Source organism: Zootoca vivipara, chromosome 9 (genome assembly GCF_963506605.1).
Source record: "Zootoca vivipara chromosome 9, rZooViv1.1, whole genome shotgun sequence".
In the NCBI taxonomy this organism is placed as follows: domain Eukaryota; kingdom Metazoa; phylum Chordata; class Lepidosauria; order Squamata; family Lacertidae; genus Zootoca; species Zootoca vivipara.
The window spans coordinates 10,887,653-11,016,709 of NC_083284.1; the positions used below are offsets into that span (position 1 = coordinate 10,887,653).

At 44.2% G+C, this 129,057-nt stretch overlaps 4 protein-coding genes across 6 annotated transcripts; 3 read left to right on the forward strand and 1 right to left on the reverse strand.

Annotated features, from left to right (window-relative positions):
• Positions 1-374: 374 nt before the first annotated feature.
• Positions 375-6,109, forward strand: LOC118083490 (C-X-C motif chemokine 13-like). Its single transcript, XM_060279131.1, has 4 exons — positions 375-610; positions 1,602-1,725; positions 4,430-4,512; positions 5,076-6,109. Exons 1-4 carry the CDS (start codon positions 547-549, stop codon positions 5,123-5,125), a joined length of 321 nt encoding a protein of 106 aa, XP_060135114.1. The 5' UTR covers positions 375-546; the 3' UTR covers positions 5,126-6,109.
• Positions 6,110-20,028: 13,919 nt separating this feature from the next.
• On the forward strand, positions 20,029-33,765 carry LOC118083425 (alveolar macrophage chemotactic factor-like). The gene is made up of 4 exons (XM_060279125.1): positions 20,029-20,112; positions 32,202-32,340; positions 32,426-32,529; positions 33,722-33,765. The coding sequence occupies exons 1-4, from the start codon at positions 20,046-20,048 to the stop codon at positions 33,763-33,765; spliced, it is 354 nt and encodes a 117-aa protein (XP_060135108.1). The 5' UTR covers positions 20,029-20,045.
• Positions 33,766-38,272: 4,507 nt separating this feature from the next.
• Positions 38,273-70,804, reverse strand: CNOT6L (CCR4-NOT transcription complex subunit 6 like). Of its 3 annotated transcripts, none has more exons than XM_035111808.2 (12): positions 70,464-70,804; positions 53,440-53,561; positions 52,076-52,262; positions 50,992-51,077; positions 50,246-50,335; positions 48,622-48,690; positions 46,940-47,097; positions 46,001-46,155; positions 45,610-45,761; positions 44,148-44,375; positions 42,545-42,747; positions 38,273-41,861 (listed from the first exon to the last, which is right to left on the reverse strand). In XM_035111808.2, exons 2-12 carry the CDS (start codon positions 53,549-53,551, stop codon positions 41,649-41,651), a joined length of 1,653 nt encoding a protein of 550 aa, XP_034967699.1. In that variant the 5' UTR covers positions 53,552-53,561; positions 70,464-70,804; the 3' UTR covers positions 38,273-41,648. The 3 variants fall into 3 exon arrangements, with proteins under 3 accessions (XP_034967699.1, XP_034967701.1, XP_034967700.1); XM_035111810.2 differs by lacking the exon at positions 70,464-70,804 and adding an exon at positions 70,271-70,420; XM_035111809.2 differs by lacking the exon at positions 70,464-70,804 and having other exon boundaries at positions 52,076-52,258.
• Positions 70,805-81,992: 11,188 nt separating this feature from the next.
• Positions 81,993-100,773, forward strand: MRPL1 (mitochondrial ribosomal protein L1). The gene is made up of 9 exons (XM_035111811.2): positions 81,993-82,084; positions 85,015-85,120; positions 85,746-86,001; positions 86,857-86,940; positions 87,640-87,711; positions 91,501-91,612; positions 93,941-94,041; positions 96,377-96,458; positions 100,128-100,773. Exons 1-9 carry the CDS (start codon positions 82,048-82,050, stop codon positions 100,289-100,291), a joined length of 1,014 nt encoding a protein of 337 aa, XP_034967702.1. The 5' UTR covers positions 81,993-82,047; the 3' UTR covers positions 100,292-100,773.
• Positions 100,774-129,057: the final 28,284 nt, after the last annotated feature.

A 129,057-nucleotide genomic window follows, 5' to 3' on the forward strand; every position in this document is an offset into this window, starting at 1 on the left:
ACTAGGGTTGCCTTAACATCTCTCAGCACCCTGAACAAACTACAGTTCCCAGGAATCCTGGCAGGGAAACTATGGCTGTTTAAAGGGCCAGAGTTGTGTTTCAAATGCGCAGAGGCTGCCTTTGTATCATGGAGTGCATAGAAAAAGAGACGATAGAAGAATAGCAGCAGCAGCAGCAGCAAAATAAAGTAAATTATTGAAACAGAAAGAAGACAGAAGCACCGGAAGATTGAAGGAGGAGGTGGCAAGACCTGTAATGGAAAGGTGGCTTAGAAAGGAGAAGTGAGAAAGGACATCGGCTTTTTGAAAGTTTTCTGTGCTTCAAATTGCCAATTCAGCAATGCAAATTCTGAAGATGGGAAATGGGCTATGAAGATGATGCAACTTTGTATATATGATTTCTAAAAATAGCCCCTTGGCTGATGATGTAAAGGCCGGCTCTATGGAATAAATAGAGCCCGTGTTGGCCACCAAAACTGCATCCCGGCAAGCGCTGAAGGCTGAGCTCTTCCTTTGCTGAGTGTGCAGCTGACAACCGAATCCAGAATGGGATCCCGCTTCCTGGCTGTGCTGTTCGCCCTGCTTCTTACCTGCCACATCAGCTACGCAGGTAAGTATCATTGTGGGGTTTTCTTCTCCCGCTTTCCCCCTCTGATTGGTCATTCATGATTACAATCTTAAGTTTATCCCTTTGATTCATTTAATGTTTTTTCTATACTGCCCAGGAACCAAGGTCCTCTGGCCAATTTACAGAATGGAGGTTAAAAACCGTCAAATTTACAAAGCAAACTGCTTTTGTCTTTTCGTTTCCCTGCCACCCTTATGTCCGTGGAGCTCGATTATTTGCCTCACAACAATCCTGCGAGGGAGGGCTGGGCCTGAGAGACAGTAGCTAGCTCAAGGCAACCCTTTCTTTTCGAGGTGGGCAGAATTCTGAACCTGCCAGAAATGTATTTACTTCTACATTTCGATGCCATCTTTGCTCCAAAGAGTTCGAGGTGGGACATGGCTCCCCCCCATCTGCTTGCTTGGGCAGAAACTGAAGACCACACCTATGGAGTGAGGTGAAGCTGCAAACATTGACTGTACTATTGTGCCTCCTCTAGACGCAGGCATGTCCAACAGGTAGATTGTGATCTACCGGTAGATGACTGGACGTCTGTGGTAGATCACTGGCTCCCCCCAAAAAAGCTAAACAAATTTGGCTCCCCTTAAAAAAGCTCAACATTTTTGCCCTGCACTCCCCAAAAACAGGGCTTTCCTCTTCCCTAAAAACAACTTTGACCCGAACCCCTAAAAAACGGGCCTTCCTCCTTCCTAAAAAAAGCTCAACAACCTTGACCTGAACCCCCAAAAGGGGGTAGATCACTGCCAGTTTTTAACTCTGTGAGTAAATCGGAGTCTCTTGGGAGTTGGCCAACCCTAGACTAGAGCATTTTGCCCTTCCCAAGAAATCAGTGAGAAACTGTAAGATTAGTGCTAAACAATGTAGAGATGCTGTTCTCAGTAGGCAGCTCTGCAAAGTCCCAGGTGCTTTGAAATGCCTTTATCTCTGCCTAGAGACCTCTCAAATTCTCAATCGCTGTATCTTCGGCCCGCAGGTATCTTTGATCCGCTGATAGGCTGCAGATGTGCAAAAGTAAGATCTACCTTCATCCCTTCTTCAAAATACGCAAGTGTCAGTATTTTTCCACCTGGAAGCGCCTGCAACAAGATGGAAGTAATGTAAGTAACCTCAGTCATGCAAAGATCCAAAATAACTTGCCATACGTCCAGAATTTCCCCGACCTCTCCGGAATACTGCAGTTGGAAGCAGTGGCCGAGCAGAAATCGCTAGAAAAAAATGTCTGGGAAAATCTGGAGGCACGGCAACCCACGTTTTCTTAAAAATACCTCAGACAACAAGAAAAGCTCAACAATTTTGGGCAAAACAGCTCAACAACTTTGCCAGAAAAAAGTTTGACAACTTTTCTGCCCGGATTTTCACTGTTATGGCAATCGTAACATAACTAATGACTCCCCCCCCCCCAAATCTTTCAACTGATTTCTGTCTTCCGGTGTGGAAACAAGCCCTGTGTAAACGTTCTGTATATAAAAAGAACATGCTAAAGTTACTTGTGGTTAAGCCCAATGGGTTAAGTTCACTGTCACTTAAAAGTGCAATTCTACGCATGTTTACCTGGAAGTAAGCCTCACTCTCTTCAGTGGGCCTTATTCCCTCATTAGCAGATTTCCTCTATTTCCTCATTGCAGACTGGTATTTCCTGTGCTGTGACAGCTCAGTCAGTAGAGCATCAGACTATCAATCTCAGGGCTATGGGTTTGAGCCCCATATTGGGCAAAAGATTCCTGCTTTGCAGGGGATTGGATTAAATGACCCTTGTGGTCCCTTCACTGGAGAGCCAGTGTGGTGTAGTGGTTAAGAGCGGTAGACTCGTAATCTGGGGAACCGGGTTCGTGTCTCCACTCCTCCACAGGCAGCTGCTTGGGCTAGTCACACTTCTCTGAAGTCTCTCAGCCCCACTCACCTCACAGAGTGTTTGTTGTGGGGGAGGAAGGGAAAGGAGAATGTTAGCCGCTTTGATGACTCCTTCAGGTAGTGATAAAGCGGGATATCAAATCCAAACTACTCTTCTTCTTCTTCTTCTTCTTCTTCTTCTTCTTCTTCTTCTTCTTCTTCTTCTTCTTCTTCTTCTTCTTCTTCTTCTCTTCTATGAATCAAATCCTGACAGATATGCAGCAGTCCCCTGTTGCATATTTCCATTATTTTGTTTGGCCGTTATCCTTGCCATCTCTTGTGTATTTTTTTGTGTTCCCACGCTCCTGCTTCTCAGGACGTGCTGGGAAGTGTGGTGCTATCTGCATTACTTGCCATTAAATAACACCCTGACATGTGCTGTATTGTGCCTATGGTGGGAAACCTCTGGCCTATGTGGTCCTAACTGACCTCCCCATTTGGCCCATGGGGTCATTTTGGTTACAAGAGATGTTCACGCATTATGCAACACAGATGTAAAGGTGCATTGCGTGAATGACATTCCTGCATCGCAGGGGGTTGGAATGGATGACCCTCGGGGTCCCTTCCAACTTGACAGTTCTTTTTTTTGCTGTATAATATTTTATTAATTTTTTTACATTACAATGATCATATCCATCTCCTTATTTTATCACTTTGGCTTTTTCAAGCCTTGATTTCCATCAAACCCTTCATATGATTTTCTAACATTTATCTCTAATATCTATATTTCTCTTATCAATCATTGATTTAGGTTATTACAAAAAAAATCTCTAAAATCCAAATTACAGCGACTTTCCTATTTTGCAATTTACGGAGCTTCTTGCAATCCCACCAATGTATTTATTTGATTAATATTCTTGCTGCTGTTACTGCATATTGGAAAAGTTTTAAGTCTTGTTTTTTAATTCCAGTATCTGTAATTCCTAGTAAAAAGGCTTATGGGTTTTTTTTTAAGCAAATGTATACTTCAACATTTTCTTAAGTTCATTATATATCATATCCCAAAAGCCTTTCACTTTCTTACATCCAGCTTGACAGTTCTATGATTCTATGATGGCGCAGATGCTGGATTTCAAAGTCAAAATAGCAACTAGATGCCTGAAAAAAATGTAGAGTTGTTGTTGTTGTTTAGTCATGTCCGACTCTTCGTGACCCCCATGGACCATAACACTCCAGGCACTCCTGTCTTGCACTGCCTCCTGCAGTTTGGTCAAACTCATGTTCGTAGCTTCGAGAACACTGTCCAACCATCTCGTCCTCTGTCGTCCCCTTCTCCTAGTGCCCTCAATCTTTCCCAACATCAGGGTATTTTCCAAGGATTCTTCTCTTCTCATGAGGTGGCCAAAGTATTGGAGCCTCAGCTTCAGGATCTGTCCTTCCAGTGAGCACTCGGGGCTGATTTCCTTCAGAATGGATAAGTTTGATCTTCTTGCAGTCCATGGGACTCTCAAGAGTCTCCTCCAGCACCATAATTCAAAAGCATCAATTCTTCGGCGATCAGCCTTCTTTATGGTCCAGCTCTCACTTCCATACATCACTACTGGGAAAACCATAGCTTTAACTATACGGACCTTTGTAGGCAAGGTGATGTCTCTGCTTTTTAGGTGCCTGAAAAAATGTAGAGTACCGGTAGCAATTGCAGGTACTGCTGTTACTTGCATTGCTATTCCTGGGTGCAGGCTGCAAGTTGTCCTTCCTTGTTATCATAGAAGGGACCACAAAACTGAATAGACAAATAGGTGGGTGACTTACTCAACGCTCAGCTCATAGCTGAGCAGGGGGCTGAAGATTGGTCTCTGTGCCCATCAAGCAGTCTCCTCTCAAAGGTTTCTTAATGAGGCTTCCAGTTCAGCTTGCCTGCTTTGCACAAACTGCTAATTCCAAATTCTTTCCACTTTGCTTGTTTTACAGAATCACACTCAAGCGGAGAGGAACCAGAGTTTGTGTCAGCCCTGAAGCAAAATGGGTGCAGAATTTAGTGCGAATTATTAAAAGTACGTAAGTTCTGTTATAAGAATTTTAAGGTCTTAGGTATATAATAAATGTTCATGAATGTACAAGGCAAACACGTACATAAATATATAGACCAATGACTGAAAACAGTACAGGAAGACAGTCCAACAGACATTCCCCTCCCTGGCTGCCTTTGAGCCTGCGAACTGGTTGGTCTAGCCTGCCCAGCATTCTCTAACAGCCTGGAAGCAACATTCAAGGTCCCAGGAAGCGATCGTTCTCTGCTCTCCCATTTGGAGATGCCCCTACCCCCCTCTAGTGCTGCATTTCGGATAGCATGCCCTTTTGGCCCTAGAATGGAATTTCCCCATCTTTTAAATAAGCAGCCTGCAGAATCTGCAGGCCGCCAAGCTGACCACAGTATTACTGGATTCTTGCCCACAGGCCTGCCGCGAAAATAAAAAAATAGGAAGTTTACTGATCCCCAGCCTTTCCGTTCACCTTGGTCGGGGGTCTGCAGGGCTGTGTCAACACAGAAAATGCGCTTTTCTGATTTTAACCATACTGTATTCCATTTCTTTTTTTATTTACAATTTCATCGCAGGAACTCAAAAGTCTGCTGCTGCTGCTGCTGCTGCTGCTGCGGAAAACTGATGTCTGTGAGGGCCTTGGAAGGCAAAGGACGAATGGTGCCCTGGCCGGTTCCAAATGTGAAACTCGACACTTTTCCTCTCTGCTTTTCAAATCCTGTCTGCTCAAAACAATGGGGGTGCGGGGGGTGGGGGGTGAAGAGAGACCCCCCAATCCTGCCTGAGTCAAAAATTAGACTGGGCTTGTATTTCTGAAAATCTGCCTCTCTCTCCCCAGCTCTACAATTCTATGATTCTAACTCCACCGCAAAACTATAGCTTTAGATGAGACTTAGGAAGACTTCCGCAGATGCTCAGGATATTTTAACACGCCATTAGGATGAACTGTGCATTAGGATGCGAGATTTTCAGAAATGCAAAATTGCTATAAACTACATGGGTGGTTGGGGGGGGGAGGTTCGCCTGAAGTTGAGAAGTGGCAACTGTTGTCCCACCGCTTGGCTGGAAGAAAATCTGATTGGGTTGGGGGTCAAGCAGAAAAGTAGGGGTGGAGGGTGGGTTCAATGTCCCAATCCTGCTTGCTTTTTCCACATGTGCCATTGTAGCCCTGTGTCTCTCCTCCACCCCCTCCATTTCTCTCTGTCATTCTGTGTTTTGAAACGCCGGTCTCTCCCTTCCCAGAAATGCGGTTCCCAAAATTCTCAGGTTTGGCTTTTCCTGGTCCATCCTGTTTTCAGAAGCCTGACCACTTGCTTTCTAGCAGAATCAAAATATGTTTAAAATACTGCTGGAGCAGGTGTTGTGATATGATTAGAACCACAGAAGAATAATGTGGCAATTAACTTGTTAGCATAAATGAAGGCAATTAAAAAAAAAACATGCTATTATATCTTCTACCGTAGCAGACTGTTGCTGTTTCCTGTACAGTAATCTGTTTTTATAAATTTGCAATCCCGCTAGAATGTGATGATATTTAAAGTGATTGGGTTTTTTTTTTACTGTATGTTTAAGTACAGAAAAGTCAAACAATAAAATTTATCTTGCTAAGTGATGTGTGTCCTTTTAATCGGATTTTAGAGAGTACTGGGTTTTAGCATTTACACACAAGCAGCTACAGAAGCACACAAAAGTGAAAGTCTTATATTTCACTAGCAGGGCAGTTCCATGAAAATGTCAACTTACAACCTACAGTTTTCTCTCTCTTCATTTTCATATATAACTCTATATTATACTAAAGATAATTTTGCATTAAGTTTCATGGCCTGGCAATAGTTTTTCAAACAGACATTTTACTTGTGAGTAAAACAACCCAAAACATGGCATGCAGTATGACTAAGAATTTATCTGTTCCCCACCCCCTAAAGTTGTGTTAAAGATCCTTCGTATTATAGGTTAATGATCCTTTGTATTATTGATATATTTGCCTTCTTGTCTGCTGAAAGGACAATAAATTTTATGTTAGGAACAAAATCAGATGCACTTAGGGCAGGGGTGTCAAACTCAAATTCATCGGGGGCCGCATCAGCAGTTTGGTCACCCTCAAAGGGCCGGTAGTATCTGTAGGACTATGTGTCCACTCTTTATTATCATAAATTATTGTCACTGCATTCAATTATTACTGTTTTTTGTAATAATGTAAGTAATAACTAGCTCTGAAAGCAGAAACATAGTCAGAATAATGGCAAGTAGATATTCAAATGTACAATTATTGTACAATTTATTGAAAAATGATTTTTGGTAACTGCACTGGGTGGTGGAGGCTCGCTAGGGTTTCATGCAGGAGCTTTGCAGAGCTACTGGTACCTGGAGATGCTGGTTTCCAGGCGCCGAGCCGTGGCAGGAGGAGGAGGATTCAAAGTGCTACAGAGTACTGCTGCGTCGCTTAGGCTCGGGACTCTCTGTGCGGCGCTGCTGGGCGCTGACCTGGCAAGCTGCCTCCTCCTGCTGTGGCTCGGGGTGCTCCATGCAGCGCTGCTCCAGCCGCCTTTCTACCCCCCCCCCCCAGGCCCCAGCTGTTTGTCGGCGCTTTGTCGGCGTGGCGCTTCAGCAGCAAGGTCCCACTGCTGGGTCCCGCTGGCTGGGGCGCTCGGCGGGCCACATGACGAGGTCTGGCGGGCCGGATTTGGCCCCCGGGCCTTGTGTTTGACACCCATGACTTAGGGCAATAAAATTTGGCTGGTTGAGCCTGTTGCATTAGTCACAAAAACACATACTCCTCCCACTCTCAGACAAAAATGAGTTGTACAGTATTTGACAATGGGGTTGTATTTTAGCAAGGTGTTGACAGGAGCGGTGCTAGGGCTTTTTGCGCCCTAGGCAAAAACACCTTCTGGTGTCCCCCCCCCCGAGCGCATGCGTCATGACGCACGCACAATACCGCTGATGCCCCTGCATCCCCCTCCGTTGGTGGGAGGAGCGCGGGCCAAGGGGGGAGCTCGGTGCCCTCCCACCTGTGGAGGGGACGCTTTGAGCTCTTCAGCAGCGGCGGCTGCAGCGAGTGAGCGGCGGCGGCGGCAGCAGCGCCCATAGCTGAAGGCTTCAGCTGCGGGCGCTGCCGCCGCTTGCTCGCTGCAGCCGCTGGGGAGCTCACAGCGTCCCCTCCGTGGGCGAGAGGGCGCTGAGCTCTCCTTTTGGCTTGCACTCCTCCCGCCTGTGGAGGGGACGCTTTGAGCTCCTCAGTGGCGGCGGCTGCTGCAGCGAGTGAGCGGTGACGGCAGCAAGCACCCATAGCTGAAGGCTTTGGCTGCGGGCGCTTGCCGCCACTACCGCCGCCGCTCGAGCGCGGCGGCCACCGCCGCTGGGGAGCTCTCGGCGTCCCCTCCATAGGCAGGAGGGCGCTGAGCTCTCCTTTTGGCTCGCGCTCCTCCCGCCTGTGGAGGGGACGCTGGGAGATCCTCGGCGGCAGCGGCGGCGAGTGAGCGGCAGCGGCAGCGCCCGTAGCTGAGGAGCTCCCGGCGTCCCCTCCATGGGCGGGAGGAGCGCGAGCGCGCGCCTTGGGAGGGCGGCGGTGGCGCGGGGGGGTTGTGGGGCAGGCTCGCCAGTGCCCCCTCCATTTTCGCACCCTAGGCAATGGCTTAGTCCACCTAAATGGACGCACCGGCCCTGGGTGTTGAGCAGTGCTACTTTTCTAGAAAAAAAGGTGCTGGAACTCACCATGAACACCTCCCTAGATCTCTTAAAATGGCAATGGCACCCACCAGAGAGGGGCTGGGACTGAGTTCCGGCGAGTTTTGGCTGAAATCGAGGACCATGCATGGTGGAAGCAGCGATTTCCTAAGCAAGACCCCCTGGGAGCAACGAAACACCTTCTCCAAATCCTATCAGTTCAGTTTGGTTTGAAGAAGTTGTGCTGATATAGACAAATCATTGCAGGGATCAGTCCACACATATGGGAGCTGTGATGTGTTCCTGCGCAAAAACAAAACTATACCATGATAAATCCCTGAAACGAGATATTGATAAAGTGAATGATATTAAAACTAAACTAATAATTGTTCAAAATAACCCCCAAAATTAGCTTAAATCTCCCAAAAGAAACCTTGATATAGAAAAAAAAATAAATTTCTCAAAGAAACCTCTAAATAAAGTAAACCTTGACGAGGTGCCGGCTGAGTGACTCGTTTCACTGGAATATCTCTATCTGTTTCCTCAGAAGGAAAATATTTAGGGGCTGAGGTTTTCTTATCAAAAACTAGACAGGAACTGTAGACTCTGAAAAGAACTGAAAGCTACACCGCAGTCTGGGGTAAAATTCCCCAAAATAGGACTCTAGTTTCGTTTAAACCAAAGGTTAGCTAACCCTATGAGACAGTTCAAATAATGAATATCATAGCTATTTGAAAAAGATTAGGTAGAGGGCTGTAAAAGCTCTCCTAGTTGTGATGTTATAATGCCATTGCTAAGACTGCTGAATGGTGTTTCTGATTGCTGGCTTATATACTGAGTAGTGCACCATTTCTTAAAGGGCTAGACACGACTAATTGTCTTAGGGCGTGTCAAAAGGCCAGGGCCGCCCCTACAGCCAGGCTGGGTGGCGCAGGGCGCCAGGGCGTCTGCCCGCCCGCCCGCTGCATTGTGCGCTGTGCCCGCCCACCCGCTGCGCTGTGCGCTGCGCCTGCCCGCCCGCGCAGCTCTGCCCGCGCAGCTCTCCCCGCCCGCCATGCTGGGAAACAGGGCAGGGCAGGGGAGCCGGAGGGGTCCGTCGCACCACGGCGCCAGGGCGCCAAATATACTTAAGACGGCCCTGCAAAAGACACTTTCAGTAGTAAAGTACAACAAACTTACATGGTACTTGTTCTAAAATACTCTTAACATAGAAAGCTTGCAGATGTTATCCAGGTGAGTAGCCTCCAGCCCTCCATGCTATCTGGGGCTGATGGAAGTTGGAAATCCATTATCATAGGAAGGTGCCACATCTCAAGATCCTACATTTGCTCCCTGTACATTTCCGAGCACAATTCAGAGTGTTGGTGCTGACCTTTAAATCCCTAAATGGCCTCGGTCCTGTATACCTGAAGGAGCCTCTCCACCTCCATTGTTCAGCCCAGACATTGAGGTCCAGCGTCAAGGGTCTTCTGGCGGTTCCCTCCCTGAGAGACGTGAGGTTACAGGAAACCAGGCAGAGGGCCTTCTCGGTGGTGGCACCCGCCCTGTGAAACACCCTCCCATCAGATGTCAAGGAAATAAACAACAATCTGACTTTTAGAAAACATCTGAAGGCAGCCCTGTTTAGGGAAGTTTTAATGTTAGATGTTTTATTCTGTTTTTAATCTGTTGGGAGCCACCCAGAATGGCTGGAGAAACCCAGCCAGATGGGTGGGGTATAAATTTATTATTATTATTATTATTATTATTATTATTATTATTATTATTATTATTATTCCCCACTGGTTAGGGGGTCAGGGTCTCTATGGAAGCTTGAGTCCTTTCGAGTTTTAAAAGACTCAACGTCTCGCTGAAAAAAACAGCACACATCTTTATCACATGATACATTTTCAGGAGGATATGTAGGGAAGCAGAAATGTTCAAGTTGCGCTCCTTGTGTTGCTTTCAACCTTGTTCTCTATTTGTTGGAGGCGTCTGAGAACATTGAACTTTCCTCCATAAACACAAGGCCACACTGCGCTCTGGTGGGTAGAGAGATCTCTGCAAGTCCCATTGCAATGAGTTATTTTCGGTGACGTTTGCCAAACGTTGTGCAAATCAGCCTCGCAAGAGGGTTAAGGAAAACAGCCCTCCTCTGAGCTAATTTGTAGACCTCTTGGGCTATCTGTAGACCTTGAATTCTGTGACTCAAGGGCCAGCCCATGCCCAGGGTTTTCTTGCCCATTTGGCTTCATCCTGACATGCAATAGTGATGCTTGCAAGCAATACCATTCCTACTCACAACAGACCCTTCGAAGCTGTTTATAACGGCGAGCTTAGATTTATTAATTTCAGTGAGTAGGACTAGCCTTGGCTCCCTTGATATCCCTTTTACACCGGAACTCTGAGCCAAAGGGATCTTACCTAAGATAGGCAAAGTTTCTTGCTAGTTTCTTTCTTTAGCGATGCCCTACTTCCACATTTACATGCACATAAGCGGTCAGGTGGCGCTGTGGTCTAAACCACTGAGCCTAGGGCTTGCTAATTGGAAGGTTGACGGTTTGAATCCCTGTGGCAGGGTGAGCTCCAGTTCGAAAGCATGTCAAAGTACAAGTAGATAAATAGGTACTGCTCCGGTGGGAAGGTAAACGGCGTTTCCGTGCACTGCTCTGATTCGCCACATGATCCGGAAGCTGTCTGCGGACAAATGTCGGCTCCTTAGCCTATAGAGCGAGATGGGTGCGCAACCCCAGAGTCATCCGCTACTGGACCTAACAGTCAGGGGTACCTTTACCTTTACCTTTAAACTGTCTCCTTTAAACGAGGAGTTGGAGATTGGCTTACAAGAGGGGATCAGTGAAGAGGGGGAGCTTATAACAGCCAGGATATAAGAGACACTAGAAGTAGTAGGCTATTCTCCAACATAGGAGCTGGCTCCTGGGGGCCGTGAGGACTTTGGCCCCCACAATAAAATATTTGCAGAGGCTGGGCCCCACAAAGTTGTTTGGCACCCCCTTTCAAATGGTCTGTGTGCACTGCATCATATGATCTATTATACGGGGCTGGGCTTACCTGGGCCCCCACAATATTTTATTCAAGTTGGCACCCCCTGTCCTCCAAGATTCCTCAGATGAATATAGGAACATTTCTCCCTCCGCTTCAAGTGACCCTCCTCAACACCCCCCCCCCACATTTCTGCTTCCCCTTAATCCCAAAATTATTTTATTCTTTGGTAGATTTACAAAAAGGAAAACACACACCGATAAATAAATTTCTCCAAGCGTCCCTATTTTCCAGGGACAGTCCCGGATTTACAGAAGCCGTCCCGGTTTCTGATTTGATCCCGGAATGTCCTGCTTTTCTGCTTAGGATGTCCCTATTTTCACTGGATAAATGTTGACGGGTATGGAGTTATGCGATCCTCAAGCCAAGGAAATAAGTAACTATACAACCTTTAGAAGGCAGCTCTGCATGGGGATGTTTTTAAATGTTTAATGACTGGTGTATAAATAATAAAATCATTATTATTGTTGAATAGGATGTCCCTATTTTCATTGGAGAAATGTTGAAGGGCATGATTTTTTTTAAAGGGGCAAGATTAGAAGCAGAGGCACAAACCATATTTTTTAAAATTAAATCAAGACTCCTTGCACTCTGCTCAGTTCCATCTTTCGTCCTGCCCAAGGGGCCCTGTCCTTTGTTTGTCCCTCAGAGCTGGCCGTCACACAGGGCTGGGCTTTGGCAATGGCAGCTTCTCCTCCTCCTCGCCCGCTTTCCAGCCGCCGCCCTGAGCTACCCAAGAGAGTAGGCGGGCAGCAGCAACAGACATGGAGAGGCAATAGGATGTTCCCTCGCACTCAGGGCAAGCACTGTCTCAATCTTTGCCTTGCGCTCAGTGGTGGCAACACTGCAGGGTGGGTGGGTGGGAACCGGGGCTGGATTTAGGTTTGATGAGGCCCTAAGCTACTGAAGGTAATGGGGCCCTTTATATGTCCTGCTGTCCTTTGTTAACAACAAATTGTCACTTTTTTGTGTCGAATATATGCTATGTGGTAATTTATGGACCTAACAGGTATCTAAAACCATTTGCACATAACAAAATGTGCATTTTATCCAAGTAATTGTTGAACTGAAATACAATTGTTGTTGTTGTTTAGTCATTTAGTCGTGTCCGACTCTTCATGACCCCATGGACCAGAGCACGCCAGGCACTCCTGTCTTCCACTGCCTCCCGCAGTTTGGTCAAACTCATGTTCGTAGCTTCGAGAACACTATCCAACCATCTTGTCCTCTGTCGTCCCCTTCTCCTTGTGCCCTCCATCTTTCCCAGCATCAGGGTCTTTTCCAAGGATTCTTCTCTTCTCATGAGGTGGCCAAAGTATTGGAGCCTCAGCTTCACGATCTGTCCTTCCAGTGAGCACTCAGGGCTGATTTCCTTCAGAATTGATAGGTTTGATCTTCTTGCAGTCCATGGGACCCTCAAGAGTCTCCTCCAGCACCATAATTCAAAAGCATCAATTCTTCAGCGATCAGCCTTCTTTATGGTCCAGCTCTCACTTCCATACATCACTACTGGGAAAACCATAGCTTTAACTATACGGACCTTTGTAGGCAAGGTGATGTCTCTGCTTTTTAAGATGCTGTCTAGGTTTGTCATTGCTTTTCTCCCAAAAAGCAGGCGTCTTTTAATTTCGTGACTGCTGTCACCATCTGCAGTGATCAAGGAGCCCAAGAATGTCAAATCTCTCACTGCCCCCATTTCTTCCCCTTCTATTTGCCAGGAGGTGATGGACCAGTGGCCATGATTTTGGTTTTTTTGATGTTGAGCTTCAGACCATATTTTGCGCTCTCCTCTTTCACCCTCATTAAAAGGTTCTTTAATTCCTCCTCACTTTCTGCCATCAAGGTTGTGTCATCTGCATATCTGAGGTTGTTGATATTTCTTCCGGCAATCTTAGTTCCGGCTTGGGATTCATACAATTAAGAAGTATATTAATAGTAAAATTATTATTAAGTTCTAACTTAAAATGATATTTCATTTGTAACAAACTTAATAATGCAAACAACATTGGCATTCAGCAAGAACAAAAGTTCCTTTAGAAGCACAATTTACGAAGACTCATAATCTAGTCTCTAGAAACTTGCTATAAGATGAAATAATAATAGCAAACCAGTATACCTGAAGGAGCGTCTCCACCCCCATTGTTCTGCCCGGGCACTGAGGTCCAGTGCCGATGGCGTTCTGGCGGTTCCCTCGCTACGAGAAGCCAGGCTACAGGGAACCAGGCAGAGGGCCTTCTCGGTAGTGGCACCCACCCTGTGGAACGTCCTCCCACCAGATGTTAAAGAGAAAAACAACTACCAGACTTTTAGAAGACATCTGAAGGCAGACCTGTTTAAGCTCTTAATGTTTAACAGACTATTGTATTTTACTATTTTGTTGGAAGCTGCCCAGAGTGGCTGGGGAAACCCAGCCAGATGGGCGGGGTATAAATAGTTGTTTATTATTATTATTATTATTATTATTATTATTATTATTATTAGCATTATATTTCAGGGAGCAGGCGGGGCCCATTACATCATAGGAGACTAGACAACACAAAACAAAACACTGTTGCTATATGTAGGTTTTATTTTATTTGTTGTTTTATCTTACATTTTGGAAATGTACATACACTTTTTCCCTTTAATTTTTTTTGGGGCCCCCAAGAGAGTAGGGCCCTAAGCTATAGCTTGTTTAGCTTATATGTAAATCTGGCAATGATGGGAATAGGAACATTCTGGGATCAAATCAGAAGCTGGGACAGCTTTCGTAATTCCGGGACTGTCGCTGGAAAATCAGGACCTTGGCGAGACTGGCAAAAGGTGGGGAGGAAGTCCCACAGCACAAGTGGAAATCCTTGCCCTGCTGAAACTCTGATTATTGACTGCGAAATTTGTTTCTTCAGTTTGCATGGGTTTTGCATCATTCGCTGTTTGATTTCCACTAGTCACAGGTGAAAGGTTATTCCACTGCACAGTTTTTCGGGCCCTGAGACCTTGGCTGGCCCTGTTGCAAAAGGTGAAGACAGAATCACGACTTCCTCTGTGGCTCTGCTTAGGTCTTGGCAAGGAACCACCAGTTTTCGTCCTTCCCTGTTTCCTTTCTATTGCAGAACTCAAAAGGAAGAAATGTTTCTGCTAAGAACAAAAATAACCTGAGTTGCGTTTCTTTCTTGTCCTCCTGCGTCTCAGAGAATAGAAAATTAAAAGACATGTTCAGTATTTCTCCCACACATTTGGCTACTCAGTCAATGGCCACTACTAGACGTGATTGCTTTATAATTTTGAATACAGTGGTGCCTCACTAGACGAATTTAATTCGTTCCACGGGTCTTTTCTTATAACGAAAAATTCGTCTAGCGAATCCCATAGGAATGCATTGAATTTTTTTTGATTTTTTTTTGCCCATAGGAACGCATTAATTGAATTTCAATGCATTCCTATGGGAAACCGCGATTCGCTAGACGAATTTTTCGTAAAACGGATTCGTCTAGCGAGGCAACCTCCACTAGAAAAAACCTTTCGTTAAGCAGAAATTTCGTTAAGCAGGGCATTCGTTAAGCGAGGCACCACTGTATTAAAGGCAATATGCCTCTGAACTGTGGGAAGTGCCATTGTTCCTGTGCCCTTAAGGCACTGTGAATTTTTCAGCTTTCAAATTCCATAAATGAGAGGTGCTAGGAAGTTGTAACATGACTTGGGAATGCAAAAGGTATTTGGGTTAAATTTTAAATGATTGCCAAGTACTTGCAGTTATACAATAGAGCAATATTTAATAATAATAATAATAATAATAATAATAATAATAATAATAATAATGATGGTGTTATACCCCACCCCCCATCTGACTGGGTTGCCCCTGCCACTCTGGCCGGCTTCCAACACATAAAAACCACAATAAAATATCAAGCATTAATTGTAACAATCTGATCCAATATAAAAGTGACAATAACTTTAAAATAAACAGCTTATATAAAACAAAGCAATATTTAAAAAATCCATCAGATTCTAATACTAAACAGTAAAATTAAACACCAGCAAATAATAATTTAACAGTTCAGAAATAATAATTTAACAGTTCAACCACAATAACTACCAGTCTATGATCAATAAAAATAACTGCAAATCACAATTCATAAAATACTACAAAACATACAAAACCATGTAAAAGGATCATGGTTTGAGAAACAAAAACACACAACTTATAAAACATTTTATTTTTAAAAAATCTCTTTCCAGCTGCTGCTGTTCTCAAAGTTGTTGTTTAACATTACCTGATGTTTACAGGAGGTAAAATATAATTCTTTGGTTTTCTGAGAACAGTTTGTGCTTTCTAATCAAACGTAACCTTACCAAGCTAAATGTTGTCCCATCACAAAAATAGTCACAGATTCGAATTCCTCACACCCAAAAGCATGCTTTTAAGATCCCTCGCTGAAGAAGTTTGCAAAAATTAATTTCCACCCCTTAAAACGAGGTGCCCTTTTGCCTCCTGCTTGTGGCACCATCTTCATTCATCAGCAACCAGGCCTTTGGCTGTTAATGAATGTTCGCATGTTAAAGTGTGTGTCTGCGATGGAGAGTTTTTTAAATGCATTTCTTCCCTTTGGCTTTAATGAATATCCAGGTTTTGTTTTGCTTTTGCAAATTTGCTTTGAGTTGCCTGTGCCGAGAAAAAGCATGAATAAATTTAATCATCATCACTAGCCAGTTGAAAAGCATATTAATTAAAGCCGTTAAAAAACCCCAATTACAGCCATTAGATCAGGATGCTTCCGTTCAAGGAGGTAACAAATAAACCAACGAAAGGACTTATGACAGGGGTCAGCAAACTTTTTCAGCAGGGGACCGGTCCACTGTCCCTCAGACCTTGTGGGGAAAAAATATGAACAAATTCCTATGCCCCAGAAATAACACAGAGATGCATTTTAAATAAAAGGACACGTTCTACTCATGTAAAAACACCAGGCAGGCCCCACAAATAACCCAGAGATGCATTTTAAATAAAGGGACACATTCTATTCATGTAAAAACACTCTGATTCCCGGACCGTCCGTGGGCCGGATTTAGAAGGCGATTGGGCCAGATCCAGCCCCCGGGCCTTAGTTTGCCTACCAATGACTTATGGATACCATCCCCCCCCACCCTGGTAAGGGAAATTTCAGCAGAAGAGAAGTTTGCTGGATGTTACCATATGTGACGTGTGAAAAATTTGAATGGCTTTTCAGCTGGGGCTCAGAAGCAGAAGTGGCACAGATATTGAGGCAATTCCCTTGCTGCATTAACCCCAAGAGCAGGGGGTACCCCCAAGAACTCAACAAACTTAAGCAATTGTGTTCACTTCCTGACACAGTTCGAGATGTGATTCTGAACAATTCTGGTGGGCAGTTAGCCTCCTGATTGCAGCTACATTCAGAGATGCCTGCCATGCATTCTCGGTGGTGGCATCGCCCCCCCCCCCAAATAACAGGATTTCCTCTCAGGGGAAATCCAGCAGCAGGCCCCCTCTTTGTCTGCATTCTGGAAACTATACATATGTGGGTTTTAAAAATCTAGACTTTTGGTGAGCACTTTTACAAAGTTTTTAGCCTGCTGCTGGTTTAAACTGATATCTGCAATATATCATAGCTTGTGTGCAATTCTGCAACATTCAACACCAGGCCTTTAGTGCAGCAGAGGTTAAGGGGGACACTGACCCACCAACTACCATCTGTCCTTATCTGGTCCCACACCTACCTACCGGCCTTCTTGCAACTGGCCAGGGAGTGTGTGGTGGAGCTGCATGTCTGATTTATTCTAGCCTAGGTATTTTCATACTTTAATTTCAGCTGAGTAGGGAAGGAAGGAAGGAAGGAAGGAAGGAAGGAAGGAAGGAAGGAAGGAAGGAAGGAAGGAAAGAGAAGAAGAAGAAGAAGAAGAAGAAGAAGAAGAAGAAGAAGAAGAAGAAGAAGAGGAGGAGGAGGAGGAGGAGGAGGAGGAGGAGGAGGAGGAGGAGGAGGAGGAGTTTGGATTTGATATCCTGCTTTATCACTACCCTAAGGCGTCTCAAAGCGGCTAACAATCTCCTTTCCCTTCCTCCCCCACAACAAACACTCTGTGAGGTGAGTGAGGCTGAGAGACTTCAGACAAGTGTGACTGGTCCAAGGTCACCCACCGGGTGGATTTGATTTAAATCAAACTGATTTAAATCACGATTTAAATCACTAGTCAGTAAGGCTTGATTTAAATCATAGTTTTCTACAAAAAGACTAATTCTTGCTGGTATAACTTAAATATGCAAGTAGATGAAGATTTTTAGAATAACAACTTTTCATATTAGTTTTTTATCCCCAGTTTAATAGGTTAATCATTCATACTGTATTTGGACAACTTTTCTGTTGTACTTAGTAAGGAGAAAAATAATCATTACCTTAATAATAACAATTTAAATAGATTTATTCAACTGCAACAATAACATTACAGCATATGTTATTTGCTTAAACAAACATCCATGTTTGTTAACTAATTTGGCTAAACAAAAACAAAATATATATATTTTAAGAAACTTAGACTGTCAGCCCAGCCTACACATGAAAAACTTAAATACTGTCCACTCCAAACAATCAGAAAAATATTGTTTCTATTCTATTCACTGAACTTCTTGAAATTTAGCACTGAAGGGGTTGTTTCTGTATTCATAGTTTTGTAGAACAATAGGATTAAGGTCTTTTTCTCAACTCTGTTCATGTTATAACATTTTTGCTGTGAAGAAGAGGCATGTGATCTCTGTTGAGTCAAATTCAGTTTTGAGAACTGCAAAAGTAAACCAAGCATCTGTGATAATATCTTGTAGGCAGAGAAACTGCCCAATAATCTTACAAAAACCTCTGGAAGAGCATGGCATTGTGAATGGATTAATGGAATTTATTTACCCAAAAAATTAAACATATACAACCTTATTCTACATAATTAAAAAACTAATCTTTATTTCATGATGGAATAAACTTTGGATGGTAATATATTTTCCTCAAAAGGCATTTTACTTAAAAAAATCCAATTTAAATAAAAAAATCGATTTAAATCAAAAAAATCCGATTTTTTTTTTTTAAATCATGGATTTTTATCCACCCTGGTCACCCAGCAGTTGCATGTGGAGGAGCGGGGACACGAACCCGGTTCACCAGATTACAAGTCTACCGCTCTTAACCACTACACCACGCTGGCTAAGAACTGAAGAGTTCTTAACCAGGAACTCTGGAGAAGGCTGACTACTGAAAAGCAGGAAGACTCCTGATGTTTTGCTGGGGTTGTACATGCTTTGCTGGTCACACCGGTTGAAGTGTGGTGGCGTACCAACCGATAGCAGACCCATGTTGGACAGGTCGTGGGCCAACTGACTTATACAAGTCGTGATGTGTGTGGCAGTGAATCCAGACCCCACCCCTTTCCACACATCCTGACGCAGGAGAAAGAGGACTCGTCAGTGGTGGCTGGTGGGGCAGAAGGCAAAGAGGTCAACAGCAGGTGGTGCCCAAGCCAGCAGCTGGCAGAGCTGACTCATCTTCCCTGCTCAGTTCTACAAGGGCAAACCTAAGGAGGAGGGAGCTGGTGGGCAACACCACCCCCAGGATTGGTTGTAAGTAAAAAGGCAGGCAGGTGTGGGCAGGGAGAGTGGCTGCGGACAGGCTGAGATGGATGGGGCAGCCTCAGTGGGTCTCCACTGAGACACTTAGGTGTGACCAAGCAAAACATGTCTCCACCCCCCTTCTTGCATTGAGGTCCACCTCTGAGGGCCTTCTAGTAGTTCCCTCACTGCGAGAAGTGAGGTTACAGGGAACCAGGCAGAGGGCCTTCTCGGTAGGGGCACCCGCCCTGTGGAACTCCCCCATCAGTTGTCAAGGAAACAAATAGCTATCTGACTTTCAGAATACATCTGAAGGGAGCCCGGTTTAGGGAAGTTTTTAATGCTTGATGTTTTATCGTGTTTTTAATATTCTGGTGTGAGCAGCCCAGAGTGGCTGGGGAAACCCAGCCAGATGGGCGGGATATAAATTATTATTATTATTATTAGTAGTAGTAGTAGAGTTGCTGTATTAAACTAAAAGTCGAAAGCCAGCCTTACCAAAGAGGAAAGATCTTGAATGGTTCATTGTGCCTGATCCTGACCAATTCCTGTAAAATGCTAAACAAATAGTACTGTAGACAAAAGCAGGAATTACCCTACTTGTAAAGAAGCTAAATAAAAAAATTCCTTCAGTAGCACCTTAAAGACCAACTAAGTTTTTATTTTGGTATGAGCTTTCGTGTGCATGCACACTTCTTCAGATACCTGAAGTGTGTATCTGAAGTGTATCTGAAGAAGTGTGCATGCACACGAAAGCTCATACCAAAATAAAAACTTAGTTGGTCTTTAAGGTGCTACTGAAGGAATTTTTTTATTTTACTTCGATCCAGACCAACACGGCTACCTACCTGTAAAGAAGCTAGTCCATGTGGGAAGACCATTGTAACCTCAGGAGTTGCTCTGAGGTCAAGGGTCGCCAGTCTTTTCAAGCCTAGGGCACATTTGAATCATAGCATTGCCAGTTGGAAGGGACCCCGAGGGGTCATCTAGTTCAACCCCCTGCAATGCAGGAATTTGGAAGCCTAACCTGGTTTCTCTTTCCCATTTGCATCTCTTTATTTAGACTTGAGGAAGGACAAAAGCATGGGGGATTTTCAGACGCACACAAATATATTTGTTGATGTGTTGTGTGGATTCCCTCGCACCCACCTAATACTGTATCTACAAGTTCCCTTTTCCAGGATGGTTATAAAGAGAAGGTTCCCCTCATCCACCCACAAAGCACAATTGCTGCGAATATCAAGGTGCGGCCGCAATGAAGGCGTCGATGGTGCTGTTCCTGGCCTTAGCGCTGCTTGCAAGCAACATAGTCCCTCTCTGCGGTGAGTAGCCTGGGTTTGCTTTCTGCTTTGCGCTTTCAGTTCCCCGAATCTGAAGCAGGGCTTTGTTAGAAGTGAACCCTGGGACGGGTTAACTGATGATGAAAACGGTGTTCTGAGCTGCTGCAAACCGCCTTTCCGGCGCTCCAGTGTTTGGGGCTAGAATCCACAACTGTAAGGAGAAATATTAGTATAAGTTCAGCGTGTCCAGCTGAAGCAAACACAATTTATTCTTTCGTTTGTTCCACAAGGCTTCCACATTATTGCTGTCCGAAGGGGCTCTAATGCAATCAAAGCCAGACAAAAATAAACCAGAGCATTTGTGGCGTAAGAAGTTAAGGGATTTCGGCAGGGAGTTGGGGGGGGGGTCCTCAGTGATTGGAAATATAGTCAACACAACAGTGACGAGGGATGGAGGATTGGAGTGGTCATTCTATGATGTTATGGCAGTGGGGAGGCATTCTGCACTCTCCAAATGGCAGTGGAAGAGCTTGGAGAAATGGGAACAGGGCAGGCTGCGGGATATAGCCCACTCTGGCCTCCAACCCCTTGCCATCTCTCTCTGCCATCTCCCATCTGCCAACTGCCTCACTCTGCCTCATCAGACAACCTGAAAGCAACACAGTAGGCTAATAATATAATTACAATACTTTTATATCACTATTGAAATATATATTAATTTAAAACCAGATAACGTACAATATATACAATAGTGATATAAAAGTACTGTAATTATATTATTAGCCTACCGTGTTGCTTTCGGATTGTCTGATTGTTCTGTTTGCAACACAGGGGATATTTTTTTACTTCACTCTGCCTCATGGCAGAGCCGGCCCTTTACAGCAGGAAACGGGAGTCATAAAATAATAATAATAATAATAATAATAATAATAATAATATATTATTTATAACCCACCCATCTGGCTGGGTTTCCTCAGCCACTCTGGGCGGCTTACAACAGAAAAATGAAATAAAATAATCTATTAAACATTAAAAGCCTCCCTAAACAGGGCTGCCTTCAGATGTTTTTCTTCTTCTTTGACATCTGATGGGAGGGCATTCCACAGGGCGGGCGCCACCACCGAGAAGGCCCTCTGCCTGGTTCCCTGCAACTTGGCTTCTCGCAACGAGGGAACCGCCAGAAGGCCCTCGGTGCTGGACCTCAGTGTCCGGGCAGAACGATGGGGGTGGAGACGCTCCTTCAGGTATACTGGACCGAGGCCATTTAGGGCTTTAAAGGCCAGCACCAACACTTTGAACTGTGCTCGGAAACGTACTGGGAGCCAATGTAGATCTTTCAAGACCGGTGTTATGTGGTCTCGGCGGCTGCTCCCAGTCACCAGTCTAGCTGCCGCATTCTGGATTAGTTGTAGTTTCCAGGTCACCTTCAAAGGTAGCCCCACGTAGAGCGTATTGCAGTAGTCCAAGCGGGAGATAACCAGAGCATGCACCACTCTGGCGAGACAGTCTGCAGGCAGGTAGGGTCTCAGCCTGCGTACCAGATGGAGCTGATAGACAGCTGCCCTGGACACAGAATTGACCTGTGCCTCCATGGACAGCTGTGAGTCCAGAATGACTCCCAGGCTGCGCACCTGGTCCTTCAGGGGAACAGTTACCCCAATCAGGACCAGGGAGTCCTCCACACCTGCCCGCCTCCTGTCCCCCACAAACAGTACTTCTGTCTTGTCAGGATTCAACCTCAATCTGTTAGCCGCCTTCCATCCTCCAACTGCCTCCAGGCACTCACACAGGACCTTCACCGCCTTCACTGGCTCTGATTTGAAAGAAAGGTAGAGCTGGGTATCAATAGTGTAAAAGATACTATTTTAAATGGTAGTGGACACAGTGTCCTGGTGGGATACCACTCTCTCTCTCAGCCTAACCTTCCTCGCAGGGTTGTTGTGAGGCTGGAATGGGGAGCGAGAGAACCATCTATGCCACCTTAAGCACCTAGAGGGATTGAAATGTAAAATAAATAAACAGTCACGGTCGGCTTGATAGAGTTTTTGGGTTCCGGTGCTCCTCCTTTCGTGATGCAAGCTATGTTTGCAATCTTATGGCCTGCTTTGTGAACTTTATTTGATGGCTTCTTGTTTGAAACGGTGTGCACCAAGGGGAGGTAGCAGAGCTCAGCGGTAGAGCACATGTTTTTATGTGGAAGGTCTCCGCTTCAATCCTTGGCGTTAAAAGGGATCAGACAGCTGGGGAAAGGATTCAGCCAGAGACCTTGGGCTTGTGTGCAGTCAGAACAGAGTACTAAGATTAGTGATAGGGGAGAAATTTGATCCTGTTTGCATTTAAAGGCAAACCTGACTGATGCTTGCTGGAATAATATGAGAACCAAAACTCAGCTTTCCTTCATAATTTGAACTTGTCTGAATCTTGCAGTGCAGTTCTCCAGCCAAGTAATGCGTGCCAAAATGCATGTACTGCTGGTGTGCCTAAAAATGTATATTAGCGATGCAAAAATTATCAGGCAAAAATGTGTATATTTGGCAAAACTGCATTAAAATGCATCAGGAGAAATTTGTACCAAAATGATGGTGAATTTTCGTGGTGAATTTTTTACAATTGCAAACCAATGTGGAAATGTGGAGGACTGAATTTAAGGCAGAACAAAAGGAGAAACTGAGAAAGACTGAAACTGGCAAATTGATCTATCCCTAACTGAGATAAACCCACGAATACCCTGTTCTTGCAAAGCAGGCTTCGTATCTCTTGGGTCTCAAACATTTTGCATTATTGTTTGCAAAATTCATTTTTGCATATTCAGTGACTGCAAAGCTGGGCGGTGGTGGCTGAATGAAAATTGTGATCACACCCAATACGTTTGCTCACAACTATCGCCAACTTCAGTGGAAGGTAACAGAATCTATACATAGGTCAGTGGCAAGTGAACAGGCTGTCTCCACATGACCAAACACCCCACAAATAACAGAGTTTTCTTATCTCATTAGGCATGATCAAGCTTTCTTTAGCGCCACAGGACCAATTGCAGTCATCAGCAGTCGTTAACAGCCATCAACAGGTTTACCACTCCTATCAGCCTATCACCCATTCCCACCACCACCCACCCTCTGTGGGTGGCTCTTCTGTTTCAAGTGTATCTGACGAAGTGTGCATGCACACGAAAGCTCATACCAAAATAAAAACTTAGTTGGTCTTTAAGGTGCTACTGAAGGATTTTTTAAATTTTGCTTCGACTTGGACCAACACGGCTACCTACCTGTAACTAGAGTTTTCTACTGCACATGATGCAGAGCTGAAATACACTCAACTGTTTGCGCTGACCTTTGATTAAATGTAGAGAGGTTGGGAAGGAAATTTGCAGAACCTGGAGAAACCTCTTCCACTGGCAGTAAATTCCTGGGTCACCAGAGTCTGCCAAATGGCATGTATGAATAAACCCACAAATTGAGAAAGAGAAGGAAGGCAAAATCAAAGATAACTGTGTTCACAAATGGAGCTGGGGAAGAACAAATCTGAATTTGCTGTTTGGAGACATATAGAAATACAATGGAATTTCACATCGTGATGCAAAAGACTTCACATTTTATTGTTTCATCTTAAAGAAGATAGAAAAACAAGATATGAAACTTCTGTGTGTGTTTGTGTGAAGTCATTACATTTATATTGAACGGGTCAATACTTAGGTGACTGCCCTATTACCAGTATTATTATTGGTATTATTTGAAGCATAAATAACATAACATTATCTTATGTGTATTCTCTCTCTTTCTTAACTTTCATAATTTGTCATTCAACAATAGAAAAAGAACTGCAATGCACCTGGCTGTATGTTCTTAGGGCTTATTCACATTTTTTTCTTGACACATTTTGATCGTATCGGGTATTGATTAATTCCCTTGGGTCTGAGGGCTTTTCTCATTTTTCTGCAGCCGTGCCTCTCAAAAATCAGATCTTACCCGCTGAACTGAAGCTCATTTTTGAAGCAAAACCTCTCTTTGGATTTTCTGTGCATCTGGTAAGATCTGATTCGGATTTCGCAAGGCACAGCTGCAGAACAACATAAAAGCTGTGGGACCTGGGAAAATTAATCGCTACACAAAACAATCAAAATACTGTATGGGTCAAGTGAAAGTTTCAAAGGTTGGGGGGGCAGGTGCAATCCTTCCTCTTTCCATAGCCCTATCTGGGTGCTTTCCTAATGCGATTTCAATTGCACAAGGGGGAAGAGCATGGCTGCACTTCCTCCCCCCCCGTCGCATCTGATGCACCCTTGTCGCCTGGGGTGCCTGCCTCTCTCGTGCTCTGAAGTCCATATGCTTACAGCAGGTTTCCTGCTGCAAAACGTTACCCTTGCAACATGCTGGAGGCACGTGGGCTGAGGCACCGGAAAGGTCAAGATGAGGCCAAGAAGTGTGACCCCACTCTCCCATTGATGCCCTTGTAAGTGCATGAAGACAGCCCAACAAGGACTTGATGGGTTTATGGTACACGCTCCTGTACGAAAAGGGCGGGCGTTCATCCCATTGCGCAACAGGCTTATGGTACAGGCAACTCCCAATTCATGCTGGGGTCACGCGCAACGCCTTTGCACGTGTAACTGAAATCACGTATATTGGGAGCACCCTGGAGAGTCCTCCTGGCTCACGAGCAGATCCTCTCCGAAGCCTGAACAGGACATCTGCATCAGGCTCTGGGGAGGGTGTCCTTGCAAGCTGGAGGCACAGCGGGGCTTTGCTGAGACCTCCCCGACTAACAGCTGACTTGCAGGGTAGCGCAGCAGCCTCTGCTTCCCCGTGCATCAGCTGTGCAAGATGCAGCGTCCCTCCAGCTCACGTGCGAAACATCTGTAGGTCTTTTGAGGAGGAGGGTTCTGAGCACTGCCAGTCTTTTATTCAGCTAGCCAAATTATGTCCGTCCGTGGATGCAGAGCCAGCATGGAACAGGCAGGAGCTCTGCAAATTGCTTTAGGGATCTGGCTGGGATGTAAGGCAAAACGGCGCATCTCTTTCTTGCCGTTTGAGGACCTCTGTCCTTAAGCCTCTGCACACACCCCTACAATCATAATTTGTGAAGAGCGTTGGGCTAAGACCAGTGGATGCCGCTCCTTTAGTGAATAGGGTCCTCTCCCACCAACCTCAGTCAATCCCACTTGCCAGTGGCGGAGGAACCCTCCGGCACCTGGGGCGGGACGCCAAGGGGCAGGACACCGAGGGGCGGGGTGAACCGCCAGGCGGTGCACGTGTAACATCCGTACGGAGTGCGCATGCGCAGCAGCTCACACAGTCGCTGTGTGAGAAGCAGCTGTGACAAATTGAAGCACTTTTAAAATGTTTATTTCTGCCCAGCTGGCAAAGAGTTAACCCACCTCCAGCCTGACTGGCATAGAACTCTGATGGGGGCGGGACTGTGCCCGGTTTGAAAGGAGGGAGTGTCGGTTTTGGTCAGTTAGGAGGGAGAGGGAGGAAGGTGTGATGTGGTGTGGTGTTATGTGGTGGCTTGTTAGAAGACAGTGAAGAGGCTAGGAAAACTTAAAGTTAAATGTTTGACTGAGTTTATTTTGTACAACTGGAACAAAGCTAATTAATAAATGACACGTTAAAGAATCACTTATTTTTTTTAACACAATAAAACTTCATCTCTGTTTTTGCCAACAAGAGGTCCGTCTGTATTTTTCCAGCGAGGTACCAGGACTCACAGCCGTGGTGACTCAAGAGAGGGCAAAACTCACCTCAGGCAGGGAGGTGGTGGTTTGTGTCCTGAAGTTACACGGAGGAGGCTTAGAAGGGTAACCTGAGGTGCCAAGAAGTTGCCAGAGTGCATAGGGCAAACTTCTACAGTGGGGGAATCCAACTGAGGGAGACCCTTTACTGGAGGCAAGAGTTATTCCTGGGGGACAGCCTAGAGTTTCTTAAGGTACCAGGCCACGCAAGCTGGAAGGCTCTCCTTACTAAGAAACCCATTAGTAAAAGGGGTTGATTTTTGAGGCGCCAGGAGAAGAGGGTGGGTGTTTTCCCCTCTGGATTCCTGTGTCGCAGTGATAGTAAGGTAGAGTGGGACCAGGGTCGTCACATTTTTGGTGGCAGCGGTGGGATCGAAATTCAAAGCTCACGCGCCTAGTTTGGTTTGAGTCTGTCAGGATTTTCCTGTGAGGAAAATGACTCACGTAAGAAAACCCAGAGAGGCAAAAGGAGATGAAAGAATGGAAGGGGTTGAGGGAAGCCCAGGTTCTGAGGTAGAAGTTATGAAACTACGAATTGAGATGGCCCGAATTGAAAGTGAGAGAGAAAAAGCTAGGATTGAAGCTGAAAGTGAGAGGGAAAAAGCTAGAATTGAAGCTGAGAGGGAAAAGATGGCATCTGAGGAGAGAATGCAGTCAGAGAGGATAAGGGCACAATTAGAACAGGACAGAATGAGGCTTGAAGAGATACGTTTGCGATCAGAATTAACTCAGAGTCCAGTTAATAATGATAGTATCGCAATTAATTTAAAAAGGTTCCCCAAATTTGGAAAAGACGATAATGTCGAATCGTTTCTATTGACCTTCGAACGCGTTTGTGTGGAATTTCAAATACCTGAGGAGAACTGGATGCTTTATTTAAGACCTCAAATTTGTGGGATACTAAGTGAAATTTATGCTGACCTGAGGGAAGAAGAGCTGTCAAGTTACCAAGTATTTAAGCAAAGGGTCAGGGTTCGATGTGGACTCACGGCTGAACAAAGCAGAAAGGCTTTTCGTGAGGCAAAAAAGGAACATAAAGAGACTTATGCCCAACTAGCTAGCCGCTTAGATAAATTACTTGACAGATGGATTCAAGGGAGTGGAGTGAAGGACTTTGATGAGTTAAAACAATTAATTTGTTTAGAACAATTTTTTAAGCAAATCCCTAGCAATTTACGTTGGTTCTTGAGGGATAAAAAACTGAAAACTGTGGCACGGGTTGCCGAGGTCTTAGACGAACTACAAGGAGATTTCAATGAAATAGCATTCCCAAAACACTCACAGAAGGGTAATCCATGGAGAAACAGAGAAAATAAAGACAGGCAAGAAAATTTTCCTGTCAGGGAATCAGTTTCTGACAAGACAGGGTCTAAGAAAATCACTTGTTTTTTCTGTAATCGTGAGGGCCATGTACGTGCCAGGTGCCCCCTGCTGGTTAAGTCGCAAACTACACCTACTGCAGCTAAACAAGTAAAACTGGTAATGCAGTCACAGGAAAATAGCTCGCCTCAGACAGAAGGCTCAGAGAAAGCAGACAGTTCAGCTGAGACTACTTCTAAGGTCTTACAGGTCTGGAGGGCTGAGCAGGAGTGCAACCAAGATTACATGGAGCCAATTGAATTAAATGGTCAGTCTTGTTTAGGTTTGAGGGACACAGGAGCAGAAGTCTCACTTGTCAAATCACAATTTGTTCCAAAGGAGCAGTACCTCAAGGGTCAGTCCTATAGTTTAAAAGGCATATGGGGCCCGCATTTTGAAGTACCATTAGCTGAAGTTGATATTACCTACAAAGGATTTTGTGGCAAATGGAGAGTAGGAATCCTAAATGAATTGGAGGTACCCTTTTTAATAGGGAATGACCTAGCTAGTCAGAAGCACCGTATTCAGATGATAACTAGGTCACAGTCTCAAGTCACTGAGAGTAATCCTCCTGCAGTTATAGAGTCACCCATAGAGCCTGGTGAGGATGAAGGGCTGATTAGCGTGCCAGTGGTCCAGGAGCACGGTGCCCAATTCTTGAGTGATCAAAAAGCGGATGAAACTATAAAAGAGCTGTGGGGTAAAGCACAAAGTCCTACTGCAGAAGTAACTGTGGAGAACCCCTGCTTATTTACCACCATTGAGGGAAGACTGTATAGAATTTCTAGGAGGAGGAAAACTGCTGCGGTTTGGGAGAGGAAGAAACAGTTAGTGTTGCCAAGAGCTTACCGGTTGCAAGTGCTACAAATGGCACACGACGCACCCTCAGCAGCGCATCTAGGCATTAGAAAGACTAGTGATAGAATCCAAGCAAGATTTTACTGGCCTGGGATGGGCAAAGACATCAAAGAGTATTGCAAGTCCTGTGTGATCTGCCAAAAAGCAGGCAAAAGAGCGGACAAAACGCGAGGCTTGTTACAGTCTATTCCTGTAATTACTGAGCCCTTTTCCAGAGTAGGAGTGGACATCCTCGGGCCTATCTCCAGAGTTACAAAAAGGGGGAATAAATTTATTTTATGCCTCGTGGATTATGCTACGCGCTATCCAGAAGCAATACCTCTAAAGGACATTGACTCAAAGACTGTAGCAAAAGCCCTCATGTCGGTGTTCTTAAGGCTGGGATTCCCCAAAGAAATTATAACAGATTTAGGGACATCCTTCACGTCCAAGACCATGGAAGAGCTTTTAACTCTTTGTGGGATTAAGCATGTTAAAACTACGGCTTATCATCCACAGTCGAATGGCTTGACGGAGAAATTTAACTCAACCCTGAGCCGGATGCTAAAAACCTATTCCATCAATCATCCTAACGACTGGGATGAGAGGCTGCAACACTTCCTATTCGGTTATCGCGAAGTGCCGCAGGAGAGCACAGGGTTCAGTCCTTTTGAACTCCTATTTGGACAACAGCCACGAGGACCCCTAGACTTGATGAAAGCAGCGTGGTCAGGGGAGGAGCAGATCGACAGCCCTGATGTTGTGACGTATCTACAGGAGCTACAGAGCGACCTTCAAGAGCTACGGGAGCAAGCTGCTCACAACTTGCAGCAGGCACAGCGTCGACAGAAGCAGTGGTATGATGCACACGCAAGAGACAGATCTTTCCAGCCTGGTGACAGTGTGCTCGTGTTAAGAACAAGACGTCGAAAGAAGTTGGAGATGTCGTGGGACGGTCCCTTCAAAGTGGTCGAGAGGATATCTGCGGTGAACTATTTGGTAGAGTTAGATGGGGAAGGGAACCGATGTAAAAACTTTCATGTGAATTTACTTAAGCCTTATTTTGACAGAAATAAGTTGGTGTTACAAGTAAAGGGGAAGGTGACCCAAGGGATTCATTTAACTGGGTGGGGAGAACTAAGTAAGGGCACAACTCTAGCAGAGGTGTCATTCGATGAAAGTCTGACCCCAGAGCAAAAGGAGCAGTTAAAATTAGTCCTTGCTCAGTTTGCTCAGATCTTCTCAAACATCCCAGGGAGGACCAGCCTAGCAACTCATAAAATAGATACGGGGGAAGCAAGACCCATAGCTACCCCTCCTTACAGAGTGACGGGGGAGCACGCCGACTTGGTCTCTTCAGAGATCAGGGAGATGCTTGCACTGGGATTGATTGAGCCCTCTTACAGCCCCTGGTCATCGCCCCTGCTCTTGGTCAGGAAGCCAGACAATACCTTTCGTCCCTGTGTAGACTTCAGAAAGTTGAACCAGGTGACCGTGCCGGACGTTTACCCCATGCCACGGGTGGACGACTTGGTTGAGACCATAGGAAAAGCGAATTATATATCTACACTGGACTTAACAAAAGGGTACTGGCAAGTGGAAATGGATCCCTTAGATAAGCCCAAAACCGCTTTCATCACTAGAGATGGGTTATTTGAATTTAAAGTGCTGCCTTTTGGGTTAAAGAACGCGGCAGCCACGTTCCAGCGACTCATCGATAGGATGCTAAGGGGTCTGAATACGTTTGCCCTTGCTTACATTGACGACATAGCGGTATTTAGCCCATCGTGGAGAGATCACTTACAACACCTAAGTGTGGTTTTCCAGAGGATAAAAGCGGCAGGTTTAACAGTAAAAGCGGCTAAGTGTCAGATGGGGAAAAGACAGGTTAAATACTTAGGCCATGTTCTCGGAGGGGGAGTGATCAGGCCAGATACTAACAAAGTGGAAGCCATCAGAAGCTGGCCGGCTCCCAAAACTAAGAAGCAGGTGCGTGCCTTTATAGGAGCTATAGGTTATTATAGGCGTTTTATCCCCCAGTTCAGCACTCACGCGGCTGTGTTGAGTGACTGTACGAAGAAAAGCCGCCCGGACAAGATTATCTGGACATCACAGTGTCAACAAGCTTTTGAACTTTTAAAGGCTGCTCTGATGACAGAGCCCATTTTAAAAGCACCTGATTTCTTTTGCCCTTTTAATTTAATGACGGACGCTTCAGGTGTTGGTTTAGGTGCAGTGCTGGCACAGGAGGGAGAAGGAGGGTTTTTACACCCAGTATTATATATCAGCCGGAAGCTATTGGAGAGGGAAAAGCACCTCTCCACCATAGAACTCGAATGCCTAGCGATTTTGTGGTCCGTAGGTAAACTGAAGCCTTACCTGTGGGGCCGAAAGTTTACCCTATATACCGATCACTCACCGCTGAAATGGCTAAACCAAATGAAGGGTAACAACAGCAAGTTAATCAGGTGGAGCATGCAGTTACAGGATTACACCTTTGATGTCAAGCACATAAGTGGGAAGGAAAACATCATAGCGGACGCTTTATCCAGGTATTTTTGAGAGGTATAGAATGGTGCAAATGATTATATGAAACGGTGATAACCCTAGCAGAACATTTGTGCTTAGGCGTTATAATCTGACACATGCCAAACATGGTTTATCTGTGTACAAGTTTATGAGATGTTAATTTAGTTGACTTTGTAATATGAATGTTATAGAATGCATTGAAGTATTTTGGACCCCAAGCCTATTGCTTTGGCATTGCTCTAGTTAATTAAGAGCAAGCCGACGCAATGTCTTTGTGGTGGGGGAGATATGTGACAAATTGAAGCACTTTTAAAATGTTTATTTCTGCCCAGCTGGCAAAGAGTTAACCCACCTCCAGCCTGACTGGCATAGAACTCTGATGGGGGCGGGACTGTGCCCGGTTTGAAAGGAGGGAGTGTCGGTTTTGGTCAGTTAGGAGGGAGAGGGAGGAAGGTGTGATGTGGTGTGGTGTTATGTGGTGGCTTGTTAGAAGACAGTGAAGAGGCTAGGAAAACTTAAAGTTAAATGTTTGACTGAGTTTATTTTGTACAACTGGAACAAAGCTAATTAATAAATGACACGTTAAAGAATCACTTATTTTTTTAACACAATAAAACTTCATCTCTGTTTTTGCCAACAAGAGGTCCGTCTGTATTTTTCCAGCGAGGTACCAGGACTCACAGCCGTGGTGACTCAAGAGAGGGCAAAACTCACCTCAGGCAGGGAGGTGGTGGTTTGTGTCCTGAAGTTACACGGAGGAGGCTTAGAAGGGTAACCTGAGGTGCCAAGAAGTTGCCAGAGTGCATAGGGCAAACTTCTACAGTGGGGGAATCCAACTGAGGGAGACCCTTTACTGGAGGCAAGAGGTTATTCCTGGGGGACAGCCTAGAGTTTCTTAAGGTACCAGGCCACGCAAGCTGGAAGGCTCTCCTTACTAAGAAACCCATTAGTAAAAGGGGTTGATTTTTGAGGCGCCAGGAGAAGAGGGTGGGTGTTTTCCCCTCTGGATTCCTGTGTCGCAGTGATAGTAAGGTAGAGTGGGACCAGGGTCGTCACAGCAGCCCATATGGATGTCCATCTGTATGGACAGCAAACACGAGCGGCAGCCTGTATGGATGCCACAAGTGGTGCCCATACTGACTGCACACGCCCCCTCGGCTGCTCTACATCTGGGGGGAGGCAGCGGGCCATCTTGTCACCCCCGAGTGGTACCCAGGGTGGTCCACCCCCTCTGCCCCCCCTTCATACACCCCTGCCACTTGCCTGACCTCTTTCTTACAATCTTGGTCCAGGGGGGTAGTACTGCCTATCAGCTTCCTTCTTCCTTACTATCCGTTGCTCTTGTCAAACTCAGCAGGGAAGATGGGGACAAAGATAGTTAGTTTGGTTCTGGCTGCACCTAACGTTGGCTCCCTTACCTTCTGCCCTACAAGCCCACCCCTGGCTAGGACTGGGGGAATCTGGGCTCAACCCTTGCTCAGTAGTGAAGCTCACAAGGACCTGCTCTATCTGTAAGTATATCTCAGCCTAAGACACTTCGCAGGGTTACTGGGAGGATCAATGCAGGGGGGCTCCCATGCCACCTTAAACTCTTTGTAGTAAAGGAAGCATAAACACGGAATGAAATTAACACGATGCGTGCCGGAATCTGAGTATTTCTCGTGGTGTTTTCACAAAGGTCTCGCTATGGAGGGTCACCTCGTCCACATGGGAAGTTGCAAATGCCGGATGCACACCGTCTCGGTCTTTGGCCCAAAACAGATCCAATCCATTCAAGTCATTCCCCAGGGAATACAGTGCGGAAGGACAGAAATAATGTAAGTGAAGCCAGCACGCCCACATCCTACCATTTTGAAGAGGGTGAGGAAGAACGCTAATAATGACCTCATCATTATGTTTCAGATTAACCCTGAAAAACAAATGGCAGGTCTGTGTGGCACCTACTGCCCAGTGGGTGAAGAAATTGCTGAAGAGGCTGATAAAGAGGTACGATTTTGCATATTCAGGTACAGCCAGGGCTCCCTCGGTGACCTCCCTTGGCACCTACCAAGGCCCTCAGACCCTCCATTTTTTTTTTAAAAAAAGGGTTTTTCTTGGTTTGTTTAGCTGCTTGGCAGAAGGGCTTGCTTGACTTTCTGTATGAATTTTGCTTGTTTTGGGGGAGATTGTAGGTATTCTGCTCTTTTTAGGGGGAGGGTTCTGAGCAACACCAGTTTTCCTACTGCAAAACTGGCGTTATATGTTGCCCACAACAGATTTGCAGAAATGCCCCCAAGCCTCCCAAAATATGAGGGCCTCCTGATTTAGCAGAATGCGGAGTTTTCTTTGATAGTCAAGAAAAAAACTCTAGCAACACACAAATAGCAGTCGTCCTAATATTGTTCTCACCTGCATCTGGCCAATGTAGATATTATATGCTTAATCAAGCTGCTCAGGCTGACTGGCTTATTCACTGGTGCAAGAACCAGTCCTGTACCAAGTCAGGGCATTTACCCATCTATCTTAGCATCATCTAGAACAGACTACAGTTGCTAGCTAGCGGTGATGGGAGTTGTAACCCCAAAAGAGCTGGAGACCCAAGTTTGGGAAACACTGATTTAGAAGAACTTGCAGCAATTCTCCAGGGTTTCAGACCCAAGTCTTTCTCAGCCCCACCTATGAATGCCAGAGGGTATTTGCATGCTCTACCACTGAGCTGAAGCTCTTCCCTCCATCTTCCCTTCACCTTTCAAGCAGAAATAAGTCTAAAATTTGCTACATGGGTAAAGACAAGCCAATAACAACAACAACAATCTATTTATACCCCGCCCAGCATTAAAAGCTTCCCTAAACAGGGCTGCCTTCAGATGTCTTCTAAAAGTCTGGTAGTTGTTTTCTTTGACATCTGATGGGAGGGCGTTCCACAGGGCGGGCGCCACTACCGAAAAGGCCCTCTGCCTGGTTCCCTGTAACTTGGCTTCTCGCAGTGAGGGAACCGCCAGAAGGCCCTTGGTGCTGGACTTCAGTGTCCAGGCAGAACGATTTGGGTGGAGCTGCTCCTTCAGGTATACTGGACCGAGGATGTTTAGGGCTTTAAAGGTCAGCACCAACACTTTGAATTTGAAAATAGGTCTCCGTGTTATTGTTGAATAGTCCAAGTCACCTGAGTCATAGGAAAAATCTGAAAAACCAAGCATTCTTTTATGTCCCCTGTTCCAGAGCAGAGAACAAAAAATCCCTGTGTAGATGGCATGGATCCCTGAGATAATCCATGCATGGTTTTCTGCTGAAAAGCAGCATTAGGAGGTGTCTTTCAGAGGAGCTACAGCGAGGGATGCTTAACCCAACATCCTGCTTTTTCACAGCTGCTACACACCATTCCCATGGGGTTCAAGCTCAGCATACACCTGGAATTCTGCTGAGGGAAAGCAGTCGAGGAGGGTTGCAGCAGGAAAGTGGTTACGGGAAAGGGTCAAGCCCCTCCTCCCTCCTGCTGCTTCTCTTCTGAAAACGGTTCCTCTCCAGGTGCTACTTTTCATTCAAGAAGCAGGTTGTAGGGTGGCGGTTGTCTTTTTTTTAAGGTTACGATTGATTTTCCTATATGTGCAGTTTAGCCTGAACACTATCAGCAAAGGGACTGTGCTATGAATGAGGAAGTCTGCAGTTCCATCTACCATGACCTCACTTTTAAAGCCTTAAAGGTAAAGGTAAAGGGACCCCTGACCATTAGGTCCAGTCGTGACCGACTCTGGGGTTGCGCGCTCATCTCGCATTATTGGCCGAGGGAGCCGGCGTATAGCTTCCAGGTCATGTGGCCAGCATGACAAAGCCGCTTCTGGCAAACCAGAGCAACACATGGAAACGCCGTTTACCTTCCCGCTGTAGCGGTTCCTATTTATCTACTTGCATTTTGACGTGCTTTCGAACTGCTAGGTTGGCAGGAGCTGGGACCAAGCAACGGGAGCTCACTCCGTCACAGGGATTCGAACCACCGACCTTCTGATCAGCAAGCCCTAGGCTCAGTGGTTTAACCCACTGCACCACCTGGGTCCCTTTTTTACCTTTAAAGCCTTACACACCTTAAATAAGTCATTATTATGACTTCTCCCAAAGGTTTCTGGAAATTGCAGCTTACCCCTGACAGAGCTACAATTTCCAGCTCCCTCAACAAACTGCAGCTCCTAAGGTGGAAGTCATATCCTTTAAATGTATGGTATAAGTATGCAGCCCTCACTAGCTGACCTTAGGCAAGGAATCTCTGCTCTCCATTTGCAACATGGGGACAATACTAGCTTACCTTGCCGGGTTGTGTAAGGAATATAAAGTAGCTTAATTTGAACACTCAGTTATTATTTTTACTTTGGGTGTGTGTGAAGGGTGCCCAAATCCCTCTACAACCACAAACAGCTTGGGCACTGCACTTGTTCCTTATCGTTTCTGATGGGGGCCACTTATGAATGTGCTATCCTTACTCCGAAGAACACCTGAGAAGTCTTGGCTTACATAATGGAATTTAACCAGTTTCTCTTTTATTAATTTCAACATATAGCAGCCAGTGAGCGCAAATGGGAGTCTTCCTGAAGGTGGAAAAATGCACAAGGAGCCCGAAAAAACAGTGATGCAGTGCTGCTCTGTTGTTACGCTTTCTATCTTGTAATTTTATATAAATATATATATATTCAAAACCACACTTTAAAACCACTGTGCCCTTCTGAGATGGTTGAACGGTGGACCTCAGTGACTGCTTCGGCTCATTTGGAATAAAGCACAAAGAATGCAAATTAGCATTAAAAAAGACAAAATGCTTCTAGCAGCCATTAAACAATTATACTGAACGGCTACTGTGCAATTTCTACGTTATTGGCAGAGATGTTACTCAAAATGTGCCAAATAGCTCGGATAATTGGGCGATGTTACATTACAAAAGGAAGGAGAGCTCCTTTTCTAGTTAAAGTAGCTTCCATTACTCGTGAGTCTAGACCGGGGTTTCCCAAACTTGGGTCCCCAGCTGCTTTTGGACTACGATTCCCATCATCCCTGACCACTGGTCTTGCGATCTAGGGATGATGGGAGTTGTAGTCCTAAAGCAGCTGGAGACCCAAGTTTGGGAAACACTGGTCTAGCACAAATTGCAAATCTGAACCCCAAGTCCTGCTCACACCCAGGCACTCGCCCTAACCAGGCCAAAGGCCAATCTAGTCCAGCATCCAGTTCTCACAGTGCCTGACCAGATGCCCATGAGAAGTCCAAAGGCAGGACATGAATGCAACAGCGCCTCCTCTCTCCCTCTGATTCCCAGCACTGACATTCAGACACAACCTACCCCTAACAGTGGAGGCAGAACATAGCAATTATGGCTAGTAGTCACTGATAGCCTTATTCTTATTCCCCCGATAGTCCTCCATTCACGTTATCCTCTCCTGAAGCCGTTATCTATGCCAGTGGTCCTTGCTACATGTGTTGGGAATGAATTCCTATCTGCCAATACAAGTGTTAATGGTATTGCAAGAAGGCAACATTTTGGTGGTCCTGCATTTGGTTTCAAAGAGGTGCCATCCAGCTACAGTCATACCTCGGTTGAAGTACGCTTCGGTTTGAGTACTTTCAGAACCAATTACACTCATACTTCGGGTTAAGTACGCTTCAGGTTGAGTACTCCACGGACCCGTCTGGAACGGATTAATCCACTTTCCATTACTTTCAATGGGAAAGTTCGCTTCAGGTTATGTACAGACTTCCGGAACCAATTGTGCACTTAAACTGGGGTACCACTGTATACCTGGAAAGCTCTGAACCAAATGCAATGAAACTCTAGTGTGGTGTGGCTGAAATATATACGCTATATAAGCAAGAAGGACCAATGAAAGACATGGTGCCTGATATCCATTCAGGCTTATTTTCAGTGAATTTGTCCAATCCCATTTTACCAAAGAACGAGCTCAGAAGCCTGCATACATGCATGCAAATGTGTTTAAAGTTTGATTTCTCTCTCTCTTAAGATGTATTCAGTCAAATGCATAACACTGATGCATTAAAGATGCACACCAAGGCAGCCTAAGCAAAATGCGATCCCTCCCCGCTTCATCTCTGGCCAGTGGTAATCCATAGTCTGTATCACACGAAGACAGGTATCTCAGGTTCAGCGAGGTGTATGGATAGTTCTACCTAAAAATGTAATGCTGAATAGGGTGTGGATCTAAGTAGTACTGGGGATTTCTAACAGAATGAATTGCTTCTTCCCACACAATATGCTTATTGATAAAGAAGAATTAAATTATTTGTCGACGATCCTGTTTGCAGATAAGGAATATAAACCTTTCAAGTCTGTTGACGGGAAAGTAGATTACAATACCAGCCTTCTTCCTATGCCTTGTTTAATCAGAATGGAAAACAGAGAAGCAAGCCATTTTTTCCTCAAAAAGTCAGCAATAGGCAATGAGCAATACCTTTTCCCAGAGCCATTAATGGCTCACCCCAGAGGCTGCCTATCTGCCTACAATCCATGCACTAGTAGAACTTCAGGTAGGTGACTGGGTTAGTTTTTTCCACAGTTCTGCCTGTTAATAAAGTTTTTTTTGGGGAGGGGCTCACAACAAATTTTATTATCAACTTTTCTTCTGAAAACATACTGTGTGCCAACACTTAATGGTATACAGCCACCTCTCCACTTACACAGGGGCTACATTCCTGGGTACAGTGAAATTGTGTATAGTGGGGAACACCATCTGAAAAGCCAAAATCCACCAAACTCCACCATAATCGCTCCCTCCAAACTGCCTTTCTCAAATGCCAACCCTCCACAGGACTCTTAAGGGTGGTTCAATGGCTTTTGGGTTGCTAGCCATTTCCCCTCTCTTTTTGCAGTTTTCCCTGTTCTTTTTGTCCCTTTCTGCAGTTTAAACTGATTTATTTTCCGGCACCACGCAGATGTGTGTCAATGGGGAGACGCCTGTCTACATTTTAATAGTTTCCAGCAATGCCTTAGGACACATGGAGGTGGTGCTGTGCATTGACGAGTGGGATTTCTGACACTTGGGGTTTTTACACACATAACCATTACGATTTGTTCAACTGCAATGTCCTTTCCAGGTTCCACCCTAACATAGCGTCACAGTAGCCCTTTAAGGGGCTTCTGTGGAGGAAACACTAACATGAACCAGCTTCTACATCTCTGCATACTGACAGCAGTGTTTACGATTACCTGAGCACATGCAATGCAATATTTCCTTTTGAAAATAGGGGGGGGGGGGAATGCATATTCCCATTAAGAATAGGTGGACATGCCCAGTGCATCTAGCTGTCCCCACAGAAACAGCCCTGATTTAATGAACTTGTCTCTTCACATGGGGGGAGTGCCTGGAAAGAAGAGGTTCTGTCTTGCTAGTGTCCTCAGCCACACACACCCAGCCCTACTTTGCACCTTCTTTGAGTGTTCCTGTCTGAAATCTTGAAATCGAATGCCGTTAATTTCTCTTGCTTCCCTGCATTGGGGTGTGTGTGTGTCTGTGTAGCAACTAGTTGACTGTACAAACATAAGATTATATTTACTGCTCCACCTACATTTTGCCTCTGGATCCACCCAGCATTGGTATGTGGCCCCAGAAGAAAATTCAGCCCTTGTTCTGAACAAATATTTCCAGTCCCTGATTTTAAACCAACACTTTGGTATGTGGAAAACTTTAAGGCGCAAAGTCCTTCCAGCAACGGAAACCTCCTCCTGGTGCTTCTATGGCCAACGAAACAACAACTGCTTAAAGAAAAGAATTGTGCAACATTTCAAACAGGTGTTTTTTTGTTTTTGTTTTAAAGATGGAGAGAAAAACCAAGAGAGTTACACAGGTTAAGATACAGAGCAGAGCAAAGCCATCTCAACCCCCGACTGCACCTGCTAATTACAACTAAACTAAACAAAAAGAGGAACTTAAAACTGTTTGCAATGTTTCCCAATATTTTTATTTTATTCCCCACCCCCAACCTCCCAACAACATTACAAAAGATTGGTGGGTTTTTATTATTAATAATAATAATTATTTAATAAACCGACTCCTCTGCAGTTCATATACAATCACAGGCGTTGTTGTTTTTTAAACTCCATTTTATACAAACATCTCAAAAAAAATAGTTGGGAGTGAAGTATGGTAGGAAATATTGCTCACATTGCTAGTTAACATGCACATATGAAAAGGAGGGAAATTGTTAAGTGCATTCCTCCCAGGTGAAGATACAGCAGATGACTTGGAACACATTCCAGGAGGGAAGTGTTTTGTGCAAGCCCCACTGAAATGAACAGGGAGTTGGGCAGCTCTTGCACATTTCAGTGGGGCTGGAGCAGGAGAACTTCCCAGCGGATGGGTCCTTACAAAAATAAAAACAAAAATAACTGAAAAGGCTAATGTCCACCAAATTAAGTTTTTCATGCTATTCTACTTTCCAGTACTATATTTCATTTGAGTTATCAATTCATATATACACGGCCGTGTAAGTAACACTTTTGAGGTATATAAGAAGAGATACCTGCATCAATATTGGGGAGGGGGAAATGTTCTCTCTGAAAAGGAGATAACTTTGTCGTACTTTATAAGCTGTTCTACACATTGGATGGAGCTACACGTTGTAAGAAACACAGGACGGCTGTCAAAAAAAAAAAGCTCAGTGTCAAATCCCTTCCAAATCCAATGCAATCAACCTTCTTTGCTGCTGTCCTGACGTTTCGTGTTTCCCCATTCCCAATGGGGGAGAATCAATGATGTGATGTGAAAGGTTGGCAAGCACAGAGGGAAAATTTGACCTGAGGCTGCCCTTTTGAGCAGCAGCCGCCCTGCATTTGTTGCCTAATGTATAGTTCCATCCTGAAAGTTTCAAATAAATACAACCAGTTCCAGTCGCTGAGGAACTGTCGACTGTAGGCACTTCCGAGAGCAAATTGTGGTCGTCGCCGAAGCAACTCCTTCCTCTGAACCCTATAGTCATGCACAAAAATGAGGCAGTGTTTCCTTCTTTAGCCCGATTCCAAATTTCCTTTGCCATTCTATACATACCGTAGCTAGCAAAGTGAGTGTGGGTGGGTGGGTAGAAATTAACTTAAGGTATATGTTTTGTTCAGCTGTTTTGTTCAGACCGATTCAGCTGTTTCGCTTTTTTTTTTTAATTCTTCCTTTTTAAGTGTATGAATGAGACAGATATAAGCTCTTTAAAAATTTTCATTCACATAATGGAAAAAAATCTCATTTATTAAAAATATCACATTTTGAGACTAGAAACAGTAAAGTGCATGAAAAGTTTAAAATATAAGCTCAAGGAATCGTATATAGCAGCAAAGAAGCAGAATACAGAAAAACTTAAAGGAACACAGACACAACTTTTCCTTGTCGATTGGACTTTTTGCTGTTTGAAACGCAGAGTCGGGCTCAATCCGCTCAAGAGGCTTTGCTGAAGCAACGTCCGTTCATTCTAACAGGCTGTATGTATGAAACATTGCACAAGCTCCACTGAAATGAACAGAGGCTGCTTGACAGCTCCTCTGAGCAAACTGCAGCCACGGCTTTCTAAAGAGATGGCATGTATGGTTTTTCTGCTCTTTCAAGGCAAAAAGCTTTTTTTTTTTTTAAATGGCCACCAGGAAGAGGGTGGGGGAAGGAAAGCAGAAGAAAAGTTTCCAAGTACACCTTAAAGGGAGCAATTAACTGTTGGGAATGAACCAGCAGCTTAAAAAGAAACCTTGATAGAAAACAAAACCAAATAAGGGCAATTAAAAGCACAGGATGACTATTTGGCGACTAGGTCAGGAAGAAGATGAATCTGAGGACTGATGATGGCCAACACTTTATCACCTTCACGTGGGAAAAGGGCACCCAGGAAAGCCAGCTCTCACGCACAGAGGAGGCAGTTACAAGATGGCTTTGGGAAGCATTTCCTCACCTGCTCTTCTCAGCTGAATAATCCTAAAGGTTTTCTGGGGGAAGGGGAGGACGATGGAAAAGGTACAACAAAAAAGGGACCAGTGGATTGGGTTGAAACACATTTTCACTTTGTGAAAATCAAACCTAAGAATTCTAGCCGCAGATTTTTAATGGAGGACCCTGTACCCGCCTCCCGGAAACTGCTGACAATTCCAATTTCTCCTCCAGTTAATGCAGTGTCTGTTCCCCACAGTGGTCTGTTGAATTGCCAGTGTTGCTCTGCTGGTTACTGTCAAACTGATCCCATCCATTATGCTGGCATCCTTCATAATTTTTTTGCAAGGGAGATGGTTCTCTTTTGGTAAGAATCCACAGCTACAAGCCAGCAGTTGTGCCTTATGATGGCACCTGGAGCTTCCCCATCATCAGCTAGACTTGTCCCTTCTACAGCAATGCACAGAGCTCACTGGGTTACACACAAGCCCCATTTGCTTTCATGGGCTTGGACAGGATGCAAACTCCTACTGATCAGGAATGAAGATTATCACAAAGAAGTGGACCCAGGTATATGCAATTAGATGCTCCCAGGCAAATTCTCTACTGGAACAGCACAATATATTTTTTTCTGTGGCAGGAAGTCTTGCGTCTTGCACCACCTTTGGCTTTCTAAATTAACTTAACATTTCAGTAGAGATAAGAGAGCAGTCTGTGCTACAAATAATTTACAACGGCAAGTGCTATCTCCAGTTAACAAACTTTTCCCAACAGGACCGAAACATCAAATAGGCCTACTCTATTTCAGGATGCTTTTAAAAAGAAAAACCAGAGTGGGCTGGGGGAAGAGAGGTATGGCTCATTTTGCTAAGATGTGAAAGAAAGCATATGCAAACCCTGCTGTCTGACGTCCTTTTACAAAGGCAGCTTCCCAATGAAACAAACAAGAGCCCGCCAGCTTAAAATGTGTGGGTTATATATATATATATATGTATATGCATACCTTAAAAACAAAAACCTGGAAAAAGGGAACAAACAAAAACTTTGGTTCCAGCCCTAGTGCCAAATGGTACCAATATGCACCGGGGGGGGGGAGTGCAAAATTGTATCATCAACACATATAATGAGAGGAGCTTGAAGCAGCAGCTTTTAAAAGGTCGGCCATACTTCACTCCTACATACTTTGATTTACAACTGTACAGGTCCATAAACAAACAAACGGGTCCCAGCCCTCAAAAGGGGCAGGGCCCCCACTACCGCCTGCTGGCCAAATGGATGCCATTGACAGGAGGCAGGAACAGAGGATGGAGCTCCAGCTGCGTCAACAGTGAGAAGTGGTCTGAAGGGATGTGAGGGTGGGGGCATCCGGTGATGTTGTTCTCAGCCAGCCACTGAGGGTCCAAAGGCCCCAGGACACCAAGCACGTTCATGTGAGTGTTGGAATAAAAAATGTAGTCAATCACACCCTGCAGAAGGGAGGGAGAAAAAGGCAATTCAAAACGGGGTCCTGTATATATAAATCAAGCCACCAAGAACCTTCTATGCTGCCTGATTTTGTTCTAATGCAGTCCCTGCACCACCTGTTGCACTGCTAGGTAGTAAGAGATGCTGGGAGCATCCTGACTGAAGCCCAGGGAGAAATGCAAGGCCACATCCAGGTTGCTTAGAAGCTGGCTAGGGGGGACCTGGAACTTGCTGCAGCTCCACCAACCCTATAAACAGCAAAGGTGGTTGCAACATGTTAATAAAAGCAGGAGGAGATGCCTAAGTGGGCACACCCTTGGAAGCTGCAGCCAGGACTGGGCTCCCCAGGTCATGTTGCCAGTCGAAGCTAAGAGGTACCAGCCGACCTTTCATGCACAGGAGAATCTGAGCGAGGGGTCAGAACCTAAATCCTGCTTCCACTTCTTCATACGGAAATGGCATGAAGCAGGTTGCTCCTACAACGACCACAGGGGTTGTAGGAGGCAGATTGCAACAGTGGCCACTCATCTGTGCACTTCAATGCATTTGCAACTGAATCACGGCCCAAGTTTCAACTACCCATAGGTTTAAATGTGTTTGGTTTAATTCACAGTAAATATAATCATCAGTCATTCCAGTACCCAGCTGATATATTCCTAATTGCTTCTGCCATAGCTCTACTCACTTTGAAATCAAAGGTGTAATTGGTATAAGGCATCAAGTTGTTTTCATAAGCGCTCTTCAGCTGGAAGCCATGTGTGATTCTTCCTTCCGGAGCCCCGTTCTTCCCATTGCCACTGAAGTTCATGAGACACTCATTGTAACGCAGCTCCTTGAAATCTTTATGGTTGTCAGCTACTATTCCGTTGCTTAAGTATTCCACAACACCTGTTTGCAAAACAAAACAGCCAATCTGTTGTTGCTGCCGGATGCTAATGCTGAATTGTGCCACCTGTTTGCCTGTAGCTAAACATGAACTCAGTTCTGGAACTCTATGCACACCATCAGCGGCCAGGAAATTATTAACGCTGCAAATGTTTTCATGACCAGGAGGGAAGAATTATCACCCAAGTAGCTATATAACCACCTGCTTAAAATAAGAAATAAGCTATTTAGCAGTTAGAGAAATACCACCAGTAGTTGGTTAAGGCTGACAACGTTTGTAATTAGAAGGGAAGTGATTATTTATGTACTAAATGTGGTGGTGGTTCTTGTAATTTATCAGTCATCTGGTTATAAATAGCAGTTTCCCTGGGCAAACAATACTGGTTCAACAGAGGGTTTGCACTTGTTCACCTTACTAACTACCAAATCTACCCTATTACCTCCTCTCCTCATTTTAGAATAAAAAGGTAAAGGTAAAGGGACCCCTGACCATTAGGTCCAGTTGTGACCGACTCTGGGGTTGCGGCGCTCATCTCACATTATTGGACGAGGGAGCCGGCGTACAGCTTCCAGGTCATGTGGTCAGCATGACAAAGCCGCGTCTGGCGAACCAGAGCAGCACACGGAAACGCCGTTTACCTTCCTGCTGTAGCACTTTGCACTTTGACGTGCTTTCGAACTGCTAGGTTGGCAGGAGCAGGGACCAAGCAATGGGAGCTCACCCCGTCGCGGGGATTCGAACCGCCGACCTTCTAATCGGCAAGCCCTAGGCTCTGTGGTTTAACCCACAGCGCCACCTGCGTCCCTTTTTAGAATACAAGACAACAATTCAGCAATTCACATTAAAATTTCCCCTTGAGACACAAGACATTGAAAAAGATCATTTTCCATAAAGTGTAACACTGGTGGAAAGATGATACAAGATAGTATTAACTTTCAATACAATGTCCCTCCCCCCACCCAACAGCATACAAATCAATATGGTTAATCTGATCCAATAACACTCCCGCCACAACACACAAACACTACACACTTGTAGCCCACTGACTGCAACCAACCATGCCTTGGGCATGGATCGGGACATAATGGATCGGGACAGGGTGGGGGAATCACAGGGATGACCCACAGCAATGCGTGGCCAGGCCAGCTAGTACTATATAAAAGAATGGAATTTTACTGTCTCCCCTTTTCCTGCCCTCTTTCCCCCCTCAACTCCATATTGCCTGTAAAAGTAATGTCTCACTCTGAATGTGACCAACTTGTTTGAAGGATTCTATGACTTGAAAACAGAGACTCTGTATGTACTACTGTTACCCAATAAAACCTTTTAATAAATACATTTTTTAAATAAAAAAGATAAGTCTTAACTTTGAAGTAAAAGCAAAACTGCTATTTCTAAATACCTGAATCCGGCAGTGAATTAAGATCTGCACACAGCACCAGAGGGATGGAATTCTTATCTGTTATTGGGCTTCCAGGCCGGCTAGAGGCTTTCTCAAGGATACTTTTCAGTTCCGAGACAAACATCATTGTCTGGACAAGTTTTACATCTGAATATTCAGGGTCCCAATGCATGTGGGCATTTGCTATAATAAGCAGCTGGTTGTCCACGGTATGGAGAGGCTTCATCCCTAAAGGCAATGAATAATTTCCAGAATTCTAAGTTAATTCAACTCCTTCCATGATACAGAAACAAACAGAAAAGCATTTAATTACATGCAAAGGAAATGTTCTTCACTGTGCAGATACTGCTGGACTTGTGGCCTGGGAGGGTTTATGTGAACAATCGAGCACCTCCCCATCAATTTGTCTCAATTCCCGTGACAGTGGTGGCCTGATAGAAATTATGATAGAAATTAAGGCAGTTGGGGGTACACTATGCACATGATTGTGCCAATTCAGACCAAATAGTACTGTGACTTTGATCCCAGTCACGCATCATACCTAGTGGCATCCATGCAGAGTTCCAGAGAGAATCGTGTTATGAAAAACAAAATGCTATGAAAAAAGGGGTCAGACTGAAGAAAGAACACATTCTTCCTAAGTACGGTAAGTGACCGCTCTAGCATGCGCAATGTGCTTTCGAGTGGCAAAGGCCACAGCTGCATGGACAAACTCACACATTGCATGCAGGAAATGCAGGCACCCCCACCCCCACCCCACGCTTACGCATGGCACCGGCAAATAATTAAATAATTCAATTCAAATCCGGAAATGGAGAGAGACAGAGCTGGAGAGTCCTTGTGGCTTGCAAGGAGACCCTCCCCGGAGTTTGAAGAGGAAATCAGGGAAGGAGCCCCGAAGAGACCAGAGGCACAGGAGGGCTTTGTTTACACTGCTCCGCCTCCCTGCCTAACAGCTGATGTGTGGAGTGGAGTAGAGCAGCAGCAGTATGGATGGATGGAAGAGAGAGTTGGCAGAGAGGGTGTTTAAGGGGTGTTGAGAAGGTGCTCCCCACTTTACGTGATTTCACTTATGCGTGCAGGGGGCCGGAACGTAGCCCTTGTACAAGTGGGGGGGGCCCCACCTGTACCAGGTTCAAGCTCTAACATATCCTGTAGAAAGGATCACTGATGGGAAAGACCCCTGACTGAGCACTACCACAAGTCATAGCAGCCAGAACAGCACTGGATAGACCAATAGCCATACTCAATTTAAGACAGCATTTTTGTTCATAGGGATGAATGGATCTGTTTCAGAAGCTGCTTCAGCAAAGCAGTCCACTGAGCTGGTGCTGTTCTGTCTCCACTTAATTTGTACTATAAAGTGGCATTATTTCTATATACAGGAAAGTTTCACTTGTTTAAAAACTAGTACGCCTTATGAAGCCTCTCCCCCTTCGTGTTGAAAATGCCTGATACTAACCTGTCCCAAATAGTTCCTTATGCACCTCTAACACGACAGCAACACCAATGTTGTCCTTTGTCATCACTCGATTCAACATAGCTTCTGATCCTTCGGAGTTTGCCATTGCCACTTGGTTGAATTCTACCGTGTGCTTCTGCACCAATGTGAACCTGAAACATGTAAAACATACCCAGGAACTCAGTCAACAGATATAAAAACGTACAAAGGTAAAGGGGAAAAAAAGACTACTAGAAAGCCAGGATATAAAACTTCTCCCTTTCATTTTTTAAATACAAAGGTCAATTTCATGTCCACATTAAAGCAACAACAGACGTTGCTTTGCAAACTATCAAACACATCTGAGGTACAGGCATGAAACAACAAAGTCAAATCGGCGAAAGTCTCTTACTTTTCCGTTTTGAAGAATATTGCACAACCATCCACATGCTTTCGCTCCTGCTCAGACATGATTTTGGCACGTGACTTTGGAGAAAAAAATCCATCATATCCACGCTCTTTTAATGCTGGCAGAAAGAGGGTGAAGTATTGCTCAGTTTCTACTTCCTGAAAAGGAACATCATACAGTGGGTAAGTGTCTTTGGCTGTTAACCAGAAGGCGGGTGCTTTGAATCCATCCAGGGATGGCTGTGGGCAGGATTCCTGCATTGCAGGGGATTGGACTAAATGACCCTTGGGTCCCTTCCAACTCTAGGATTCTATGATTGTTAACATTGAAGAAAACTTTGATGAGAAATGTAGGCTGTCTCATTTTTGCCTGTTTTAGGGAGGGTTACATTGGCATGGGAAGGACTGAGCAGTCACATTCACAAGTCATCATAAGCCACAGTTGCCAAGTTACCCTGTTTCTCATATTTTAAGACATACCCATAAAATAAGCCATAGCAGGATTTTTAAGCATTCAAGGAATATAAGCCATACCCCGAAAATAAGACATAGTGATAGGCGCAGCAGCAATGCCGGCTGCAGCAGGAGGAGGAGGAAAAAAATAAGACATCCCTTGAAAATAAGCCATAGTGTGTTTTTTGAGGAAAAAATAAATATAAGACGTGTCTTATAATATGAGAAACACGGTATTATGCTTTATTCAAAATGAACAATGGAAAAAGGGCCCTGCAAAAAGGCCGATCTTTTGCTATTTTCACATAATAACATGTTTTTAACATACTTTTTTTTTAAATTAAAGCTGTAAGACTACAGAAGAAAACATGAAGAAGTACTCTGAAGAAATGCCCTTGACTTTTTATCAACATTTTAAGAAGAGAATAAGGGAACAATATTCCTACTATTTCCTGATGAAAATCAAAGGGCTATATTCTGTTATCATTACCTGAAGACTAATGATATCTGCATCCCAGTTCACAATTTCTTCCATGATTCCCTTTTTTCTGTATTCCCAATTTAATGCCCATGATGGACAGTAGCCATAGAGCTGTCGGGTGGCGTATTTATCACACAACACATTATAACACATGACTGTAAAAGAAGCTGGAAGGAGAGAAAGTAAATATTTGGTGATGAGAATGTTGAGGTACCACACACTTTTCACAGAAATTATCACCCCTTAGAACAAGGAGTTTCAGTGGAATTAAGTAGATATCGCTGACTTAAAGGCCAGTTTTGCAAAAGCTTCCAGAATTCCTCTAATTTTTATATTGCAATTCTTTTATTTGTATTTTTAATGTTGTATTTTATTTTATTTTTGTGAGCCACCCAGAGAATTAAGTTGTTGTGTGGCCAACATGATGACTGTAATTAAATCATAACATTAAGAACAAAGACTTCTTTCAGATGCCAAGTACTAGTTTAAGAAGCTAGAGTTCATTAACCTCTATTTTAACTACGTGGCTAACTGCTTTGTACAGGTGGAACTAAACTTATACAGTACATTGCAGAGATGATCTAGCATACTTTTCAGGTTTACATATTTTTGCACATCACTTCAGCCAGAACACATAACATAAAAGGCTATTAGGTTTTTCTTAAATGAGATAAAGCTGCAGCTTGTTGCTAATTAAATTATTCAAGTAGCTAAGAACATCAGGTGAAAACTTAGATTCAACAGACAGATTCATACATTATGAATTGGCCCTTTGACCTTTAACGGCTCATATGAGCAGTACATCAGAGGATGACCACACTGATATTTCTGTTAAAATGACTTTTCACTTTCTCAACACTACAAAGTGGCCACACATTCTTCCAAGTGCACCCTGCTCTGATATTTCACTGATCGCATGTGCAGAGCAAGTTTGAACAGATTCGTAACACACCAATTTTGGTCCTCTCTCTACAAGTGGAAGCAGTTATTGCTCAGTTACACTGACAGTAACTTCAGCACCAGCCCATTTGCCAATCTCTTAACAATGGTGATCACATGCTCCTGCCCCTTAGCTTCTCCACTGAGATTAAGGCTTATGTTGATACTGGCCCTATCCACAGCAAACTCTGAGGAGGCCTCTTGAAGCAGGATTCGGTAACCAGCTGGTTAGTTCAAGGGGTGAGGAGCACATCTTCCTTATTCTCTTAACTGGATAAAGAGATTGCAAGCCTCACTTCTGCACATGGCCTTATGATGGCAATGGAGAAAAATGTTCTAATGACCCTTTCTGGGAGCAGATTTTGAGTAGTTAAAAAGGACTGATAAATATGTGGATTTGTATCATGTTGCCAGCCTTCTGATAATACTGCAGACAGTTCAACCCCTGCTCCTTGGCTTTAACTACTGCAGCAGCACAAAGCTAGGGTCTTTCTGGGGTCCCAGTAACTTTGAGCTCTCCTTGCCTACTGCTGCCTTCAGACCCTCAAGGAACTTCCTGTTTTTGTCCCAGGCAGCTGCTTGGTTACACAAATAAAGCAAAGCAGAGAACTCTCTTTTGTGGGCTGTGAGGTTTCTTCAATCATCATCAAGGATGAATAAAACTTGACAAATGAGGAGTGCAGCTGTACAAAAAGATATCTCCTTGCTCCCATACGCTTATCTTTAATTTACAGGAAGAAGAACATAATTACCGGAGGGCAGAATTTGGTCTCGCTCTTTCAATGTAATCCATGGCCTTGGAGGCAGCTGCTCTGGATGAACTGAAATATTGAGAAAGTGAACATTAATGAGTGCTAGAAAGCCCAGCATCCCTCAAGAACTTGCAATAGTCACACTCCATATTGTAGTACAGAAGTTCAGAAAAGAAACATTTAACTGCAAGCTCAAAGTGGGATATGAGTAGAGAAAATGGATTGAAGTTGTTGAGGTTTCTTAAGGATTGAAGTTGTTGAGGTTTTTTTTAGGATTTCACCCCAGGAAATAAACTGCCACAGGGGCCGGATTAAACTGACCGGTGGGCCGGATTAGGCCTCCGCAATGGACTTTGGACATGCCTGCTTTAGATATGGGTGGGCCCTGAACAGCACTGCTTTGTCTTTTAAGTAGCCTTTAGTTTCCTTTTTACTTTTATCTTCACTGAGATTTCCAATGGTAGTACCAATTTTATTTGGGAACAATTATGCCTGATTTCATTCACCTTCTCTCTCACTCACTCAAACATGCACACAGGAACCTAAAGGAACAGCCACATTTTGGTGTGATCACTTTGTTGGATCAACTGAAGCCTGTGTAACATACCCTAGTGGCATAGTTGCCACCCAAAACTGCTTCAAAAGTGCTGGGGGGAAATGTATGAATACCGTAGTTTATTATTTTGCCCATAAGGTTGAACAAACACAAACCATTATCAGCAACTGCAAAAGAGGTTCAACAGACATGCAACATTCCCTGTGATGGGAATAAGTTACAGGGTAAACAATTCATACCAGCAGCCTGCTGATCCCTTCCATATTGAAGGGTTTTTCCAGTGACAATCCCATGCAGACTTAATTAAAAGATAAGAGCATGGTTTCCACTTGGCTCTTCAATCCAGAACAACTGAGATTAGCTGAACCCAGATCCAGAAAGCTGTTTTGAGCATGGAAGACCTGGTGTACACACATAAGTTTCCCAGCTACAAATGGTCTCTTTTAAAAAGGAATTATCAATATATACAGCCCAGTTCTTCCATCGAATGAATGCAAACCCTCACCAAGTAAGAGATGAATCCCTGATCTGGGAATAGCTACTATGTGGACCTTTGAACTCAAGACTCTTGATGAGCTGGCACTCAACATGATTGGGCAGGTGGTTAGGTATAAAGTTAAACAGATAGAGCTAGCTCCCAATATTACATCCCCCTGCAGTGTAACCGAGAAACAAGACCCAAGACAGAGCTATAAAGGCAGGAGTAGGACCAGGCTTGATTTTGAATGGTTGGGATCACTGGGGAAAGGGAACAGGGGTTTAGCTTCTATCCTAATGGTATCAAGTGCATGCCTTTACTTTAGCCCACATAACCAAATGCCCACCATGTTTTGTTGCAGTAAAGTATACTGCAATTGTGGCAATTTTGTCATAATAGGCAAAGGCAATCCACCCAATTAGCATTGTGTAGTGTACTGAAAGGGGCACACTATGTTGGGAATGCATAGCACACCCACTGCACCCATCTAGGAGTGTCTGCAATATGAAAACTCCCCCTCAACACAAATGCCACCTGTCATATTAGACGAGCCTTTCGCTGCTATCAATGTGAAGGCAAACACCTCTTACCTGCTAGATTGTCAAGCATGTAGTTCAGTAACTTCCGTGTTCCATCTGAGTCCTGGTACAGGCTGAGAATATCTTGTGATAAAGGATTGCCTATAATAAAAGTGAGACATTTAACATCAGTTAGAGCCCAACTTCTCATTCTGTCAGAGGGGAGGACGGTAGATTTGAAAGGGATGTCCAAAAGCATTATTTGAATTCCAGAGTTGTGAAAGAGTGGTCAAAATGTCACTTCAAGTTACATGAAAGGAGATTCCGATTAAACAATAGGAAGAGCCTTCTGACAGTAAAAGCTGTTTGAAAGTGGAACAGGCTCCCTCGGGAGGTGGCAATTCTCCTTCAGTGGAGATTTTTAAACAGAGATTGGATGGCCATCTGCTATGGATGTTTTAGTTGAGATTCCTGTATTGTAGGGGTTGGACTGGATGACCCTTGGGGTCCCTTCCAACTCTACAAGTCTATGATTCTATGATTCCAAGGGATGCGTCTGGTCTGGATACAGCAGGAAGACAGCAAGACAAAGGGCACAGCAAAAACCCAAAAGGACAATTCAGGACGTCCCCTAAAGCTTATTCATGAATAAATAGATAACAAACAAAATAGTAGGCTAAGAAACCCATTACCTACACTTCGCACAAGGTTTTGTCCTTCAGCCCTACAGGTTTCTTTGGTGAGAAGACAAATCAAGGAATTGATAAAGGAGAGAGAACAAGGAATCACGGACATGTATGGTTTAATATTTCAGTTACCTTTCAAACCTAGTGTTTGTAGCTGGAAGAGCCGTCCAAGTTCATAAGGCAAAACTCGTAACAAATTGTTGTTTAAAAGCAATTCCCTAAAGACAGAAGAAACACATTAGCAGGGTCAACTTTAAAAGAATTCACATATTGTTTGTTCTGTTTATCTTGCAAAATGCCAACTTTTGTTTTGATATTCCTTTGAGTGGTTCCATTGCAGAAGGGGAAATATGTATGCATTAATACACACATTAATGGCCACAAATAAATTAGCTCTACAGTGGTTAAGTGTCTGCAGTTTGGTGTTCTGGAACAGCCCGCCCAGCTAGGTGCCCTCCAAAGGTTTTGAACTATAGCCCCCAACCATCACCTCTGAGAGAAATTGATGTTCACAACTTCTGGGGGGCACTGAGTTGCAGAAGGCTGGGGGGGGGACTTCCAACTCTGACTTGTTTTCACACTGAAAGGATGAATCAGAAGTTGGAAGGAAGTCAACAACCCCTGAAAAAATGCTAAATCCCCACCCAAGCCTATCATTCATCCTTGGATAAGGACTAAAAAAGCAGAAGATGACATACAAGGATTGGTAGTTACTGTCTATTGCTTTTCAGGGGAAAACTCAATCTCCCTTTTTGCATAGTTACAGCAAGTTAATTGTTTTGGCACAAAATCCCAAAGGAAGACCTTCTTTATACAATGAACCATTAACATTATCAAGTTTGTGAGCAAATATGGAGGTGAATATTGGCGTCATTATGAAAGGTAGCCTAATGACATAACTACATGTTAGGGAAAATGTGAGGGGGGTGCTGCTGCTGCTGCTGCATTCTCTTCTCTCCCCCTGTAATGTGTAGTAAAATGTAACACTGTCATCCTAGCATTGCCCACTTCCTCACCCCCATACATCATCATTGGCATCGTGGGCAAGGCACAATATGAGCCACCAGAACATATTGTGCCACACAATGTAGTGCCACACAAAATGGTTCAAAAAGAAGGCAGAGTCAAAACATCAATTTAACAGCTGGACCAAAACTAAAGTTGCAGCCTAAAACCTTTCTGTAATTATTTTGTAAGAGGCAGTGAAACTCCTCACCTGAGAGATACCATGTTTCCTAGTTCTGCTGGTAAACTTCTGAGTTTGTTGGATGAGAGATCCAAGTAAACCAGATTATGAAGCTTGGCAATATCAGGTGGAATGCGAGTCAGATAGTTGTCATTGAGGTGGAGAGCAGTCAAGTGTGTTAGTGACCAAAGAGACGGACTTAAGCTCCGCACTCTGCCTAAAATGAAGAGCATGTGGAGAATGTTAAGCATTCAAGCAGCTGTTTCTACAAGTATACTGATAGTTTTGCAAGAAAAATGTGCTGATTTATCATCTCACGCCCACCAGAAAACATAATAAAATGCAGGATATCTGCTATGACTTTTTGGCAAATATACCATTATAGCTTTTTGGGGTGTGTGTGTGTGAAAACGGCAGCTGAAATGTTTTTTTTTTTGCTAAGGGGAGGGGGAAGAAAGAGGGTTTCCCTCCAATTTGGAAGGGGGAAGGAAACAACCCTGTAGTCACATATCTTAATTATTAATTAATTAAATAATTAATTGCATTTATATGCTGCAGTTCATTAAAAAAGAACCATTGGGTACTTTACAACATAACACAATACATAACTTAATATCTATACATTATAGAAATCAAAAGTTACATAAAGGCAATTATAATAAAAATACATAATATAATACAGATTCTCAAAACAGCAACAGCATAAAAACAAAAGAAGAGAAAATCAGATGCAGGCTATCTAAAATGGAAAGAGTGCACAAATATTACATTAATCTGACGATATCAGATGACTTTAATGGGTTGAGTTCTATTATTCCCCGTTAACACCCCTCATCTTCATCCCCAACTATCAACGATAACCAACAAGGGTCTAACCCAATCCCTTCTGAATTCATATTAATTAATGATGATGATTTTTTAATGGAGCCATGCAACTTTCAAGTTGCTTAAGCTTATTGTAGAAAATGGCACATGAAACCACTTTGAAGCCACTTTTGGAAGTAAGTGATAAATGGAAATCATGTTTCTTCTGAAATGAACATTAGATGGTCCCCACAGACAATTTCAAATTTGAGAGGGGGCAGAACAATAGAAACACACATACTTCTCTGTCCAGTCATCCCAGATTCATATATCTAATTCTTACAGTGCCTTTTCTAAGGCATTTCATAGGGGATGCCCACTTGCATCTTAATAATGTGAATGGTTTCAAGCGCTCAGACTGCAGGCACACTGAAACCAGATATCTTGATGGCAAGATTTTCACACACTGATGAACTTGCCTTTGAGGACCTGCTGATCCATTCACAAGTTTTATTAGGCTGATACCTGGCCATAGCCAGAGAGAACTACCTCCACCTCCCACCTGATAGGCAAATGATTTCATAACTCACCCGAGATTTCCAATTCTGCCCAATGGGACTTCTTCCCATTGGCTACCTCCTCTGCTGACATGATGGTGTAAATTCTGCGAGGATCTGGAGGATCATATTTTTCCTTTGGCATCCCTATTAGTCTGAAAGAGAAACCATGTGATTACCACAATGCACTACCAAAATTTTTCTTATCATTAAATGGCCCACCAGACTGAGACAGAACCCTAGTGTATAATATGTAAGACAGAAGCCTTGTCTGGTGCAAGCATCCCTCCCAGTGAGGAATGAACTAGACATGATGACAGACACTCTGCATGTTTAAACAAAACTATTCCTGTTACGTATGCAGGGCAGAACTGGGAGAAGAAAACGGGGCACATACATGAGAAGAACAGAATTCTCCATCCAGTCAGTTTGCTACTTCAAATCTCTCTTGCTCTTTAAGCACTTTCAGCTGATCTGAGTTCAGATACCGTACTAGAAATCACAACAGCTGGACAAAGACTTAAACGGCAAGCACAGGGAATGTTCAACACCCCACACTGGGATTCTGCCATCATTTCGGCAGTTAAATGTTTTAACCACACGTGGTAGTAAAGGTAAAGGATCCCTGGATGGTTAGGTCCACTCAAAGATGACTATGGGGTGTGCCGCCTATCTCGCTTTTCAGGCCAAGGGAGCCAGTGTTTCCCCACAGAGAGCTTTCTGGGTCATGTGGCAAACATGACCAAACCGCTTCTGGTGCAGCGGGACACCGTGACATGTGTCAGAACGCACGGAAACGTCATTTACCTTCCCACCACAGCAGTACCTATTTATCTACTTGCACTGGTGTGCTTTTGAACTGCTAGGTTGGCTGGGAAAGAACAATAAGAGCTCATCCCGAACTGCCAACCTTCTGATCAGCAAGCCCAAGAGGGCTTCTTCTTCAGTAGTTTAGACCACAGCGCCTGCAACTGTCATGTCTAGTTTGGCCTTTAAGCAAATGCTGGAGAAGAATTGGACTAAGCACACAAACAAGAAACCCAAGATGAGCAACATGAATTAAAGTGATAATGTCTCTCCCCAAAAGCTCGCAATTCAATCTTTTATGGTTGATAAAATTATTTTTCTGGCCTCAGCGTAATATCCCAAGAGACATACTATTTTTGCAGCAATTTAATGATGATTCCCAGTTTCTCTTCATGAACTAAAAACAAAAAATTTCTGGAAAACTTGTAACTAGGGTTTTTTTCCCCTAGTCAGTGTGCTGTTAACAAAAGTGATCTTGATTAACTTAAAACATTCAAACCTTGGAATATATCACACAATTCTTTCTTAGCCTAACAATTATAAAAAGCTAGTGAACTATGCTCTCCTTTAGAGTACTGACCCAAAATCTTGTGGACAGAAAAGTTCTCACTTCCTGAATTCAAGTTAGTGAAGAAAAGCACAATTTGGAGGAGGATGATTATTATTATTGACACTGTGGACTATGAGATAAAAGAATCTGTGTAACTTGTGTTTAGGAATTTTGAGATCCAGTCTTCAACTTCATTTCATAATAGCCAGCAGGCTACAATATGGAGCAGAAGAGGGGTCCTCTCCCACTCCGGACCAAGGTATTCAGTGGCCGTAAGTCTCTCTTCTATTTCCCCTTCAAAGATAGCTGTCCCTGGTCATCCAGGCCTCCCACTTTATCAGTCCTGGCTTGGAACTCTAACTAGTCAGGAGAAAGGGTTGAGGGGCACATTCCCTTGGGGGAGAATCTGTGGAAGGCCAGACGATGGCAGGCCAGAGCCCAAAGTGGCTTTTCTCTCTCTGCCACTTTCTCTCACTTTCCCAATCTTCCTCTTCACCACCACCCAAAAGGCTGCTAGAGCAGGGAGAGTTCACTCTCGCCAGAGGTGCACCGATTACCTGCAGAAGGCTTTCACCCCCTCCTCCATCGTTTCACCTGTTCTGACTCCCTCCAGCATCCCCCCCCCCCCGGCTCAATCCACCCACATGTATTTAGGCGCAGAGCCACAGATTGCCCACCCATGATCTGATGGGAAAGACGAAGATAACTTGATAGCTCCAAAACTCTATTGTAACAAACTGACTTGAAATGAACTTGTAGCTAGTTAGTCCCTGCAGTGTACAAAGGCAATCTCTACTCACCCTTCCTGCCCTTACCGGTAGAAACTGCTGGCTCTTTAAGGATAGGTGGGAGTCAACAACAGCCCTTTGAATACATCCCCCTTCCACCCTGATTAAAATAAATCTATGTTCTGCAAGCTACTGTTACAAAGTATGTTTCTTTTGAAGTACCTCTAATTTCAATGGGACTCATTCACATGCAAATATCATGATTACTGCCTTAGATCTAATAGCTGTAAATCAGAGAGAGAGAGAAATTTAGAACCAGACTTGCTGGTGGAAATTTTAATGGAAAGTTTCCATTTCACCCTGACAGACTGCTGCAAAAGATGGTGTATCTTTAAAAACAGCAAAAGATTCATAGATTATTGGTGGCTCTTTCATTGAAACTCGATGTACGCTGCTTTCTTTCAGTGAATAATGCCCTTAGTCCTAGTTCAGAGTACATGTCAGTTACCATATGTCCACAAAAAGGTTTGAAGAACTGAATGTACAGCAATCCAGTTTGGCAGAAACATGTTGAAAAGACCTTCCATCGCATGTATGTATCTCAAGAGTTGGCATTTGTGTTTAATGGAGACAAAACAAATCTCCAGGCTACAAATTTCCAAAGGCATCCTTGGAAATACAAGTTGCCAAAAGAATGGCATTCCAGCCTGAAACACAATTGTACTTAGAACAAGCAACTATTTTCTTAAAATAGCTGTTATCGTTCAAAACACATCCATTGTGGAAGGGACTCCTGTACCTTTAACAGTGTTTGAGAAAAGGATTTTGAAAGGGTAGCATAGAGTGTTGCCACGCAAAGAGAGGAAAAACTACAGATGCTGAAATACTCCTTTCACAGAATTATTGCTTTGAGCTGTAAGTTTCTGCACAATACTCTCAGAAAAAGTGACAAGAGTTTTAAAAACAAACAATCTCCACCGAGTCCCTATACAGGTACCGGTACTACTACTCATTCATAAAGAGCGGGAGAACAATGGTGTGACAGGGGCAGGCCGGTCTGTGGCCCCTGAAGTTAGTACCGTAGCTGCAGATCTCACATCCAAATAAGAGACTTGAGAGTAGAGGCAAGGCAGAGCCCTACCATTGCCCCCCAGCCCTCCCCTCGCCCGGCCTCTGTCTGGCCCTTCCCCACCCCGAGACGGGCTTTTAGTCTTCCTGGTCACCCCTGGCCTGGCCTCGCTCACCGCCTCCCCAGGGCATGCTGGCTTCCTTTCACCCAATGGAGCTGGAGAGACCCTGGATTTGGAAGGTGAGGGGCCAGCGCCTTCTCCAACCCTCTCTCTTCTTTTATTCCCCTCTCTTTTTTCATTTTCTTCTCTTTCTTTCTTTCCCTCCTTCTACATACCGGTAAAGTCACCATTTTGCTTCTTTGCTTTTCCTGGGCTTTTTCATTAATTATTTTGTATGCATTCCACGCACACCCAAAGAGGGGGAGAAAGCTTTCTTTCTATTCATGTCTCTCCCTGCCTCCCATTTTTCATGCACAAATTTTACTGCATCCCTCCCCGGCACCCTCCGATGGGATTCAATCCTTGGCTTCTCAAATTAAAAAGATATTGGGTAGCAAGACTAGCAGCATTTCTGTTCTCCATCCTAGAGAGCTGTTGCCATTTGGAGTTGGGTGCTGATGTGGCTGTTGACTAAATAACTGCTTTATTCCATTATTATAGAGTTCCACTGCTGTGTGTTTTCTTCTGAAGTTTAATGGTTTGGTTTTATGTTAACCCACCATGAGAGCAAGGTACAGTAGGGATACAAATGTTTTGCAGTGCAAGCCTATGCATGTTCCAATAGTCTCAAGTAGTCTGCTCCCAGAAAAGTGGTAAGGATTGCAGCCTTAAACAAATAAACTACAGTAATACAAGAATGACAGGCTCTAGCCCTGTTATCAATCCAATTTCTGTTAGCAAGGATCCAAATACACACAGAAAATGTTGTTTCTTCAAGTTCTGATTAGACCAGTGGTGTCCAAACTTTTTTCAAAGAGGGCCAGATTTGATGAAGTGAAGGGCTGTGAGGGCCAACCAAAGTTTTTTACCCTTTTAAGAAATTTACCCCAGGAAATAAACTGCCACAGGGGCTGGATTAATCCGACCGGTGGGCCGGATTAGGCCCCTGAAATGGATTTTGGACATGCCTGATCCATTTTGGACATGCCTGGATTAGACCATGGGTTGGCAAACTAAGGCCCGAGGGCCAGATCAGGCCCAATTGCCATCTAGATCCGGCCTGCGGACGGTCCGGGAATTGCTGTGTGGATCGCCAGCGCGTGTGCTCTTTCCCTCTCCCTCACATGGAGGCGCTTTTCTCCTCAGGGACAGAGCAATCTTGTCCCATGCCGGGAGCCTTCGAGAGTTGGCTTGCCCGCCTCAGCAGGGCGGTGCTGTGAAGGGCGTGTGTGACACCGGCTGCCAGCTGCTGCTGCGTTTTCCTCCTGCTCCTCCCTCTCCCTCAGTCCCCCTTCCTTCCTTCTCTGTGCCCCTTTTCCGTGCCGCTTCCTCGCACACTTTCTTCGCCACCACCTGCCTCCCTCCTTCATTCCTCCCATGGTGTTCAGGTGGGTAGTTGCGGTGGCTGCAGCTGCTGCTTGCGGGTTGGTGGGCGGCTTTGTCTTCTTCTCCAAGGTGCCTCTCGGGAAGCAGCAGGTGGTGGGTAAAAAAAAGCTCCAGCGATGCCCTGGTTCCCCTACCTCCGTCCGTGGCTCCTCCGCTGGGGCTGCTGCCTCTGTCTTCGTCGGCCAATGCAGCCTGCTACCCCACCACGGCGCCTGGCTGGCTGGAGAAGCCCAACTGTGGCTATTGGGATGGCAACTGGGACAGGTAAAGCAAAGCATCTTCAGGTCTCTTTGCGGGCGGGCAAAAATTGTTCAACCCCCCCCCCCAAATATAGTCCAGCCCCCCACAAGGTCTGAGCAACAGTGGACCGGCCCCCTGCTGAAAAAGTTTGTTGACCCATGGATTAGACATTTCTTTTTCTTAGGAACAACTCAAAGGATGTTTGTAATATTTTGAATTCACAGAATCACAATCAGATCTTAAGTGCATTCCCACTGAAACTAAGTGTTAATTTTCAGAGCTGTGCAGAGGAAAGGAAAACAGAAAAGCTACAAAGCAGGAAAGCTGCGGGACTCATTGCAAAAAGGCCATGCAGCAGCCTCTAGTCCTAACCTAACACAAGCTCTGCTCAGAGAGAAGTATGCAAAACAAAAAAAAGAGGCATAGTCCTGTGAACATTCCAAACAGAAGATATGCCTCACACAATCAGCAGCTGCAGGCTGTTCTCAAAAACATCAATGAAGTAGGACAAAGGAAAGATCCCAGGTGAAGTTCAGCTAGCCTGGTAGTTCACCATTAAAGTTTAGCCTCTAAATCTTAACTGTAGGCTTTTAATGTTTAAAAGGTTTATTTTAAGCAATGTAAACACTGTCAGATTCTCTAAATACAGTTTCAGAAAACTGACCAAAAAAGGTGGACTGATATTTTTGCTTTCAAGGCTTATTTATCCTGGAGAGCCAGCTAGATTGCTGTGCAAAGATATTCATGGTAGATGACTGATGGCTTGCCAGATGAACGCTATAAGCAGCTGTGCTGTTCCTATCTGGACACTGGTCAGCAGCTCTGATTATCTGGAGGGGGGAGTTTCCTGCCTCTAAAGAGGAAGCCAACTTTTTTCTCTGTACACACTGCCAAATGATTTACACGATGGTATCCCTAAACATCCTTTATGAACCTACCATACAAACACTTATAAAGAAGAGTGATCAAGGGCCAATTCACACAACTGTTTCCTCTTTACAAACTGATTTCTGCAACTGTGGGATACTTGCAGAATAAAGGAATGCATAATTTATACACCACCATACTGACACCCATGTCCCTTGACCTGGGGCAACTACAGAAATGTCTAGCAGCTGAAAAAATATCAGTGGATGAAGGCCAGTTGCTTTGATCTAAGGCTAAGCAAGACTTCAGGGCAGGTGTTGCCTCTAAAATCTGTGTTAAGGAGCCATATAAATTGTAACAAAATATAGATTAATCCATAAATTATAACAAAACACTGGCTATTGCCAAACTGCACCAGAGGGTAGATTTAGGGTGTTATTTTCCTCTTTCATCTGACTGAATATTGGATTTTATGTTTAGCTGGTTGACTGTTGTTATTTGACCTCTAGGTTTATTTAATAAAGGTCAGCATCTTGTTAAGTCACTTAGATAATAAACAAAAAAAAAATTTGCCCAACTGTTCACAAAAGATCTCAAAGTGTTTGAGACTTTGTAGAGATATGCTGTCATGGTTGTAAATAGTTACAGGTAGGTAACCATATTGGTCTGTCGTAGTCAAAACAAAATTTAAAAATTAAAAAAATTAAAAGGTGCTACTGGAAGGATTTTTTTATTATTATTCTATTTGGAATGACTGCAAACCCACTATTAGTTGAGAAGTCTGATCAAGAGCTGTAAGGAAAGAGGTCACATACATGGCAACCAGCTGGTCTATAAATCAAGACCTTAGTCAACAACAGGTTGCATCACCTGATGTCCTCAGTTTCAAAGACACAAATACTTCTGTAAATTCTTTTCCAGGACACATAGTTGTGCAACACTGAGATACAAACAAGCTGCATACTTCAATTGTAGCTGAACACAACAAAGATTGTGAAAATGCAGCTTTAATGTTATGAAATTAGACCTTCAAATATATCTACCATTTTTGCTTTAATAAAACATGTGCAGGGTTACAACAACTCACGTTAAATTGCCAGACAATTTGCTTGCTTGTTTATCAGATCCCTTTCTTTTACAGCTTCAATTTACAGTTCTATTTTCTCATCTAACTTAAAAGCAAATGTGAGACACTGAATCCACACAGCTGAAGAGACTGAGCAGCTCTTCCATTTGTTTTTTGTTTACTCAGATTTCTATGGAATGAAGGCAGCCTTGAAACCCAAGTACTTGCTCCAAGAAATAAAGCATTGTACAAGCAAGCAAGTCTTCATTCACTAATATGCACTAGTGAAAGTATTTGGCTTCCTTTTTTAAATAAAACTACCAGTATGTAGAGGCAGAAAAACAAGCTAAACTTTATTCAACTGTAAAGCAGTTGCAAAGCCACTTGAGGCAGTATCATCATGTGATAGAAATTCTCACACAAGTGTGTAATAATTCATACCACACAGTCATAAATCCACTAGAGAACTTGGATCAGATCCAGCAAGCCTGCCTATTAACAGGTTTTAACTTGCTTTACAAACTATTTACATGGAACTGCTGTCTCTATCTACAAGCTGCTGAACATCTCAGCTACATTGAGAGAGGCACTGCACAAGTACTGTATACTTAATGAAGCTTTCAGAAGCTATCTGAGAACACAAAGAGCTCTGCATTAAACATATGAATTCACAAAAGAGATGTTAAGCATTTTGTCCCCATTGTTTTCAATGGGGTGTTAGGCTTGTTCCTGATTTTCTTCCATTGATATCAACAAACTTGAAGTGATTAAATTCCTCCTGAATGGTGTTAATTTCCCAGGGAAAATGAGTTTTTGTAATGAAAGGACCCCAGATGCTGTGATCTGGAGAATGGTCAGGGAAATCTTTACCACTGGGTGTAATGGCGTGGCGAATCAGGGCAAAAAGCTGTGGAGGGTGCCTGGCAGAGAGTCTGGGGAGAGTCCGGAGAGGGGAGAGCGGGGAGGTAAGTGGGGCGGAGCGGGGGCTTGGTGCCTGTGCGCCTTCAGCACCAGTCGGATGTGCTAGGACCCTGTTCCACTCTGCAGCGCCAGGTAAGAAGAGCGAGGCGAGGGGAAGGAAGGCGTGGAAAAAGCCACCACAAAAACAGCACAAGGCGTGGATCCTGCATGTGCCCCTACTTGGGAACATGCCTTTTGAACGTGGCGGCAGCGGGACTCCAGCTCTCCATGATAACGTTATTAATCAGTGCCTGGTATTGTGCTGCCCTACTGCAGGTTTTTTTTGCAGGCGTAACCTCTTTGGCCGCCTACCCCGCACAACTTCTCCGGGCTCCAAATGTGACGCACGTGGACTTCTCTCGCCTCCTCCCCACCCCTCCTGTTCCCCCGCAGTTAGCTTCTTCCTGCCCCCCAGCTCTATTTTTGGGTGGGGAAAGGAAGGGGTGGAGGGATGCTTTGTGCTTTTCCTAAGGCGCCTCGTGAGGCGACCGGGAGCTGTAGGGAGGGAGTGCCATGGGGGGGAGTGGAACATGCACCCCAGAACCGGCTCCACTTCCAGGCTCTCCTGCCACTCTGCTCTCTGTTCCCCCACGACCAGCACTCTCCTTCACAACGATCCCGAGTGCCAAGTGAATTGTTAGAACTTTCCGAGCTGCTCCTTAGAATGGTTTTTGTTAGAACCTGTTTTGAAAGAGGGCACAGAAAGGGCTGTGTGAGAACTTACGGTGGTACAGTTTTGTAATTTAGGCTCAATGATCTTGCAACAGCCCCGAAATCTGCCCCAAAGTCCTGCCTTGTAGCCTCTCTACTGCCCTTGCCACTGCGTGCTTTAATCTGGAAACGGTGTTGTTTTTTCCTGCCAGCCGGAGACTGTCTATTGGAATTGGTCCTTTTTTCAATTGGCTGTGTCAGTGGCTGTTACTGATTGGTCATAACAGCTTTTTTGTTGTTGTTCCTTCTGTAGTTTTTCAGTGCTTGACTGATGAAAGCTGTTTTTGGTGCTGCATGCTAGTTCCAGCAAAGGTATTATTTGTCATTTATTACCGATCTGTCCCTCCTTTAAAAAAGTGCAGAGGCCCCCTAAAAAAGCTTAACAACTTTGGGGAGGCCCCCTAAAAAAAACCTAAATTTGGGGACACTGAGCGGATCTTTGCACCACGGCGCCACATATGCTAAAGACGGCCCTGAAAATGGTCATACAAGAATGGGCCTTTTCTGCATTGGCTCCCTGCTTGTGGAATGCTCTCCCCTCCCCTGGGAAGCTCACCTGACACCTTCACCTTTAGGCACCAGGCAAAATTGTTCTTCTTCAACCAGGCTGATTAATATTCTATGTTCTTTTAAGTGTGGTGTGGTTTTTTTGGCGGGGGAATTATAGGTTTGCTTTGTTTTTATCATGTATTTAGTGTTTTTATTTTGCATTTTTATGCTGTGAACCACCCTGAGATCTCTGGATGAAGGGCAGCATACAAATTTAACAAACAAACAAACACAGTGGTTCTAGTCTAAGGGATTAATAACTTCATCAGCTATCTTGCATTACAGCAATTATCTTTGAATGCTGATAAATATTTATAGTGGTAAACATAAAGAAAACTAACATTAATAAATTCCTATGCTGATTAATACATAATATCTGTATGACTTTATCTTAACAGAGAATTTCTTAGCCAAAAGGCTGAGAATATATTTTATAGGCTTACACACTTTTTTAAAAAGTTCATTGGATCATTCCAAGTTTTATTAAAAAACACTGAACTTAGTTCAACCAACCACCACTACTATAACCAAGTCCTAGCCTTGAAGCATTAAGCATGAAGAGACATAGACTACCAGTCCAAAGTGTCAGCAGTCAAAAAGCAGTCTAACAGAAATCCCATTTGAATGTACTAAAGGGTACCGTATTTTTCGCTCCATAAGACACACTTTTTCCCTCCCAAAAAGGAAGGGGAAAAGTCTGTGCGTCCTATGGAGTAAAGGCGAGAGCCAGAACCAGAGCCAGAACCGTGCACAGTGGGAAACTGGCTCTCGGGCTGCTTCCGTGACAGCGAACGAGGCGAGAGGAGAGATGGAAGGGAGCCCCTCCCGCCCCTCCTCCCAGCTTCCATCCTTCCTCCCCCCTTCTCTCACCCCTTCCTTCTCCCTCTTTCTTTCTCTCTCTCACTCCTTTCCCTCCCTCCCTCTTCCAACTTGAATAAAATATTGGGGGGGGGGCAGGTAAGCCCCACCTCACATACAGTATCAGCCTTTCTCAACTTGTGGGTCCCCAGATGTTGTTGAACTACAACTCCCATCACCCATAGCTAGCAAGGCCAGAGCTCAGGGATGATGGGAGTTGAGGGATGATGGGAGTTGTAGTCCAACATCATCTGGGGACCCACAGGTTGAGAACCACTGCAATTGATCTCAAGACAAAGTGCATGCACACTAGATGAATGACAATGCCCATCAACACTGGGGGGGGGAAACGACTTCCTCAAATATTTAATGGGGGGCAAAGACACCTAGGCCTCTAGGAGTTGGCTGTTATGCCTAGGACCATTCAAGAAAGCAAAATATTTTTTTCTTGTTTTCCTCCTCTAAAAACTAGGTGCGTCCTATGGAGTGAAAAATGTGGTATTTCTTATTCCTCGGTAGTACACTGCAATGACCCACTAACTAGATGAATGGTGTTTGTAGTTTTTACTTTTTTTTATTCAATTGTTCTCACTTTCTTTACCAAAAACTTGGTACTTACAAATGGCCTGACATTGAATGGTTTTGCCTGGAAAATTACAAAACCTAAAAAAATGCAACAACTACTTTCCCCAAAAGTATTAATTCTAAACAGCACAGACGTTATGGTTTTTTTACAAAGCAAACCCTCTGTCCAGTTCTTTTCGGGAAGCATTTGAAAACTGGCGGTTAGAATAAAGAACTGGAAACCTAGTGTACTCTATTATGGATAGATATACTGTACACCACAATTTATGAGCTCCCAATCCCTAAGAAAATCGACTAATACATTTACACTGGAAGAAGTTAACAAAATGTAACACCCATGACAGCCTTCAAAGCTCTCTCACATCTTATAAGCATCATTTCTAATTAGCCCTCAAACTTATGCCTCTACTAAAGTGCCAAAAGCAGATGTTTTCCTTTTCAGTAGCTTAATATTGCTGCATAATTATGCTGTGTTAAATGGGCAGTGATGAGATTTCCATTTTTATAGTGAGACTGTGCCATTAAACACACTTTTGCATGTGTATCAATGGGGGGGCATGTTATTCCACTAGTAAAGCATAGCTCATACCATTTGTTGGACTGGTGAAAGTTTGGCTTTCTTATTTTGCATTTCATTATTTGTCAAGGAAGGACACTAACTGCCAAATCCTATTCACAACCAGGCTTAGCTTGTGGGGCTTTATGTTTATCTGAATTATAGCCCGATCAATCACTTCCTCTGGTGAAGTACTTTCATGCCACTGAACTTGATCAGACTTAAGAAGGAACTGAAGCTTTGCTTCCAAATGAGGTTACTATTAAACATGTACTGTACTAGCTTCGCTTAAAAGTTTTAACCTTGTACAACACAGAAAAGGCAAACAAAACAATTCTTGGAATACAGCTCTCTTGGGGGAAAAAACTGAGGAAAGGGTGTATTGGGAAATCAAGCCATGCAGTGAGAGATTAAAAATTCAAGCCATTGCAATATATTAAATATGACCATTATAAACCTTGCCTTTACTTAATTTTATCCATAGACTATGCCCACAATTATCACTGCATAACCAGCTGCAGGTAAACAGAATTCAGCATAGTACTTCCAATATCCTGTTCTCCCATTTTGTTTCAATATCCAACCAGTATGTCATTAAAAGACATCATTTGTTTAATCACCATGAAATATAGTGAAATCACAGGATTGTGACTATCCTGGTAAGTGTAACCTACAAGTTCATACCAAGTTTATGAATTCAGACACTCAGTGATCCATAAAAGCCATAAGAATACAAGGCTGTTAACACGACATCTAAGAAAGTTTCTGTGCCAATCAGCTATTTGCTAGGAAGATTACATTATTTTTCCCCATTGTGGCAACAGTGAAGGGAAAATCTATACATCAGTCTATACATATGGCACAGAAGTTTCTGTCTCTGGCCTATGAGTAAGATGTGGATGAATTTATCCAGCCAACTTTGTCGCTCATCAGAAAAATACTGTGAACCCTTATTTTTCCTGATGCTGTGACGTCTACGTAATACATTCAAACTCTATTTTCTTCCTTAAAAGAAGCAAAAATGCTATAAAAAACTAGTCTAAGAAGGTGCAGCCGCTGAACACCCTGTTCATGCATCTTTGCCTAGCTAGAGCAAGGGTAGCCAATGTAGCACCCTCCAAATACTGTTGGACTACAATTCCCATAATCCCTGACCTTTGGCTATTCCAGCTGAGGCTGATGGCAGTTGGGAGTTCAACAACATCTGGATGTCAGAGCATTGGCCATCCCAGAGCTAGGACAAGCTAATATTGATGAACAAAAGATGGTAGTGAAATCGCTTGAAAATAGGAGTTGGAAGGTCGAGCACCAGAGGATTTTAAAGAAATCCAACATGTTCAAATAAGGAGTTATTTTGTGTGTTTTTATATATCCATAGTGCATTTCAAACAAAGTTAGCTGGATATGCTAGATGCCAGTCTGCAGCTGGTGTACAGCCTGAATGTGAGTAATGCCTGTTCTGTGAAAAAGAATAGGTTCCTCAGAAGCACCTGTTGCACATGAATATGCTCACTATGCCGGAGACCCACTCACTTGAGATCAGCAAACACTGAATACACAAAGGACACCATTATCATTGTCAGAGTTGATTTTAGCTTGCCTGAAGTTAATGTACCTAATAAATGTACTGTAGAGGATTGCCGAAAGTTTAAATGCTAGCATAGGAATATTAGGCCAAGCTGCCTGCATATACCAGTATATATATATATATATATATATATATTTAAAATAGTTCCACGTGTAAAGTCTTATTTCAGTAAAAAGGTTGACATGCTGTAACTTATTTATATCTGGTGGGCAGGGCAGAAGAGGAGCAAATGGTGAAATCAGATCAAGCAGTATCCATTCTTTAATCAGCTTCACTTCCTATTAGTCAGGAACTAGGTTCAATGCTAACTGAAGTGACCTGAAGGAGCGTCTCCACCCCCATCGTTCTGCCCAGACACTGAGATCCAGTGCCGAGGGCCTTCTGGCAGTTCCCTCACTACGAGAAGCCAGGTTACAGGGAACCAGGCACAGGGCCTTCTCGGTAGCGGCACCCGCCCTGTGGAACACCCTCCCACCAGATGTCAAAGAGAAAAACAACTACCAGACTTTTAGAAGACATCTGAAGGCAGCCCTGTTTAGGGAAGCTTTTAATGTTTAATAGATTATTGCATTTTAATGTTCTGTTGGAAGCCACCCAGAGTGGCTGGGGAAACTCAGCCAGATGGGCGGGGTATAAATAATAATAAATTATTATTATTATTATTATTATTATTATTATTATTATTATTATTACCGTATTATACCGGTATGTTTAAATAGGATACAGATTCTTCAGTTAAAGTTACTTTTCCAGGTCATTCTATACATTTAGCAGTGTCTGTTGCATTAATTCTTGTTTGCACAGATTATTTCACCATGGTTATGGAAAACAGCAAACCCACCAAGTTTGTAGTGGAACAAGAGTCACACTAACAACATTAAATTCTAAGCTCACGGCTAGTTTTGAGTGTTTTTCTGGTGATGTTTTTCCTCACTTTAAAGACAAGGCCAATCCAATGCTTCTTCGAATAATTAGCTCTAGAGAAAATCAGATAAACAAAGGGAATTCAGCCCACTTACATGAAAATTTGTCTACCACACACTAAACCTGATCCCATCCAGACAAACTTTTTACAAAGTATGTTTAGCAACCATACTATTTACTGAACAAGGGTCTATTCAGAAGCATAAAGATAGCTATGTATTCAACGGAAGGCACTCAAACTCACAATTTTGCTATGCTGAAACAAATCTTTCCACTCAACATTGGACAGTCAGAATAAAATAGTGAACACTTAAAAAGCGTATATTGGTTTTGTCATGCTTTTCACATGCTATTTGTCTGTACCTGTCAAATATGCTATGTAATTTTACGTAATAAGCTATCAGTACAAAACTGTGCATGACAACAGGTAAATGTGCAAACACAACAGGTATGTGTGCGAACACACATATCATACAGATGGGGTATTGTTGTTTTTGTTTGTTATGATGGTAGCTATTTTTGTATTTTTATATTTTTAGATTGTGAACTGTCCTGTGATCTTTGGATAGTATATACATTTAGTAAATTATTATTATTATAATAGTCTAACAGGACATAAGTTAATAAAATGTGAAAATCAACCTGTCTTAAAGTACACAGACACTACAGTACAATCAAAACTCCTGAGACTACAATGATCAATTCATAAAAACTGAAGGATTAATCTAGAATTAAAACACAACTACATTGCCAGATATGCTAGATAAGGCCTATCTGTGGTGGCTTTCTCATGTGTTGCATACCCAGATTCAGCATGAATGACAGCACTAGTCCACATGGGGACAGCAACTTTTAGATCCTTTGCCCGAGTCCTACTACAGTATTCCAAATAGTGTATTGGGGAAGAGGGGGGTTAGTTCAGTTTTCCACCTCACTCTGATCTTGAAAATACTGTACTGTATTGTGAAACATTTTCTCCTTGCTCTAATACAACATGTGAAATATGACACCTTGATTGGACAGCATTGCTATACTTGTACATGATCCAAAGAAAGGTGGAAGACAGCATCATTTCTGAAGCAGTAAGTAAGCTGCAAATCAAATATTAACATTTAGAGTGACTACATATTACATTTTGAAAGTTCTCACATTAAGAGTGCATGTAGACTGAAAAGGAGCAGCCATGGTTTTCTCTCCTGTAGAATGAGTCTGGCTTCCCCTCTCCTTTGCAATGCTTTAGACAGACATATGCATCAGCAAACCAATGTTCATTCAGGGGCCATGCCTTCTACATGTCTCTATTTATTAAGCCCTGTGTGTATGTTTATTCAATTTAATGAATGTGGGGAGTTTTTAAAACATTCTTTTCAAGACAGCAGAAACACTAATCTTGCAAAGGCGGGGAACAAAACACAGAAGTTTCAACACACCAAGTACTGTATTTACATCAGGATGGGCCTCAGTATATATCTATATGCAAATAGCCCCTCCTTACTCACACCATTTTACAGTGCAATTCTATCCAAACTAATCAGAAGTCAGTCCCATTGGGGTTCAGTGGGATTACACCAGGTAAATGGGTGTAGGATTGAACCCAGACTTGATGTGTAAATTCACAGTGCTCTTGCTGTTAGGGAACAATCCATATAAAGTGCCTAGATTTCCTCTGAACACATGCACTTCTTAAAGAGCACAGTTGTCAAATCCCCCTGATTTCCTTATTCCAGAGCATCTCACAACACAGCATTACATGCTAATATAAAAATAATGGACACCACCTATTTATATCTCACATTTCCACAATTCCTCCAAGGATCTCAGGTTGGTATGCAGGCGGAGGGAGATGCTATTATCCATTTTACAACAACACTGTGAAGTACACTAAGTGAAGTGCAACTGGCAGGAATCTTTATGGTTATGAAGTGACTCAAACGCAGCTCTCCTTGTTCCAATTCCAACACCCTAACAATTAACCCTACACTGGATCAGGTTGTGTTTGAATCTAGAACACATACAACATATTGATTTGGGCCCCTTCACATATTAAGGGTTTTTTAAGTGGTCACTCAAAGATGAAAATTATGTGACAGACAAGAAATGAAAATACACGTGCCAGAAAGCTGCATTCAGCCTATAATTCTGTTGAGCATACAGCCAACAGAGGCTGATAGCCATGTTACATGGAAAACTGTCCTAGCAGGCCCACTCCAAAATAAAATCACATCGCAATCCCCAAACACTCACAATCTAACAGTTATCCTCAGAACATCACCAACATACAGTATTTAGAACTGAAAAGCTGGAAGGGACCAAGAGAGTCATCTAGCTCAGCCACCTGCAATGCAGGAATCTCTTGCCCAACCTGGGGCAAGAACCCACAACCCTGAGATTAAGAGTCTTATGCTCTACCGACTGAGCCACATGTTTATTTCAAAGCGTTTCTATCCCTCCTCTCCAGCCAGAGAAGGCTTACAACAGTGATTTGAAGTCACCCAAGGACAAACATGAGCTAAACCCTTACATTCATTAGTTTATAGTATTGGAAGCAGGCAGCTTCCAAGTCGGGGTTTGGGGGGGGTGCGTGCTCCGTGCCCTGCAATTTCATGCGCAGATAATCATTTCAGGAGTGCCTGTGAAGAGATTAAGAACCAAAACTGCCACGTTAAAATGCAGCAAGTGGTTACGACACATGGAATCGTAGTTGTGGAAGGGACCCTGAGGATCATCTAGTCCAACCCCCTGCAATGCAGGAATATATGCAGCCGTCTGGTAGGAACCGCCAACCTTGGTGTTAACAACACCGCGTTCTAACCAAACTGAGCTATCCAGGGAAGCATATGTGTACACACACACACACACACACACACACACACACACGAACACGCACTTAAAAGCGCAACAGCCTGGGCCAGCCACGTTTGCCATCCCTCCGCCTCAAAGCACGACGCTCCTGTCACTCTCCGTGCAACCGCCACGGACACAACCCGGCAGCCTTTCGCCACCATCCCGTGACCACAACCTGGTAGCAGCCCCGTGGATCCCTGCCCCACTGACCGCCACGGTCCGACCCGCGCCCGTTCACACGCTCCTCCGTCTCCCCGCTTCCACTTCCACACGTACGCGCCCCGACCGCCTCCGCCACGCGGCCAGACACCACCACCCAACCCCCGCATGTCAGGAGGGACAGGCTCTCCGTCCCCGGGGGGGGGTAGTCGCCTGAGGGGGCGACGGGGCCTCTCGCGCGGCTGGCGTCTCCTTACCTCCACCGGGCCGAGGCCGCGGGGAAGAAGCGGCCATTTCCACCACAGGCCGCCTCGGAAACAAACAAGGCCTCTCGGTCGCCGCCTCCGCTCCCCCCACCCGTCCACCAGCCGAGCCGGGCGGTGGGTCTGTCTGTCTGTCCGTCTGTGGGCGGGACGCGCGCGGCCCTGTCTCCCCCCTCGGGCTGCTCACCTGCATCCAGCAGCCTGGGCGTCTGTCGAGGGGGCTGAGGCGGCTGCTCAGGCGGCGGGGCTGAGGGCAGCAAATACATGCAGGAGGCGGCGGCCGGGCCGGGCCGAGCCGAGCCGAGCGCGGAGGAGTCGCGGCGGGCCTGGCGCTGAGGCGAGCGAGGACGGGGAGAGAGAGAGGCGCGCCCGGGTGTCTCTCCTAGAGGAATACAGACGTGCGCGCGTGTCTGTGGGGGGAAGAGGGAAAGCGCGGGCAGGCGGCGCCGCCGCCGCTGACAGGACGGTATTGACTGCGTGTGGGGAAGCAGGCAGTCCCGGGCCGCCTCTTCTTTCCACCCTCCTCCCCCCTTCAATAAGAGGGATTAATAACGGAGGAGGGGCCTGGATGACAAGGCGAGGAGGGACGGACCCAGCCGCCGCCTCTTCTTCCCGCCTCTTTCTTCTTCGGCTAAGGCGTCCTGACGAGCCCCCCCCCTCGCGCGCGCGCGCGCGCGACCCAGATTCGAGGCTTTTCGCCCGCGACATGCGCGTACCCCCCACTCAAGGGCGCTTCCACACGCGCGGGGTTTGTTGCGGACGCGTCCGTGTGCCCCGCGTGGAAGACGAGGCCAGAAGGCCATTCTGTATTTCCCTCCCCGCCTTTTCCAGGAGTTTTATTTGTTTCACTTGTTGGAACAATATACTGTACTGCCCTCCCTCCAAGGAGTACAAGGTGGTTTACAATATAAGAACACAAAAAACATGGTTACTGTATGAGGGTTCCTTTGGTGGTTGGAGCGGGGGTTAGGCTGAATGCCTTGGCCCCCTTGAACTTCTAATTTAATTCGGATTTATCCTTGCCAGAAGTTCCATTTTTCATTTGTTGGATTTCTAAACTGCCCTCTCCCCGAGGAGGTTTACAATATAAGAACACAAAAATACTACTATGAGGGGTTGGGGGGGGCAGGCAAAGCAGCAAGCTGGGAATGGAGAAAGTCAAGAGTGATGTTTGATTTCTGTTCGAATCCAAGGCTGGGGCTATGGGGGAAGCAAGTCCCCCACCCCACCAAGGTGCACTCACACTGCACGAGTTTCTAATCCCCACAATTACGTACTAGGAACAGTTGTTGCCACCTCGTTCAATCTGCCGCCCTGAGCATCTGCTCCTTTAGCCCATAAAAATATCTCTGCCACGCATATAGTTTTTCCAATGGAGGCAGCTCACACATTTAGCTGCAGGTCAGTAAGCAATGTATATGTTATGTGATCTGGCCTTAAGCATAAGTACAGTATCAGGTTTCCTTTAAGGTATTGCCTTTGTGAACTAGAAACCCAAATTATGTTCAGAGACTGGTTGCGAGCAGTCCCCCTCCCCCCCCAACAAATTCTCACGGCCTGGCAGGTCCCAACCCTTAAATCACTGGTATGTTACATTTTTTTGCATACACATTCAAGTGTTCACTATTTTGCAACAGAGGAAGAACTACAGTATTTTATTTTCTATACTTGCGTTAGAAATGGATGTGTTCACAGCATGCCAAATCTTGGCCAATGCACCAATGTTCATGGATTCCAGTCAAGTTCACTTTTGCTTCATAGCAACTCAGAGGAACAAGGAGCAAAGCTTACACTTCTAAGTTTGCATTTAACACACACATCCTGACTCCTGAATGTAACATAAATTCATTACTCCATTTATGGATATACAAAGCTTAATGGAAATGAAAAATGGAAATGACATGAAAGCCTAAGCGTAGGCAAAGCAAGGCAGGTAAGAGCAGGGAAGGAAATCACAGAATTGCAGAGTTGGAAGGAACCTCAAGGGTCATCCAGTCAATGCAATGCAGGATTTTTTTGCCCAAACCCTGAGATTGAGAGTCATATTCTACCAACCAAGCAGTGGGCTCATCCACACTTACCTTTTGGCTTGCGGTTTCCAGGCACAGGTCAGAGTGCTCTCCCTTTCACTCCAGAGCCTTCCCCTCAAAAAAACAATGCTGGACCTTTCTATCGAAACTTTCCGTCAATTTTATGGACATCAATAGCATGGATAATAGCAAATTATCATCTTCCATCTGGGAGGTGGGGAAACGAGCAACTGGGAACTCTGCTGTATCAAGGACCTTTAACGCACTTCCGGGGTTAGTTTACCAAAACATGTTAAGCTCTCTCACTGTTGTTTAGGCGACAAGGCTCCTTTCCCGTCACTAATGAGAATGCCAAGGTCTCTGTAAGCGTTTATCAAAAGCGGTAGTTGTGATAATACAAACCTTTGAATCTCAGACCAGAAGGTTCTTGAAATCTAGGGGTGTGTTTTTTACATCCCTCCTCTGTCTCTCATACTGTGGGCCCACTAAAAGCACAATTACAGTGGTACCTCGGTTTATGAACACAATTGGTTCCGGAAGTCTGTTAATAAACTGAAGCGTTCATAAACTGAAGCGAACTTTCCCATTGAAAGTAATGGAAAGTGGATTAATCTGTTCCAGGCGGTCCGCGGAGTACTTAAACTGAAGCGTTCATAAACTGAAGTGAACTTTCCCATTGAAAGTAATGGAAAGTGGATTAATCCGTTCCAGACGGGTCCACGGAGTACTTAAACTGAAGCGTTCATAAACTGAAGCATGGGTGTAATTGGTTCCCTAAGTCTGTTCATAAACTGAAGCGTTCATAAACTGAAGCGAACTTTCCCATTGAAAGTAATGGAAAGTGAATTAATCCATTCCAGATGGGTCCACGGCGTTCGTAAACCGAAAATTCGTAAACCGAGGAGTTCATAAACCGAGGTTCCACTGTACTTGATGAAATTAATCTGCACTAATCCCGAGCCATTTCTGAAATGCTCGATTTCTCCAACCTTTCTTAACAATCTCATATTCAAACCATGGTGGAATTATTGGGGGCTCAGAATCTCTCTGGTCACAGATCTTGTGGAGAAGGCAGAATAAAGTTTTTCGGGACAATGGATTATAAAAGTGTGTGATTTACTTTTTTTGTGAATATCATATAAAGAAAGGCTTCGAGGCTTTCCCCCTCTGTGTCATCATGCAGACAGATTATTAACAGTGGAATCCAAGATGATCTGTTTAGGAATATCCCTCTTTTTGTAGGTTTCCCATTCACTTGCTCTGTCCGAACCCCATAATTGTTCCTACCATTGAGTCCAATGACACAGTAGCCAATCTGAAGAGAAAGTGCAAATTTTCATTTTTTAAATGGCAGATTCAAGGTCAGCCTCTAATCCCACTTTTTGTTCCTATGGGCCTCCACTTCCCAGTAATGTTTTTCTCTGGAAAAACATTCTGTTGCCATGACCCTTCTGTTACAGACTTAACGGGAAAGCATGCATGCATGCATGCGAACGAAGGCTTTTTATTTTTGCAAACATTCCTGTCATAATACTAAAGCACAGTTAAGTTATGTTTTGTTTTTGCCACAGTGAACAACATGTACCAATCTGTAGCCCCTAGATCTTCAGCATTTTGGCTTTCATTACATTGCTGTCATAAGTAAACATCTTCAGAATTTAGAATAATGTTTCCAGTATTAAACTACTAATGGGGCGCAGAATTACTAAACCCTTCTGATGAGTCTGTGGTGTAGGCTGCATCTCTAATGTTTATAAACATATACATACCGGTACCCATACAGTGGTACCTCGCAAGACGAATGCCCTACAAGATGAATTTTTCTGATGGTGACTCGCAATATGAATTCGTTTTGCGAAAAATTCATCTTGCGAATCACGGTTTCCCATAGGAATGCATTGAAATTTAATTAATGTCTTCCTATGGGCAAAAAATTTTTTTTCAATGCATTCCTATGGGAAACCGCGATTCGCAAGACGAATTTTTCGCAAAACGAATTGAGTCGCGGAACGAATTACATTCGTCTTGCGAGGCACCACCATACATACATACATACATACATACATACATACATACATACATATACTGTATTCTGTTTGTATGCCTTCTCACATACAGAGTTACATCCTCTCTCTCCTTTAAAGAGTCTACATCCTTAGATAATTATCACTGATTATCTCAGTTCCATCAGGTTTCTGTTTCTATCTCCCAATATTAATTATTTCTGTATGTAACCAGGCACACCTCCTCTGTCATGATTCAGAGGCTTCTAGGATGAGCAAATAAGAACCCCTATTTATTTACAAAAACCCTACTTGTTATTTTATTATGAGGTTAAAGAATATTTAACAGACAAAAGGCATAGAACCATAGAATCGTAGAGTTGGAAGGGACCCCCAGGGTGTGTGTGTGTGTGTGTGTGTGTGTGTGTCAAACTTTCCCTTTACGTATTAAATCTACATCCCGACTTTCCTCCCAAAGGAGCCCTGGGCCTGCAACACAGCAAGTGATAAAACAATGAAACCATATTTAAAACATATTATTTTCTGACTGAGGGAAAAGTGTCCTTGATTGTTGATAATGCTGTGAGTGTATAGGAGAGAGAAATGCCGGTTAACTCTAACAAAGGGTGAAAAACATTTGTATAATTTAAATAAAATGTGGGGGTTTCAGTGGGCATTTTTTGGGGGTTTGATCAGTCAACCAGCTGCAAATCCACTGAACAGTAACATCCTCTAACCAGCATTTTACTAGCTTCTCCACAAGTCCTCTTAGATCTTATCTGGAGCACTGAGAGATGAAGTTATTCAGGCCAAACTACAATCTGACGAGTCGCCTTTTGGTATCAGTGGAACGCTTCAAATAATTATAAACTACGAGGTATGAGCAGCTGTTATTAAGATGATGTTTTGGGAATGACGGAAGGAGGAAGTGACTCACCCAGGGCTGTGGTTTTGCTTAGCTTTTTCCCTCGGTGTCATCATGCAGACAGATAATTAACGGTGGAATCCAGATGAAACTCGAGCGGATCTATACAACCTCTCCTCGCCCCCACCAACACTTGATACAGATCCGCCTTCTTCCAAGTAAGCGACTTTGGATCTGCTCTTACAGCCATTACTCTGATATTGTGTGTGGTTTTACCCTGACCTTTCTTGCTCGTGGCCTCTAATTTCTGTATCACACTTTTATATCTCAGCTTATAGCTTTTTGCTGCCTTCATCAGCCCCCCCCCCCAGCATTAAAGTATGCACCTGAAGAGTGTAAAAGAGGGGGAGGAAAAAGAGATGGAGCATATCAGGGGTCATCAATTTTTTTGGACCAGTGGGCACATTTTGAATTTTGAGAGGCTACTGGGGACACCAGTCACAAAATAGCTACTATGGCATACAATTCAACTGTCCTGATAAAACCAGGACACCCCGTTTTTCGCACAACAGCATGACGGCCATTTGGGGAGCCATGGTCTTGCTCCCCCAAAGCCCTTTTTCGGGGCCGCAATCTCACACAGTGCCCCAGAACATGTGTTCTTGGGCAGCTGCCATGAAAAAAGTGTGTATTTTGGGGGCTGCAGTCTCCCTCGGATCACGTGACTCATTCAGGAGCTCTGCCCCGGAAGGCAGCGTCCCAATTTTCCGCCTTGGTGTGTTGGAGGGTATGCTGGGGGGGGGGGAAGGTAAAAGACCCCTGGACAGTTATGTCCGGACTATGGGGTTGCGGTGCTCATCTCGCTTTCAGGCTGTGGGAGCCGGCGTTTGTCCACAGACAGGTTTCCGGGTTATGTGGCCAGCAGGACTAAATGGCTTCTGATGCAATGGGACACCGTGACAGAAACCAGAGCGCACGGAAATGCTGTTTACCTTCCTGCCCTATTTATCTACTTGCTTTCGAACTGCTAGGTTGGCAGGAGCTGGGACAAAGCAACTGGAGCTTACCCCGTCATGGGGATTCGAACTGCCGACCTTCTGATCTGCAAGCCCAACCACAGCGCCGCCCGCATCCCTTGGAGGGTATGCTATGGAGGGCACAGCATAACAAAATGGCTTCCATGGGGAGTGTGGCGTAACACAAAATTAGAGACAGCCACAGGGAACATTTCTCAGCCCCGGGAAAATATACAAAGTGGCCACACAAACTCCCGCTCATTTTACAAAATTCACTCAGAAGATAGCTGCACATTTTGCCCTATAACTTGCTTCGTAGGAGGGCTAGAAACTTACTTTATATTTTTATCTGAAAGCTCAGAATCTGGGGGTACCTGCCCAAGGGTACCAGACCAGTGCAAGTCTTCATGGGTGCCACATCTCCCATGGGTGCCAGGTTCACAACCCTGGAGTAGATATGCATTCACACACAAATGGCCTGCTCCAGATCCAATAACCGTCCCCTCTCCATGGCTGTCCCGTTTTGTTCCCACATGCAATTATTGTGGTATTAAGAAAACAAGCAGTTAAATCTGGAGTACATGATCCCATTTAAACTCACTTGACCTGAGACCAAAGTCGTGCTAATTAAAAAGGAAACCGAATAATGAATGCTTAAAGCAAGTCCCTAGTGTTTTACTCAGCAGGTGAACTAAAAGCTTTGATTTAGCCCAACCGTGCGGGCTCTGTTCCTGTAACAAGAGCACAGGCGGATTATAATAACCGCAGTCTTGGGATGGAACGCCCTGAATCTTTGCCAACCTCTGAGACTCCGAAGGAGTAATGCGGCGGTTGAACTAAACTCAAAAGGTCAAGAATCCCTTGTGAAATCGCAAGCTTGGTGATTCACCTCCTTTTCATTTCAGGAGGAGTGACCTGGCACTGTTGTTTCCCTCTTGCGGAGTTACAAAACTCAGCTACAGTGCCCAGAATTCTTTGAGGGGGAAAACATGCTTTGAATGTGCTTTAAAGCCAAAGTGTGTACACACAGGGCTGCTTCCAGACAGGTGGCTCCTGATAAATAACAAACATTTCTCTTCTGCCAGGGCCAGCACCACGGAACAGCGTAGCTGGGCCTCTGTTGTGGGTCTACTTTCCAGCGGAGGGGAGCATTGGCATGAGCCGGTTGTATCTGCCGCAGTGCGGAGGTAAACTCACCGAGGTAGGGGGTCCATGGAGGGTGTCTTGCCTAAGAGTTCTCCAAAACCTGGAGCTGAAACTGTCTTCCACTGTAAGATACAAGTGGAATTGCAATTGACCTCCCATACAATTGGGACTTTTCTCCTAAATGTTGCCCCTCGAGTGTCGCTGTGGGACCAACAAGGTTTGGACTGTTCATTTGAACACTTCTGACAACATGGGGGATGAATGGAAAAGATTCCTGTACAAAAAGCTCCCAATAGCATGAGGGACTCCAAGTAGGGTCAGAGATGGTGTACCTGTTATCAAAGCCTCTGGAGTCCCTAAGGATCCTTAGATGTTGGACCACTTCAAGTTTCCTGTTCTTAATAGTATTTCTTTTTAACATTGTTAACTCCCTTGAAGGACCTTTTATGCAACAGGCAGAAAAATATCTTAATAATTGTTTTAATATTTCCCCCTTTGGATTAAAATTAGGATAAAGAGATGAATTTTTAAAAGTTTAATCTATTGATGTTTAATTGTGTGTTTTTAAAAAAGGATTGCTTTCCCCCTAATGTTTGTAGCTGTTCTATTTTAGTTGTAAGCTGCCTTGAGTTGTAAGCTGCCTGTGATAGAAAAAGGTGGGATATAAATAAACACCACCGCACCACCATATTCTTTCCGAAACAACAGTTGCAGCATATTTGTTGTGGGTGGGGAAGTGGTGGTCTGATTCACCTGAATCACAGAATCGTAGAGTTGGAAGGGACCGCGAGGGTCATCTAGTCCAACTCCCTGCAATGCCCCCAGTGCGGGGCTTGAATCCACAATCCTGAGATTTGTGCTCTACCGAGCTATCCCAAAAACTCTCAAGCCATGATAGATAGATGATAGTTGGATCTACCCACCTACACACCTCTCTAAGTACTTACTCATTTAAGTGTGATTGCCCATTATTAATCATGAAATGTCAAAAACCAAAACACTTGTTGTGGACCAGAAGCATAGATAGAAAGTGTTTGATTGGGTGAAACCACATCTCTAACATGATGGCCACCAAATATATATATTTTTTAAAAAAATAATTGTCCAATTTGCTTATACCAAATTGTCTTGGTATAAGCTTTCACGTGCATGCACACTTATTCATATACCATGCACACGAAAGCTTTTACTCAGAACAAACTTAGTTGGTCTCTAAGGTGCTACTGGACAATTTTAAAAAATATATATATTTCACCTGCGTCGGACAAACACTGAATCTACCTGAATCTAGAATGATGGCCACCACTAAGACTGCTTTTAGTATTGCAGCATTACACATATCACTTTGGTTTAAGCAGTAGTTTGCTACTTATTTTTTAATGGACCATAAGTGTAGATTGGAAGCGTTTAATTAGGAAAAAGAACATGTTGCAGCGTTGATGTTCCCCCCCCTTAATTAGCATTAAAGAGTTATAATGCTAGAGAGTTCCAGAAAAACGTCTACTTCTGCTTCATTGACTATGCAAAAGCCTTTGACTGTGTCGACCACAGCAAACTATGGCAAGTTCTTAAAGAAATGGGAGTGCCTGATCACCTCATCTGTCTCCTGAGAAATCTCTATGTGGGACAAGAAGCTACAGTTAGAACTGGATATGGAACAACTGATTGGTTCAAAATTGGGAAAGGAGTACGACAAGGTTGTATATTGTCTCCTTGCTTATTTAACTTATATGCAGAATTCATCATGCGAAAGGCTGGACTAGATGAATCCCAAGCCGGAATTAAGATTGCCGGAAGAAATATCAACAACCTCAGATATGCAGATGACACAACCTTGATGGCAGAAAGCGAGGAGGAATTAAAGAACCTTTTAATGAGGGTGAAAGAGGAGAGCGCAAAATATGGTCTGAAGCTCAACATCAAAAAAACCAAGATCATGGCCACTGGTCCCATCACCTCCTGGCAAATAGAAGGGGAAGAAATGGAGGCAGTGAGAGATTTTACTTTCTTGGGCTCCTTGATTACTGCAGATGGTGACAGCAGTCACGAAATTAAAAGACGCCTGCTTCTTGGGAGAAAAGCAATGACAAACCTAGACAGCATCTTAAAAAGCAGAGACATCACTTTGCCGACAAAGGTCCGTATAGTTAAAGCTATGGTTTTCCCAGTAGTGATGTATGGAAGTGAGAGCTGGACCATAAAGAAGGCTGATCGCCGAAGAATTGATGCTTTTGAATTATGGTGCTGGAGGAGACTCTTGAGAGTCCCATGGACTGCAAGAAGATCAAACCTATCCATTCTTAAGGAAATCAGCCCTGAGTGCTCCCTGGAAGGACAGATCGTGAAGCTGAGGCTCCAATACTTTGGCCACCTCATGAGAAGAGAAGAATCCTTGGAAAAGACCCTGATGTTGGGAAAGATTGAGGGCACTAGGAGAAGGGGACGACAGAGGACAAGATGGTTGAACAGTGTTCTCGAAGCTACGAACATGAGTTTGACCAAACTGCGGGAGGCAGTGCAAGACAGGAGTGCCTGGCGTGCTATGGTCCATGGGGTCACGAAGAGTCGGACACGACTAAACGACTAAACAACAACAACAACAATGCTATAACATTCTTTCATTTCAGCAATATTTCACCAATATTTTAATACTGGTTAAAAAAATAATTATTCTAGCCAGGAAAGCATTTCAGCACTAATTTTAAAAATGTAATTGAAAAAAATGGATGGGATTGTAAGTTAGTTCCCACCGCTGAAAAGATGTGAACGTCTACAATCCGGAACAAGGTGAAGGGGGAAGAAAGAAAGATGGGCATCACAATCTGCTGCCCCAGGGAATCCTGCCACCTGAGGCAACCTCCTCACCTTGCCCCATAGGTGGGCCAGACCTGTTAACGGAGCATCCATTCTGGTGGTATTTCCGAGGAATCATTGAACTGTAGAGTTGGTAGGGGCCACGAGGGTCATCTAATTCAGCTGCCTGCAATGCAGGAATCTTTTGCCCCAAGTGGTGATCGAACCTACATTTAAGAGCTACACGCTTTACCGACTGAGGAGACTAGACGATGTCGCATTGCTGCTCTCCCCACCCCCATAGCTGCCAATAATGAGTATATACATTATTTACACAATGGGCCTTGCGTGATTGGCTACTTCAGGGCTACACCTGTGGGCCAATTATATTGTGGATTGACTTCTGCCTGCAGCCTGATTGGCTGCTCCTACAGGCCAATCCGGTAGCAGATTCACTTCTGCCAGCCGCCTGATTGGCTGCTCCAGCAGGCCAATCAGGTTGCGGATTCACTTCCACCTGGAGTTGGATTGGGTAGCTCCCGCTGATTCTGAATCCTATTGTTCTAGGATTCAGCTCAGTACATAACATTCTCCCTTTTTTTTAAGGGAAATTCCCTTATGCTGAATAGGCTTCCTCGTGAGAAAAGGGAAAACTTGGCAGCTATGCCCACCCCTTCACCTCGTCAATTTCCTTTTCCCGGAAAAGTCAAGAACAGGTTTAATTGTGCTGGTAAATGAACACAGGGCTGCACCATCAACTCTGTGGTGCATTATTAGGCCTACTCTTCTTCTTTAGCGATCACTCGTAGCCGAGCATAGCTGCCAAGTTATCCCTTTTTTAAAGGGATTTTCCCTTATGCTGAATAGGCTTCCTCGCGAGAAAAGGGAAAACTTGGCAGCTATGTAGCCGAGTAAGATTGTCTTCCGTAAAGGTAAAGGGACCCCTGACTGTTAGGTCCAGTCGCGAATGACTGGGGTTGCGGCGATTATCTCACTTTACTGGCCGAGGGAGCCGGTGTGCAGCTTCCGGGTCATTAACAACGAGTCCATAAGTGACTATGGAGGCCATTTCTGGATCCACATGTTCTTCCACAGTGGGGACATACGTTTCCGGGCAGGAGTTGTTCACGGTGTGGATTTGCCAAGCGTGCCTTCCTCTTAGCATGATTCTCCCTTTCGTCCTGAGTTTGAGCGTCTTCAAAGTCCATGACACCTTTGGTAAAGGCTGCTCTCCAACTGGAGCGCTTGCAGGCCAGTGTATCCCAGTTTGTTGGTGTTTATACTACTTTTTTAAAAAATAGATGTGCCTTGAATGAGTCTTTAAACCTCTGTTATTGACCACCAGCATTACGCTTTCCATTTTTAATTTTGGAATAGAGTAGTTGCATTGGAAGACGGTCATCAGGCATCCGCACAACATGACCAGTCCAACGAAGTTGACGTTGAAGAATCATTGCTTCAACACTGGTGATCTTTGCTTCCTTCCAGTACACTGACATCAGTTCGCCTGTCTTCCCAAATGATGCAGATAAATGAACACAGGGCCTCACCATCAACTGTGCATTATTATTATTATTATTATTATTATTATTATTATTATTATTATTATTATTATTATTATTACTACTACTACTACTACTACTATTATTATTATTGCTCTGTGCCCTGGTCATTTTGGTCATTGCTTTGAACTAAGCGCCTTTATATCTCTCTGTCTTTTGTAATGGGTGCCTTTACATGTTTGTAAGCCACCTTGAATCTCCACTTGAGGAGAAAGGTGGGGATATAAACGATTTGAATAAGAAGAGGAACTTTAATCCCTTCTCCTCAGGAGCGGAACCTTCCCTGTCCGGCTCCGTGGGGCAGCCGGGGACGGTTTGCTGTTGCACCTTTCGGCTTCCTCCCTCCGCCCGGCAAGATGGCGGCGCCCGTGATGAGATGCTGCTGGAGGACAGGTGAGAGCTGAGAAGTGGGGCGGCTGCTTTCTGTCCCCCGCACCTACCCCTCCTCGAAATATTTTAGGGCTGAGGGTCCTTTTTCCGAGAACCGGCTCCCGTTGAGCTCGGTGCATGCCGGTTTTAGGTGAGAGGCGTCCCCGCTTCCCCGGTCCTGGAAAACGTGCTTTGTTTTGGGGGTTTTTTTGTGCTCGGTCTCGCTTTTGCGAGGTTTTAAGGCAGAAGGCGCCGTAGTTAGCAGGGTCCTCTGCTCCTCCACTTGTAAGCAAACGCCAGAGAACTCAAATGGGACTTCTTATATAGGATTACACTGCAAGCGCTGCCAGAAGAGAAGGCAGAGAGAAGCAATTATTTCCAGCAATAAGGGCTTGGATTGCATTTACAGTATTTACAAATAAACTGTAAACAGATGAGAGCATTGGCAGGAGTATTGTAACAGCCTGCAGTTTTATCAGAGTATATATTTAAAGCAGATGAGTAAATGAGCAAATTAAGTTAATTTGGATATACAGAAAATATTAAAAATAATTTAAGGAACTGCAGAAAGAGTGGGAAGGAAGTCAAGTTTTGAAATATTAAAATGATTGTAACATTATTGAAATGTATAAAATTAAAAATCATTAAAAATTAAATACATTTATTTTACTTGATCAGATTTATTCACTGCTTGATTGACAAACAAACAAACAAACCTTGAAGCTGTTTATGATAAGAGAAAACTGTGAAAGGAAAGAAAGGTTTGCCACCCTGCTTTAAAGCATGCAAAAGTTTTTGAAAGGCTTGTAGGGAAAGATGTGTGTAAGGATCAGTATAGTAATGGAATTTTCATTTCATTTATTAAATTTGCATACTGCCGCTCAACCGGAGATCACAAGGTGGTTCACAACATAAAAATACATAATGTGATGCTCTTTGATTTGCTGAGATTTTTCTTCTTCCAGAGCCAGGTTTTGGTTTCTCTTCCCTAAATTAATAGAATGTACTATTAATGTACTGTAGTTTGTTCTTGAGACCTTATGGTGGCATTATACCAGCGTTTCTCAACCACTGTTCCGCGGCACACTAGTGTGCCGCGAGACGCTGGCTGGTGTGCCGCGACGTGCCACGACGAAAAGGGCGATTTCCATTGTCACGTGCCTGGCGGCCGCCAATACACAACACTGACCCGCCGGAAAGCAATATTTCTCCTCCTCTTTCCCAAAGCTCAGTGCAAACGAGCCTGGTGGCCGCCAATACGCAACGCTGACCCGCCGGACGGCTTGTGAAGCCTTATTACAGGAGATTGCAACCAACACAGCAATTGGCAAGTGTTTCTTACAGTCATAATTATAGTCAATATAGGGCGGCACAGAGTTAAATTTTTTAACTTTTTTAATGGTGGTGTGCCTCGTGATTTTTTTCACGGAACAAGTGTGCCGTGGCCCAAAAAAGGTTGAGAAACACTGCATTATACCATATGAGTGGTACTGTTGGATTGCTCCACACTGGATTTAGTCACTTACCTAAAAGGACTAAAGTTGGCGAACCAATTTTTATGTGTGGTGGCCCATAACTCCCATTGAACATGGAAGGGTCCCATACAGGAACTCGGGTTGATAACTTTAGGATCAATAAATTTCATTAAAATACAAACATGAGTTAGAATGGTTGCATGAGTTAAATATCACATTTTGCTTGCCATAGTTCTAATAGGTGTACTCAATGCAACCAGTCCTCAGGTAGTTATGTTGAGCTCCCTAGCCTTGAGTTACTTCTTTAACCTGGAAAACATCCCATATCATAGTACATTTTTGCTTACTGATGGACCAATTCATTCTATCTCAGCAGCCAAATTGATTTTGATGACTGGAGTAGAAACAGTTATTCTCTCTAAAGATTCTAACATAACTCCCAATGAAATAATAAACTTACTGACTTTATCATTTCTGGCAGCAGACTGAATGCTCCTCTACACAAAAGATTCCTTTCAGAAAGAAGACTAGGGAAGAATGTGTTCTAACGTAGCCTCAAACATGACATTTCGTTTTCTATGTGGAGGCATGTTTTAATGGATGAACATTCAGATATGTGAGAGAGTACCCATCTGCAGTCAGAAGTGGAGAAGACAGGAGGAATAAGTGAGAACTGTACCATAAATCTCTCTAGTTAGAAAAATATACCACTGATTTCAACAAATTTTACTTCCAAGTAAGGCTGTGTACATATTACCAGCTTAAAATGCAGTTAAAAAGGTAAAGGGACCCCTGACCATTAGGTCCAGTCGCGGACGACTCTGGGGTTGCGGCGCTCATCTAGCTTTACTGGCCGAGGGAGCCAGTGTACAGCTTCTGGGTCATGTGGCCAGCATGACTAAACTGCTTCTGGCGAACCAGAGCAGTGCACGGAAACGCCGTTTACCTTTCCACCTATTTATCTACTTGCACTTTGACGTGCTTTTGAACTGCTAGGTTGGCAGGAGCTGGGACCGAGCAATGGGAGCTCACCCCGTCGCAGTTAGGTTGTTCTTTTTCTTAATTTACTTCAAAGCTAATCAAAATGCAGCATATAGCAAGAAATGACCGAATAGATGCAGTATGAATATAAATTCTGACTCATGTGTGTGCACTCCTTCCCAAACTAGTGGTGGAGAGAAGTACGTACACAGCCCAAGTGTGCTCAGTCTTGGACCTTACATAGGCCTTTTGGTGTCACATTTAATCTATACTGCTTTTGTTTGGAACTGTTTTACTTGTTATAATTGTGTAATTATATTGTTATAACCTGCAGTGAGACCTTATGGTGCAAGGAAGGTAAGAAATCATATACTGTATCCTTGGAATCACTAAATGCAAAGGCCTATTAATGCCAGTTCTGTCACATAACTTATTTTGCAGCTTTGCTGATTCCTGGCTCTCATTAGCATGGTTTCTTTCCCCCCTGTCTTTAAACAGTTTCAGCTCAATGCCCTAGCCGTATTTTCTCCAGAATTTGTCAGCAATCTGCAGTGCTTCCCAGTTTTGCCAATTTGCTGATTTCCAATAGACACTATGCTTCAAAGTAAGTAAATAACTCTTATTTCTTTTAAACTTACTAATAAAAGACGCTTGAAATCAAAGTATCAATAGCAACATTGAATAGGTTCAGGCAAGCATGTTGCTGGTAGCTGAGTTCAGAAAGAAAACCTGTTTCTGAGGCAGGGCTTGGTTCCCAAGATCTCCCTATACTTCTTATTTATTTTTTTAAAATTGTTTTCATATCTGTTCTTTTAATTGTTGTTTTGTTTGTATTGTAGTTAGGGTCCTTATTACATTGCAGAGCAAGGCAGGATATACATTTTCTTCTCAACAAAATAAGAGAATGATGTGTCACATTTGTGGGTCCCAATCTGCTACCTGAAGATTAGTGCTAGAGTCTTGGCTTCATTTCCGGGTGTAAAAAGAAGAAAGAGGTTTTTTTTTAAAAGTATCCAAGAGGGAGGGAAAGCAGTGAGTTCATAATCTGGTAGGCAGTTCTCTAAAACAAAGCAGCCTCCTGTGGCACCTTGAAATGTTTCCCTCTCTTTTGCCACGGATTGACACAGCTCTCCTGTTTTAGTTCCAACTTCCAGCCATCAGAAACATGTGTTTTTATAGTAAGAGTATTGGGCTGGGCTGTTTTATTTATCATTTCCATTTCCTTAAAGAAAAGAAAAGAAACCCAGAAGGGACGCCAGAAAAAAGACCGCAGAATCAGAGCCCAAGAAAAAAAAAGACCCTTACACATTTCCCTTGCCAAGTGAGCCAAAGGACGATGTTTACTTGACGTGGTGCTATCAAAGGCCAGTTTATGAGGCAGAAGTGGCTTTAGAGATGCTGAAGACATTTCAGCAACTGGACTTCACTTCCCCCAAGCAGCACGTATACATTGATATGACCCTGGACATGGCAATGGAGAAGAAGGTACACTGGAAAAGGCTCATAGTTTGCAAGTATTAATGGGCGCTTTCCTTTATAACTGTAATTATTTCTGGGACTTTGAAAGTTAGTTAGTTTTTTTAAAAAACATTCAGCACAATTTTTCGGAGGTTGCTCATTCAGACATGATGCCCGACGAAGGGCTCCCAAAACGTTTAGCTGAAATATCTTCACTTGTATTTTATAACCTTGCACCGTATTGCGAGCTCTGCCCCTCTCTGCCGTGGGCCTTCATTCCACTGGGGAGACCTTTGTCTAAATTTGTGTCAATGCAATTATCAACGCAAAAATGTTATTGGAAGGAGAAACAGGCGAGGTGGAAGCCTCTGGTCATCCAGGATATTTTCTGCAACACACCACAGAATGTTTGGCCTGTGGTGATGATCTTTGAAGAGGGTTATAGGGATATGTTCAGGGGCTGGAGCCAACAAGGGTTTGCTATATGCCTAGTAGGATTTGCTTCTTACTTTGAACAGTATACCCTTCCCCACCTCCACATGCTATTTTACAAACTAATTTTGAATTTACCATCAGTTTTCAGAATTGCCATATTACATGGTGGGGGAGGGCAGCTTTTGTTCAAGAATCTCTATTCCAAAGCTTCCTTTGGCTCATAGAAGCTAGTTGAGCAGTTATTTGGACCTTGACTATTGTGTATTTTATGTATATTTTAAATAGTTTTTAAAAATCTTAATGTGGTTTCTGTGCACGTGAAAAGAAACACAGAGGACATATCTAAATTTTGAACCAACTTGCCTTTGTCAACTAAGTAAATATATTTTGCCGAATTCAATAATGTGAGGCTTTTCAATTTTGCGTGTTTGCTTTGGCACCTTTCAGAAACCTTTGGAACCATTCGTTGGTACAGTTCGTCTGCCTCACCATTTCACAGATGACATCCATAAGGTCGTAGTATTCACAGCGGTGAGTTACAGCATGTTCCTGCAATGCCTCCTTGAGCAAGTGTTTTGAGGCAGTGGCCTTGATGCCACTCTTGCAGAATCTAGCAGATATCTCATCGTTTTGGCTATATCCAGAAGGTTTTCCAAATGTATATTCTCCATGGTGTGTGTTTGGTACAGTGTGTTCTAGATTATGATCTTCCTGAGAACACTTGAGCCAGAGCTTGATTTTGGAATGGGTGAAGTGATATCAGGGAATGTTCAGAGTACTTCACATCCATAACCCCTTACAACAGCCCTATAAAGTGGGGCTGGGCAGAAGGAAAACCGCAGTCCGCTGGTGGACCTGTCAAATATCCAGCGGCTCAACCTGGTTCTGTTGGGTGCTGTGATTCCTGCAAAATATACTCGATTAACGTAGCCTTTGTCTTGTCATCCGAGGCACTTTTTAAAGCATTAATGCATGCTCAAGATTTCTAACTGGTTAGCTGATACCTCAAGAGATCATGGCTGTGCCCATTGTGTCCATTCAGCTTCTGGTGCACTCATTGGGGCCACCCAGTCAAAACACACCTATCACTTAGCCAGAGGAGAGGGGGGGTCTGCACTTCCTACCTAGCAGCACGTTCATCTGCCTAGAAAGCCTTGAAGAAACACCAGCTGTATGGGAAAATATCTAGTGCTCCTATTGTCTTCATTCTGAACTTTCGTTTCCTTACAGGATGCAGACCAAGCTGCTCTAGCAAGGGAAAATGGAGCTACATTTGCAGGAGGGACTGAATTAATCAAGCCGGTAATTAATCTTAGAATTTTGAAGTGTCAGGCATAGCTCTAGTGGCTTTAGCCCAAACGTAGCAGAGTTTTCCTGCACAGCGCAGAAGCTAGTTGAGGTGGAAATGACTAGTCGGCTAGACGCAGAATAACTATTTACAGGATTTATTAAAAGAAAATAAAACCAGCAGAGTTTCTGCATACAAAGCAAAGCAAAATAAATCCTTACTCTCTCTCTTTCTCTCCGACCATACACAGCACTCCTACTCCTAACACCCAGCAAGAAACAACTGTGCTAGCTATTCCTAGATAACAGAGTTCAGTGCTGGTCATTAACCAATCAGAGAGTAGTTTCCAGGCCAGGCAGACCTTGGCTTTCTGCCAAGAGTAAATTGACACTGCCTTGAGCTAATTGTGTGAAGCAAGAATTTGTAAGTTTCCCATGAGAACCAATTATCAGAAACCGAACAATTAACAGATGACATTAATTAAGTACTGTGAGAAGACCTAAAGAAAAGTAGAAAGCATCTATGTAATCTGAAATCAGTTCTTTTAATCTTTCTCACTTTCGATCATTTGTATCTTGCTTGCGGGAGAATACTAGCATTGGGGAAACCCATTCAGATGGGCAGGGTACAAATAAATTATTATTATTATTATCATAAACAGCCTGGTTGCAGCCCTTCAAAAGAGTCCACTGCCAGAACCAACTGAGAAACATGTATACTTGTTACTTCCTGCTCCTTTTTTGGGATCACATTTCCCCCCCAGTATAGCTACCCTTGTCATTGTTTGTGGTGCCACTCAAGGCTGCTGAAATTTTGGAGATACTTGGAAGGCCAACAGGATCCCACAACTTCAGAAGGTTAGAATCTAAAGTATATTTTCAGGTTCCTTATAGGGGAAGGGATATATTGGCATCAAGGGTCTCCTGAAGTTGTTGCAGAACAGAATTTTAAAGACTGCTATAAATTCCCTTTAAAAAGTACCTCTTCTGGGTTTTGTGCGTATGTTTCTTTTAAGGGATTCTGCCAACTGAAATGAAGAGATATTTGTAATTTTCTATTTTTTGGCTCAAATTGATGCATGTGTGTCAGGAAGGGTTACCCAAGATTTGCCCAGACACCGAGGTCCATCTCCAAGGGCCTTTTGGTGGTTCCCACATTCTGAGGAGTGAAGTTAAAGGGAACCAGGCAGAGGACATGTTGGGATTTTGCCTACATGCTTTCTGATCAGCTTCTCACAAAAGCAATTAGTGAGTTGGCCGAAGGCCAGGAAGACTGAGCAGAGAAGTTTTCTGCCTAGAGATATGGGAGCCTTGGATACAACTGTTATTGGACTCATTACTTCTCCGTGGTTGGTTGGTGGTTGGCTGTGTGTGTAGGAGAGTCTTGGAGTTAGTTGGAGTTTGTTCAGAGAGAGAGAGAGTTAAGATCGTGTCTGTATCTTGTATATAGTAACTTGTGAGTCTTCTGTGCATAATAAATATCTAAGTAAACAAGTTACTAGTAGCAGCATTTTGTTCCTGGTCATCCTGCCAGCTTGCAACTGAATGTTTCCAGAAAGTCTGCCTATTCTCTGCAATATTCAACAGGACATACTCAGCTTTGGCACCCCCACCCTGTGGAACACCCTCCTAGCAGATGTCAAGGAGATAAATAACTATACAACTTTTAGAAGATACATTTTAGAAGCCCTGTATTAGGAAGTTGTTAATGCTTGATGTTTGTTTACCATGTTTATATATGTTCTGGAAGCCACCCAGAGTGGCCGGGGAAACCCCAGGCTAATGGGCAAAGTAATAATAATAATAATAATAATAATAATAATAATAATAATAATAATAATGTGTTCTCAGCTGAATAGTTGCGTCTCTCTGTTTCAGAGTTTAGATTAGAACAAATGATTCAGCTTTTTGATTTCTTGGTTGGGTGTTTTTCCAGAATGAGGATGCCTCCTGCAAACCAAAAAACAGAATTTAAAATATTTACTTCTACAGCTTTAGCCTCCTTGGCTCATCCCAGAGCAGAACCTTGACATGCTACGTTATTGTTATGTCTTGAAAACTATTTAGCCAATTATGCTGAAATTTGCACATGGGAAAACTTGCTGTCTTTGGATTTTGGCAAATGCTGTCCCTGGTTGTAGTGGGAATGTACTGTAATATTCCCTACAAGCTACACATTGTGAGACAGAGAAAATAGAGGCCGTTCCACTTCACCTCCTCCCCCCCCCCCGTCCTAGAACTGAGAGTGCACAAAGTAAATATTTGCCTCAGCTGCAGTATGATCATGAACATCGTGGTCATTTATGCAGAAGCAAAGAAAAAGCAGCCCTCCTGCTTTCAAATGAAAATAAATGCCCTTCTTTTTGCACTAGCATTGTTTGAGTATTATTGGGGCTTATATGTTAGATTGCCATCTTGACAAATCATTAAATATTTGTCTCCAACATGGGTTTGTTGCTTATCTGATTGAGTAGACCAAGCCCTTATTACTTTATGTATAAGAAATACATTCTTGCTGCCGTTTGTAGCCGTTGAAAAAGTTATCGTCGCCTTCTGATTGTTATGACTTCTGGCCTTGATGCTAAGCTTTGAACTTTAAGCAATATATTTGCATCATTGCTTTTCATGGGAGGGGTAAGTGAATCCCTACTGGGAGACTGTCTCATGAAGGGCATAGGATATAGGAGCAGCAAAAAACAAGGAAGGGAAAGGTAGGTCCATCTCAGAAACAGCATGGGAAAGGGTTTTTGTGCATGACCTGGTGCTATCATTAAGGTAAAGGTAAAGGGACCCCTGACCATTAGGTCCAGTCGTGACCGACTCTGGGGTTGCGCGCTCATCTCGCATTATTGGCTGAGGGAGCCGGCGTATAGCTTCCAGGTCATGTGGCAAGCATGACTAAGCCGCTTCTGGCAAACCAGAGCAGTGCACGGAAACGCTGTTTACCTTCCCGCTGTAGCGGTCCCTATTTATCTACTTGCATTTTGACTTGCTTTCGAACTGCTAGGTTGGCAGGAGCTGGGACCAAGCAACGGGAGCTCACCCCGTCACAGGGATTCGAACCGCCGACCTTCTGATCAGCAAGCCCTAGGCTCAGTAGTTTAACCACAGCGCCACCTGGGTCCCGGTGCTATCATTATCCTCTTTTAAATAGGATGCAGGTACCAGCCTTGCTTCAGCATTAGGGCAAACATAGCTACCACATTTTTGAAAAGCTCGTGGCCCATCCCATGGTGTTAGACTACAGCTCCCATCTTCCCTGGGCTGGCCGGGGCTGGTGGAAGTTGAAGTCCCCTGAAGGAAGACAGGTTCATCTCTTCTCTTCTCTCTCTCTCTCTCTCTCTCTCTCTCCCCCCGCTCTTCTTAGGCCTAGCAAGGAAGTAAGGAGGCAAATTGAGTGTTCGTTTTTTGATTATTGACTTTTACTAGCCAGTGTGGTGTAGTGGTTAAGAGCGGTAGACTCGTAATCTGGGGAACCGGGTTCGTGTCTCCGCTCCTCCACATGCAGCTGCTGGGTGACCTTGGGCTAGTCACACTTCTCTGAAGTCTCTCAGCCCCACTCACCTCACAGAGTGTTTGTTGCGGGTGAGGAAGGGAAAGGAGAATGTTAGCCGCTTTGAGACTCCTTCGGGTAGTGATAAAGTGGGAAATCAAATCCAAACTCCTCCTCCTCCTCTTCTTCTTCTTCTTCTTCTTCTTCTTCTTCTTCTTCTTCTTCTTCTTCTTCTTCTTCTTCTTCTTCTTCTTCTTCTTCTTCTTCTTCTTCTGCACAAATCATAATAATCTTTTCTTCTTCCCCACCAGATTTTGGATGGTGAAATCAAGGCAGATTTTTATGTTGGCGTGCCGACAATGTCATCCAAGATTACTCCTCTGAGGGGGATGCTGAAGCAAAGGTTCCCAAGGACCAGAAATGGTGAGGGTCAACATTTTAGTGAGCATGCTATGTCTCCTTAAGAATGTAAGGCTACAACACTATAGACGCTTGCATGAGTGTAACCTTCCTTGATCGCTTCCTTTCCAGTAATTATGTTTGGGGGTTTTCTGTAGGAAGCATTTCCAACATTCAACACACCCCATAAAGCAGCTGTGAAATCAGCTGCAGACACACCCGATGAAGTTTCATGAGCCACATCAATAGGCCAATTTATTAGACTGTCAGCATGCTTTTTATTACGTTCTTATCATGTTTTTATCATTGGTGTTCTGTAATGTGTTTTTAAGGTTGTACACAGCCTTGGGATGTATTTTGATAAAGGGCATTGTACAAATTGTAACAGCAACAACAACCAGATAGGCAGTTGTTGCACAGGAGCCAGGCCAGGGACAGGGAATCAGTGGCCCTCCAGAACTGCAACTCCCACCACCCCTAACCATGGGTGTTGTAAAATTAAAAAAATCCTTCAGTAGCACCTTAAAGACCAACTAAGTTTATATTTTGGTATGAGCTTTCGTGTGCATGCACACTTCTTCAGATACGCACGAACACGAAATGCATTCAGATACGCACGAACACGAAATACGCATGCACACGAAATCTCATACCAAAATATAAACTTAGTTGGTCTTTAAGGTGCTACTGAAGGAATTTTTTTATTTTGCTTCGACTCAGACCAACACGGCTACCTACCTGTAACTAGAACCATGGGTGTTGTAGTTCAGCAAGATCTGGAAGGCCAAAGGTCTCGGCCTCCATTTAAGCCTTTGAGGAGTCACAGGACTCTTCCTGCAAAAGGCTTAACACAGGGGACGTGGCGGGAACAGGGGGAATTTACACTGCACTTGTGTAGAAGTTGCTCTGTGACAGGGTGGATTTGATTTAAATCACAATTTAAATCACGATTTAAATCACGATTTAAATCACGATTTAAATAACTAGTCAGTAAGGCTTGATTTAAATCATAGTTTTCTACATAAAGACTAATTCTTGCTGGTATAACTTTAATATGCAAGTAGATGAAGATTTTTAGAATAACAACTTTTCATATTAGTTTTTTATCCCCAGTTTAATAGGTTAATCATTCATATTTGGACAACTTTACTGTTGTACTTAGGAAGGAGAAAAATAATCATTACCTTAATAATAACGATTTAAATAGATTTATTCAACTGAAACAATAACATTACAGCATATGTTATTTGCTTAAACAAACATCCATGTTTGTTAACTAACTTGGCTAAACAAAAACAAAATATATATATTTTAAGAAATTTAGACTGTCAGCCCAGCCTACACATGAAAAACCTAAATACTATCCACTCCAAACAATCAGAAAAATATTGTTTCTATTCTATTCACTGAACTTCTTGAAATTTAGCACTGAAGGGGTTGTTTCTGTATTCATAGGTTTGTTGAACAATAGGATTAAGGTCTTTTTCTCAACTCTGTTCATGTTATAACATTTTTGCTGTAAAGAAGAGGCATGTGATCTCTGTTGAGTCAAATTCAGTTTTGAGAACTGCAAAAGTAAACCAAGCATCTGTGATAATATCTTGTAGGCAGAGAAACTGCCCAATAATCTTACAAAAACCTCTGGAAGAGCATGACATTGTGAATGGATTAATGGAATTTATTTATCCCAAAAATTAAACATATACAACATTATTCTACATAATTAAAAAACTAATCTTTATTTCATGATGGAATAACCTTTGGATGGTAATATATTTTCCTCAAAAAGCATTTTATTTTTTAAAAATCCAATTTAAATAAAAAAAATCAATTTAAATAAAAAAAAATCCGTTTTTTTATTTTTTTAAAAAAATCATTGATTTTTATCCACCCTGCTCTGTGATTTAGTTGAATGCAACCCTAATCCTTAATGGTGATTAGCTGCTGTAGCGTAAGGGTGCTGAGAGAATCCTGCAAAGCAAGGAGTGGTTGTAAAAGGAACCAAGGGTGCAGGATACCTCCCTTCCTCAGTGGAGCCCTTGTCCTCTAGGGATCAGGCGAGAAGAAGTGGAGGTCAGCTGCTGGGCTGCATTGCAAGATTTTGCAGATTGTAAACATCTAGATTGGGAACCTGCTCAGCCCCCAAATGTTAGCCATAGCAAGGCTTTGCTGTGCAGACAGGATTCCTCGCATTCTTTCAGCACCAGGGAATGGTACTCTGCACACAGGTCCCCGCTGTGGCGTGTGACGAGCTTCTCGGCCTCACCAAAGAACGCCTGTTGACACACAGCTTGTTTGTCCTGCAGCATTGGTCTTGACACTTCCCTCCACCTCTCCCCCCATTTGAACCAGGTTCTCTCAGTTACGACATTATCCAGATGCTTGAGTTCTTTAAAGTGTGCCACGAATATGAAGTAGAGAACGGTAACCTCATCCACACTCCCATCGGAATGGTAAGTTTCACAAGGGATTTTGGCAACCTGTCCGGCCCGAATTTGAGCCGTTGTTAATCATTTACCGAAAGTACGCACAGGTACTCAGCTTTCGTTCTTCGTTTGCTCTGTTGCATTTCAGGAACACATCGAAATGGGTCATCCCACAGGACAGTCAGTTAGGAGGGGGAAGTCTGCAAATCATTACCCTCTGCTAACATAAGAGGTCTCCTTTCTGAATACACCAGAAAGCAAGGTTTACATCACGTTGGCAAGGAGCAGCCCCTTAATAATATACATTAATAGCCTGCTCTGTCCTAAAAGCCCAGGGTGGGCAGCAAACTGTATACTGAATAGGTCAGTATTTCTCAGATTATGGGATAGTCCCCTGGGCATCGGGGGGATGGCAACCTTTGCAGTTATCTGAGTGGATTTGCCTCTGTACAACACACTGTACAAAATGGCATTGAAATGCAATGTCGAGGTGACATTCAGCAACTGCCTAGTTGTAATACCTGGCAGAAAACCATGTGTCTAAAAATTGGATTGTCACGTAGTTAAAGAAATCTTAGTGACTTTAATCGTATGCGTTTTAATTTAATAAAGTACACAATTCTGGAGCAAGACACATACTTAATTTGACAGTGTACTGGTGCTTCGTGGCACATCAGCTTAGAAGAGGCACTTCCACTCACATGAAGTCAGAGTCAGCCGCTTGCGTTTCTAAAATACCTTCTGTATATTAAAAACTGTTTTGTGTCCAGATCTGCTTGGCTACCTGCGGATCTGGTGAATGCCAGAAATATAGTTGGAATGTCTTCAGAGTTTCCAAGACGAGATTGTCAGTGTGGTCACATACGTGAGCCTGAAGCGAGGGGGGGGGGGAGAGAGAGAGAGAGAGAGAGAGAGCTGTTCTCCCTATTTGCTGCTTCTCAGTGGCCTAGGGCCCAGGGGAACTCTCCTATGTGTCTACCAGAAAGCATATTTTTTGTAGAAATATTTATTTAGTGTCTGGGCTAGGATGAAGCACCTCCCATTTAATCCCTAAAGGCACTCTGCTGTCAGAGGCTTTGAATAACCGTTGCTGGGAATCCCCAGTGGAAAGAGGGGTGTTGCACTCAAGCCCTGCTTTTGGGTTTCCCATAGGCATCGAATTGGCCACTGTGTGAATGGGATGCTGGACTAGGTAGGCCTTTGGCCAGATCCAGCCGAGCTCTTCTTAACGTTCTTGGTCTCCCCTCACTCTTCCTCTGCATCAGGGTTTCCAGCTGTTTTTTGGACTACAGTTCCCATCATCCCTAACCACTGGTCCTGCTGGCTAGGGAGGATGGGAGTTGTAGTCCAAAAAAACCCACAACTAGCTGTGGAGCCCCAAATTTGGGAAGCCCCGCTCTACGTTGAGGAAGTCTTCTGTACTAAATTAGCCTTACAACCTGTGGCCTTTTCAAGTGTCTTTGGGTGGAGAGAGGTATTGCTTGCATTTGCTAAGTGTGTGGTGGGTTTTGGTGTTTTCCATGTTGCAAACCGCCCTGCAAAGACTCCCAGGGCCAATTCAGACTTCCAGCCTCACCCTCTTCCTGAACAATACTGCCCCACTATTTGTGTAGGATAGGTGTGGCCCTCCAGAAGTTGCGGAACTACAACTCTAGTCATCCCTGGCCATTGGCTACATTCTTGCTGGGGCTGATGGGAGATGTAGTTCATCAAAACCTGGAGAGCCGGTGGTTTCGCCACAGCTGATGCTCGAAGTCAGTCCTCAGCCCTTTGTTGATGAGATGCTATGGAATGTTCACAAACAGCTTTGCTCGCAGATGAGAATTTTACAATCCCTGGCTGATCTTTGCGCAGTATGTAATTTTCTCTCAATCCATATTTTAACTAAGACTGATAGATTGATTTACTTCAGACCACAGCTTCTTTCTGACTAGTTTGCCTTCCTCTCCTTCCCTTTACCCCCAAGGAGATGATGTTTGCCCTGGGCTCCCAGGCTGCTTGTTGCATATTAAACCTTACAGATTTGATTTTATCTGAGGATTTACATATTGAGAGTCAATCCCATAGCAGGCAGCCCAAGCAGGGATTCTTGCAGTGGGTATATACACCTATATATTTACAGTGGTTGAGTTGGAGTACAAATATATATTTTTTTCACAGCAGAATATCTTTAAGCTAATGACGCTAATGGCATTTATGGCACTTTGCATCTTTAATAGAGAGGAAAATGGTTTTTTCCTTTTTATTAAAAAACAAAAGCCCAGAACTCTGATTAAATATTTACCCCAGCCGCTGCAGTTTTTATTAATCCGGGAGCGTTTAATGTTTTCTGCTTCATTAATTTTGCATTAACTTCTTTCAGCTGGATATGCCTAATGATCAGATAGTTGCCAATCTGGATGCGGTTATTAAAGACGTTTGTAAATACAAACCTTTGAGCTATGGTAAGCTGCTCTTCTCTTTTAGTCCCTTAATTGACACTAAAAGCTAATTATATTACACAGATGAATAAAGGGAGCACCTTTCCACCACCAAGGAGGGGAAATGACTTTATTTTATTTATTTTTATTTAAAAAAACCCCGACACAAACAGGCAAGCCCAGCAATAAGGAACACTTAACAGGCAGCGCTATGTCAAGAGGGATGTACTTAAAGGATATCATTAACAGTAGTAAGCCTGCTTCTTTCCTTTCAGAGGGAAGCTTTTGGAAGCTGTTTTCTCATCCTCTTGGAATGGTGTTTGACGTTTTTCTGGCTCCAGCCTAATCCTGGCAGCTTTTGAAACACCAAGCACCATCTTTTTGCAGATTCCGATGGAATGGCTTTGAAAAGTCCGAGTGCAAATTTTGATATTGGTTTCTTTTAAAAAAAGAAATATTAACTGATAAGTTTAAGGTGGGATATGTCCCTAAATTTGCAAGTGCTGATATATATTCAATCCCTGTATGGGACAGCTGCAATGATCCTCAGAGTCCCTTCCAATTCTCCTACCATTTAAGCAGTTTGGTTTTGCCTTAGGGAAGTCCTTTAAAAAAGAGATGGTGTTGGCAGTTAAGGACATACACTTTAGGCTGGAATCCCCAGTTCCAAACACACCTGCAATATGGGACTTTTGTTTTGTTCACTGTACTGGATGAAACGAGAAACACTATATAAATGCTAATTGGATGGTTGTCATTCAGCCCTTGCACCCTCACCACTGCTGTAAAGGCTAGAGCGGCAACCTCCACTTGGCCGCCTTAGCAAATAACTTCTCATTGGCCTCATGTGAGGAAGCTGGGTGGTCCTGCGACCCAGTAGCATCTCTAAAAATTTCAGCCAGCATAGCCTTTGACCCACCCAGTTCAGAGGGAGCAACCAATCAGGGGGCATTGATCTGTCCAGGAATCCGCTGGAGCCTGGCCTCCCCCTCCCCCTTGCATGCAAAGGAAAGAGATTTAAAGCTTCGGTTTGTGTTTTAGAAGAAACCACAATTATTATTTTTTTGTTCGTCTGAACTTGGCAAACGGTGGTTTGTTCAAACCGTAGTGCATCAAGGGAGGATGGTTTGGTATCCTGGCCTTTTAAGAAACTGTGGTTTGAACAAACCATTATTTTTGCTGATTTCAGACACAACAACAAACAGTTTATTCTAAAATACGAACAATCATGTCTCCTCCTGCCGTGCACGGAGAGGAGAAGGAGGGTGCAAGCTCCAGGCTCGTGCACGTAACTAAACCCACAGTTGGGTGTTACATTTATACGGGGCCTCCATTGTCCTGGAGATTTCTGCCTGCTGTTCTTTTGCCCTTCTCCAGCTAATACAGGATAGGCACCAAGAATGACGATAACCCGGACAGGGACCGGCAGCCATTCTGTTTTCTACTTGTGTCAAGCCTTACACCTCCTTGAGTAGAAATCACATAATAAACATTAACACGTACTCAGAGCACTCCATGCACATCATTTCAGCGATATTTGCAATGGTTGGATCAATCCATCAACCTCTGATGGATGATTTAGAAGGATTGGGTCCGGCATCACTTTCGCTGCATGTGTGTGCCAGTATCCATACTCAGCAGAGTTGCATCTCAACACAGTTCCTTCCTTGGAAGCATCTTCTGGGTTGAAGGTACACATAGTGGCCAATAAATACTCATGGACGCCATAAAGATTCAGTCAAGTGTAGAGGTTTACTTGACAGGCATTAAAGCATATTGGTAGCAAATATACAGTCATACCTCGGTTTAAGTATGCTTCGGTTTGAGTACTTTCACTTTAAGTACTCCGCGGACCCGGAAGTGTTTAGTTCTGGGTTCCGCCGCATGTGCAGAAGCGATCTGCGCGGTTCGCGCATGCGCAGAAATGCTTTATCGGTGCTTCACGCACGCACGCTATCGCCACTCAGTTTAAGTACTTTTCGGGGAGCAAATGGCACCCCGGAACCAATTAAGTACTTAAACCGAGGTACCACTGTATACAGACATTCACCTCTGCCGTTGTCAGAGTCTTAACAAAAGTCCAAGACACACTCTCTCTGCTTCTCTCACTGCAAGCAAGAGACTCGCAACAAGTTACACAGAACCGTTGTTATCCGTACTTCCTGTCACGCTGCGCATTAGGGCGTGTTGATTTTTTCCATCTTTAAAAATCCTGATTTGAGGGGTGTTAAAAAGTTGTGGTATGATGAGGTAATTTGAAATCTATTTTGGTTCCTTGTAAATCTTGAGGTCTTGCTTGGTAAATCTCTATGTGAAAAGTTCCTCCTTTTTTACATTTTTAAAATTTTTCTGTCATTTCTAAACATCTAGGTTATTCCCCAATTTTGATGAAAACCGATGTTGCTAAGTGGCTAAAATTGATGACAAGATAGAGTGGTACCTTGCAAGATGAAATTAATTTGTTCTGCAAGTCGCTTTGTATAGCAAAAAACTCATCTTGCAAAGCATGGTTTAAAATTTTCCCGGTTTACCCGGTCTACCCATTTAGTTAATGCATTCCTATTTGTCTTGCGAAGCGTGGTCATAGGAAACTTTGTCTTGCGAGTCGCCTCGCGCAACGCAAAACACTTTCATCTTGTGAGTTTTTCGTTGCATGAGGCATTCATCTTGTGGGGTACCACTGTATTGTAGTTCTCTCATATATGTATTGTAGTTATCTGTACTATTAATATTAATATTAATATTAATATTAATATTAATATTATACAACAGTATGTGATATCTTTTTTGCTTTCTACCACCAGTCCACCCACTGAGGTCGTTGGGGTTTCAAAGCCCAAATGCTCTGACAAGTAGATTTATCGTCTATCCGAGATAGACAGAATGGGGTGGCATGAGGACATCTAACCAGCCCTAGCAATTGTCTTCTGTGTTGCATTGCTTGTCACCATCTGGTTCTCATGTTCGCCTTGCCTCACAGGTTAAGTACCCCTGTTGCAGATGGATAATTTGAGCAAGTTACTCTCCTCCTCAGACTACAGAACACTGCGCCCCAACACAAATGTGTTTTTAAACCATTTTCAGTGCAACATAGAAATAGTGTCTCCTGTTGCTGCTTCCCCTTTTCTCTTGAGCTAAGCTTTGAAATTGTGGGGCTTTCCAGCTCACACTCTTAAACTGCTCCACAACACCAGCTCAACAATAAAATTAAAAGCCAAGGTTTGCCACTAGATACTGCAAATAACCGTGTTTACAGAAGTAATGCAGATTGTCACATTCACAATCCCAGCATGGAAGCAGGGTCTTCTCCTGTCGCCAGATGTGGAGGTGAAAGAGCTCAATCTATCAGATATCAATTTGGTGACAGCAGCAAACTTTTATTTTTACACATTTCATTACAGCATTTAGGTCAAAGCTAAGTTTCTCAGCCAAAGCTGAGAACAGATACATGACGTCCATTTTCCATAGGCAAGTTTAGTAAATTCTTAAATTTCTCACACTGAAATTTAAGAGCCTTAAAAGTGCTTTTTACTTTTGGCTAGACCTGACCGTGTACTATTTTCTACAACACTTTTAATAACTTTAGGGCAGTGTGATCAATGTTCTAGATCTCGCAGCGCATGCTGCTTGGCTGTCGGCAAGAGCACCAAAGTGATAAGCTGGATTTTTCCTCCCCCTTTTCTTTCTTTCTAGGCCCGTTTGTGACACACTTGAGCATTTGCAGTTCAACAAGCGAAAGCTTGGATTTAAATGTCGAGCGCTTTCTCCCCAAAAGAACTGTGAAAGAAAAAGTGGAAGAGAAGGTGAAAGACGATGACAGTGATGATGAAGAAGAAGAAATGCAAAAGTCCAGCTAACTTGAGTGTTGCGCACAGGTCTTTAACCTTCTCTCTGTACAAAACCCTTTTACAGAAGCAAATCTGTGACAGCGTCCTAATCTGTGTACAGGGGCCTTGCAGCAGTGCAAGACCTTCCAACTGCTCTCCCGTCAGGGCATAAGGAATTGGCAATAAGGTGTATTTTAAAAGTTTTTGTTGAGAGTCCAACCTGATATTTGGAGAGCTAATTGTTTTATGAAAATGACTTGCATAGCTGCACCTCTCTCAGTTCATATGAGTAGCTGTTCTGCCCGATTGCCTTTGACTATAAATGAACAGTCATTGTTCAGTTTGTGTGTGTGTGTCTTCGTCTTTGAAGGAGATTTACAGAAGCTGTTCTGGTTTCTGATTTGATCCCTGAATGTCCTGCTCTTCCTTAGGATGTCCCTAATTTCATTGGAGAAATGTTGGAGGGTATGGAGTTATGTGACCCCCCCCCCCCAAGCCAAGGAATGCAAAATCTCTCCTCACCCTTGTTGTGTAATCAACATAAGAATTGATTGCATCATTCCAAAAAACACGTTTTTTAAAAAACAAAACAAAAAAGCACTAGATTCTTCTGTAGTGGCCTCATCGGTTGGTCTGTCTTTAACAAAAAATGTATAATTGTAATATATAACTGTAAACCAAAAACTAATTATTTAACCAAACCAAACCCAAAACAAAGTGCTTTTTGGGGGGAGCTGCTGACCAAAGTTTTTGAGGTTTTTTTGGGGGTGCAAAAGTTGCTTTGCTTTTTTTGGGGGGGTGCCCCAAAGCTGCTGCGCTTTTTTGGGGGGGAGGGGAAGAGAACAGAAATAAATGACGAATAATACCTTCGCTGGAACTAACACGCAGCACCGACATAGTCTGCCAAAGCGCCAAAAATCCCAGCACAGAACGGGTTAAAAAATGAACGCTGTTACACCCAATCATCGTCTGCCAAAGTGCCAGAAAAAACAGCACAGAAAGGGTTAAAAAACCAATCTCTGGCTACTAGCAACAACAACAACAACAAAGGATCCAGGTTCTAACAGCGGAGACAAACTAGTGTGAGGAGGAGCGGAAGTACAAATGGGGGGGGGGGACAACAACAACAGCGCAAATAGGCCGATGGGGGGCGTGCCAGCAGTGAGGGCTCTGCATGTCACGTCTGACACGCGTGTCATAGGTTCGCCATCACTGTCCCAGGACAATGCGAGCTGCTAAGATCCAGCATGATCTTGAAGGCACTTGGAGACCTGAATTCAGATCCCACCCCAGGTCCACAAATTGGGTGTCATTGGACAAACCAGTTTCTCAATCTTGGTTACTCTACTTTGACATGTCAGGTTCTCTTAAATCCTTACAAGAACTGGTTCCAGAGGTAAAAAAAAAAAACCTTGTGCTGTCATGAAGCAGAGGAGCATATGAAGATCTGTGCTGGATCAGACCAAAGGCTTATCTGGTTTGGCTTCCTGTCCTCACAGTGGCCAACCTGATGTCTATGAAAGCCCACAAGCAGGACATGAGTCCCATAGTTGGTTCAAATGCTTGGTACTTGGGTTGGTTAGCAATAAGAGCACAATTTTAAAACCAACGATAAAGATGTAATATTAAAGTAGAAGGGCAGATAAAAACAAAAGTCACTCAAGAACTGGAACAATACAGAATGAAGCATGAATTTGTAGCCATGGGCATAGCCAGGTTGGGGGTGAGCAGGGGGATAGCTGCCCTCCCCCAAATCAAGTAAATAAAAATAATTAATTAACTGACTGGGTCAGATATAGCTCGGTTCTGCCCCACCCCCTAAGATGACTCCTACCCCAGTAAGATAAATCCTGGCTATGTCTGTGCTTGTAGCCAGTTTAAAAACACCTTGACTAGTCAAAGACCTGTCTTAAAAAAATGTTGGAAGTCTCTAGGGAGGGCATGTCCAAAGTCCGTTTTGGGGGGCTCAACAACTTTTGGGAAGCTCAACAACTTCAATAAAAAAAAAACTCAACAAGTTTGGGGTAAAATCATAAAAAGGTCAACAACTTCAATCCCCCCCCAAAAGTCATGGCCCTTCACTTCATCAAATCTGGCCCTCTTTGAAAAAAGTTTGGACACGCCTCTTTCTCTCTTTGGCGATCACTCGTAGCTGAGTAAGATTGTCTTCCATAGGGCAAGAGGACAATAAGTGCTGAGAATCTCTAGGATATAGCGCCCCGCCCCGTGCACAATTAGTTGCCTAGACTTTTAGAAGAAGGAAAACTCTTGATTCCCTTTTTATTAGAAGCATGCCATCTTCGAAACAAACAAAATTGCAGCAACCAATCAAAGTAACAGAGATAAGCTACATATTAACTGCTTCCAAAATATTTATATATTTAACAGGATGTATATACAGTTTAATTGACCAAACCCCTATGTAGTTTACATAAAATGAGAGACACTAAAAATATCAATAAAATCTGATGTTAAAAAAAAAGACCTCCCCCCACGCACCCCAAAATTAGTAAAAGCCAGCAGTTACATGTTAAAATGACATGTCTGGGCAGCCTTGCCTAAACAAAGTTTTTAGCACACGCTGAAAACTAGCCAGGTGAGCTTGGCCTGAGATGCTTGCAGTTTCTGCACCCTCGTGAAGAGCTTTCCAGCTTGATCTCACCTACACAGTTCATCTTGTTTCTGGCCTCAGATTGTTTGGCGAACAAACTTCGGCATTTGCTTTTAAACAGCAGCATCAACAATACGTTTCTCCAGAATCAATGGTGATATTTTGGGGGAGCAAAGGCCAATCACCCCTATTTTCTATATCAGTCAATAATCACAACAGGATAAGCTATGACCAGTCTGCTCCATTTCCTGGCTGTGATGGACGAGTAGACAGTGGCACTCAGAACAGCATGGATGAAATGCTTGTGTTTGTTTATTTGCCTTTCCTGCTGGGCTAAATCCGGGGTATAAATTGGAACGATCTTTTTTTTCTTCCAATTTTAAAGGTTAACATGGCATTCTATAAAGAAAGAGTGATTCCTACATTGACAATAGTAATAATAACAATAATAATATGTATAATCCACTCATCTGATTGGCTTGCTCCAGCCACTCTGGGCAGTTTTCAACATAGAGTCATACATCGTGTTACGTTTGGTTCACGTTGCGGCTTTTCAAGTTACGAACGCAATCTGCGCACTTCACGCATGCACAGAAGCACTCTTATCGCGCTTCATGCATGTGGAGTAGTGACACTCTACTTAAATGGATCATGTTCGTAAGTAGAGGTACCACTATATATTAAAAACATAATAAAACATTAAACATTAAAAAACTGCACATGTATTCTAAAGGTTGTATAGTTACTTATCTCCTTGGTTTGGGGGTCACATAAGTCCATACCCTCCAACATTTCTCCAGTGCTGACAAAGGTCCGTATAGTTAAAGCTATGGTTTTCCCAGTAGTGATGTATGGAAGTGAGAGCTGGACCATAAAAAAGGCTGATCGCCGAAGAATGGATGCTTTTGAATTATGGTGCTGGAGGAGATTCTTGAGAGTCCCATGGACTGCAAGAAGATCAAACCTATTCATTCTGAAGGAAATCAGCCCCTGAGTGCTCACTGGAAGGACAGATCCTGAAGCCGAGGCTCCAATACTTTGGCCATCTCATGAGAAGAGAAGACTCCCTGGAAAAGACCCTGATGTTGGGAAAGATTGAGGACACTAGGAGAAGGGGATGACAGAGGATGAGATGGTTGGGCAGTGTTCTCGAAGCTACAAACATGAGTTTGACCAAACTGCGGGAGGCAGTGGAAGACAGGAGTGCCTGGCATGCTCTGGTCCATGGGGCTACGAAGAGTCGGACACAACTAAACGACCAAACAACAACAAACAAAGGAAGAGCAGGACATTCAGGGATCAAATCAGAAACCAGGATGGCTTCTGTAAATCCGGGACTGTCCCTGGAAAATAGGAACCCCTGAAGGGTCTGGTTCTGCAATTGAATGCAATCCATCGAGTAGTCGCTCCTACGGAAGCACCTCCAGTTTGCTAAGCAGTGCAACATTAACTTCGTTGGAAGAATGTTTCCTAACAAGGAGTGCTGCTTGCCAGAAGCAATGGAACTCTGTTGCCCTAGAGATAGGCAGCCAAGTGCCTGGGGAAATCCAGGCCGCTCTGTGACTGTTTAGTGCAGAAAACTGAGCGCCCCAACCTCTTTCAATCAACACAACAGGTTCAAAAAGCTTCTCCCGGGCTAGCAGGGCTGGCTCAAGGCATTTTGCTGCCTGAGGCAACAAACAAGATGGCAGCCTCCGTTCCGTGTGCCGAATCTGACATCAGCTGAATCTTACGTCTGTGCTGGCGGTGAGACAGCTGTGTCCCCTGTAGGCCACTGGGTAGCTTAGGGTGCAGAAGAGAGGCCAGGTGGAATGTGCCACTCTCTTTTCCTAAAGAGGGGGAAAGGACTGCTTCCTCTGCACAAACCACCAGCTGGTCCTTGAGACACCCCTCCACGCCAGCAGCCTTATTGTGCATCCTATTGAAGATGTCCCCTTAGTTAGTGTGAGCAAGTGCAGATAGTGGAAAGCAAGCAAGGGGTGAACCTAGCATGGCCCGATGCTCCTCTCTGCAGGCGTCAGGGGCATTTGCTCACCAAGGGACACGGCAACTGACTGGGCTCCCCTGAGTCCCATTTGGCATTTGGCTCCGGCGGGGGGGGGGCGTACACACACTCTGGCAGTGGGCTTTCCTGCCCTGGGCACCAGCAATCCACACTATGCCACTGTCCTCTGCTTCCCACGGCTGCAGGTCCAGCTTCCCAGAGGCGCTTTGATGCAACCTTTACGATTGGCAAAGCACCTTCCAGGAAGATGCTCGAGGATCATTAACAGTGGCTCGACCTCATGATCTCTTTCTTAATGATCCCTACCGTGGACTTTGCTTTTTCCCCAAAGCTGCTGGGACAACATAGGATCACACTAGTTGTTAGTCACTTTTTTGTTTGGTCAACTGCTTTCCCCACCAACGAGCAACAAATTTAACCAGTCCAATCTGAGTCCAATGTTATCCCTTTTGACTGCGGTGTACTCGTTCGAGGTGAACCGGAAAAGCATTGCATTGCACGCTGGCGCAATCTGAAGAGCCACAGCTTTCTTGCTAGATCTGGGTGTCCGAATAGAATTTCCTACTGGGGGAAAAAAAATCCCTGTGCAATTGCATTATTGGTTCAGGAATGACTACCTTTATTTTGGTGTGAAACAAACGTATAAAACACTGTTGCCACCAGAGGGTGCTCATTCCCCACACAGCACAAATACTTGCCTCACATGGGTCTTTAAGCAGACAGAATTCACTGCGGCTATGAAAGTGAGGATGACAACAGTGATTTATTAGCAGCTATCAGAATAATTAAAGCTAATCCAGTGGCTGGTCTGCTCTGGTCCATGGGGTCACGAAGAGTCGGACACGACTAAACAACAACAACAACAATTCAGTGGCTATGGATGGAGGTGCTTCTGCCGAGGAAAGCAGCCGTTGAGTGTGAACAATATTTCCAGGACATCACAGTCGATCATTTGATCCTGGCTGCAGAATTCAGCCCGCGCACCAGATTTCCTTTGTAATTACTCAAATTTCTAGTCCTCAAGGCTCCAGATGCTGACTTAGTAATGTTCAGCCTAACCCAGGAGTGCCTGGCATGCTATAGTCCATGGGGTCACGAAGAGTCGGATATGACTAAACGACTAAACAACAACAACAACCTACCTTGCAGGGTTATTGTAACAATAAAACAGTAGCAGGGGGGACCACACATGCTGCCCTAAGTTTATTGGAGGTTGGCATAAAAATGCAATAATATAAACTCTCTCTCTCTCTCTCTCTCTCTCTCTCTCTCTCTCTCTCTCTCTCTCTCTCTCTCTCTCTCTCTCTCCCTCCCTCTCTCTCTCTCTCTCCCTCTCCCTCTCTCCCCCTCCCTCCCTGCCCCCAGTCTGCATTTGCATTTGAACTTTTAAAATCTGCTTTTATACATGGAATTTGTTTTTAAGTATTTGCGTAGGCTCTGAAGGAAGCTGCTGGAGGAAGCACACATTGTTTTATACAGTGCTTTTTCGGGGGGGGGGCGCAGGGGGACGCATACCCCTAAACATTTTGTGAATCTAAGTTTGGCCTCATTGAGGGGCAGTATTTCAATATGAGTAGGAAAAGGAGAGTACCCCTAAACATTTTTAATAGAAAAAAGCACTGGTTTTATATATGGAATTGTTTTTAATGTTTTTTTTAAACAACTTCTTTTTTATGGTCAATTTATATATTTTATCATTGTAACCCATCTTCTTCTGTGTGTTTTATACACATGCGCACACATACACCTATCTGAGAGTAACCCTGTCAAGATAGTGTAGCTCAGGACTAGGAATTCTAATCTGAATAGGAAAACTGAAAACTGTCGCTTGGCAGAACAACTGTTGCTACCTCTGCTTATATTCTCCTTCGCTGTGTTATTATCCAGCGTAATGCTGGTAGTCAACAAAAGAGGTTCAAAGACTTTCTCAAGGAAAATCTAAAAAGAAAATGTAGTATAAACACCGACAACTGGGAAACACTGGCCTGCGAGCGCTCCAGTTGGAGAACAGCCTTTACCAAAGGCGTCATGGGCTTTGAAGATGCTCGAACTCAGGACAAAAGGGAGAAACGGGCTAAGCGGAAGGCACACTTGGCAAATCCACACCGTGATCAACTCCTGCCCGGATGTGTGGATCCAGAACTGGCCTCCACAGTCACTTACGGACTCACTGTTAATGCTGTGTTTATGGAAGACGATCTTACTCAGCTACGAATGATCACCAAAGGTTATCCTTCCCATGCCCAAATGCCACCTTCTATGCACAAGTCTGGGGGACCCAGGTGGCGCTGTGGTTAAACCACTGAGCCTAGGGCTTGCTGATCAGAAGGTCGGCGGTTCGAATCCCTGTGACGGGGTGAGCTCCCGTTGCTTGGTCCCAGCTCCTGCCAACCTAGCAGTTCGAAAGCACGTCAAAATGCAAGTAGATAAATAGGAACCGCTACAGCGGGAAGGTAAACGGCGTTTCCATGTGCTGCTCTGGTTTGCCAGAAGCGGCTTTGTCATGCTGGCCACATGACCTGGAAGCTATATGCTGGCTCCCTCGGCCAATAATGCGAGATGAGCGCGCAACCCCAGAGTCGGTCACGACTGGACCTAATGGTCAGGGGTCCCTTTACCTTTATGCACAAGTCTGGTGCCAAGAGGCTTGGGGAAAACTCCCAGTATTTTTAGAAGTGCAAAAAAAAATCCAAATGGAACATTAACAACAACAACAACAACAACAACAATTTATACCCCTCCCATCTGGCCAGGTCTCCCCTGCTACTCTGGGCGGCTTCCAACACAGATCAAATACATTAAAATATCACAGACTAAAAACTTCCCTAAACAGGGCTGCCTTTAGGTATTTTCTAAATGTCAGGTAGTTGTTTATCTCCTTGACCTCCGATGGAAGGACGTTCCACAGAGCAGGTGCCACTACCGAGAAGGCCCTCTGCCTGGTTCCCTGTAGCTTTGCTTCTCGCAGTGAGGGAACCACCAGAAGGCCCTCGGCGCTGGACCTCAGTGTCCAGGCTGAACGATGGGGGTGGAGACGATACTTCAGGTATACAGGACCAATGCGGGTGAAATTCCAAAATCCAATGCGCATGAAATTCCAAAATGACTTGTGTGCTGTCATGTGTTCTGGGCTCAGAATTCTGGGTGTCAGGCGAGGATGAAAACCTGGGAGACTGGGAAAGGAGCATGACTTAACCAAAGCTCTCCGTACTGCAACATTATGCTGCAGCACTGACTTAGTATCATAGAGTTGGAAGGGACCCCAAGGCTCATCTAGTCCAACCCCCTACAATGCAGGAATTTCAGCTAAAACATCCATGACAGATGGCCACCCAACTTCGGCTTAAAAACTTCCAAGGAAGGAGAGTCCACCACCTCCCGAGGGAGAGCATTTCATTGTCAAACAGTTCTTGCTGTCAGAAAGCTCTTCCTGATGTTTAGTCGGAATATCCTTTCTTGTAATTTGAAGCCATTGGTTCGAGTCCTACCCTCCAGAGCAGGAGAGAGCAAGCTCGTTCCATCTTCCATATGACAACCCTTGAGATATTTGAAGATAGTTAACTTGGCTAACTGTTGAATCAACTAAACATCTCAGCCGTGATTTCCAGGGTTCAATGGATGCAGTTTACTCAAACCTGAGCTGTAGTTCACATGAATTTGGCTGGCTGATTCCTGAGCCAACGGTTCCCATTAGACTTCTGTGTATCATATGAGAAGTTGTCTCTCTGAAGCCAAATCCATCTGTCACTCAGGAAAACAAACAGATGACATTCCCAGCGAGCCGAGGCTGTTACCTGCAGTGCTCTGATGTCCCAGCTGGCTTGCAGCATATATTTGAGCTAAATTACGCAAAACAATTGTGTAAGCCTGGTGATGAATAGCTATTACAGAGAGATTTAAGTGAGAGCGCAGCCCAAGTCTAACTGTTAGTAAAATCCATTAGTGATCATTTATATTGCGCTTGTTGTGCAGCTCACAATCTCTTGCCTCATTTGGGTTTTTTGGTGGGCCTGGTTGACACCTGGGCAGATGTTACCTGGATCACCCTGAAACACCTCACCTTAAATGCCTGGCCCAACTCTGTTGAAACATACTGAATCTGAGCTTACCTTCCAAGTCCCGGACTGCAGAATCCGGGGCCGGCAGCCGTGTGACACCGGAAGTTGCGTCGACATAACTTCCAGTGTCACTTTGCCCTTCTATGGGCACAAAAAATGGTCGCCGCCGCCTTCGAAAGTCGCTTGTATGCATGTTAGGAAGTGCGTCGACGCAACTTCCAGTGCCGCTCCGCCCATCTATGGGCACCCAAAATGGCCGCTGCCAACACCGGAAGTCGTGTCTATGCACTTCCGGACATGCGTAGGTGCGACTTTTGAAGCTGGCGGCGGCCATTTTTGGTGCCCATAGAAGGGCAAATTGGAAAGAAAAAAAATGGCCGCCGGCAGGAGAAAATAACGGAGAAAAACGGGAGACGAAGTGATACGGGGGACCACCGGGAAAAGGTAAGTAAAAACGGGGGTTTCTCGGGGAAAACTGGGTACTTGGCAGCTATGAATCTGAGGGAATCTGTGGAACTCCCTGCTACTAGAAATTCAGCGGGAACCTTCCATGCCCGCTTTTAAATGCCTGCTGTTCCGCCAGGCCTATGCAGACAATTAAGAGTACTGTATATCCTTCCACAATGGTCTGTTGAGGCCTGTTTTTAATTCCTTTTTGCTTTTTAACTCCTTTTTAACTTCTTAAGATTTCATAGTTCAGTTTTACATTTTTATATTGCTGTAAACCGCTGTGATATAGTTTTAAGGATACAGCGGTGTATAATTATTATTATTTAAATAAGCAAACAGGATTACATGAAAGAAAAACATTGGCATATTGCCTGAAAAATATCATAAAAAGGAGGCCGCAGGATAAAAATATGGATAAGCTGCTTGGGCTGCTTCAACAGTGAATTGGACAAGTTTGTGGTTGAAAAGTCTATTAATGGCTACTAGGCTGGAGGAAGGAAGCTACCTGCCCGCAGACTGTCTCGCCAGAGTGGTGCATGCTCTAGTTATCTCCCACTTGGACTACTGCAATGCGCTCTACGTGGGGCTACCTTGGAAGGTGTCCCGGAAACTACAACTAATCCAGAATGCAGCAGCTAGACTGGTGACTGGGAGTGGGCTCTGAGACCGTATAACACCGGTCCTGAAAGACCTACATTGGCTCCCAGTACGTTCCGAGCACAATTCAAAGTGTTGGTGCTGGCCTTTAAAGCCCTAAAGACTTTTAGAGGACATCTGAAGGCAGCCCTGTTTAGGGAAGCTTTTAATCTTTAAGAAATTAGTGTATTCTAATATTTCTGTTGGAAGCCGCCCAGAGTGGCTGGGGAAACCCAGCCAGATGGGTGGGTATACATAATATATTATTATTATTATTATTATTATTATTATTATTATTATTAACAGCCTTGGTCCTGTATACCTGAAGGAGCATCTCCACCCCCATCATTCAGCCCAGACACTGAGGTCCAGCTCTGAGGGCCTTCTGGCGGTTCCCTCCCTGCGAGAAGCGAAGTTACAGGGAACCAGGCAGAGGGCCTTCTTGGTAGTGGCGCCCACCCTGTGGAACGCCCTCCTATCTGATGTCAAAGAAATAAACAACTATCTGACCATTAGAAGACGTCTGAAAGCAACCCTCTTTAGGGAAGGTTTTAATGACTGATGTTTTAATGTGTTTTTAATCTTATGTTGGAAGCCGCCCAGAGTGACTGGGGAGACCCAGCCAGATGGGCAGGGTATAAATAAATAAATAAATGATGATGATGATGATGATGAATCAGTCACCTTCAGCCAATTGCAACCTCTCTGCCTAACCTTCCTCACAAGAAAGAAGATTCCACCTATACATTAGGAAGAACTTCCTGACAGTAAGAGCTGTTCGGCAGTGGAATTTGCTACCAAGGAGCGTGGTGGAGTCTCCTTCCTTGGAGGTCTTTAAGCAGAGGCTTGACAGGCATATGTCAAGAATGATTTGATGGTGTTTCCTGCTCGGCAGGGGGTTGGACTGGATGGCCCTTGTGGTCTCTTCCAACTCTATGATTCTATGATTCTATAATGCAAAAACTTGCGGAGAGGGAAATGGTGCAGCTGACGGCCAGATACAAACTCGAATCACATCAAAGAGCAGCCGGCTGCAATATAATGCTTGGCGCTTATCCGATCCCTTCTTCTGAAGTCGCTCCATCCGAGTCCGCACATGGAAAAGGGTTGCTAGCGGAGATTTCCCTGGGGGAAATGAGAAGAGCACACGGCTGTAGCTACGGGGAGGTGACGTGGAGTCTGCAAAGCAACATGTTAGGAGTTGGGCTGGCCTGTTCAGGAGTTGGTTTTGAGTAGAAGGGTTTGCTAAGCCTCTCCCCTGCTCCCCGTTTGTCAAATGTTTAGCAGTCTCTAAATCTGTGCCTGTCAAAGCTGTACCATATTTGGGGCTTCCGAGCTATTAATACTGCTTTTAAAAAGGAGAGAATCGGATTACAACAGCTAAGGTCATGCATCGTCCAAAACTGCGAACACTTGTTCCAAGTTCCTAGCTATCCGTCAAAGACTGAAATCTTGCATAGCAGATGCAGAACGGCGTTTTTATTTTTAACGGGGCAAAACAGGAATTGATGTAAATAGGTTCTGGGGGAGGAAATAATCTCAGGAGGATGAGACTGCCATAACTTTCAGAATGATTTTTAATATAGCTTAAGGACTCACCCAGACACCCTGTTTATTCAGCGTTCATCTTGATCAGCTTGCACACAGTTTACACTTAGTTGCTAGATTATGTCCCGTCTTTATGGAGCATTCATTGCAATTTGTTTGCAAGGCCGCTATACAACAATGACCATTCATCCTGATTTGCTTTCCATTAAGCCATTCATTCACACCACACTTTTCAGTACATTTCCCCATCACTTTCCCAACTGCAAAAAATCCCCCCCCCCCCCCGGGAAAAAAGTGGATTTGTTGCACTAGAGTGACAGATGCTTTAATTTATTTTAATTGTGCAAACTTACATTTGCAGCATGTGTTTAAATTCCTCCCTGCAAAACAGTGGCAGAGACACCCTGAGTTAATACAAAGCATGGCATTCTAACTAAACTTATGGTCGGGGCGAGTGGGAGAATGATACTGAGAAGTATCAGGAAATAAGAGTAATAGATTGTTGGCTTCTCATTCCATAAAGCAACACGCAGAAACCATTTTTCAATAAATGGAACATCTATTCGCTTTCCTTCCCTAACTCAGTGACATAATTTATATCTTTTGTCATGCCGCAGCCTGGATTTTAGTATACAAATCAAGCCTTGCTTCTTTTCAAATGATAAGCAATGTTATTAATGCAGGAAACCAGCCAGACTGGCTGTGTAAACATTGCCACTTACCCTGGCTCTCATACCCTCCCATTTACGCATCTCCAGAAAATGGGAATCATAGATTTGTAGAGTTGGAAGGGACCCTGAGGATCATCTAGTCCAACCCCCTGCAATGCAGCTGTCCCATACGGGGAGCAAATTGCAGCCTTGGTCTTATCAGCAGCACGCTCTAATCAACTGAGCTATTCAGTGGAACGCATCATCAAAAGAGATGGCAAAAGGAGACACAGATGCGCTTAGCATTTCTAAATGCTCACCTTGCCGACAAAGGTCCATACAGTTAAAGCTATGGTTATATAATAATAATAATTTATTATTTATACCCCGCCCATCTGGCTGGGTTTCCCCAGCCACTCTGGGTGGCTTCCAACAGAAAAATAAAACATAGTAATCTATTAAACATTAAAAGCCTCCCTGAACAGGGCTGCCTTCAGATGTCTTCTAAAAGTCTGGTAGTTGTTTTCCTCTTTGACATCTGTTGGGAGGGTGTTCCACAGGGCAGGCGCCACCACTGAGAAGGCCCTCTGCCTAGTTCCCTGCAACTTGGCTTCTCGCAACGAGGGAACCGCCAGAAGGCCCTCGGTGCTGGACCTCAGTGTCCGGGCAGAATGATGGAGGTGGAGACGCTCCTTCAGGTATACTGAATCGAGGTTTTCCCAGTAGTGATGTATGGAAGTGAGAGCTGGACCATAAAGAATCATGGTGCTGGAGGAGACTCTTGAGAGTCCCATGGACTGCAAGAAGATCAAACCTATCCATTCTGAAGGAAATCAGCCCTGAGTGCTCACTGGGAGGACAGATCCTGAAGCTGAGGCTCCAATACTTTGGCCACCTCATGGGAGGAGAAGACTCCCTGGAAAGGACCCTGATGTTGGGAAAGATTGAGGGCACTAGGAGAAGGGGACGACAGAGGACGAGATGGTTGGACAGTGTTCTCAAAGCTACTTCCACTGCGGGAGGCAGTGGAAGACAGGAGTGCCTGGCGTGCTCTGGTCTATGGGGTCACGAAGAGTCGGACACGACGAAACGACTAAACAACAACAACAATGCAAATACAGATGCAAATTTAGACGTACTGGGTCTAATTCCATTTGAAACACACTATGTCACACTGCTGTATGGAAGACTGTGACTAGGTGACTTGTGCGCCTGCCTCTGTCTGCTGTTTGGCAGGGCCCTATCTCGGCAGCAGAGCATTTGATCTCATGCAGGAGGTCCCAAGTTGATCCCCCAGCGTCTCCAAGTCAGGCAGGGAGAGACCGTTGGGTCCCCTGCCTGAAACCCTGGGAGAACTGCTGCCAGCCAGTGTAGACAATACTGAACTAGATGTTTCTAGTTTTGGGTCCTGTTGGTGGGCAGTGGCGGAGGACCGCAATACCCGAGGACCACCTCCCTCCAAATGAACCCACCCGGACCCTGAGAGCATCCTCCGAGGCCCTTCTTTGTGTGCCTTCTCCATGAAAGGTCCAGAGGGTGGCAACACGAGAACGGGGCCTTTTCTGTGGTGGCTCCCCATTTGTGGTAGGTATGCTCTCCCCAGGGAGACTCGCCTGGCACCTTCATTATACACCTTTAGGTGCCATGCCAAAATGTTCCTCTTTAACCAGGCCTTTGTCTGATTTACATCCATTGCCAGTTTGAATGTGTTGCAGAAGAGAGAATTGTTGGTTTGTTTTTGTTCTTATCTTTATTATGTATTTTGTGTTTGTTTTTGAATATATTGTAATATTATGTGGTGAACTGCCCTGAGATCTACGGGCATAGGGTGGTATACAAATGTAATAAATATTTTGAGGCCCTTCCTCCTCTCCTTTCTAAGGTTATTTATATTTTAACTGGACTTGCCAACCAGGCAAGGGCTTGGCCTGGAGAGAGGACTGCCTAGCAGAGGGCTTCCAACAGGGGACTCTCTTCTGAAAAGGAGGCCGCTTGGCTATCTTACTCTGATTTAATGCTAAAGTCCTAAATTGGCTGCTGATCCCTTCAAAATGTCCAATCTTGGTGGGTCAGGTCGAAGCTCTAAATCCGCCACTGAAAAGAGAGGAGGAAGGCATTCTAAGAAAACTCTCTCAAGCATGCCATCCATTCCATACTCCAAATTCATAAAGGAAATACTATACAACAGTGGCATGCTCCGTATATATGGCTTCATTTTCTTGCCTCCAAACAATTGGGACCGATGCCCCATGACAGCTGCTTCTTGCAACGTTCACGAGGTTAAGCATGAACGTTCATTCGTAACATTCGCTCAGATTCTGCAAGAGAACAACCTATTGTCTGTACTAGGGTTGCCATATTTCAAGTAGTGAAAATCCGGACATTAAAGTTGTTGAGCTTTTTTTTTTGCAAAAACTCCAAAATAATTATAATTCAGGTGTATGACAGCCCTAAAATAACTATATTTTGTTTTCTTCTCAAGCTTATAACAGTCAGGATACTCTCTATTTTTGCCTTGAGAATCCCACTTGTTACCAGCAAAACATAATAATAATAATAATAATAATAATAATAATAATAATAAATTTATTATTATTATTATTATTATTATTAATTTATTTATACCCTGCCCATCTGGCTGGGTTTTCCCAGCCACTCTGGGCAGCTTCGAACAAAATCTTAAAATACAATAGTCTGTTAAACATTAAAAGCTTCCCTAAACAGGGCTGCCTTCAGATGTCTTCTAAAAATTTTGTTTATCCTGTTCCCAGAGTACCTTACAGATCACTACAAGTAAACCACACAGCTCCTGTGTCACATGACACAAAAGGAAAATGGATTGGGAGGGAAGAGGAAATAAGCAAACTGAGATACAATAGGATTCCCCTAGTCCCCTGTCTTATTTCCCCCCCCCCCCAAAGGAGAAATTCACTACTATAGAAGAAAGGGGCTGTGTGTGGATAGTGTCATTATACAGTTCGGCCACTTGGTGGCTCCTGACCAGGATGGAGTCATGACTTTCTTAGGGTTGTTCTGTTCTCATTTAAAAGAGACAATAAAGTTTCCTTTCTAGCTTCCGGATTGATGTGTCCTCTGAGGCTTGTAGAATGAGGGTGCAGATTGCCCACAGGTCAGATGATAGGGGGCTGCATGCCAGACTGGTGGGTGGGGCCAGAGCAAAAAGTGGGTGGAGCTTCAAGTATTGCATATCACTGCCCTCCCTTCTCTCTGTGCCTTGTCTTCCTCCTCTCTCCACGCTTTCAGCTCAAGCCGTGTGTGTGTGTGTGTGTGTGTGTGTGTTTGTGTGTTAGGAAGGGGTAGATTGCACCCGAATTTTGACAGGCTTATATACAGCTTGCAGATCTCAAGAGAGAATGGATTTTTCTTTTGAAGATTCTTTGCCAAAATAATTAAGTTTTTTTTTAAAATAAAAAAAACACTGAGTAAGGGAAACTTCACAGATTAATTAATGGCTGATAGTAATGCGGGGAAAGAATTGTACGAAAGACAAAAGGGGAATGATTGCCTTTGACCAGCTCTTCCCAAAGTGCTGAACAAAGCCATTTTTGTGGGACTAGGAGTTCTGCCTCATTGAAAGTTATAGCCTACCTGTTTGACATTTAAAAAATAAATAACTAGCGGTTTTTATGTGTTGATCTTACATTGTTTGCTGCTGATAGTTTATTGATCCGGGTAGTCCGAGAGAGCTGTAATCCATGTCTTCAGGGCTGGCTCCAGTTTATTGAAAGCAACATTGCCACGTAAAGACCCTACGAGCAAGCGCTGTGACAAAATGTTGCAGTGTATCCTCCTTCCTGCCAGAGGCTCCACTGCCACAAACCCAATATTTGCCTTGGTCAACCTGTTGCCCTCTAGAAGTTTTGGACTAAAAATCCCACCAGTCACAGCCAGTACGGCCGTGTTGGCTGGGGCTGGAATTGTGTCCTAAAATCTTTTGAGGGCACCAGGTTGGGGAACACTGTGATGTATTGTCTTTTTTCTTGTTTATGAGAGATGTACCATTTTTCTGCAGGAGAAGTCCCTCTGCTGTGATAGCACATTTCCTCTTTTAGATCATATAAAGATTTGAAGGTATTCTGAAGCATATGTCTGTCTGGGGTTGCCAGGTCAGAGGCACCACAGATCCTGAGATTTCAGGGTCCATACCTGAGATCTAGGTGTGGCACCTGGTGATGTCATGATGGTGAGCCCTGGAAACGGAGGTTAATTGGGAGAGGGACGCGGACAAGAGCAGACCTCACAAAATGTCTATGCTATAATTTGCACAGTCTTCACAGATATATCCTGAGATCTTCAGGTATACAGCGGTATACTATTACTATTACTAATACTAAGGCACTCTTGCCCATCTGGAGATTCAGCCCATCCACATACCACTTGGAAGAAGGCCAGGAAAACCTGGAGATTTCAGGTCAGTCCTGTCTAGCAATCCTATGTGTACAGTGGTACTTCTACTTATGAATTTAATGCGTTCCGAACGCACATTCGTAAGTCGAAAAAAATTGTAAGTCGAATCCCATAGGAATGCATTGGGAGAAAAAAATCGTAAGTCGAATAAACCCTACCTAAAAATTCGTAAGTAGAAAAAAACCTATCTAAACCGCATCCAAGATGGCGGACGGAGCTCCATTCGTAAGTAGAAACATTCGTAAGTAGAGTTATTTGTAAGTAGAGGTACCACTGTATCCGAGAGGGAAAATGAAGTTTGGTGTAAATCATGGCAACTGATTAAATAATATTGACAATATCCTCAGAAAGTTAGGTCTTGCATGTTGCTGGAAAGCTACAGTGACTTAGCTATCTTCCAAACACTTCTGTGTTACTTTTTCTCTGCACCCAGTGGCAGAACTATGATGCAGGCCCGTCTTGCCGCTAGTGGCACGGGGTGCGAGGGTGCCAAGTTCTGGAGGGCACCAGGCGAGAGTCTGGGGAACACCGAACGAGCGTGCTGAGTGAACGAGGGTGCGTGTGCCGCTCCCGCCGAGCGTCGGCTCGATATTTCCCCTTTTAGCCTGCAGGTGCCGAATTCTGCGGGGCGCCAAACGGCTAAAAGGGAAAAAACCAAGCCGACACTCGGCGGGAGCGGCACATGTGCCCTCACTCGCTTGGCGCAGGCCCACTCGCTCGGCCGTGGCCACCACAGCACAGAGGGACCAGCTGAACCGGGCATCCAGCCTCTGTGCCTCTGCGCCTCTTCCCTGCCTGAGGAGCTGCCCTCCAGCTACTGCCCGCCTCCTCCAGCCCTAAAAACAGGTCGACAACTCTGGGAAAGGGGGAGGCATCGGAGGGATCTTTGCACCACGGTGCCGGATATGTTTAAGACGGCCCTGCTATGATGCTATAATAAACCATGTTTGATTGCAACCAGACTGAGCCTGTGCCTGTTGTGCTTCAGTTTTCGATAAGCCACAGTCTGTCTTTGCAGCATCAGGAGTCTGGAGATGTTCAGCCTCTGCTGGCTCGTCATATCAGCCAAATGCAATATGTTGAAATGGCAGTGGGGGGTGGGGTGGGGGTGGCTGGAGTGCCCATTGAAGCCCTTCTGCACTGTCACCATTAAATTTCATTCCTCAACACGTCAAATCCATACTAATAACCTTGTAATGGAAGTGCTTTCCAGTAATTACTCACGAGAAAGGTGGCCCATTTCAGAAGATTTAGAAATCGCCATACAGCAGCTGTGGCATGCAAATGTTTAGATCATTTGACTGCATTATTGAAGGTTATGGCCAAGGGCAACAGTTTATTACACACTGCATTGGAACAAAGACTGCCAACCGAGGTTCTGACTTGCCTCCTACTTTCATTTCTGTGGGTGTGTTTTGGTTGAAGCACTATATTGCAAAATTCAGAGAGCAGTGGATTCCTGTGTTTCAGTTTGCAGGTTGATTCCGAAAGTGCAAATCAGGTACGTCTACAATGAATTGTCTTCTTCCCAACTGCTTATATATTTTGCATATATTTTCCAAACAGAAAGTCCTGGCTAGGTAGCTGGATCAGGCCAAAGGCCCACGTAATCCGGAATTGTGTCCTCACAGGGGCCAACAAGAAGACGCTGGGAAACCCGCAAACAGAACATGAGCACAACTGCTTCCTCCCTGCTCATGATTCCTAACAACTGGTGCGCCAAGGCATATGGTCTCCAACCATGGGAATGACATATAACCACCATGACGAGTAGCTATTGATCGCTTTATCTTCCATTAATTTGTCCAGCCATCGGTGGAGACCCTCCGCGTGTCCTTATTTTCCAGGGACAGTGCTGGATTTACAGAAGCCGTCCTGGTTTCTAATTTATTCCGGAATGTCTCACTTTTCCTTAGGACGTCCCTCTTTTCACTGGAGAAATGTCGGAGGGGATGGAATTATGCAACCCCTGAGCCAACGAGATAGGCAACTATACCACCTCCAGAAGACTCCTGAAAGCAGCCCTGCATAGGGAAGGTTTTTTTGTTTAAAGTTTAAAGTTTATTATGCTTTTATATATGTTGGAAGCTGCCCAGAGTGGCTGGGGCAACCCAGGGTATTATTATTATTAATAGGAATGTCCCTATTTTCATCAGAGAAATGTTGGAGGGTATGTCCCTGCATCTCATAGCAGAACTCCCCACGGGCCGATGAAGTGGGGAATGCGAAAACAACACTTTTGATAATGGAAGCCCAGAAAGGAAACCAGATCACGGCAGTGACTCATAAACAGTGATCACTTGTACAAGTTAATCCCAATTGAACACCTTTCTGTCTGTCTTGTAATTAAAGGCACTGCTAATCTGTCATGCTTCCTGATAACATACATTGGAACTATATAAGAAACACACAGGCATTACTAATGGCCAAACCTGTGATTAGATGCTGCCAGGGCAAGAATCCCACATCTGCAAAAACAATGGAAAGCCGGGGGTGCCATTTTCTGCCGCTGGTTTGTTTGCTCTCCTTCCGAAGCCCATGAATTAGGCCATGCACAATTGGCGCTTGTGGCCAAGGCAGACACAAAGCTGATCTTGAATTACTGTCCTTTGCCAAGGAAAACACCCAAACAAAAGAGGGTTTTGCTAAATTTCTAAAGGAGCTGCTGTTTGCCTTCCGGTTTAGCAGGCTGTTGCTATTAAAGCCAAACGTATTTGCCATTGAGGGCCTTGTCAGGTGAGTCTTAAGCAACACGTTTGTCAGAGGAGAGACATGTGCTGGCCATTCTTCTCTGTGGCCGACAAGGACTTTTTGTTCAAAGATACACAGGGGGGAAACTAATGCAGCAAGAAGCTCTAAGGGAAGCTGAAACCATGGTTCTGCACTAGGGATAGGGGGAGAGATTCGATTCGGTCTGCAGGCAAAAACGAACATCCCTGACTAGGGAAACATCCTTCGAAGTTTGCAATGCCATACCATCGAGCAATGTGTACAGAAATGTATGTGCTAAAGAGTGCATAAGAATGCATAGACTTGTGATAAATAATATAGAAAAATGCACTGGATTAGGCAAAGTTGCTTTGCAAAAAGGTGGCTATCAGGCAAAATTGCACACGAAAATGTGTGTATTGGGATGAATTTGCAGTAAATTGTTGGTAAGTTTTTGTGAGGACTTTTTTAAAAAAGTTGCAAACTGAAATGGAAATGTGGAGGGCTGAATTTAAAATGAGAAACAGAAAAAAAAACCTAAAATGGTTGTGCAGGTTCAGCCAAGAGAGATGATGGCGATGATGAAGATTTATTTCTTATACCCTACCCATCTGACTGGGTTGCCTCATAAACACCACAACTGAACGTCAAGTATTAAAAACTTCCCAGTACAGCGATGTCTTCAGGTGTTATAGAAAGTTGTATAATTGTTTATCTCCTCGACATCTGTCGGGAGGGCGTTCTACAGGGCAGGTGCCGCTACCGAGAAGGCCCTCTGCCTGGTTCCCCGCAACCTCACCTCACCCTGTAACCTTACCCGCCAGAAGGCCCTCGGAGCTGGACCTCAATGTCTGGGCTGAACGATGGGAGTGGAGATGGGCAAGGAGAAGGAGGAGAGCATACCCTGGGAAGGGACCCTCTGATTTCATCTCAGAAGCTGGCACTGGTGCTAAGCCCATATGGGATGAACAGGAGCCAGGCAAGAGCTTAACCTACGGTTGCATCTGTCTCTGCTCTCTACTTGCCTCCATTGTTAACAAGCAAGTTTCATTTCATCGAACCCACAAGCGTCTCATTTGTTTTTTTTGCAATGTATAGCTGAGCAGGTCAAGGCCCTTATCTGCGCCTTGCCGCTTTCTATATTTTTTTAGCGGCGCTGAGAAAAGAAACTCTTGCTGTCTCCATAGCAGCGTGAAGCTGGCAAGAGATACCAGGTACATTTGTCTTCTGCTCCCAGGCGAGCAGATGGATCTTGTGTCTTGTCACTTTACAGCTGTCGAAGCGTCAGCAATTGCCAAAAAGAGAGAGAAGAAGTTTGTGAGGACCTCCTGGGAGAAAGATATGAAGCAAGAAGAAAGATGATCGAGACAGGTGGGAAGATGCAGAGAACGTGTTGGAGGGGAAGAGATGGAAATTTGCAGGGGCAGAAATGGAAATCGAGAGCAGAGATTTCAAATGGCTGGAGCAGGAGAGAGATTTAAACAACAACAACAAGGCCTATATATATATATATATGGGATACAACCATTTATTTTGGAGTTTATTGATTCTAGACTGGTATTCTGAATCAAATTCACACACACACACACACACACACACACACACACACACACACATGTTTTACACAATTTTATACATTTTAACTTTAACCATTTCAAACATTTAAGTAAAAGGTTCATTTAAGTAAAAGGGCATCCTGATCAAGTTTGCAGATGACACCAAATTGGGAGGGGTGGCTAATACCCCAGAGGACAGGATCACACTTCAAAATGACCTTAACAGATTAGACAACTGGGCCAAAGCAAACAAGATGAATTTTAACAAGGAGAAATGTAAAGTACTACACTTGGGCAAAAAAAATGAAAGGCACAAATACAGGATGGGTGACACCTGGCTTGAGAGCAGTACATGTGAAAAGGACCTAGGAGTCCTGGTAGACCACAAACTTGACATGAGTCAGCAGTGTGATGCAGCAGCTAAAAAGGCCAATGCAATTCTGGGCTGCATCAATAGGAGTATAGCATCTAGATCAAGGGAAGTAATAGTACCGCTGTATTCTGCTCTGGTCAGACCTCACCTGGAGTACTGTGTCCAGTTCTGGGCTTCACAGTTCAAGAAGGATACTGACAAGCTGGAACGTGTCCAGAAGAGGGCAACCAAAATGGTCAAAGGCCTGGAAACGATGCCTTATGAAGAACAGCCTAGGGAGCTGGGTATGTTTAGCCTGGAGAAGAGAAGGTTAAGGGGTGATATGATAGCCATGTTCAAATATATAAAAGGATGTCATTTAGAGGAGGGAGAAAGGTTGTTTTCTGCTGCTCCAGAGAAGCGGACACAGAGCAATGGATTCAAACTACAAGAAAGAAGATTCCACCTAAACATTAGGAAGAACTTCCTGACAGTAAGAGCTGTTCGGCAGTGGAATTTGCTACCAAGGAGTGTGGTGGAGTCTCCTTCTTTGGAGGTCTTTAAGCAGAGGCTTGACAGGCATATGTCAAGAATGCTTTGATGGTGTTTCCTGCTTGGCAGGGGGTTGGACTGGATGGCCCTTGTGGTCTCTTCCAACTCTATGATTCTCTGGTTCTTTGGAACCTTTGGACCTCCTTCCCTCCCTCCCTCCATGGGTTCCATATTTAAGATGAGATTTTCTGCATCTTTTACCATTATCCATCTGTTATATAAAAAAATTCATTCCAGTAGCACCTTAGAGACCAGAACTATGCATCTGTTATATATCCATAGCTAATTCCACATTACAAGGGTCATTACACCCTGCCAATGATTTTAACTGTTTACAGTGGTCTTTAAAATAAATTAAGAATTTACACCAGTCTTAAAAATACTTGATCTTCCCCATCAGTTTCGCCCTCTCTGCATACTCCATTAGTTTCCACTGCCATTCTTCTTTTGTTGGTATTTCTCCTTCCTTCCATCTCTGAGCTGGAAGCATTCTCGCTGCCATCGTTGCATACATAAAAAGCCTTTTATCCTTTCTTGGTATCTCTTCACCTATTATTATACCTAACAAAAAAGCTTCTGGATTTTTAACAAATGTATTTGAAACATTTTCTTTAATTCATTGTATATATAAAGCCTTTCCCAGTGTACATGTCCACTACATATAAAATTCTTGATTATAAAGACAAGACAGTGAATTTCAAAACTCTGTTATTGCCTGTGGGTTGTACCCAACTAACAGACCCCGCCGCCTCCATTAACTTCAGTGGGTGCCAACTCCCATGTTATTTACACAGTCTCTTATTTTGGGACTAAAGCAGAAGTAAGGAAAAGGAGCCCCTGGATAACGAGAGGATTTTTCTTCTTCTTGCTTTCAGTTCATTCTGATCCTCTGCTAAACCCCTTGATCAAGCAACCAAACATGAGACTGAGTCTGCGCTCCTAGTATGGTCACTTACTTTCAGGGAAGTCCCATTGAACTCAACGAGGGGACTTCCAGACTCTCGCTATTTTTGTGTAGGATTCAAGTCACATACTGGCAGATCCAAGTTGTCCAATTATAGCTGCTTGGGATGTCTTGCGCAACAAACTTGCTTCCCCCAAAGACCAGATCTTTTGCTGTAAGGTAAGTGAGGCACCGTAAAGTGTGGGAGGAAGACTCTGGCTCTGATGCAACATCATTTAACATCCCCTGAACATGCAAACAAATAGGAACAAGTGCTTGTTAAATCCCCAACATGGTCTAACCTCCCTGAAGAAAAAATCAGGTCAACTGGAGGCAAATATTGCTATCATTTGGCGTTTAACCAGGGTGTGGGTGGCAGGCCTGTGTTGATTTTACAGACGGAAGTGCAAAACATAAGAAAAGATGAACCACTTTTAATTATTCCAACATTTCCATGAGTTTCTGAACAGGAGGAAAATCAGCCCCCGACACCCCTTTTGACTATAATTGTTCCTACGGTGTTCTAAACTAGTGCGCATAGCATTAATTAACTTTAATGTTTTAAAAATGGGCCCTGCTCTTTATTACTGTGCTAAGTTGCCTCGGCGCTTGCCTTCATGCCTTGAATCTCTCCTGCTGGTTGCTAATGAATAATGGCTCATTTAAAGCACTGCAACTCATCATGCAAATTGTCATTTGCAACGGGGATCCATGCTGCATCCTCTTGAGAGATGTGCCACAATAAACAGGGATGAAATCCACACACACACACACACACTCCAAAATAAAGCCCCCAAGAAGGCCACTCGGGAATCCTGATTCTAGGAAACAGGGATTTGTACAGTTGATCTCAATCAAGAGTGGGGAACTTCTTGCAGCCTTTAGAGGACCCTCTGCATCACTGGTCTTCAACTGGTGGGTAGGAGCCTGCTAGTGAGTCCTGACCTGATCCAAGGTGGGTTGCAACAGGAGCACAACCTCCATGCATACCTGGTAACAGATTAAGAAAGGAGTTTCCAAATGGGTTAAAAGTGAGTCTGCAAAGGTACCTGCTCTACCTGCTGCTCGAGGTTCTCCTTAAGCTCACCCTGGATAGCTCAGTTGGTTAGAGTGTGGTGCTGATAGAAGAAAAAGAGTTTGGATTTGATATCCCGCTTTATCACTACCCGAAGGAGTCTCAAAGCGGTTAACATTCTCCTTTCCCTTCCTCCCCCCACAACAAACACTCTGTGAGGTGAGTGGGGCTGAGAGACTTCAGAGAAGTGTGACTAGCCAAAGGTCACCCAGCAGCTGCATATGGAGGAGCGGAGACGCGAACCCGGTTCCCCAGATTACGAGTCTACCACTCTTAACCACTACACCACACTGGCTCTGATAATGTCAGGGTTGTGGGCTCAATCCCCGTATGGTCAGGGTTGGACTAGATGAGCCTCAAGGTGCCTTCTAACTCTGATTCTATGATCACGCACCTCACTGGCCTTACTTTTCACCCTCCTCAGATGTTTTTGCCTGGCTGAAATGTGCCTTGGAACTCTAATAACACCTCTTGCTTGCCTGGAAGGAGGGTAGAGAGGCGTGGGTTGGAGCTAGCCTACTGGACAGAGTTGGGATTCACATTTGTGGCTCTGTCCACTTTTGCCTCTGAGCCTTCTCACCATCTGCACGTGGCCCCCAGACGCCTGCACAGAAGGGCATGTGGCCCTCGGGCTGCGAATGCTCCTCACCTTGACCTAAATGGACCATTGAAAGGAAGGATCCTTTTTCTTCCCTGCTGGCTAATCTTCCTCCCCCTCCACACTTTCCCAGGCCATCCTTAAATAATAATAATAATAATAATAATAATAATAATAATAATAATAATTGCTAGAGAACTATTTTAATACTTCAAAGTATTGGCATGGTTTTGGGACTAGTACGGCATACATATGAGCTTGCAGCCCTTGACTGAGAGATGTTAAAGAAAGCACCTTGGGAAGTCGTAACAAGCCAGAATTGGTCTGAGGCTGTCTACATAGTCCCATTTATCCTATACCCGGTGGGCTCCTGTTTTTACATTTATATTCCATGCTTTCTCCCAAGAGCTCAAGGTGGCATACACAGTCCACTCCTCCTCCATTTTATGCTCCCAGCAACCCTGTAAGGTTGCTTAGGCTAAGAGAGAATGACAGGCCCAAAGTGGGCGTCATAGAATTGTAGAGTTGGAAGGGACCCTGAGGGTCATCCAGTCCAACCCCCTGCATTGCAGGAATCTCAACTAAAGCATCCTGGCAGATGGCCATCCAACCTCTGCTTAAAAACCCCTAGGGAAGGAGAGTCTACAACCTCATGGCTGAGTGGACATCTGAACCCCGGTTTCCTGGGATGTCTGTTTGCTGAAATGATGAATATAATGCTTTAATTTAAGCAAAGATGTAGTGGTCCAAAGTCCCATTACTCCTTCTGCAGCAAAGTCCCAGAAGGGTCCCCATCAGCATGAAATGGGAGCTTTTGAGCCTCTGAAAAGATGTCTTCTCACCCTTTGTGCTGATGGCAGCCAATCAGAGCGAAAGGAGGTGAGTCGGGCACAGAGGATTGGGCGAGGAGGAGTCAGCTGCTGAGGATTGGCTGAGGAGGAATTGTTCTGTATGCTCTGAAGTGGAACAGCTTGAGAGAGTTGGATACCATTCTTTCTACCAGCGCTGGAATCCGAATAAAAGTGAGCAACACTCTGCCAGTCATTCACTTGATATAAATGAAAGCAAGGCTTTGGAGAATCTGAGCCTGGCATAGGATCAGCACCTCCTGCCTTGATAAAAGATGCCCTGCTTCTGCCCTGACATTTATTTTCCATTAAGCGGCATGTATGCCCCGCCAGGAGACCATTATGCCAGGCCAACGCGATTCTCTCTCCCTGACATTAGTGCTTAGATGCATGTTGAAAAGGAACAAAAAATTCACTTCTCGGCTCTCCCTGGAGAGCTAATGACCATATTCTTAATATCAAAAGTGTAAGCCTCCGTACAAGAGAAACGGCTTTTTACTAAAGCCCCACAGCGCCAAGAGGGAAAATAATTAATTTGTTGATTAAAACTTGAGACGGCAAAATCCTCTTCCCCATAAGAGAGGCAGATCTCCAAGCCAGCACTGCCCCTACATATTCAGCTCCCTGGCATTGGGGGCAGGGTAGGGGGAGGAGCAGCGAAGCATTTTGAGGAGGGCGAGATCAAAGCAGGAAGGCCACCCCTGAAAGCTTTAATGCTAACGAACCGAGCCGGGCACAGTTAATTATTACTTCTGTTACCATAGCACCTAGGGGCCCCCCAAACCCAAACAAGGAAACCCTGTGTGAATTAATAGCCCTGAATCTCTAGGACCACATTTTGCTTAACGTTCTCGTTTATGGGATGGTGTGCATTCATGGGTGGGTGGGATCCCAGGTATGGGTCCTTCCAGGGACTTTATGACGGGGGACATGATAGAGGTTTGTAAGATTATGTGTGCGTCGGAGAAAGTGCGGTGGAGAAATTGATCGTAACTCTGGAACTCGTGAACATCCAATGGATGTTGGAGGAGTCAGGACAGGTAACAGAAAGTGCTTCTTCACGCAACATACAAGTTGAAACTGTTCCCAGTGAAGACCACCAACCTGGATGGCTTCAAAAGAGGCCTGGACCAATTCATGGAGGAGAGGGCTATTGATGGTTTCAAGTCATGGTGGATCTGCTCTGCCTTCATAGTTGCTGAGTATCAGTTGCTGGAATCCACAGAAAGGGAGAATGCTCTTGTGCTCAGATCTTATTTGCTGGTTTCCCCAAAGGCATCTGGCCAGCCAGAGGACAGGATGTTGGACTAGATGTGCCATTGGCCTGATCCAGCAAAGCTCTTCTTAGGTACTCAAGTTAGAAGGCATCCCATCTCATTGCCAGTCTCCATTCTTGGTAACATGGTTGTTGTTGTTGTTTAGTCATTTAGTCGTGTCCGACTCTTCGTGACCCCATGGACCATAGCACGCCAGGCACTCCTGTCTTCCACTGCCTCCCGCAGTTTGGTCAAACTCATGTTCGTAGCTTCGAGAACACTGTCCAACCATCTCGTCCTCCTGTCGTCCCCTTCTCCTAGTGCCCTCAATCTTTCCCAACATCAGGGTCTTTTCCAGGGAGTCTTCTCTTCTCATGAAGTGGCCAAAGTATTGGAGCCTCAGCTTCAGGATCTGTCCTTCCAGTGAGCACTCAGGGCTGATTTCCTTAAGAATGGATAGGTTTGATATTCTTGCAGTCCATGGGACTCTCAAGAGTCTCCTCCAGCACCATAATTCAAAAGCATCAATTCTTCGGCGATCAGCCTTCTTTATGGTCCAGCTCTCACTTCCATACATCACTACTGGGAAAACCAAAGATTTAACTATACGGACCTTTGTCAGCAAGATAATGTCTCTGCTTTTTAAGATGGTTGTAGTAGAGTCCTTTAAGTTCTGGGGCTCTATGATCTCTCAAAAATTGAATTGGTGAAATAACATCAATATTATTGTTAAAAAGGGACACCAGAGATTGTATTTCTTGTGACAGCTAAGGAAATGTAATCTTCCCCAAGAATCGCTGGTCCAATTTTACAGAGGCACTATTGAAACTGTTCTCTGTAATTCCATTACTGTCTGGTATGGTACAGCCTCTAAGCTGGGTAAGAAGAGGCTCCAATGAGCAGTAAGAACTACAGAGAGGGTAATTGGCGTTAGTTTGCCTCCACTTGATGCCGCTCGAGTCAGGAAGAGAGCAGAGAGAATTGCTGTAGACCCTTCACATCCTGGTCATCACTTGTTTGATTCACTCCCATCTGGACGTCAGTACAGGACTCTATATACAAAAACGTCTAGGCACAGGAATAGCTTTTTTCCTTGTGCCATCAAAATGTTGAATCTGCAGTTGTGGGTGGAAGGGAGGCCAGTTGGTTGTTGTTGTTGTTTAGTCGTTTAGTCGTGTCCGACTCTTCGTGACTCCTGTCTTGCACTGCCTCCCGCAGTTTGGTCAAACTCATGTTCGTAGCTTCGAGAACACTGTCCAACCATCTTGTCCTCTGTCGTCCCCTTCTCCTAGTGCCCTCAATCTTTCCCAACATCAAGGTCTTTTCCAAGGATTCTTCTCTTCTCATGAGGTGGCCAAAGTATTGGAGCCTCAGCTTCACGATCTGTCCTTCCAGTGAGCACTCAGGGCTGATTTCCTTAAGAATGGATAGGTTTGATCTTCTTGCAGTCCATGGGACTCTCAAGAGTCTCCTCCAGCACCACAATTCAAAAGCATCAATTCTTCGGCGATCAGCCTTCTTTATGGTCCAGCTCTCACTTCCATACATCACTACTGGGAAAACCATAGCTTTAACTATACGGACCTTTGTCGGCAAGGTGATGTCTCTGCTTTTTAAGATGCTGTCTAAGTTTGTCATTGCTTTTCTCCCAAGAAGCAGGCGTCTTTTAATTTCGTGACTGCTGTCACCATCTGCAGTGATCAAGGAGCCCAAGAAGGTAAAATCTCTCACTGCCTCCATTTCTTCCCCTTCTATTTGCCAGGAGGTGATGGGACCAGTGGCCATGATCTTGGTTTTTTTGATGTTGAGCTTCAGACCATATTTTGCGCTCTCCTCTTTCACCCTCATTAAAAGGTTCTTTAATTCCTCCTCGCTTTCTGCCATCAAGGTTGTGTCATCTGCATATCTGAGGTTGTTGATATTTCTTCCGGAAATCTTAATTCCGGCTTGGGATTCATCTAGTCCAGCCTTTCGCATGATGAATTCTGCATATAAGTTAAATAAGTAGGGAGACAATATACAACCAGTTGGTGGTATGGGGTCTTTTTGCTGTGCTGTTGTATTGCGAGGGGAATACTGTTTGTATGAGGTACGTTTTTTCTTTACATTGCAATGTAGTCGAAGCAAAATTCCAAGTATGGTTGATACTTGGTCAATAAATTATTCTATTCTATTCTAAAAAAGTGGACTGGGAGACCTTTTTCTCCCTCTCTCCTAACAGTGGGTCCCTGGGGGGTCCTCCAATGAGCCTGAATGTTGGGGGATTGAAGACAGACATGAGGAAGAACTTCTCTACCCGGTGCATAGTTTAAACCAGTGTTTCCCAACCGTGTGCCTCCAGCTGTTTTCGGACTACAATTCCCATCATTCCTGACCATTGGTCTTGCTAGCTAGGGATGATGGGAGTTGTAGTCCAAAAACATCTGGAGGCACAAGGTTGGGAAACACTGGTTTAAACTATCCCCCCCCCCAGATATGGTGATGACCACCCACTTGAGTGACTTCAAAAGAGGACTAGAGA

Excerpts from the sequence above, each read along its gene's own strand:
- LOC118083490 (XM_060279131.1), top strand. The coding sequence starts at position 547 with ATGGGATCCCGCTTCCTGGCTGTGCTGTTCGCCCTGCTTCTTACCTGC. Across the intron at positions 611-1,601 it reads CTGCCACATCAGCTACGCAG|GTATCTTTGATCCGCTGATA; the intron begins GTAAGTATCATT and ends TTCGGCCCGCAG. Across the intron at positions 4,513-5,075 it reads TTTAGTGCGAATTATTAAAA|GAACTCAAAAGTCTGCTGCT; the intron begins GTACGTAAGTTC and ends ATTTCATCGCAG.
- LOC118083425 (XM_060279125.1), top strand. The coding sequence starts at position 20,046 with ATGAAGGCGTCGATGGTGCTGTTCCTGGCCTTAGCGCTGCTTGCAAGC. Across the intron at positions 32,341-32,425 it reads TGCGGAAGGACAGAAATAAT|ATTAACCCTGAAAAACAAAT; the intron begins GTAAGTGAAGCC and ends ATTATGTTTCAG. Across the intron at positions 32,530-33,721 it reads GTACGATTTTGCATATTCAG|AGCAGAGAACAAAAAATCCC; the intron begins GTACAGCCAGGG and ends CCCCTGTTCCAG.
- CNOT6L (XM_035111808.2), bottom strand. The coding sequence starts at position 53,551 with ATGCCAAAGGAAAAATATGATCCTCCAGATCCTCGCAGAATTTACACC. Across the intron at positions 46,156-46,939 it reads CAGATATCATTAGTCTTCAG|GAAGTAGAAACTGAGCAATA; the intron begins GTAATGATAACA and ends GTTCCTTTTCAG. Across the intron at positions 44,376-45,609 it reads TAAGGAACTATTTGGGACAG|GGATGAAGCCTCTCCATACC; the intron begins GTTAGTATCAGG and ends CATTGCCTTTAG.
- MRPL1 (XM_035111811.2), top strand. The coding sequence starts at position 82,048 with ATGGCGGCGCCCGTGATGAGATGCTGCTGGAGGACAG. Across the intron at positions 86,002-86,856 it reads ACATGGCAATGGAGAAGAAG|AAACCTTTGGAACCATTCGT; the intron begins GTACACTGGAAA and ends GGCACCTTTCAG. Across the intron at positions 86,941-87,639 it reads AGGTCGTAGTATTCACAGCG|GATGCAGACCAAGCTGCTCT; the intron begins GTGAGTTACAGC and ends GTTTCCTTACAG.